The 144,179-nt window shown below is 45.2% G+C and overlaps 4 protein-coding genes and 1 non-coding gene across 21 annotated transcripts; 4 read left to right on the top strand and 1 right to left on the bottom strand.

The window, feature by feature from the left end:
* The first annotated feature begins 49,658 nt into the window (after positions 1-49,658).
* On the top strand, positions 49,659-59,199 carry LOC144942159 (ribosyldihydronicotinamide dehydrogenase [quinone]-like). Its single transcript, XM_078868918.1, has 6 exons — positions 49,659-49,802; positions 52,815-52,988; positions 54,703-54,833; positions 56,908-57,021; positions 57,245-57,346; positions 58,227-59,199. The coding sequence occupies exons 1-6, from the start codon at positions 49,796-49,798 to the stop codon at positions 58,536-58,538; spliced, it is 840 nt and encodes a 279-aa protein (XP_078725044.1). The 5' UTR covers positions 49,659-49,795; the 3' UTR covers positions 58,539-59,199.
* A 9,269-nt stretch (positions 59,200-68,468) lies between these two features.
* CNOT1 (CCR4-NOT transcription complex subunit 1) lies at positions 68,469-99,986 on the top strand. 14 transcript variants are annotated; one of them, XM_078868465.1, is made up of 48 exons: positions 68,469-68,850; positions 70,946-71,053; positions 71,182-71,280; positions 71,398-71,466; positions 71,572-71,626; positions 71,731-71,934; positions 72,485-72,653; positions 72,758-72,884; positions 72,973-73,083; positions 73,198-73,368; positions 73,473-73,600; positions 73,733-73,973; positions 74,084-74,203; positions 74,494-74,616; positions 75,011-75,162; positions 75,360-75,510; positions 75,866-76,067; positions 76,544-76,672; positions 77,403-77,527; positions 78,016-78,302; positions 78,486-78,564; positions 79,119-79,346; positions 79,681-79,821; positions 80,087-80,266; positions 80,459-80,575; positions 80,675-80,785; positions 81,070-81,147; positions 81,286-81,472; positions 81,651-81,775; positions 82,177-82,473; positions 82,957-83,100; positions 83,221-83,325; positions 83,485-83,604; positions 83,830-84,021; positions 84,185-84,327; positions 84,495-84,603; positions 85,119-85,288; positions 91,629-91,860; positions 92,826-93,074; positions 93,462-93,625; positions 94,023-94,140; positions 94,415-94,516; positions 95,142-95,315; positions 95,637-95,786; positions 95,943-96,123; positions 96,416-96,548; positions 96,674-96,808; positions 98,809-99,986. In XM_078868465.1, the coding sequence occupies exons 1-48, from the start codon at positions 68,749-68,751 to the stop codon at positions 98,885-98,887; spliced, it is 7,116 nt and encodes a 2,371-aa protein (XP_078724591.1). In that variant the 5' UTR covers positions 68,469-68,748; the 3' UTR covers positions 98,888-99,986. The 14 variants fall into 14 exon arrangements, with proteins under 14 accessions (XP_078724591.1, XP_078724589.1, XP_078724586.1 ...); XM_078868463.1 differs by having other exon boundaries at positions 82,177-82,497; XM_078868460.1 differs by having other exon boundaries at positions 82,177-82,497; positions 94,412-94,516.
* Positions 74,270-74,405, top strand: LOC144942223 (small nucleolar RNA SNORA76). The gene has a single exon (XR_013639340.1). It is a non-coding gene; the product is annotated as a small nucleolar RNA SNORA76 (small nucleolar RNA).
* Positions 99,987-105,973: 5,987 nt separating the features above from the next.
* On the top strand, positions 105,974-122,663 carry ZFAT (zinc finger and AT-hook domain containing). 4 transcript variants are annotated; one of them, XM_078868438.1, is made up of 19 exons: positions 105,974-106,153; positions 108,516-108,683; positions 108,882-109,238; positions 109,392-109,559; positions 110,180-110,318; positions 110,877-111,018; positions 111,454-111,605; positions 112,168-112,449; positions 113,090-113,682; positions 114,049-114,284; positions 115,858-115,945; positions 116,508-116,657; positions 117,210-117,383; positions 117,758-117,846; positions 118,011-118,149; positions 118,591-118,712; positions 119,124-119,241; positions 121,253-121,353; positions 121,764-122,663. In XM_078868438.1, the coding sequence occupies exons 1-19, from the start codon at positions 106,144-106,146 to the stop codon at positions 122,097-122,099; spliced, it is 3,564 nt and encodes a 1,187-aa protein (XP_078724564.1). In that variant the 5' UTR covers positions 105,974-106,143; the 3' UTR covers positions 122,100-122,663. The 4 variants fall into 4 exon arrangements, with proteins under 4 accessions (XP_078724564.1, XP_078724566.1, XP_078724563.1 ...); XM_078868440.1 differs by having other exon boundaries at positions 109,374-109,559; positions 121,803-122,663; XM_078868437.1 differs by having other exon boundaries at positions 109,374-109,559.
* SETD6 (SET domain containing 6, protein lysine methyltransferase) lies at positions 122,652-129,521 on the bottom strand. The gene is made up of 9 exons (XM_078868450.1): positions 129,396-129,521; positions 128,297-128,413; positions 126,747-126,891; positions 125,935-126,076; positions 125,235-125,429; positions 124,784-124,907; positions 124,394-124,574; positions 123,721-123,860; positions 122,652-123,465 (listed from the first exon to the last, which is right to left on the bottom strand). Exons 1-9 carry the CDS (start codon positions 129,423-129,425, stop codon positions 123,139-123,141), a joined length of 1,401 nt encoding a protein of 466 aa, XP_078724576.1. The 5' UTR covers positions 129,426-129,521; the 3' UTR covers positions 122,652-123,138.
* Positions 129,522-144,179: the final 14,658 nt, after the last annotated feature.

The following is a 144,179-nucleotide window of genomic DNA, read 5'->3' as shown; positions in this document are numbered from 1 at the left end:
AAATAAGGTCAACAAACATACATACGTACACACATTATGGACATCATATCAAATGTCCAGAAAAGGTGGGCTTGGATAGGACACATCGGCAAAAGGGATGAAGGCCACACGGATGAGACGAGCGATGGGATGGTGGTAACGCGTCTGAGAAATAACCATCACCACGGAGATGAGGCCACAAGATTCGCTCACACGCAGGAACGAGATGACTTAATCGCAAGACCGTGAGGAACCATTCATCCAGCAGTGGGTAGATCATAGCTGATGGTGGCAATTATGCCATGCAGCACTGTATTTACATACACCCACACATATCACACGCACCACACATACAGAGGACAATGGTGTGCCCAATTCGCACAAGGCATACCCGGGCACCAAATACACAAACGCACAAACTTGTTCACGCTTAAGATTTCGCACGAACACGCAACTTCTAGCATAAAGCATAATTCACGCACAGACGCACAACGAATATTTGCGCGCATTCTTAAGCCTCGCACGCACACGCGCGTGTGTGCGTGTGTGTGTGCGTGTGTGCGTGTGCGCGTGTGTGTGTGTGGGTGTGTGCGTGTGTGTGTGTATGTGTGTGTGCATGTTCGTGTGTGCGTGCGTGTGTGTGTGTGGGTGTGTGCGTGTGTGCGTGTATGTGTGTGTGCATGTTCGTGTGTGCGTGCGTGTGTGTGTGTGCGTGTGTGTGTACGTAGTGCAACGGTTAGGGCGCTGCGCTACGAACCCGGCAATTCCCGCTCACAAACAACACCGGTGACGATTATCTGAACTGGTCCTGGGCCTCCCCTAGGTTTACTCAGCCTCAAATGAGTACCTGGTGCAGTGTGTAAACATCGCCACTGGGGAGACAAAGGCGACCAGGCGTGGTGTAAGCCACCCACCCCCCTCGTGTTCCCTGCCGGCAATCATAGGCGCGACTGGCTAACCGCACTTGCCCCAACAGTCTGCTGAGGCTACACGGGGGGCCTTTGTCTTTGGTGCGTGCGTGCACCTACTCCCACGGCGACGCGCGGCATACCTGGCGCTCGCGTGCTGCGCGGGGGAGGCGGCGGGCGAGCTACCCCCGCTCGCACAAGCTGCCCCCGCTCGCACAAGCGCGCACTTTGTCCGTGACTTTCTGTCGTCGCTGGGAAGACGTTCGCGGAAGGGGTGGAGGGAGGTGAAGAACCACACAAAAAAATGTCAGTTAAAAAAAAATACCGAATAACCTGGTCCACCGCATTCCTCCTCGAATCGCACGAGCGGCGCGGTGTTGGCGGCCCAGCGGGACAAGACCGCAGTCTTGGAATTGTGCAGAATGTACCCCCCCGAGTTGAAACCGCGTTATGACGAACAGCTTTCACTCACTTCGCGCTGCGCGCACAAGGGGCACTGAAAAAAGGCACGTGGGGGCTTTGTTACGAAATTAATAAAAACAAATATATACCGATATATATGCCTCCACCACCAAAAGTCTCGGCTGCTGATTTAACCGGACAGGAAATGAACGAAGTGGCAGCGCGAGGTGCAATTCCTGCGCTGGGTTTTCTTCCCGACGTCCGACGAGTGTCCCCGACGCGCTGGGGGAACATTCCAGGGGGTAAGACTCCTGGAAGCTCCCGAAGAAGCTCCCAGAAATGGTTGCAGCAGAACCTGGAGATCCGAGTTCGATTCCTAGCTTGGGTTAACATCAATAAGCTCCTTAAAATCCACCTCCCAGAATGAGAAGCGGAACGTCGGACATCGCGCCAAACATCACGTGGCGCGGCATGAAATCGCATCGGAGAGGAAGGTGGGAATTGTTGCATTGAGCATTTTACTCGGGCAAAGGATCGTCGTGCAGAATGCTCCGGCTGTGCAGGTTCATCCAGATGTCTTGTTACCCCCAATTAATTGACCCCTACCATTTTTTCCTTCGCATATTCACTTGTGTTTTTAATCACTATTAATAAGAACAATATTAGATTTTAGATCATTAAATGGGGGGGGGGGGTGGGGGGTCACAAGACATATCGACTACCCTGTACAACCCTTCTGCTCTGCTCCGTCTTGTTGTGAGTATTTCTAAGAGGTGACCAAGAGACCAAATGGACACGTCCAAGAACAAAGTGGACACGATTTTAAAGGCAATGCATGCTCGTGGACTGCAGTGGACTGCAGTGCCCCGCCAGATGGTTGCGTGGCATGTCGCTACTCGACGATCAGGCATCAGAATTCACATGACATTACTCGGGGACTTCAAGTGCCAGCGCTGAAGATGACTTTGTAGATTGTTTTGGCATGTTGCTGTGGACTTCAAAAGTTAAGTGAAAAGCCACCCCTGTTACTGTGCTCGTTTGACAGCTCCATTACAATATTTTCTTCACAACCCAAGTCGACTAAGTTTCGTGTACAGCGTGGGACCCCCCCCCCCACCAAGCGTTTGACTTTACCCATCACACTCGAGTGGAAACCCAGTAAGTTGTATCTTAACACGTGGCTCAGACACTGAAATTTCACCCAAAGGCCACAGCCGCGTCTTTAGTTGGGCAGACCTTGAGGCAGCGCAGCGCCGCACACTCACGCCGAAGGTTCAAGCCGACACATAGTTCGTGTTCTCATTGTTCTCATCACGCTCGGTTGAAGAGCGAGTCAGTGCTGTAGGGACGACGACAACAACAATGCCACAACTGATCACAATGTGCGTCAAAAATGGTTTGTAAACTGAGATCGTTAAACAAGCACAAATATGTTTTAATCGGTTAAACTCTGCAGTGAGGCCTCGAGTTGAGAGAAGGCGAACTGACTTACAGCAGAGTTCGTGGTTATGTCAGAGGCATTATTTACCATCGTAGTCATTTTACAAATGAGAACTTGCTATCATCTTGCACGTAGGGGCCGCACGCATATTGAGAGAGACGAATGTTGTCTCGTAGGCGGTATATTTACTGCTAATGTACAGCCACTGATGTACAACCTTTGAGACACTAAGTTCTATTTGTAGATCATCTACAAAAGAAACATCTTATTAAAAACATTCTTGTCCCCAGGGTGTGCAGACATTTCCGCCATCACTCAACATGCTCCGCGTCGATTTAATAATTAATTTGTCCTAACCGAGAGGCGCTGTTAAAGTTCAGCCAGGCCTCGCGACCATCACACAACTACAAATGTCAGCAGCAGTGGTGTTTTTGATCCTCTGCTCAAAATTGCGGCAGGGGTTGAGAGGCCTTTTCCAAAGCCCCCCCCCCCGCCCCAAAATACCCCCCATAGACAATCAAAGCCATCTCTAATCTTTGTTGCACTTGAATTCCACGAAGAGCCCCTCTTGAAAAATATGCACCTGTTTGAAATTATCTCTGGAACAAGACATTTTTTTTTTTCCGAAGGGGTGTGTTTGTTGCTTGGAATGCTCTCACCCACCTCCTCCATAACCACCACCGCCACCATCACATCCCCAATCCTCCACCTGCTCCACTGCCTTCATTCCACTCCGCTAAAAAAATTTTAACAGCCTGAAAAACTCGCCTTATAACACTTTATTCAAACTCCAGCTCAATCAATTCACCAGCTCATACCCCCCCCCACTCGCCGCCCTTTGTGTACATTGTAGATTTTTAAAAATCACATTCGTCAATAAGACTGCCGAAAAGGGGAAAGTAGATAACAGGTGATGAGTTGGACAATGGCCCCAATGGCCCTCCTTCACAGCGCGTGACGTCATCTCTCAAGCCAGCGGTGTGGTCGGCACGAGCCCCGTGCGGGACATTTAAATGGTAAGCCCCCCCCCCCACCTGTCCGATTTCCTCCCTGGTTGGAGGCCGAGAGCAATTTGATTATAACCCAAAGCCGGAACACGGATTTTGCTCCATCAACATCGCAGGCTGCCTTCAATGCAGGAGCCGCTTGACTGATCAAAGTGGCTGAACGTCACCGCGAGGTCGGAGGGGAGTGTACCCCCTGTATCCACTCCCTCTGCAACGAATCTGCTTTCGTTTCAGCTGGGCAAGAACGCACGCTGGCACACACATCGCCATTGTTTGTGATGACCAACAATGGCGATGCGTTTCTGGGTTGCGACACCCGCATCGCCGCACAAAGGACGACAGAGCTTGGGGACGGGAACAGACAACTGCAAGGGAGAGGACATTCACGAGCAAAAAGGTGCGGCGAGACTTCAAAGTCTCGCCGCGCACAGAGACATGGCCGACACAGGTGCTCAAGATGCCCGTGGCAGGTGCGACGGATAAACGGCAGGCAACTGCGCTGGTACAGCCGTGCTGGTACAACCGTGCTGGTACAACCGCGCTAGTACACCCGTGCTGGTACAACCGCGCTGGTACAACCGCGCTGGTACAGCCAGGCTAGTACAGCCGTGCTGGTACACAGGACCATGCTCCTTTCAGTTTTCTTTATGCAAAAACCCCGACCCCAAATGCGCGCCTGGGCAGCGGTAGACGCACGCGCCGATGTCGTCACGCGGTTGATATCCTCGAAACTGCCGGGAAAACACACATGGGGGAATGTGCATTTACAGAACAAACCGGAATGAGTGGACGAATGAATGAACAAATGAATGACACGCAATCTCTACCACGAAGCTTGTACAAGGGGGGATTTTATAGTGACAGCCATTGAAGATAAAATGTCCTGGAGTGGCACGCGAACTATTCAAGCGCTGACGTCATAACGGGGAAAAGCGAGGGAGGGGGTGCAATGGTGCTGGGATTGCATTGCCGATGTAAAGTCAAAGCACATCGAATTTAAAGTTTCTGTCCTGCATTGTATTTCTCGCACCACTGCTGGTGGAAGGCCCTCCACGACTTGACGAAGCTCCAAGAGTGTATTTGGGCCTTTTCTTCAATGCAGGCCCGAAGCCTTTGATAAAAACACATTTATAATTTACAACCCCTTCTTCAACCCACTGCTGGATGGAGGCCTCCCCTCGGCTTGTCAGTCACGGCAAGATCTTTGACCGGAACCGGTTTAGATATGTATGGATGTAGAACTTCTTTCGCACCGTGCGTAAACAATCGTGCAAATCGGAGGTGCAGGGGAAGGACAACAAACTAAACACACAAGAAGAAGTTCTAAAGAAGTGAGTTTTCAATCGAGATGTTTAAAAGTGCATAGATCCAGTGGCTTCCTAATATCGGAAGGAAGAGCATTCCAGACGGCCGCATAAGCGCATCTGAAAGCGCGCGATGCACCACGGACGTTGGCCGTTGCTGGGCATTGAGTCCGGTCACTATGCTATCCAAAGCGCCACTGCTCCACCTCTATATATGTATATTAACATGTTTATTAACATGTTTATTAACATGTTTATTAACATACAATAAACTTATTAACATACAATAAACTTAACATATTACGAGATTCCCTGGCCACAGGCCTTTCTAGATAATGGTTTTCAGACCACAGGCTGCTCTTAACATCGTGACAAATCCCAGCCATAATAGACGTCACTGTCACTCAATGCACGTGTTAGTTTGACTTTTTGAAAACACCACAGTGGTACTGCTAAACAGAATCAGTTTACCTATAAACACAAAATATGTGTTGCCCATGAGCCACGTTGTTTATAGAGGGGCAGTTGTGGAGGTACCAGTCTGGAATGTCCTGTTCAGTATTGTCAATCATACGTAGTTTATTGTGAAAATTTGTTTATAAAACAGGTTTCGTAGTGATAATGGATTTTATTTGTCTTCCAGACTGGCATTTGAGGCTTTTAAAGCTCTTTCACATTTACATGAACCTTACACATTTACATGAAGCGGTGTGCGTGACTGCCTCAGTGAATCTCCCAAGTTAAACATTGGTGAATGAATCGCCTCTTTGTTCCTCCATGCCTCTCTTAAGGGACACTTCTCTTGATGGGTTTTACTGACTCCACAATATTTTTCCCTCCAGGCAGCACAGGGACAAGAGCTTCAGTTTGGATAATAATAACATAATCTCGATCTTCATTTTCGGTTGTCCCTGTTGTGATGCCGTGGTGCACGTCTCACTGCTCTGTACAGTCTCGTCATGCAGCTGCATTTAGACGCTCTGTGAATCAACACCTGTACTGTAAATCTTACTGCTAATGGAGGCTATCAGAGCACAACAAGACGCTGCTGAGATTTGAACAACTTGGGGGCTCGCCTGACGAGCACGTTTTTATAACACTTCAGCACAAACGAGGAGCACGAAAAGAATGTCACGGTGGCTCGGAGATGTTAACTACCTCCCCTGGTATACAGGACGTCGTCGGTTCGATCCCGACCCTGACGCCTGCTGTATATTTGGAGTTTGTGTGTCTCTCTCTCTCATCATCATCACGGTGGCTCGGAGATGTTAACTACCTCCCCTGGTATACAGGACGTCGTCGGTTCGATCCCGACCCTGACGCCTGCTGTATATTTGGAGTTTGTGTGTCTCTCTCTCTCATCATCATCACGGTGGCTCGGAGATGTTAACTACCTCCCCTGGTATACAGGACGTCGTCGGTTCGATCCCGACCCTGACACCTGCTGTATATTTGGAGTTTGTGTGTCTTAGAGTATTCGGCTGCTCTACATTTCCACGCAATAAGCCACTTCGTTGAACTTTCATTTGTAGCCAGGTCGCTTCTGAAAACAAGCTAAAAACTGGACCTTACCTGGTAAAATAAAATTAAAAGTGTATAGAATTACACAAGAGAGCTATCTAAAAACAGCGGATGAAGCTCGGTCAGCGCCCTCCCGCTCGGGTCAGTTGAAGCAAGAGCGGTGGTTTATTGATCGTCTAGAGACGCCAGGTTCGAAGACTGACCGCACAGTGCATAAGCACAATGTTCAGAGGCCTTTGCTATCCATCGATCCCGCTTGGGTGAATTGATCACGAACAAGGAAGCCAGACTGCCGCATTGGTGGCTGTGCGCTGCGCACCGCCTTGTCATTTCGCAGGTGGCCTTGTTGCGTAAATCTAAATTCGAAGTTTAAAGGGGGACATTTAATCGTCATTGTTGTTTCTGCGTGAGTGAATATTTCAAATCGGGCATAAATAGAACACCTCCATCTCAAGCGGTGGTTCTGGGTCAGTCCAGGTGAGTGTGGGTTCAAACTTCCCGCTGCCTCAGGCATACAGCGCCAGTGACATCAATTATTCTGAAGATGGAGGAGCAGCCCTGCAGCTGCTTACTCCCTCTGTAGGAGAGCCCGACTCTTCCACACTTGGCAGACGTCTCTGAGGAGGTGGAAGTACCCACACTTTAACCCACCACACTCAACCTGCTGCTCAATCAGCTGTGATGTGCCTGTTTAGACTGCAGGGTGAATAGTTGCCTAGCAGGGCGAGCAAGGGGCTAGTCGTGGTGCTGGGGGTTTAAGAGACTTGCACCGTTGTTTTAACTGCCGCGCCAGGAGATCGAATCGAACCGGCGACGTCTGGATTTCAAGTCCACAGTGTAAACCGCTACACCATGGGCAGCATCCCATCGTCAATTACTTTTTACAGAAACGTGTGACTTTACATTCACGTATTTTCCGATTCTCGGAATGGCTTGTTTATGGGAAACAGACGCCTGTTTTTGCCCGTCTTTGGCCCCATTCTGCAATGAGAGAAAGCATGAATCATTACTTAAACAAATGCCCTTTTGTGTGCAGAGGTTTCGGCCAATATCATTATTTAATTTCGGAGCGAATAATTCGAAACCACTTAAGTGTACATATTGTGCTCTGTTTGCGGTAATTGAGTAGCACGCATATAGGGTTCCTCGCCTAAAGAGAAATCCGAATGGGTTAGACTAAAACGACTCCGTCTTCTTGGGTTTGCACACACACACTCGCTCGGGTCGCGTGTCATAGGGCCCGGGGAGCTCCGGGGCATTACTGCAGGCCACAGGGATATCTGACCGCGTGTACACTGTCAATAATAATAAAATTAGTTAATTTAATTAAAGTGCCCGTTGTCGCTGTGCAAATAGAGCAACGCTCTTATCGATATTTCACACGCCGCCTTTAAAAAATAATTGCAAAAACGACAGCGCGACGCATTTCCCAGGCTATGCAGTTTTTTCGTTGAATAAAAACTAAAAGGTAATGATTTAATGCCACACGAGAAATCAATGCTTTGCAGCATGTGACATATGTGCATGTGCGTAGAACTTCTTTCGCATCGTACGTAGCCAACCTTGCTAATCTGAGGTGCGAATGCATACGTTATAAGCAAGGTCTTTTTTGAAGTGGCTTGGTCACTCGGGCACCTGACGCGTGAACAAGAGCGCTGGGCTGACGGTGGCGAGTATCACAGTATACGGACGCCAAAGCATCAACGTATGTTTTCATCGATCTCTTCTCTGGTTTGTATCATCATCATTATCACCGTGACGCTTGTTCAACCATCGAAGCCTCACTCAGTCTCGTGTCTCTTTTCCAGGTGGGTCCTGCCAAGTGCCACAGTCAGGGGGGGGGGCGCTGGTTGCCAATGTACAATCTAAATTGAGTCATTTGCGAGGTAATATTTCTAATTTGGACCATGACGCTGGCACACAATGGCCTACTCATTGCGAATGTCGTCATGGGATATTTAGCGTCCACTGCGAATTAGACGGCGCGCACTTTTAGGTTTAATATGCACTGCAGTAATGACTGGGGAGGACCACTGGATTAGAACCGTGACCCTCTGCAACAAGCGGCTGGGCCGCGTCACCACGCGTCCAGACACCTCCCCATGCTTCGAGCAGGATCTCTCAAGTGCAGTAGCTTTTAATGTGTCAGCTCATCACTCATGGACAATCACTACTTGTGTAGAACAATTAAAACATTTTGATTATTCAGTCAATTTGACCCTTTCCATCTAAATCGAGTGACATGCAATGATTACAATTTGATTGAGATAACGGTCGAAGTACTTCTGTGACATTCTGTCACACGTGGTTGTCCACTGTTAACTACAATAATTCCATCGCAAACGTAATCATGAACACGATAGCAATACATGCAATTAAACACTGATAACCCCCCCCCTCCCCGAAATAACAGCAGCAAAAAACGCCGCCGCGAAAACTTGAATGCATGGTCTCCATCTTCCTATCTCCCTCTCACTCCGATTACGCGCGCGTGCATCCGTCGCGTGAACGTGAACGCGTGGAGTCATCGTCGCCGTCGACCGGGATTGCGTCTCGGAGTTGCGCCACGCGACACGCGCACATCTGCTGCTCAATCAAGGGCGCCAATGGAGCGCGCTGACTGCCCTTTCCTCGTCGTAGTTTTATTCTTGTTTCATTTTCTACCCACGTGACTTTACCGAAAGAACCAAAGAGTATGGATTCCTGCAGTCACGAAAGCTTCAAATCAAGATTGAGTTTTACATCGTTACGCGCGGCGATGTCTCTCGAACGAAAGAGACCGGCGCGCCAAGGAGTGAGCGCGGGCGTGCAGTCATCATCGGCGGGGACAGGCAGCGGTACAACGCACGGTGACAGCCCTTGCATTGTTGCCCGTCGAGATAATCCCCGCACGTCAGAGGGCGAGCGCTCACAATGCGTCCCGTCACCCCACGCGCATCCGCACGGAGCACGCGAGCCGCAGGCACGCGCACTCGCACGCGAGCTCCACACCTCCGCGACACGACGGCGTGGACGCTGCCGCCCCCCCCCCAGCCCCCCACGCCGGGCCCGCGAGGAGTCGGCTCTGCAGGCGTGCTCGCGCCGTTCGTCAATCGAAATCGACTGTCGTGCTGCCAAGGCTGTAGAGGCAAATTGGGCGCATGTTGGAGGGGGCCGGATAACCCCACCTGTTCAAGAGGATGTAAGAATTGGCCGAGGGGGACTCAGATACAACTCCAAGCGGGCTTCGGTCTTGTGAGCTGGATGTTGCAGTCACTGTAGGATGAGTGGGCAAAATCTATAATTGGAAAAAATAAACTCCCCAAAACTGCCTAAATTAGTTGGTTCAATTGAATTGTAACCCCAAATTGTGGCAATTCGTCAAATCTGTGAGGATGCGAATACGTACTTGGCTCATTCCCCTCTGCTGACCCCATCATATGGAACTCCCCTACGTCAGCCATGAGTGCTGTCAACCCCCTGCCACTGTTGAAGAGCAGGGTCAGGACCTTCCGTTTCCTTGGCCTATCACGGACTGACTCTATAAAATAACCATGTCCACTTTTTGTACAGTGCCTTGAGACGCTATATATCAATACATGTTGTTGTGTAAGATTGTAAGAAACATATGTACGAGTATGCAGTATATAATGTTTAATTAGTGGTGTCCATTGCACTGCACGACAATACCACCAAGGCAAGGTCTATTTTTGGCCATGGACAATGATATCTGGGCAGGTCATTCTCTCCTGAAATGAATACATCGTGTGGTGGGTCAGATCAGCAGCAGTCAAGTCTGGTTCTGGTTCCACTATCAACTCTGTGTCACCATCGACATTTAAAGAATCAGACACTTAGAAGTCAGTTAAATGCCACAGTTGAATTTGTGTGTTTCATAGCACTTGTATTATTGTCACTAACTTGTGCAGCAGATGTATTATACAATAACAACAAGCAAGAGAAAGAGTGAATGAGCCACTCACCTCGGTCAGAAATCAAACTACTGCGTTATGAACACAGCGACCCGAGTTCGATTCGCAGCCACGGCTACCATCAAGGGGGCGAGTGACACCGGATCGGATTTTATCGCTGCCGCCTGTCTCACCAACCCGCACCAGCCAGCATGGTGCAGAATTATCAAGCAACCATCACAACCGACACGGCATACATTTAGAATCAGAATATGTATTTATGCTGGAGAAATCCGATGAGCTATAAAGATATTTATTCACAGATGTCCATAGGGAAGGCTTTATCCACCATTAGATTTACAGAGGCTGTAAATAAATACTCACATAATCCATGTAATAGAAATAATTATGTTGTATATACATTCATAATACGGTACGAGGCAGTGGGAATATGGGGTGAAGGGGTGGCTGATCGGTAACATGCTTCAGCGAAGAGACACAGAGCGCCCCGATGTTTAAACAAAACTTGCTTCAGCATTGCGTTATCTCGAGCGCTGATAAAAGGTCATACATGGTGCATTGGTTTTTCAGGAATCAAAAACAGAGGCCAATGTTTACCATTAACCCAACAGAGAGATATAAGACCAACTTATTGGCAAGATAGCTCTTTCATTATGTAACTGATAAATATAAATAAAATGTTCCAACTTTGCAAACAAGCATTCCGGTGGTACCCATTATTTTTGCAATTATCTTATTGACAATTTTTTCTTACGAGAATAAATGTCAGCCACTCCCACAACACTGCAGATTTGAATTGCAGTGGTTTCCTTCAGCATCTCAGAAAATCCGTCCCACTGCATTTTTGTTGTTTGTTGCAATTTCGCAACGAAAACATAATTCCAACATCTGCGATGCGCATCTCCTCTTGACAACCACATTTTGACTTTTAAGCCAAACGGTTGCAGACAGCGCCCGTCGTCGAACGCCAATGCCGTCACCGCCAGGATTTACCTCGGAGCAATTAAGCCGGGTGGCTGTTTTGTCGAAGGCGTCATAGTCGAGAGAAAAAGTATTCAAAACAAAGGATACGAAGTTTATCATCCACATCTGCTGGCACCGCTTCGTTTGGGATGTGAAGGGGGGCGATGTTTTTCGAATGCGCTTGGACAATGCCTTTTTTTCCGCCTTCCCGCAAATCTTTGGCGAGCGCGTGGCTGGAATTGGTGGAACGTGGAAAGTGCAGGAAACAATGAGTCCATCCGGGCTTACCGCAGCCGGACAAACACGCCAGCAATCCACAAACACGCGCGAGGTGTGCGTTTCAGGATGCCTGTGCGACATGGGTGGCTCCCGTAGAGAGAGGGGGGCGGGGGGACGAGGGAGGGGGGGCACGTGCGTGCAGCCCCCCCCCCCCACCGGCCCCTCCAAACGTCCACACAATGCCCACGCCAGGCTTGCTGCGGCTCACGCTCCACTGCGTGTCGGTTCCTTTGTTTTGGGGTCTTGGTATTTCGCTCCTTCTTTCTTCTTGAATTTTGGCCCATTTTTTTCCGCGACAAATCTGCTCATTCTTGTACGTTTGCTGAACTTCTTTCGCACCGTACGTAGTCAACCTTGCTCATTGGAGGACACCAAACTAAAGACAAAAAGCAGTTCGAAAGAAATGAGTGTGTCAATCTAGACGATGATGATTTTAAAGTGCACAGCTCCAGCGGCTTCCTAATATCGGAAAGAAGAGCGTTCCAGACGGGGGCAGAAGCGCATCTGAAAGCGCCACGCGATGCGGTGACCGCCTTTGTTCGATGGCCAGCCAAAAGCCGCTGCTGCGAGGATGACCGAAGTTCGCGTGATGATGGTTTGTGCTCCTTGACGAGATGAGCGGGCGCAGGAGGTCGACTTGCCTTCTCGCGGTTGCTCGATTTTTATGAGAAATGCAAATACTACAGTAAGACAGGCTTGCTTCGGCACGAAAGCCGCAGATCTCAAGTATGCATTGCCTTGCACGGGGCTGACATTTAAAGAGAGATAAAGCAAAATGCTTACAAGTGCACGCCTAAAAGTCACGTCTCTTAACTCGTCGCGACAACGCGATAACAATTTTTTGCCCTTCCATACCCACGCAAAGAGGCAGAGTTGTGGTCATGCTTGGCTGCATCGCAATAGGCGCTCGCTTAAAGAAAGAGGTGCAGTGGCATTTCAAACCTGAAAAAGCCCATGGGATTTGATTTCTGTGCAATGTGCGTCTCGTTAATGGGCTGTATGCAGAGAGGAGGCCGTGTATGCAAAGGTTTAAAACATGTCACTGTAAAACACCCGCAAGCAATTCAATTGACATACACAGTAGAAGATGCTGCCACAGTGGAGGGCATGATCACCACACAGGACTGACAAGTCTGGGGCCACGCTGCTTCGGTTTGATCTCCCGGCACGGCAGGTGAAACGATGGCGCAAGTTTCTTAAATGTCCTCACCTCTGTCCACCAAGCTTAATAAATGGGTGCGTCGCAGTTCGTCGATCAGAAGGCCACGTGTGGTGGGGTGAAGTGTGGGTATTCCTACCTCTTCCAGAACATCTGGCCAGCGTGCAAGAGAGAGCTCCCTCGAGTGGAGACCCATCTACCAGCAGGAGCACGAGCAACAAATTGCAGGGCTGTACCTTTGCAAGCTACTATTCATGATATGGACGATCACAATGGAACTTCGCACAGAAGCAAAGAAATAATTGGAGGTCACTGCAACGCGATTCGATTGTGCAAAGCAACACTCTGCTGGCAATGTGCGTCAGAGTCGTAGTTAAATGCTGCTGCTGTTTAACCACTGCACTTCTACGACATGGGCCAATGGCCATCATTATCATCCCCTTGCATAGCAAAGCGCTGTTTCGCCACCGCGTCAAACAAGTTCATGAATTTGATTTTCTAGCGGCGAAACTCGGAAGTGGCTACCAACCAATGAACCGAATCCACGATCGGTCGTCCGCAGTAGTCCTGCAAAGTGTCTCGGCAATGCAACTTGGCATGTGAGTGAGTTATAAAACGGTGAACAAATAAATAAAGTGACTGCAGTGCACGGCTTGAGTCGTGAAAGAGAAGGTAGTTGATCACCGTTGATGTATCCACGTTGACGCAGCTGTGCCACAACACGCACACGACTTTACGGATCTCGAATCATGTCCTGACGTTGCACAATTATTATAATTTACCGCATCACGACGATGGTGACGATTCTGATGAATATCTTGATGATGAAATGGAAAATTCAAAACTTTCTTACGTGCACAAAAATTACAAAGCTATCCCTTGGCACACCACGCGTCTGTGGTCAGAATTACTGCAATAACATAAAACAATTTGAAAATAACTTTGAGCCCTTTGTAAGTTCACAGCTACATGAAGGCATCCCCACACTTGTCAGTCATGGGGCTGTTTGACCATACTTCACCACGCTAGTCAGTCATGGGGCTGTTTGACCATACTTCACCATGCTAGTCAGTGCTAATTGATGAAGGGGCCTCTTTGGCACCTGTTTGTATGTCACTCGCCACTGACGTTTAAGCCGTGGCCGTGAATCCAACCCAGCTTCGCCGGTGTTCGGAGCGCAGTGCGCCAACCACTCATTTGCACCAACAAGGCTCCACCCCTCCTCGGTCATATCAGAACAGAACAAAAGCGTTTACTTGTTCAAACCCAAACAGACAACTGGGCAACATCACAAACACTGGGACACTAAAAGGCAAGGCAAACAGGAAGGGCTGAGTGGCCATCCGTCACTGCGCGCAGGATTGGCAGCCACCGTCCTGACAGATGACAAGCAGCAGATCCTGCTCAAACACATCCCACGACTCTGGGCAAACAGCCGAGCCACATCCCCCCACCACCACCCCATGGGGCCCCCGTGCTCAGCTCGAGCCTCGAACGCGAATCAATTATCTCGGGCGAGAGGTGAACTCGCGTCGGAGAGAAGTCCGCCTCCGACTTCACGATGTCGTCTCGTGTGCCATGATGATTGCACCATGGATATACTACCGTTTGTGCGTGTGTCCGCGTGTGTTGATGTGAAGACTCACGATTAAGGCTTTCCAGGATAACGATGTATTGTACTTTATGCGTAAGTTTTCACGACCTATGATTAATAATTGGTTTCTTTGGGGTTCGGTCGTCGTTTAGGTATAACGTCAATTATTGTTTTACGATAGCACAGAGCAAACAGAGTAAAGCCGTCACCTGGGCAAATATAGAAGTTGATTTGGTTTGTACACCGACGCGATATAACCCAAAACAAGCTCATTATGAATGTGTGTACAGTATCACACGCATGTGTGTAGCGCTGCGCTACGACCCCGGCGACCCGAGTTTGAGTCCCGCTCACGGCCAACGCCGGCGACGATTCAGCATCAAATGAGTACAGTTCCTGGTGCTTAGCGTCAACATCGCTACTCGGGAGACAAAGGCGGCCGGGCGTGGTGTTGGCCATCCACTCCCTCATGAAGGCCGGCACAGCACACCGGTGCTCGCTAACAGCACTTGCCCCAACAGTCTGTGAAGGCTATACGGGGGTTCTTTGTCTCTCAAAGCATTATGATCAAATCACCCGATGCACCCGATCTTGGCAGATGTTGGAAGCTGAGCAGGACCCAGCCTGGATAGCGCTCTCGTCAGTCACACGGTGCGTAGAGGCTGTACAGGTGAAGTAGGGGCCACGTTCTCAACAGAGGGCAGCGCAGCAAACATCAATTGTCATACTCTACTATGCTGCGGCTTCTATGCCCCCCTCCCCCTCGGCATGGACCAGCATGGTGAAGTCAGCTAAAATAAGCAGTTGGACAAAAGGGCTGGGTTATGCACACAATGTGAAGTCATCTGCGAAAAGAACGTGCCGTGTCTTTTTACATATATACACAGTGCATACTTGAAGGAGTGGGTGTCGACTGGAATGGCTAATTGTTGAAAGCCACATCCAAGCGGATTCATAGCGTCCAGTGCACATACTGATCAGTTTGTAACACACGGTCATGTTCATGGACAGCCATAGCTCAGTCCACTGCTGGTTGAGGAAGCCCCCTCACACGATACGGGTCATTGGGGTTATTAGACCTTGTTAGACTACACTGGTCAGTGCGGGTTGGTGAAGGTGGGAAGTATAGACGTACAGTACAACAATGAAGTTTCCTGCACTGCCCTCTGTTGCCCACCACGAAGCCCAGCAGCGGCAGCAGCCTGTAGCAACGTCATCCATGGTGGGCAATAGTCCAGGTGCAAACCTGCTGAGCTTGCAAACATGCAAAAACACAATGCACACCGAGGCATCGGGCAATTTTTTTCAATCAACTTCCTTGGATATTCTTGCACTCTCCTGGATTATACAATTCATACTGGCTGGACCATCATGTGTTTCAAAACTCTGTCTGCCATATACGTCGGCGATCCTTCCTTCCATTCAGCTCTGTCCATGATATTTACTCAAGAACTTTGAACGAGATGCTCCTCCCATTTGCATCAAACTGTTAAAATTGCGTTTGTAACTTACTTTGCTGTCTTCCCCAGCTTCTTGTGGTACCTATAATTTTCCCAGTCAAAATATCATTGCATTCAGTTTATTTATCTCATTATGTGTCAAAGAAATATAACGTTCCTTTATTCTAATTATTCCTGTACATTTTATTTTTGTCCCTGCTACATTTATGTTCCTGATTTTGTCTGACCATGATATTCTTAACTCCCTTAAATAAAAAAACAAGAGTTTTGTGACTTGTAGTTTGCTTTGCAGAGTCTGTCATTTTCCAGCTTTCCAAAATTTCATCAAAATAACAACACCATTTGTTCACTACACCCCAGCAGTGCCAACACACTGGGTGTACACTGATAAGTGAACACACATCGCTGAATGAAACGCACACGCACACTCGAGATTAACTTGAACAAATAACTCAGTAAGAGCAAGGGACATTGATAACCTTCGCAGTTTATGACTGCAATTGTAAACTACACTTGCTGCTAATAAATGTGATTAGAGGAGCTCATGTAACATAGAGACAGGATTATACCGCGTTTCGTGTACCCTGTTATAAACACATTGAGTTATAAACACATTGAGTTATAAACACCGCCATTAGACCGCCCTTGCGGGGTTTTCTTTTTTTGCCAATTATACAACAGAAGTTCCCACCCAATGTTTTTATGTCATTTTACCAAATTACATCCCAACTGCACTCTGTGCCAAACTCGCAACGCCAGGAGAAACCACAGCAACGCGTTGGAAATCTCTTCACTTGGGGGTAGAGATCATATACAATGTACCGCGTGAGAGAAACCTCTATTTCAAATTATTAAAGTTGGAATTTGGCCAAATTAATTGAAAATCTAATTTACTGTGTATGTGCAGTCATTGGTAACGGGCTGAGATAATCAACTCGCTACTTGAGAACCCGATATTACCAAAGACAGCTGCCCTGAGGTTAATGAGTCTTCACATAACTCACTCCCTCTTCGTCCTGATTTAAGCATAAACGACTTATTGGTTGAAATCTATTCTGACACTCGAACAAAAATGCATCTAATTGCTACAATTATTTTTTATGCATGTACGTTGCAAGTAATTGGTTCATGTGAACTCTGCAGCCACTCTATGGCCTACATTCCATGGAGTACAATTGACAAAGAATCGATTCTCAATTAATTGAATTCAAAGGGTGGAAGTCATTACACGCTTGGTCCTAATGCTGGATAATACACACTCGAAGCATCATGTTTTACTAATCTGTCGCTTAAATAAGTGTTTAATGAGGGTACATCCTTTAACCTTAATTCTGTACTATCGACTACATTTCAGCCCGAGTCTCCTCTCGAGTCGCCATCCTTACTCAATGTCTAATTAAAAACACTCCTGCAGTTACTGCCGCATAACTGAATATGAAAATCTGCAACAGACCCATCTATGACTGCGACCCTTGAACTGGCCGTCAATAAAGGAAGTCCAAGCTTCCGTCGCGTGCTCCCGCTGCCGTTCTCGACAGCCGCCCCCTCGCCCCCATTGTCCCCTCGCCCCCATTGCCCCCTCACCCCCATTGCCCCCTCGCCCCCATTGTCCCCCCGGCTCGGCCCTGGCCGGGCCAATCCCCTGGTCCGAGCGAGTGGCCAGCGGATGAAGGGTCACGCCGCAATGGTGCAACACAAAGCCACGGTGGAAGCATCTTGTAGCCGCTCTGTAATTCTCTTATCTTGCACGTCCTCCCCGATAATGTGCTCCATTCGGTGCTGCTCCTCCCCAAACAAACACTGCCTCTCGTCACTTAGAGCACGCACGCGCGCACACACACGGACACAGACACCGCCCTGTAACGCACGGGGGCTTTGGAGTAAGGTGCGTCAGGCAGGGAGGTAGGAGAGCCAAAGGAGGAGGGATGTCTGAGCCAAGGGGTCACCAAAGGTGGCGGGCAGATCGTGAGGTCATCGGCTAAGAAAACAGTCGTCAAGGGGGAGGGGGGAACTGGCAAAAAGAAACAAACGCGAAGCAAAGACTTAAGGACGGATGTTCTTCATGAATGCACAGGAGGATAACACGACAAGGGGGTGGTTACATTTGTTGTCATCGTATTCCAAAAAGTTGAAAGTACGTTGTTTTTGTATGGATACTGCGCGGTGTTTGTTTACCATCTTGCATACACACGCGTGGTGCGGTAAAAGTGTGCCTTGTGAATGATACAACAAATAAATTGGAGTGTAAAAAGTTGTAGCAACAAAACTTGGACAGCTGTTCACCTTTACGTAGAGTGATTTGCAATTCAAATGTAAGCCCCCATACATTGCCTGTCCATGCCAAATGCCACTAATATATCGGCTCTTAAAAATAACATTGCCGTGTCATCGGCGGGCATTCGAGCTCCTAATGTGGAACAATTCATTGTATTTGCCGGTAGTGAGCTCTAACAAAAACTAATTTCCTTCATTATGTTTTTTCCTCGAGTAAATCATCGCGCGTGCTCGACGAATGCACTTGGTGGTCACGTGCGGCGAGTGTGGAGGCCCCGGGCCGAATGCAAGATGCCACTCCTCCTCCACCTGTCGCTTTTATGAGGTTTATTCAACCAGGAGGGGCCTTGCGTGTCTGCGCCATGTTTGGAGAGATTTGTAAACATTGCTGTGGCTTGAGTGAGAAAGAAACATGTGTGCTGAATCATGCTGTGCAATTCTACCTAAAATAGCAGTGAGTGGGAGGGGGAGGTGAGGATGGGGTGAGCGATAAGGCACCGTGACCTTATTTGCTCTGAAGATGGCTGGCGTGTGAGCCCAGCATGCTTTTCAATGTAACCTTTTGAGGCACGTTCTGACGTCACAAGGGTTTAAAGAAGACTCGCAAAGATGTATTTACGTAACGCCCTAAACCCGATGTATAAAGGACGGCAAATACGGAAAAAAAGTTGTCAGACTCGTGTCTTTTCGACTGCTCCCGTCCACATTTTTTGAAATGACGTCGTGTTTGGTTTGAATGCTATGTATGCGGCTCTCCCTTATCCTACGCTTACGTAAAAAGCACAGCAACAAAAAGCTTCGGTATGCTATTTAAACTTCACGCCCAAACCTCTGCACAGCACGCAGAGTCGTAAAAATAATGAGCTATGCGCAGAGGCAGTGTCGAGCATTATTTGCACATTGTGAGCAATCCATTGACCACACATTGAAAGGCGGTCGGGTGAGCATCACTCAACCCGACACAAGTCAGCTACAAAAGTGAAGACCTGCATTACTGACAACACTTAATCATCATCCATTGCCTCTGGATGGCGATGATGACATGGACTAGGGCATCACAGTGTCTTGTTGGGTCGCGACTGTTGGACCATTAAGAGGCTGTTTAAAGTTTAGTGCCGTAGGACGCTTTGTCAAGTACCACCAATGGCAAAGTGACACGTGACCCTATTCGGGTGTCAACGGCGTGTTTATGCGGGTTCCCCTCGCTTTATGCGGGCTCGGGTTTGTGTGATTTCTATCCAAAACTAGTGCGGTTTCATTTTTGCACCCTCTTTTTTGGAACGCATCTTCTGCATAAAGCGAGGGAAACCTGTAATATTACTTTTAAAATATAAATACAGTATTAGTTTATTCAGTATTATATATTTTTTATTCTTCTTTCTGGTCATCAGAAAATGTTTATGCGCTTAATTACCCACCCTATGTCTCCGACCTCTGTATTTAGGGCCATTGCCCGAAACGACTCCTATTCTAAATGTGTATTTTACGCCCACAGTGTTCTTGCCACGTGTGTAGATGTTAGTGTCGTTAATTGTGCTTTGTGCACCGCTGACAATGCAGCAGCAGCAGCAAAATCGCCGAACCCTGTGACAGGAGATCAAAGCGTGCCACAGAACCGGCCCCAGTGCGTTGTCACCGTGCGCTGGGCAACATGCCAAATGTGTATTCATCTGCAGTTCCACAAATTCCATTCGGTTATTCTTATCGGTACTTTCTATCAAGCCAGCAAGCCGTGTGTGCTCCCAATCAGCTCGGACAATCGAGCATCGCTATATCGGGGCGTCGTGTTGCGTGCGGGTGCTTGTCGCCGTACGGGCAAGTAACCTCCTTTGCACGTCGACGTTTTCACGCGACGCCTTTCGTCGCACGCAGGGCCAGCAGATGCATCTTGACCAAAGGTAAGCCAACCAGAAATAAAGAAAGAAAACTGCCGTCTTAGTGGACAAGCAGTTTACAGACACAGGGCAGGGATGTTGACGCAACACCTATAATAAGCTGCCGGCAATGCGCTCGCAAATCTCAACAGCAGGGAATCGTGAAGTCTGTCGCAAGGTTGCCTGCTGTTCCTCATGTTCAAAGCCAGCAACAGAGGGACTTAGCCGCACCGATTGGTGTGGCCTAACTTGATACATGAGTTCTGATAAGAGTAGCACTATGGAGTACTCGGGTAATCGTTTAAGTTATCCCGACGATGTGAAATACCATCTCAAACCTTTGGACTTTTAATGATAATAACAACAGAGACTTGTAGCAGTAATGCATTCATACAGTTTTCCATTTGTAATGCGTCGTGTATGGAACACAGCAAATAAAACAGAACGAGGGCAAATAGCCAGACGTAGGGGGTGAAGGCATCTTTAGAGAGGTGGGTTTCCAAGACAGATTTAAACAACTCTCGTGACTGATTGCCTGATCACCAAAGGCAAAGCGTCACATCGTCCGAGAGCTGCGCTGGCAGAAGCCCGCTCACCCCAGGACCAGAGCCTCGACCTCCAAGTCCTCAAAGAAGAATCACCTCCTTGGAGAATATAAATGGAATCATTTCGTGCAAATGTTGTGGGGCTAACCCATGACGGTCTTTGCAGGTCAGCGGAAGGATCTTATAGTCTACTGAAGACTTGACAGGTAACCAGTGCGGAGACGAGAAAACAGATGTGTACTGCCATGACATTTACGCATGTGCTAAGGGAAAGGCTCAGTGAGCCAAGGAATTGTTTTCGCGAGGGTCCTGCCTTGGTGAATGGCCAATGTCATTTGAAGGAGTGTTTTGTGCGTGGGAGGAAACCCATATTTTGAGGAAGTAGCATTGAATGCTCTGCACAGGTGCAGGTTCAAGAATACATTTCTCTACTGCCGCCTCAAGGGCCATACCGATGGGATCATTAACCTATTTTCTTTTGTACTCCCATCTGCTAGCTACGCCACAGCCCTATAGGTTTTGGGATTTACACCACTCGATGTGTGCCCCATACTGGACCTTGGCCTTCGTAGCCCAGGATTATCGGCGTGCGCCATTACACCCACTCACAATGCAGTGCTGACGATGTCGATACCATTTTGGTAAAAAAGTGACAACTTTATCTCAGACCATTGGTTACTTTGACGTTATTATTATTATGCTGTGTTGCATCATTTTAGGGCCTAACTACTGTAATAACAGATTAACAAAACAATGTAGCATTGCTCAACTTATGGCTGCAGAAGTTAGAAAAAAATCTTTGCACAGCGTATATGAATAGAGGAACTCCGATCCGTACACACAATTTAAAGGCGTGCATCGCCAGACTTAAAAAGAATTTTAATCGATGAATGAACTGTTATATCCTATTAAAGTACATAATATAACTACATATCAATCCATTTGCAGAAAACACATTCAAATGCCACTGCAAATATCTGTCGCAAAAGAGAGTTTACCTCTCGTTCTCTCCCCACTGTAACTGGATCCCAGTACTTGCTCTGTGCAACGTCGGAGTTGGATGGATTGTTGCATGCATGGAACCACGAGGAGATGGCGACAGCTTGGAGAGGGCCCTTCATCCAGCAGTGGATTGATTTTTGGCCAACAATACTGACGATTAAAAGAAGAGACATCAGGCCAGACCGGTGGTCTGGAACAGTCTACCAACACGTTATACATAATGTGCACACACACGCGGAGATAATTACCGTCTTCTCCAGCTCAGTGTTACTCAAACTTGTTTGGCCCGCGGATCACCCAGCCCCCCGCCACCCCTGGTGACAAAACGCAACTCACCTCTCCAAATGCCACTCATACAACATGATTCATATTACCGGAAGATAAAAGGGCTATACGGGTTTTTTTTTGGGGGGGGGGCATTTAGATGTTAGGGTTAGGGCACTTTAATCAGGGTAATTACCTAACTTGATTTTTTTAATTAAATATCATGAGTAAAATATCAATGAATGTCCATAACAAAAGGTATACACATTGTTATTGTTTCCAGATCAAGCTGCGTTTGCATCACAGCCCACGGACGACCAGGAAGAGCATGGTGGGCCACGCTCTGAGATCCACCGCTCTCGCTTGTGCGTCACGCGTCTCCCCCCTCCCTTTCTTTTAAAGCAGAAGTCGGGGGGGGGAGAGCGTCTTATGATCAAGTACGTTGAGTGTATGACCAGACCGGTGGTCTGGAACAGTCCGCCAACTTAAGTCCGACCAGCCGTCACAATCGATGCTTTTAGAACCGGACTAAAATCATTTATGTTCTCTTCTGTTCTCGTTGAATTTTCTCAGTGCCATCCGTGCTTCAGTCTCAGTTTTTGTTTTAATATGGGGCGCTACAAATCTTTGATTGACCGATCAATAACTCCGACACCGGGACCCAGGCTTGGAGGGTGCGGCGTCTCCACTTTGTGGGGCTCAGTACATCAACAGCGTCGCTGGATCCCTGCCTGCGTCACACAGCTGCTGTACAGAAACAGAGGCAGCGAACCGTGGCAGTGTTTCTGTTTTTGCATCACGGGACAATGTAATAGTGCGCGACATGTTTTGGGGTTATTATTCTCTTTTGTTAAACAGAGAGACATACAACACTATTGTCCAGCACTTAATCTGCACCTGCAATGATTGTGGCATAAACGCAGCTCCGGCGCACTATTGTGATGTTGTCCTTTTAGAAGCGGCTTTTGTCATCGATATTGTTTCTTTTTCTGGCTTTTACACGGGCGGCTTTTGGACGCGCCTATGAGAGTAGAGTTTTTTCTTGGTTATTAAAATCAAAAGGTCCCCTCTCTTGAATAGATTTATTTTGTACTTGCTCACCGCCAACACACAAGTCGGTGGCCTTTACTGAACGAAAACACCATTTCTTGAAATGCGCAATTCAACTATAACACGAAGACTCACATTGCATACAATTCAGTGGCGGCGAAAGTTTATCAACATGTGCTTTCGTGTGGATACTCAAACCTCTTCGAAGACGTCTGGCCAGCATAGAAGAGGGTTTACTCCCGGGCGCCACGGTGGCGAGGTGTCAACTACCTTACCTGGTATACAGGATATACCGTGGGTTCGATCCTGACCCTGACGCCTGCATATTTGGAGTTTGCATGTTCTACCCATGGTCGCGTGGATGTTTCTCCAGGTCCTCCAGTTTTCCCCTCCCCATTTAGAAACGACACGCGTTTAGATGATTTGGCTGTTATACATTTCCACGTGACAAGCCACTTCGTTGATTTATCATTTGTGGCCAGGTCGCTTCTGAAAAAAGAGCGAAATATCTCAGTCGGTCTTCCCTGGTCAAATAAAAAGTAGTTTAATCGTATACTTAGTTTCGTTTCAAGGGGCTCTTTCGTGCTCCCTCTAGTGGAGGCCCTTCCAACAGCAGTGGAGTGACCATGGTTGTACTTTCAAGGCTGCGTCTATAGCTCACTAGATAAAGGTCTACAAACAATCAACTTTACCAAGTGGAAACATCAATAAAAGTAAGGCATTTTGGCTACATCCACTTTGGCAATTCAGTCATAATTCCAGACTTCCTTGATTTATTTTGGAACGTAATTGCTGAATATTCAACAGAGCGTGTTATTTCAAAATCAAAGTTTGAGCTATATTTTTCAATGAATAAAATAACATATTTACCCTGACATGTTCGTGGTTTTAAAATATATATTATAATTGTATCAAGTCATGCATGCTAATAATGGTTCGCGTTAAGCAAGGCATGAATATTGACACGCGTGAAATTAGATTTTACGGATTCTACAGAGAGCCATATCCAGTGGGTTCCAGAATGCAGGAGGTCAATTGTCTAACGTGGATTTTCTGTGAATGTCATCGTTTTTTCTCTCGACAAATGCACGTGTAACATTTCATTCCTGGAAATGACTCAAGTTAAATCCACAAGAGTCTCAAACAAATTCACATGTGGGGGTGATTATTATTTTTGTTCTACTAGCCTCTAATTTTTTTATGGTAATAGCAACTTCCTTTTTTATGAGCCAATGAACTTAATTATTGCTATGCCTGGGAAAATATCAAGCACATCTGTCTATCCAAGGACACTTTTCATGCTTTCATTAAACAACTACATCACCCCTATGCACTCATTTTCGGATGGGGGCCACTTTTGCCAATAAGACATAATCAGTGCCAGAGCCGCCACACATGTGAAACCATTGTTGTGTCTGACAGCGTGAGGGGCTGTTGTCACGTGTTGTTGTGTATTGTCAGGGGCCGCACGTCAGGGGCCGCACTAAAGGCCACCAGGGGCCGCCAGTGAAGGCCACTGGGCCAAGGAGTGCGACTGCAGCTACAAGCACCAGACCATGGGCCGTGTAACTCTGCACTGCCCCACATATACATGTGAAGGCGGTGGGTGGGTGTATCTGCAATACAAACTCCGACAAAGCAACTGAATTGTTCAATCACCAACAACTGAACCTCCCACAAGTCGTTCTTCAATGGCCACACAAAATCAAAATCATCATTATTATGAGAATGTCACAAAACCTACTGTAGCGCTCACCAACATCATTTTACAGTTTAACAAGTCGGCTTTCGCGACCAATATCATCCATAACACCTGTACTATGCATAATTTTCCAGATGAGTACAATCTTTGGGTGATGTAATAATTTAAAAATGCATCATTTTGAAAAAAACTTGACTTTATGTTTGTGGACAAGCACAATCCGTGCACGTGTTAGAATGCATGCACACAAGTGTCAGCACGCATGCCTAGCGCGTGCATCTGTTTTGCATGTGCGTGTTCCAGGATGGATCGTCAGTGTGGTAGTTAGCATACTGTACTACATACCTAGCTCCAACAGTTCGATTCCCGGCCATGGCTAACATCAGCTGCGATTGTTTGACCTGTTCCTGTACTCAGCCTTAATTTCGTTGCCTGGTGCAGTCCCAATCTCAGCACTGGGGAGACAAAGACAGCTGGGTAGTTGTTGGCGGCACCCTGAGGTCCACAATAACAACACTTACCCCAACAGTCTATTGCAAGTCTACAGAGGGGTTCTTTGTCTTTGTTCCTGCATGTACATTTGCATACATTATATATATAAAAATGCCCTAACAAAATTTAATATTGCTTAAGAATCACTTAATGGGAGCTGATTCACCAGCTTGTTATTTGCCTGATAAAAGCCAATGTTTCAACGCCTGATTTCAGCCACACGCCTCCATGCTGACCCCGAGGTGAGATCACACCACAACACCCACTTCAGGACGATGAGGCGTGGCGGGGACAAACGCTAATTGGGCTGTCAGCACGCAAACAGAGGCACCACGAGCGATGGCCGGGTTACTTCCTCCATCCGACATGTGTCGGACAAAGCCCATCTATCAGCTGGCACACCTTTCGGAGCGGTGCAATGAATCCTCGGCAAAAGTGCGACTCACCGCGACATCGGCGGCGATAGGGAGATGCCACGTCAAATTCGCTCCCTCTCGACCCCCTCCATCTCCAACCTCCCCCTCCCCCCGTCCATTGCAGGTGTTGGGGCCATGATGGGGCATATTCCTGTCTTGGGCCCTGGCACAATCATTCACCTGTAGTGCCTCATATCTGGCACGGTGCCATCTCCTCTCGTGACGAACAGCAGTGGGGGGGGGGGCTGTCGAGCGGTCTAATGGATGCGCTTTGGGCTTGGGGGCACAGCGGGGAGCGTCGTTGGGCACGAGGCCGCCGCCGCGAGTGCCATAGAAGCACTCGGGCAACACAACTTCGTTAAGGACCCTCCACTGAAGCGTTTTCGAACGTGACATTCACAGAGCTCCCCCGTGTCCCGCAGGACGTGCCCCGGGTGCACGGTGAGACGGGTCGCGTAGCGCGGCCGTGCCATCGAGTCGACTCCGGTCAACCTCGCAGCAGCTGCTTTGAGCTGGCCAGCGAACGAAGACGGTCACTGCATCGCGCGCTTTTCAGATGCGCTTCTGCGGCCGTCTGGAATGCTCTTCCTTTCGATATTAGCAAGAACACTGGAAATATGCACTTTTATATCTCGATTGAAAACTTATTTCTGCTTTTTCTGTTTAGTTTGTTGTCCTTCCCCCACACCTCCAATTAGCACAGTTGGCTACGCACGATGAAAAAGAAGTTCAATATACATACACACATACACACACATACATACACACATATACACACATACACACATACACACATACACACATACATACACACATATACATACACACATACATAGTTCTCCGGCGCAACTTCGGGTTGCACCACGTGTCCAACATTTCGCTCCATGTACCAAACCGAATTGAGTTCCCAGCATGTGCGGCAAAACCATTGAACATTGCGCCAAACAACACGGGGTGCGACACTAAAACGCATCAGGGACAGGTATGGGTCGCATCACATTGGCAATTCATCTCTTGCGGCAGAATGTGCGGTGTGCTCGAGTGGAATAACAAGATTAGATGTTTCACCTTTGTCTCGCTGCTACGTGGATGCCGAGAAATTATACGCTTTTTGAACCACAATGTTATTCTATTGGAAACAAATATATCTATTTTTATCAAAACCATCCAACAGAACCAGCCTCTTCGCTGTTATATCAAAAGCTTGCAATGTGAATTGTGCTTTTATTTCACTGTCACAATGTGGAGTGCCCTCGATGAAGACATTCCCTTGTTTTGTGCCATCGTTTGTGCATGCGATTTATAAAACATATATATGATACTTTTCACTTGCAACACGCACAGTTTTCGAGAACAATTCTGAGGGCACGAGGAACCAAATAGAAGCAAGGAAAGCAGCCATGCTGCCTGCGACCCAGCGCCAAATTGCCCCAAAGCTCTGGAGTCCGTTACCTATGAAGACGGTATCGTGACGAGTGTTTAGATGTGGGAGGAAACCGGAGCTCCCGAGTAAAACCCATGCGTGCGGGGAAGAAGCACCATCCCATTTAGACGTAACAGGTGGTGTCCACATCTGCTGTTCTCTATTCTCCTGGCGAACCAGGGTATGACTCCTCCTCGACAACCACGGGAAGGGAGTTTTACAACATTCGTGCAGTGATCCACCAACCCCCGGTGCCTCCACAGCGCAGGATTACAAGCCATGTGCAGTAGAGTCACCACCGCACACGTCAATGAAAATGTAATTATACACATTATACACATTCTGCTCCTTGATGAATGAATGACCTCAATGCCCCCTCACCACCCGCCCAGGATAAAAACGTGCCTCCTACGATCCAAACCTCTTGGTCATCTACTTCTACATAATAATGAGCGGATAATCTATAATCGCTACTTCGTTATTGTTGGCACGCCATATCCACTTCCCTTTGTTTTGTTCTCAACCCCATTCTCACAAGATTACAAGGAAACAGTGGGGGGTACAATAATGTGGGGATTATAATGGATACGCATACCACCTTGTACTCTAGTGGTAGTGCCTTATACACAGTTCATCCCCACTCCAAGATAGCCTATCAGAATTCCTAAAAAGATCAGTTTCATCCATCTTTACGTTTTTTGGCAGAGAAAGCTTGTCAGGGACTCTCTGAAACAATCACCGACCCAATGTAACATAAACACCGAGACAGATTCGAGCGGAGATCCGCTATTCACGCGGGAGCCACACGCTGTGAACATTGGCGTGTTGCTGTGGCTGTGGGAGAAGACGAAGGCATGGAAAGCTGCATCTCAACCGCCAGCTGCAGCTGGTTTGGGCTGCACATGCTCGGCGTGCGGCCGAGCCTGCGCTGCACGTAGCATCTACCGCTCACACCAAAGATCCCCCGTGTAGCCTTCGCTGACAGTTGGGGCATGTGCTGTTAGCGAGCACCGATGAAGGCCGGCACGGCACGCGAGGGGGTGGGTGGCCAGCACCAAGCCCGGCTCTCTTTGGCTCCCGAGTGGCGATGTTTATACATTGCACTGGGTACTCATTTGAGGTTGAGTCGACCTAGGGGAGGCCCATAACCGGTTCAGATAATCGTCATTGGTTTTGGCCGTGAGCGGGAATCGAACTCGCGTGAGAATAGTCCACATCTATCCTCGAGTTCGGATTTCCAAAGCTCCCCGTTGAGAGGAGGCCCTTCTTCCAGCAGTGGCCACGAGCGAGACATTGCAGAGCTGTGCCTTCACCTGACTTGTATCGCCTGAATGTTCCTCCTACTTCAGGGCACTTGTCGACTCAACGACAGCCAAGACTCTTGTGTATGGTCTTTTTTCTCCAGAGATCTCTTTTTTACCACTCCGCAGTGCTTAAAAGTATTTGCGCATTACTGCTCCACATTTCTGGAATCCCCTTGCCGCTCATCTACAGCTTGGCTCCCTCCCTTCACTCCCCCTCTTCATTTCCCTCTGAAACTAAAACTCAGAGCATAGTTGCACCTGTACCTAACTGTTTTTTGGCGCCTCTTGCACTCATATTAAATTTGCACTGCTTTTGTATTCGTGTGCATTTTGTTAACGACTGTCCAATACCTTGTTTGTTAGTTGTGCAACATTCCTAAAGGACCCTGCACTCGCTCTCTCGTGCACCACGGATCTCCCGGTTAAATTAGCCGGGCAAATGGTTAAATGGAATAATCCGTATAACAAATAAAATCAACTTAAAAGGAGATTTCAATTAAATGCAAACAGTTTAGAAACAAACAAAAGACACTTTTCATCAAATAATTTGGCCAATTTGGGACATCAGCCGCGATTACCATTCTATGCCCCTCAAGGAATTATGAATCCCGATCAATTTACCTGGTCGTCTATTAACAGATTGTTCTGGCTGGCATCTCTGGAACACTTGAGCTATAGCAGGTTGAATAAATACAAATATACGATTGGCATCAAATATTGTCCCCATTTTCATCAACTCACCCCCTCAGCTTAACCCCAATATGAATAGGGACGCACCATGTCACGGGGTTGACCATCAATGACAACCAAAATAGCCCCAACCACCATCACCACCACCACACCCGCTCGAGTCACAACCCCAAGACAGCCGCACGCCACATCGACATCAAAGACCGGACTTCCCAGCTGGCTTACCTCGCTGTATGAACAGTGGTTGTTTTAAAAGTTCTTGTTACAAACAAATAAATATATAATGGCAAATAATTTTACAATACATTGTTTAAGACTCTGACGAAACATTACCCTGATCTTTATCACACACAGAGCATGGTAACAACAACTAATTCAATCTACTGTACAAGCAAGCAAGCAGCTGCTATTTTTCAAACACGCAAACATCATCAAATTCACAATCTACCCTATCTGCAAACGTAATCTGCGAATAAACATTTGGCTTCATTGTGCCAAAACGGGGATAAACCTTCCCCCATTGTGTCTCCGCTGATGCACTGCATCGGTAATGCTCGTTGCCCATCCTCGGTGTTTGAAGTTCCAAGCGATGAATGTGACGGTGCTTTGAGAGCGAAGGCGCCATGCCTCCCATTCGTGATCCCAGAACAAATGCAGTCGAAGATGAGAGAGAGGGAGACGCACAAGATGGGAGAGAGAGATGCAAGATGAGAGAAAGGCACACACAAGATGAGAAAGAGACACAAGAACCCCCCCCCCCTTCCACCACCGACAACAACCTGTCAAATTATTGTTTTTATTTTACCAGGTACGGCCCCACTGAACTATATAGCTATTTTCCAGAAGAGACTTGGCCATAAATGATAGCCCAATTAATTGGCTTACCATGTGGAAATGTATAACAGCCAAATACTGTAAAGGTGTGATGTTGCGTCTAAATGTGGAGGGAAAAACCGGAGGACCCGGAGAAAAATCCACACGATCACGGGGAGAACATGCAAACTCCAAATATACAGGCGTCAGGGTCGGGATCTAACCCACAACCTCCTGTGTACTAGACGAGGTAGTTAACATCTCTCACCTTGCTACGCCCCTAGCCGCCTTGCCCATCTTGCTTTTGGCAAACAGGAACAATCCTGGCACGCATGGCTTGCCAGTGACAGCTATTTACACAAACGGCTATCACGGGGCCCTATTCAGCTGCAGCCATTCAGGCCATAATGCATAGCACATAGCTTACATAGCAAATGGAGACAGGGACACACACGAAGGGGGCTGCATGTATTGATGGGGGCTCGGGACAATGCGATATGAATAGACTCGGCCAGGTCAAACATGCCAAGACCTCTTTTGGAAATACAACCCACAGAACAAACAGTTTTGTAATTATTTCACCCATTGTGAAACTTGCGGCAAGGGGGAGGGATTTGTTATTTTTTGACACTTTATTTTTTTCCAAAGCCCCCCTGCATTGTCGCGTGTATTTGCCTTGGTAAATCAACAATTGGGGCATTATCAACATTTCACCTGCACAAAGAATACGCGCTTGATCTCCGTCGTCGTCATCAACCTGCCTAATACGTGTGTATATAAATGTCACGGACACAACTGTATATCATCACCACCATCATCATAATCACCCGTGATCTATCCATTGCTGAATGAAGACCTCCCCGAGCTGCCGGCATGGCTCATGATTTCGCAATGCAACAACCTACCTCTAGCGACTGCAAACCGAGATCCTATCGCTCCACCCCCTCCATGTTGTAGGGGACAGTTTCTACATTGGTTGCCACTTCCTTCGATAGACCCGTCCCGCTCATTCCAATTAGATAACCAGTTAATTAAGTCTTTAAGTTAATAGTTTATCCAGTCATGCTCCTCCTCCTGCCTCTCAGTGCAATTCTTGTTTTTGCACCTTCACATTTTGTTCCATGTTTACCATCAGTGTCCACAGGGAATCCGTGCATTGTGGCTGGAAACTCGCTAAGCGCGTAACGTGGCAGTATTCGACGTGTAAAATGTGACCGCATCTCAAGACACTGCACATAAACGGGGTGCATATTAATTTTAGACAGAGACAGTCCATCACAGGCAAAGGGAACAAAGGAAGGTCGTGAACTTGGGCTTGAACAAGGACAGGGAGATCACAGCACGGATAGCTGGGGGGGACGTTCCAGACCTTAGGGGCAGGGGAGAATAAATTCCCTTCTGCTGAGCGAAGGTTAACTCGTGGCATAATAGGTTAATGATATACAAGGCAGCCCAAAAGTCAGGACACATGGTTATTATATTTGTTTAAACAAATCACAAAGGGTTATTTCCTTTATTTTGACAAATGTTCAAAATGACTGACATTTACATTCATGCATGCATGAATTAATTGTCTTCTGAAAGAAAATGTAGGACTTTTTCAAGATCGCAGGGGTAATCTTTGAACATTCATCACTGATGTTTCGTCTCAATTCAGTACATTTTCTTTCCAATTTCAAATGTCATCTGAAAGGAAGAAATAAAACAGATATTAATGACAATATATACAATATTAACTTAAAGAATAACCAATTACAATGTTTTAATGCCAGCGTTAAATAAATGCAGCAATCACCGTATGTGTCCTGAATTTCGGGCTACCCTGTACAATGGTAATATATTCATCGGGTCAAATTACGTTTGTATTGTCTATAGGGTACCTTGAAAGCATAGATTGAGGTTTAACATTTTCCCATAAGAACAAATTAACCTTATGGCGGCACCCCGGGGTCCCGAATAAACGGAAGTGAAACTCGTAAATAATAAATGTATTGTTGGCGACTCCGTCCCAGCGCGCACACAAACGCCGCGACCCGCCTGGCGCCGATCGTTCTCTTGTCGTGTCGTCCAAGCGCAGCAGCGAGGACGAATGCACAGAAGAAACAAAACTTTGAAACTGCAATCAGCGCATCGTGCAGAGCTCGTCGAGAGGAACAGATCGCCGTAGCGTTCGCCTTCAACAGACATAAAATGGCGTCGCAACGCAGTTTATGCGAAAGCCGGGGGCTTATGGGACCCCGGGGTCCCGCCATAAGGTGCATTAATAATCCCTTCTTCGACCTTTCCCGCCATCTATTATTGTGTACAGCATCTTCAGATAAGGACACATTTACCCATGCTTTATAAATTGAAATGGTACCATTGTATTGAGACGGTAATAACAATGGTCGTATCAAGTATGACCACGACTGGGAAGCTGCTGCCAGCGAGCCTCACGCCAAGAGGCATCAAGTTGCATCACGTGAACCACGTGATAAAGTTATATTTCGGTCAGTCTGCCAAACTTGACTCGCAAATTATTATTGGCAGACAAATAATTACCCATGTTACGTCATTTTATATGATTAATTGTATATATTTAACATTTTAAATGGACAGTTAGGCGTGGTCACATTCCGGGCTTGTCAAACAAATTGAAGGGCTTATTTAAGCGGGCACCTTTTTCAAAGTTGCAATGATGCTCAAACTCGGGTCAATCCCACGGAGTACTTTTGCAATAAAAATCGATGACATTGATGGTGCAGTGGTGAATGCACAGTCGTGTGAGGAACACGGCGAAACGAGTCAGATTCCCAGCGACGGCTAAAATCGGTGGCAAGTGAAATATCCCGATCAGACCTCAACCACCCCCCGTCACCAAGTGTGGGTTGGTAAAGTAAAGTATCGTCAAAGAAGCCCCCCCCCCCTCTCTTGACAAGGCATGGGAAGGTATCCAAATAACTGTTTTTTACCAGGCAAGGCCCACTGAGCTATGTGGCTGTTTTTCAGAAGCGACCTGGCAACAAGTGGTAATAGCTCAACAAAGCGCCTTATCATCACGTGGACATTTATAACAGCAAATTCTCTAAACGCGTGTTTTTACATGTGGGGGGGGAGACCGGAGGATCCGGAAAAAATTCCACGCGACCACGGATAGAGCACGCAAACTCCAAATATACAGCAGCAGGTGTCAGGGTCGGGCTGGAACCCACGACCTCCTGTACACCAGGCGAGATAGTTAACATCTCATCAGGATCAGGATGGAACCCACGACCTCCTGTACACCAGGCGAGGTAGTTAACATCAGGTTGACACAGGACTGTGATTCATTTATTTGTATTTAATTTCACCAACACTGCCATACAATGGGTCTCACGTTTGGCAAATCACCAGACCTAGTCACGTGTGGTACTGCGAGCCAAGCCAAATGAGCCGTCAGTTACGGTAATAACTCCGATCGCGCAATTGGATCCAACTGCCTGGCGCTTGCCAAGCAGTTGGAAACAAACACCAGCCCTGTCTTTTGGGAACGTTGAACATGCAATTAAATTGATCACATAATAACTCGACGGAGGCCCATAAGTTAAACTTGCAAAGGGAACAGCCCTTTCAGAGGAGATAAGTGCTCTTCTTCTCGCGATGACGATGTTTGTCACAAAAGAAACGTCCGTGTGAAAAGTACATTCGTTGTACCCTCTTGCTCGGAAGAAGCGAAGATGGTTTGTAAAACGGCAACATAAACATCCTCCGTAGAGTTTTGGAAACGGACTTCACTTGCAGGCCGTGTGGGTTTTAGCAAGTGCTCGCCTCAACAAACAGACAACGTTAAACACGCGGTTGCCATAGAGTAAGGCGTAAACAGCACGAGCGGCCTTGGAGAGCACTCTACCCCATCGCGGGGCAATGCTGATCACAGACGGACAACGTCGGACTTGTGCTGCAAAGAAAGCTTTGTCGCGGAGGGCCGGTGGCATGTGTGTGATGACAGGCTAGGAAGCTTCGGATTCATTGCCTTCCCCCTTGCGTAAATGTCTTCTCCGACTTGGGGTTTCCCCGCAGCTACCGGTGTTTAGAGTTACTGTTACAATCTTCCTCGCAACAAAGGAAACCTCGCACGTCACTGCACAAGCATTTCTGTTTATTACAGGGGTGGCCGAATTACGGCTCACGGTGCAGCTCAAGTTAGAGACGTAACTCGCAACTTCATTTGACATCAGCAGCAATCCGCGACGCGACCCACGACACTCGCTCCTGGCAGCGGAGCCAGACCCGAGTACGTCTGATGTGCTCCCAAAGATTTCAAGTTATTTTTTGACTCCATAAACCAACCGGGAGAAGAAGAAGAAGACACGCCGCATGCCCACCGTGCGTCTCATGGCCACAAGACTCGTGGTGGCTCACTGGGTCAGCAAGTTTGGGAAGCCCAGTCATATTGTATACACGCCATAGGGGGTCAGTGGCACAGTGGCTATCCATGGCTGACATCGGTGGAGTTTGATAGGAGTCCACCCCCTTTCTCCAACACAAATTGGCCACCGTGATGGAGTATGGACAAAGACTCCCCATGACTGATAGCATAGGGAGTGGCTTGACAAAGGGTTGTACGTTCACATTCTTCTTGCATGTACATTATGACTAGGCATGTCAACCACTGCTTGATCACAGTTGATGTTTATGCACACGATACATGAAGTTACGGGTGCTGTACGGAACAATAATTTATGGAGGTGGACAAGTTGCTCAGAGGTCATACGTAACTGCAGCGAAGTCATCGCTGAGATCCTGGTTCTATATCCAGGCAGTTGCCCTTGATTAAACCAATTCTTTAGCGATACTGCACAACCACAAGCAACAAAAAAACCTCTCACATTCGTCCAAAACACTGCCTGAAAAATAAAAGATATAATGGGCAACGTTTTGGGCAAAAACACTTCATAATACAAATAATGACCATTATGTTTTACTTTATTTTTTGGCAGTGTTATTGTTGAATGTGTGGGGTTTGTGATTAATCTGTGTTCTCAAGCACAGCGATAGCATCAAGCCGGTTTGAATGTAGAATGTGAGCTCGACTCGGGCAGCCCCGCCGCGTGGCAGAGTGGGTGGGGGGGAAGTGCTGCCCCTTACGGGCTCTCGAGAGGTAGCTCTGTGAGATCCACTTCCATGGGCTGTTCTCGAACACGAAGGGTTGCAACTGCTGTGCAAGAGATCTGACATCGATAGCATAATCTGGAGAGACACAAACTGTGAAATCAGAAAGATTCAACAATGATGATGTGTGCAATGTATATACAAACTACTAAGCAGCAACCTTTGAGAAAGAATTAGAACAAACTAAACAGACGATACCAACAAGACGGTATTGACACGAGACGAAATAATATATTCTTCAATAGCACGTGGACCCCGGATTGTTTACAAGGCGTCAAATCATGTAAGTAAGGAGCAAACTTAATACTGGTAGGAACCTCCTGGTTACACCAGCCCACAGGGGATTATTGTGTCCGTCCGTCGTGCATCCAAAAATGGGAGGGGTGGGGCTGGGTGGAGAGGGGAGGGTGGGGAGGGGCTGAGTGGGGAGGGTGAGGAGGGGCTGGGTGGGGAGGGGATGGTGAGGAGGGGCTGGGTGGGGAGGGTGGGGCTGGGTGGGGGGTGGGAGGGGTGTAGCTGGGTGGGGAGGGGCTGGTATCCCCGTGGTGCCCTTATAAAACTCAACGTTTAACCTACTCACGCCGGCTTGTGCCCGCCCTCACAGTCGGCCATATTTGCGGAATACACCACGCCGCCGTTGACCCTGGCCATTGATCGAGCAACCCAACGTTCCTACCAGCTCCCTCCGCAGGGATGTGTTAATGTGAAACTCCACAGCATTGGTTGGATCCAATCTGCACGATACATACCTTCCTTACTCAAATGCCCAACGATTTGTATGCTCTCAAAACTCATCAGCTCAGTGCCCATATCACCGCAGGATTCACCCAGAAAAAAATCAGCATGCAAAAATATGAATCAGCGATGCACCTTCAGGTGCAAGAAATTCGATCACTGCTGTTTCATGTGAGTATTGCCCATAGCCCCCATGCAAAACTATAACAATAGCCTGCTGTCCCAAGTTATCAAAATAGAGACATGACAGATGGAATATTTATTGCTCCCGCGGGCCACTTCATATTGAATTTACCAAACAATGAAAAAAAGAGACAAATACATAATGTTTGGGGTACTGACGTTTTTAAACCCGTAGTGTTTACAAATGTCGTCAAAACGTTGACAATTCCATGCTACAATACACCATGTCTTTATGGCCTTTCGCTCTGCCTTTATGATTTTAAGCGTTAGTCGATGGAAGTGTTCAAGAACATTTGCGCAATTAATTTACGTCAACACAATAATTAGCAAGCCCAACAACAAGGTGACTGACGGCACAACCATGAAGATGGATGTCACAAAACATCTACACCTGTAACCTCGCCCTCGTGGCTACAAAATGAGAAAACAACCAGGGCAAATACAGATGCTGCACAATTAAACATCTTGATTTAATCTATCACAGGGCTCGTTATGCATTCGGCAAATACGTGTGCATGCACAGGGGGTGAGCAATTGGACATCTGATCTACTCCCCAACTCTGCACAAACATGTGGGTCGAACGTGGTAGGGCTGCAGGCATTTGACAAAGCAACGAGTGGATCACCTCCAATAGCTTCTAGCTTGATAAACCACGCATACAATATGCAGGATGCACAGAGAGGTGACACACTAGCATAATTCATAACAAAGGTTTTTTGGGTTAGATCGCGTAAATACAGATGAGTCGTTAACCCACCACCACCCGACACAGCCAATTAGTAAGGTTTGTCATGTAAACAAAACGTGTAAATTAATTACGGCTTCAGCACACCGATGTGTTGGAGAGTAAACTCACAACATTTACAATTGGAGTATGGGTTTACTCTCCAACACAGAAACTGTGTATACATATAGTCCATGTGCCCAGACCAGAGATACTTTATGTCGGTACGACCTGGGTGGCATAAATGTAGTGGCCCCAATGGCTGGATATGACCAACAACATTGATAATAATTTCAAATTAGTGGATTACCAAATAATGTTGTCTTAGCCATGTAAATAAATCGGTACGACTAAATTTTATACAAATTAAAATGGTACCAACATCTGCTCTGGATATATCACCCTATGCAATATATATATGAACCCCAACGCTCAAACGTTCATCTTGGAGCCCCTGGAAGCACTGCTCAAATAGCAACATGCAAATCGTCATTGCTGTGCGTGGTCTCGGTTCGAGGCATTAAAACCTGGCAGTTGTCGTCCCTCGGCGCAGGATCTCCGCCACAACTCGCCGCAACACCGGTGCAGCCCTCGCATTGGCTGCCTCATGTCTCCGGGGAAAGGGCCTCCAACAGAGGGCACTGTGGAAATCCTCTTCAGAGGATCTTTGGCCTACTCTTCCACGCGAGCCAGAAGTCTTGGGAGAAATTACATCACCCACACTTTATCCCACGACACAATCTGCCGATCGACTTAGTGGAGTACCCAATTTGCACAGCTGGGTGGACAGAGGTGGGAGGGGGGGTCCAGGGACCCGCCAAATGTTGCAACTCTGCCATTCCGCGAGATGGAAGCGAACGGGCGGCTTCTCAGAGGCACTGCGGCAGCCGTGACGCGGATCAAGTTGACTTTAGAGTAACACTGTTGCCTCGTCTGACATGTACATGATGTTAACTTTTTATGGATTCTCAGTTCGGTTTTTTTCAGGCTTGCAGAAATATAGGGGTTGTCTGCAGATGCATTCAGGATTTTATAATAATTAAATAAGTGTGCAAATATATATATATATAATTAACATTTGCACATGTATCACATGTCCTACAAATTGCTTACCTGGAGCAAATCCTGTGGGATGTTCTTTCTTATTGCCATAATACACCTCGTGAACTGGACCGAGTCTCTTAATTACAAATTGACAAAAGCATACATCAGTTTAGAGTCATCACGTGTCAAGTCTTGAATGGAACTGTAACCACATAAAACCCGAAATCTATGTTCTCAGATCAGCTGCACAGCCTGCATCCAAACAAATGAAGGCAAAAACTTCTAATGTTTAAAAAAGCAATGTGCACATGAGCCAAGCAATTGGTCGTTGAACAAATGGCGAGACATCGCGCAACGATACACCAAAACATAAAACCTCTTACATTTCAAATGATGTGAAAACACATTCATGCACTTCGCCTAATGCACGTACACAATTACACAACCGAAGTATGGTCATGTGTAATATAATTGACTTATAAGTGGTGGTGAGGCAGTGGCGCAGCAGTTGACGTGCTGCCCTACAGACTCTGGGCGACTCCTATTCGACCCCCCCCCCCGCCTTGGCTCTAACAATGGCAAGCGATACCGCAGCGGTCCAGCTCCCTTCAGACATCCCCCCCCCCCCCCCCATAGCAGATATGGCACGGGGGCATCCAGCAGTGGATTGACTCAAGGGTTTGTAAATGATCTTAATGATAATTTTAAAATATATATCCACTCTTCAATTTGATTCGTCGAGAGCATCACACGTTCTTGCAATGATGTGTTTTATTAATGAACACTGTCTCAAGACGGAAATGTTTTAAAATGGGGTCTAGAGGTACTTTTACCAAATGTCACATTAAAATGGTCTGCTAATCCTGAGCCTACAAATCCTTACAAGTTCATGGGAATCATTTACATTTTGAAAATACCCCATTGTATTTAATATGGGTCATTAGGCACTTGAACTAAAGTCCCATTAACCGTCTGTTGATGCTGAATTTCAAATCCATGCAAGTTTTTGTTTTGATTTCCATTTTGGAAAGACTATCCTGTTAATTTCTAATGTTTAATTACCGATGTTGTGACATTACATGGAAGCTCAACTTTTCTTTAAAAGAGAGCTATCTATATTTTCTATAAAAACAACAGCACAGTACTGAACACATAGGTTCTCACATCCAGTACATGTTACATTTGTAAAAGCACCCATCCCAAAACCTATTCCATAGTCTTCTATTTGAACGTGGTTCAGTTGCATACTCGCCAATTTAAGCAGCAGGCTGCCAACTTGTTACATCATTTTAGCACTTTCGCTTTTCAAAGCAAAACTTTGATACTTTTTTCGAAAAGTGTATAAAGCGGCGTGATCATCTTTCAGAAATAAATGCCGTGTGATTAAAATATTATTTTATTGCAGCCTACTTCTTAAATACAATCGTAGGTTTGGAAAAGCAAATACCAACATCTATACCAATACCCGCCGTTTGCTACTAAGTGACGGTGACGTCCCAACGGCGCCTGTGCCAGGCCAGGTGCACATCTATATACACAGCCACAGATACACATCACGGGGGTATACACCCATAATGTAGCAGCTATTGTATGCGTAGACAACAGAAACAAGCGATATTTTTATTAAATGGAGCACTTGCTCGGATCACTCACTCAGCAACATGGACCCTTGTGTGCACAAAAGGAACAGCTCTCCGCTATCCCAAAACAGGTGAAATGTCCTAGCCCCCGGTACAATGAACAGGTGAGATGCACTTGCTTTACTGACAGAAAACAAATTAAACCAGACCCTGCCACAGCAAACAGTTTAAAGTGCCTCGCACAACAGGAAACAAAATACTGTGACAGGCCACTCGTAATAATAAAAAAGTGCTAAATTATTGTGTTTGCAGCGATACCAGATAGGCGGTGTAATTGCACGTTTTCTAAATTATTTATCTTTCAAAAATCCGTGCCATAAATAATATAAATATTGTTTAAGCTATTCCGCTTCGTGTTCCGCACCATTCTCGTTAACGTCAATATGGAGGCCATACACGGCCGAGAAAGGACACGAATCCCTTTGGTTTGGCGGAAGTTTTCTGTAACGTGAAATGTCGCCACCCACTATCTGGTGTATTGATGCTCTGCATATGCTAAGCATGTACTACTTAATCTGCATTCTACAGCAATTTAATCGATGACATCAGCTGTGATCTAATGAATCATGACAATTTTGGCTGGCAATTCAATATTAATCTGGTTTATTGAATCTCGTTTGTATCGTACATCGTTTTTGTCTCGTTTCTACAATTTTGGTCACAGCAAATGTAACGTGAGCACATAATTTGCGTAAAATGCAAACACTTACCCACACCTACCGATACATATGCATCTTGCATGTAAGAATACATTTATATTAGACAAATTGATGCACCATTCTACAGAATATGCCCCCAACAGTACATATAAACATTGACCATTTCATGGGGGGGGGGGTATTTGCCATGTCAATTCATGTTAAACTTCCACAAGTATTAACAAAAAAACATTTGGAACCAAAAGGTGCACACCATCCAAAACAACTGACTCTTTTAAGTCGTTTTCCTCGGACCACCTAGCAGACAGTTTGAGTAAATGTGGGTGTTGACCCGAGTCACCTGACTGACCCTTAAGCCCAGGAGCCAGGCATTTGTCAAAGCTGTGAGTGCAAGTCCACGTGCATTGAATTCAACCCACAGGAGGCATCTTTCGCATGAAGATTTAAACTAAGAAACTATACCACCAACTGGATGAGCTGCACGAGGACAGAACAAATCATTATAATCATTTGCGAGAATTTACACGACTGATTCATAATTGTGGTTAATGTTAACCGATCACGGGCATGGGCAGACTCGACGAAATGCTGTTTTTGTATAAACAATCTAAGAGCTGTTAATCCCAAGGGTAGGAACCCTTGCTGAATGACCTGGCTTAGTGATGGCCACGGCGTCGCGTCTCGCACGCCATAAACACTCTTCCAGGTGATGACCGCCTGCCTTTCAAACTGTTCACATTGCAGGACTCCAGGAGGTCGTGTTTGTTTGTTCACACGCACGCTAAATTGTAATGTATTGGCAGCAATAGTCTTTAAATAATCCACTTTTTCACATTCACCAGGAAACATATATCTGTTTCCCCTTAAAGAAAGCCATTCCTATACGTTTTGTCCAATCTAACAAAATTGATTTCAAAAGTTTTTGACAGAACACTCAGATTTCTTAGTAAACAAAACGCGCTGGTTTCCATGCCACATGCCACAACTTAAATACACTTCAGCCAAACAGAGACAAAAAGGAAATCTTGTTGTGGCTGCGATTTATACATTGAGCCATTGCCCGCGACGCGCTCGGTTGCCTCGCGTGTAGACAAGATATTCTGGTTGGTCGCGTCCCGTCTGTGTGGCCTCTCAAGCACGACGCGGGTGGTCTCTCCCGTTCCCGTCGCGAGGACTTGTTGATTAATGCGAACAGCGGGGCTCGAGAGGAATACCCACAATGAGCACCAGATGTTCGAATATCGATACAGCAAATTGTGTGGGCTTTATATCCGTGTCGGGCTATTGTCATGCCCAAAAGGCCCGGTTTTGTAAATGCAAACCGTTTTATTTATCCACTGCTAAATGAAAGCCTCCCCTTCTGCTTTAGACACTGCTCAAGCCTTTGCAGTTGCCGCCAAACACGCAACCCACCTGTGCTCTAATCCACACCGCTCCATCTCCGCCTTGGTCGCAAGTTGACATAACGTGCGATTGTTTTGCTGGTTGCCAATGTCCTAGCTTATAGCATCAAGTTTGACATTGTTCACAGTACCATGTCCTGCTCGGGTCTTTCAGTATTTGTTTATCCAAAGAGTTATGATATCTCATTCTTGTTGGTTCTCTAATACATTTTATCCTCTTCTTGTCTTTTCATGTCAGGCAAGCTCGAATTGCCATTGAGAGCACGAGTGGAAATATAACAAGCAGAAAAGGTGTTTTCTTCAAATGTACGCACTCAAGCTTCAAGTCTCAATCTGGTTGTTTTCATTCTAAGCTAAAACTACATCATTGTTATTTCACCAGGGAAGGTCCACTGAGCTATGTAGCTCTTTTTCATAAGGGGCCTGGCCACAAATAATAGCTAGTTGAACAAAATGGCTTATCACGTGGAAATTTATCGCAGCAAAATACTCTAAATGCATATTTCTAAAATGTGAAGGGAAACCCGGAGGACCCGGATTAAAATCCACGCAAACGGGATTGAATCCACGACCTCCTGTATACCTCGTGAGGTAGTTAACATCTCGCCACCGTGGATCCCGTTTTCAGGCGGATGCTGGACTGAAATGTTTGGTAAATGTCTTCTGCAAGGAGATATTTTTCACGTCGGGAAGGAGACAGAGTATCTGGTAGAACCGAGGCATACAAAGCGATAACCAGAAGGTCCACACAGATGGGTTCACAAACCCACGTGCTGTAATGCCACAACCCAGCAGAGTAGAGGTGGTTGGGTAATTTCAGAAATCCAAGTTATACACGAAACTTTATTTACATAGTTTTGGATTCACAGATGTGCACTACCATGCTGGCATGGTACTTTCAATCGCACTGTCAATCCACTGCTGGATGACGGCCTCCCCATGCCAGGTTGGTCATAAGGTTGTTTGGCCGTACTTCACCATGCTAGTCAGTCAACAAGGTTGAAAGGTGAAGGGCCCAGAACCAGTTCGGATATCACTGGTAATCCGTGAAAAAGAGCGTCATAGCTAATCGGATTCCTCCATTCTAATTATTCTGATTCGGATTCACTCGCTAGCAATGCTTAGCCATGGCCGGGAATTGAACGCATGTTTCCACAGTGGTTCAACTGTTACGCCACGCCATATCCAAGAGATTTGTGTTCACACATTTGCTGACCAAGTACCTCTGTGCGTACGTATGTGTAAGTCAGTATTGTACTGCATGTCTGCACGTCTTCAAGAACCTTTCAATGATCAGCCACAGACAGGAATGATTTCAGTGGTGCAGGGCAGCCCTCTTGTGATCATTCATGGGAAGTTATTCATTCCCGTCATTGCGGATCAAAGCAGATAACAGGACCATTTCAAACAAGGATACAGCCATATAAGTGGGTCTATTTTCGTGTAATTCTTACAACGTATAATTAAGTATTCACTGTGTCGGTAATGTGTAAAAACTGGAGGCAAGATACACCCCAACTTGATATACATGGCCGTGTACAGTATATCTCTAGAACTCCCTCTAGTGGAGGTCCATCCGCAAGCTGCGGTGGCAGGAAATAATTACCGTACAGGGCTGCCCTGCCCCCTGAGGTGTTATAGCCACACAGTATCAAGAATCAAAGCTTGCTCAATTGGAGATTGAATGGAGACATATTTGGCCTCTGGGACGTGTTAAGGAAAGGTCGAATGCCATGCATTTTTACAAGTAGCACCCTTTTCTATTGCAGCAGGAGAGTCAATGATATTTATGGGGTGAAATTCGAAAGTGTTTCGGGATCAGAGTTTTGAGACTCCAGGCAACATCGTATAGAATTGCTCAAATAAAATCATGGCCTTTGAACGACTACAAGTTACTGATAATTCTCTGTAGTATATGCTCCAACAAAAGGCAATGAAGATGGAGAACAAGAACACACCACACTACTGTAATGACTTTTATGCGAGCACCATAAACAGGAGGTTAAGACATTCGTAAGTAAACCGAAGCAAAGGAGATGGAGAAAATGGAGAAATTTATTTTAAATGGGAATCGATTCTCATGAGTCCAGATTCATCAGAGATGTCTGTCCTCAATTCAAAGGAAGTAATCACAGGCTGGTGAGATGCATGTTATATTTCAAAATTGCCAAACATAGGATCAGACAAATTAGGATAATTAACATCGATCGCTCTATATCTGGAGGAAACCAATTTTAACCAATCAGATTCATATAACGATGTTGAACTGGCAAACCAATACAATCAGTTATTGCTTGATAAAAATTGTGAGGTTTTCAATATTGTTACAAATCGTTGTAATATTTCTTAAGTTATAAGAGTTCCAGTCTTGTATTGAATACTTAAATGTTATTACTTTCCTAAATCCCAAATGGATTCCAACCCAGCTAGCATACTTGATGCAGCTTTCGGCCCTTTCGTTAAAACCCTGCACCACATGTTTACGAACAAAGATTTACGTCCTGTAAGTGGATCAGACTCTTAAGACGTGTAGACACGCAGTGATTTATCTTCAAAACTAATAATAAACAAACACAACTGAAGTATTGTATCCACACTCGTAAGCCATAAACCATGAGCTTTTCCACACGGGTTTAAAGCCTTGTTAAATACGTCAATATTACCCATGTAATTATAGCACTTGTAATGTTACTCCCATACGTTGCATGGATGTTAATGCAAACATATTTTATTTGGGTGCCGTAACAATACTTTGGTAGTCTAATTGAAAAAGCTTATAATACAATGGACAGCCCACGCTACAGAAAATATAAATATCTATGAAGCCAATTATTAGGTTGAGTCAAAATTTAAAAAAACAACAGAGTAGTTTAGGGACTACATAAAAATATATTTATAGATGCAGACCAGTTCTTTGGGATCTGGGTGGGAGAGGTTACAGAGGGAGATTTGAGGAGCATCAACATCACCATTGCTCGAGTCCACGCTTGGTGGCCCTCAGGCCGAGTCAACGCGTCACGGTGTCCACTTGGTCAGCCAGGTCCCTATCGCCTACTCAAAACATCTGGCTTCAGGGGCTTTTGTAGACCCCAACGAAATAAGTCATCCACTTGAAATCCAACCACGTTGCCAGCCACCGTTCAAATCATGAATTTGCTTTCGTGAATTCTGAGATGGAGCAAAAATAAGTACAAAAATTTCACAATTTGAAAAGCTTTGCACGGTTAAAATCATTTGCAGATCTTACAGTGATCAGGCATTGGATGAAATTGCAAATGTTTTCTCTACAAATTAACAACGATGCAGTTTGCAAATTGCCAAAAGACATTACCAAAGTAATGTTTTGGCAAATCAGCTGAAACACCTTCAACGTACCTCTGTGGTTGTTCATCGGCAAGTTTATCCACAAATAATTGCTAAAGTACAGCACATGTTGCTTAAAAAGCCATTGTGACCAGGCTTCGTCTGTTGAGGAGTGTATGATGAGCGGTAGTGTCACGGTTAGTGCGTTGCACTACGAACCCGCTGACATGAGTTCGATTCCTTTCACTGCCAACACCAGTTACGATTATTTGAACCAGTCCTGAGCATCCCCTAGATCGACTCAGCCTCAAATGGCTACCTGATGCAGTGTGTAAACATCGCCACTGGGGAGACAAAGGCGTCCGTGTGCTGGCCACCCACCGCCATGTGTACCGTTATGTGTTATGGCCTTCATAGGTGCTTGCTATCAGCACTTGCCTTATTTAGTTCTCCAAAGTGCAACTTGTCACAAGCAGGGATGCCCACAGCCCACCCTTTAGCTTGCACAGGCCGTGAGGCATGTTTTGCTTGCGAGCACCTATTGGTCAACCCAATACACAAACACGTCGCCATTTGCTGCCACCAGGTGACCGACTTCACCACGGCACCTGTGCCAGGCTAGATACCCCTAATACGCACAAACGCCACGTTATCAGACGTGAACCAATGCCCTCGAATCAAGTGTACAATGGTCGCAAACGGTGGGGGTCGGTACAATTAGTACCATTTTCTAAGAACCACATGGCTTTTCTGCTGGACAAACTTGGCTCCTCTCTGCAGACTCAAGTCCCACCCAACGGATATGAGCAACAACCAATGCTCAAACTACACACACACAATTTTAATTGGATTTGTTGCACCATACCAATACTCAAGAGCTAAACTACAAGGTCACATCCAATTCCACTTTTGCCAAGTGCATTCTAGAAAATTTAGCCTGGCGGTGGTGGCGCACGTCTGTAATCCAACACTGGAGGATGAGAGGGTTGGTGGATCACACAAATGCTGTGAAACCCCTTTCCGTGGGTGTCCAGGAGATGTCATACCCTGGCTTACCAGGAGAAGGCCGTACAGCAAAATGTCGACTCCACTTGTCCCGTTTCCGCCCCTCACCGTGGGTTGTCTCGAGGTGCTCCGGTTTCCACTCAAACGTAAACACTCATTCATGGGCGGTAACACCTTCATATAGAGGACCGCAGAGCGTGGGCAATTATTGGCGCCGGCTCATCCCATGGCTGCTGCCTCTCCGCGTGTCTGTGGTCCCGTGTCGTCCTCGCTCTTTGAGAGGCGAAGTAAACCCCACGCGCGTTACAAGTCGACGTCGATGACCTCGCACCAGACGGTGTGCGTGTGAATGCAGCAAAGGCACACAGGGAGTCAAACTCCGGCTGTGTTAAAGTCTCAAATCACGAGCAAGATGGAAATATACTAAGCGTTCCGGGGCATTGCTCGTGACGATTCGGTATGAACCCGGAAAACTGAGCTCGACTCCCGGCCACGGCTAACATCAGTGGCGAGTGATATCGGAAGCAATGATGTGCCCCTCGTCCGCTCATCCACACTCACCAGCGTGGTGAAGTATGGTCAACCACACTCACCAGCGTGGTGAAGTATGGTCAACCACACTCACCAGCGTGGTGAAGTATGGTCAACCACACTCACCAGCGTGGTGAAGTATGGTCAACCACACTCACCAGCGTGATGAAGTATGGTCAACCACACTCACCAGCGTGGTGAAGTATGGTCAACCACACTCACCAGCGTGGTGAAGTATGGTCAACCAACGCCCATGACCGACAAGGCGTTGGGGAGGCCTTCGTCCAGCCGTGGATTGAAAAACAAAAGTTATAATTAATTCTACTTGGCAATTTGTACATCTAAACCAAGTATTTCCTTGCATGTATTGCAACGCTTAATGTAATATTTTATTTTATAGGATTGGTAATTAGAAAATGAAGTGACATCTTGTTTTTGAGGTATATAATACAAACTTGTCTACAAATGCGCAATTCGCCTAACCCGTCCGGAGTCAAAATACTGACAAAGACCACGAGAGGGCGACAAGACATCGCCACACGCTCTCCGTCCAGGTGGCCTGTAGGGTGTCACAGCGCACTCGTGTCACGTCATGTGTCTCTAGTGACTCTAGTCCCTAACTTCGTGCATAGCGCACTGCGATCCCTGGATGAATTTCGCCGTATAAATGTAAACTATTATAAATTAGTTCACACCGTAATAGAAATCCATGTCCCCCTTTGAAAAATATACTCAATTGGGTTCTTACTAAATACCTGGGCGGTGGTGAACACCTCTAAGCCAGCAGCGAGGCTTTGGTGGACCAGCACACAATTGTTGTCCAACTCCCTTCCCATGGACGTCGAGGAGGTGCCAATAACCCTGGCTCGCTAGAAGACCTATTTCGTCTGTATGGGATAGGGTGTTTCACCCTCGCATGCGTGCGGATTCTCCGGGTCCTCCGGTTTCCACTCTCGTGTAAACACTAATTGATTGGCCGATACTAGATTTGAAGTTTTCGTGACTGCAAGGATCCATACTCTTTGGTTCTTTCGGTAAAGTCACGTAGGTGAAAATAAAAATCATAAAAATAATTTTTTTTAAAGGAAGCAACACAAGCCTCCGTCATCAGGTAGGACAGCCACAGCAAGAACATATTTAAACTATTATAAAAAATATATATATATTGCTGTGGCTCTCCTACCTGATGACGGAGGCTTGTGTTGCTTCCGAAACGTCGTGATTCAATTTAGTTATTTTCATTTTTTCACCTACGTGACTTTACCGAAAGAACCAACGAGTATGATTGGCCGATATATAGAGGACCGCAGAGCGCTGTGGGAATTTCGCGCCTGCTCACCGCCTGGATGCTGCTGCCTTTCCTGCTCATCTCCTCACAACATTCTATACGAGAGTGAGCAAATACTTTGCGCATAATGAGTTGTAATTATATAATTATAGAATATTACATACACGTACAGAATTTGTAAGAAAATATTCATTACTGGTGTTTCATAGTTACATGCTGGAGTCAAATTATATAAACAGAAATATTAAACCCACCATTCTAACTTACCTTCGATTAGCACGGTTGGCTACGTACAGTGCGAAAGTCAACATTCGAACATAACGTGATGGGTGGTGGGTTTGTGCAACTTGAATCCCACTGACAACGCAGACAATTTCACGTAAACTTATAAACAGTAACAGTTGTAAATTAATATCACGACCTGGAACATATTACGTGAGAACTTAAGCCCTGATTAACTTAGGTTGCAAAAAAAAGAGATGTTTCACAATTATTGGACTGTCAGATTTGTTATGGATCTTTGTTTTCATGGTCGATGCGAGAGGCACGTGGTTTGTGGGTGACGATGGTGGCCAGATAACGAGCTGTTTGAATCTCATACTTTTGCTCTTCGCACGCAAACAGTGGAATGCATGACTCGTATATGTTCTACATATCAGGATTTCACTGACATCGCCTTGTTTGTTAGAACAAAACATGATTTCGCCGTGACTGTGTCCCTCGTTGCTCCCTCCAGCCAGCCATCCGGCAACACTTTTGTCGAATATCGTCCGATATGATAACATACCCCGCACGTTTGCCGATCTCTGAAGTCCATCGACAAAGCAGCATCTTGTCTTATCTAGATTTCAAGGCGCTTTACAGCACTTATACAATTGCACATACGATGAGCTTGGCTTATTGAAAGTGGTGGTGTAGTTTTAGTGACACAGCAGGGAGCGTTGAGGAGGGGTTGGGATAGGCCTCGTCGTAGCTGGGGGAGGCGACGGAAAGCTGAGGGAGGGCGGAAAAGTGACGAGGCATTGCATTGAAGAACGCTGTTCTTGTTGTTGAAGAACAGCCCGTGGGCCACTGCCTTTAGTGCGGCCCCTGACGATACACAAATGTGAAAACACCCCATCATGCTGTCAATCCCGACGATTTTAAATTTGTGGCGGCCCTCACACTGATGATGTGCCCCCCCACTTCTGAACGCGAGTGAAGAACACTGAGCACGAGTGAAGAACACTGAACACGAGTGAAGAACACCGAACACGAGTGAAGAACACTGCTTTGGGAGGACAGAGGGTCGGCCAGGGGTAGGAGCCAGGCGGGGAAGGATGCCACTGCGATCTAAACTAAACAAAAATATATTTTAATTTTACCGGGAAAGGCCCACTGAGCTATATCGCTCTTTTTCAGAACCGACCTGGCCATAAATGATAGCCCAATGAAATTGCTTATCACGTGGAAATGTATCACAGCCAAATACTCTGAAAGCGTGTTTCTAAATGTGGAGATAAAATTCCACGTGACCACGGGAAGACAGAGAGACCGCAAACTCCAAATATACAGCAGCAGCAGGCGTCAGGGTCTGGATCGAACCCACGACCCCTGTACACCTGGCGAGGTAGTCAACATCTCCTGGCCACCGCGGTGCTGCGTGCAGCGCAGCAGAGTCCCGACTCGAAGCTTCCCTCCGACTGGAGTCATCATCTTCCTCTTCGCCACCACCACCAACATTATTTTACGTGTTGTAGAATGCTGTTTGGTGATAGTTATTTTATGGCTGTGTTGCACAAACACAGATAACACAAACTAAACGCATTTTTTAAAAGCACTTTCAGGTATTAAAATGAGAAACCAAATATAACAGGCGACGTTTCGGGCAACGGCCCTTCATAGCACATACAACAATAATCAACATCATCTGGAGAATTGGCCACGCTTTGAGAGCAGGGCGAGTGTGAAGTGGGGATGGGAGGGAAAGAATTCGTGGGCACGACAACACTATCTGAACCGGCCCTGGGCATCCCCCTCGGTCGACTCAGCCTCAAACGAGTACCGAGTGCGACGTGTAAACAAAAACCCCCCACTCGGGAAACAAACACCGGCCGGGCGTGGTGCTGGCCACCAACCCAACTCGTTTGCCGTGTCGGCCTTCGTCGCAGGTGCCACCCAAGGTGCTCGCTAACAGCACTCGCCCCTGAGGTCAGCCGAGGTCACGCGGGGGATGTTCGCCCCGCCCCCAGGCAGGGCGGCGCCTCCTGCCGCCAAGCGCGCACTGCACTTAAGTCGCCGCCCGAGACGCGTTGTGCAGCCCCCTGCCCTGCCTGCCTGCCCTGCCTGCCCTGCCTGTTCGTGTCACCTCTGTGGAAGGAGCCAGCAACAAGATGAGCGGTGAGTGCGCGCTGTGCGTGCTGCACTGCTGATGCGTACACGCCACAGCAGTCGGTACAGTCGTAGTCTGTAAGTTGTATGGTCACTGTCTTTGTTTGCCCTCGTTTACAAGTTGGGAGGCCCGTGCTCATTTTTAAAAATAGGCATGTTCAGCAGCTACGCGTGTGTGTGTACAGTGCGGAGTGGCTCTGCGGCATGTAGGCAGCAGCAGCGAGAGAGAGAGGGCCGTGTACGAATGAACGCCGTCGTGTGGCAGCGAAACGTGGAGTGAACGCGGCCCCCGCCTTCACCAAACCCTCATTGCGCCCTGAGCTGCTCTCTCTTCTTCTCCGCTCGCCACCAAAGTCGAATGCCTCCCAGTGAGCGAGCGCATCGTCGGCGGCGCTCGGCTGCTCCAAGACTTTGCGCGCAGTGCGGAGGCTTTCCTCGAGCCGTGTGGGCGAAGCGGGAGGAGGGAGGGATGGGTGGAGGTGTTGCGTCGTCTGCCTCTCGCTCCCACCTCAACGTCGTCCGCCCCGCCGCGATTGCTCCTGGACAGAGTTGTTCACTCGCCTCGACGCACATGCTCATCTCGGCACCATCGTGATCAAAGTCGCCACATCTCCCAACAAAAACTCTCATTCGTCAATAGGTGACGTTTCGAGCAATGGCCCTTCATAGCACATGAAGTGCCATTGCCCAATACACCTATTGTTTATATTTTATTCCTGTTTTTGCAGCTGACGAATTTTGTTGTGCTTTGATTTGTGCTCTGCAGCCAACGCAGTTTCACGATGAAGTATTTTTTAAAAAAACCTCAGGGCTGCATGACCGGTAGCAGACCTTGAGCATACAAGGAAGGAGAGTAACACGCGAACTCTTGCTCACATTCCTCAATTGTTTTCATTCTTGCGTGCAATTATACAATACCAGGGGCGGTTTCTTCATTAGGGCGATTGGGCGACGCACCACCAATGTCATTCAACCACAGAGTCACGCTAGCCGTCACTGTGCCTCTGGATATAGTCCAATCAGCGTCATGTCACGTTCTGTGGAGTACCGCCTCTTTTTGGGCGATTTCACTCCGGCTGAGAATCGCCCCGAGTGGCCCCATAGACTTACATTCAAAGATGTTTTTTTTCGAACGGGGGCGCTGCAATGCATTCTCTATGGCTTCCGGGAGGGCTCGCCCTAACGTGCTTACGTCATCATACGTGCTAACGTCATCATACGTAAGCACGTTTCATCCAACAATATAATTTATCGCCACCTAGTGGAATCTTTAATAAATAAACATTAATATTAAAGAAGTGAAGTTGCCTTTACATGCTTCAGCTGTTAATTTATTCATTGCATGGGTGGACCTTATCAATCATCCAGACATTTGCCCCCCCTGAGAGATTTTGCAGGAGCCGCCACTGTACAATACTGTATGCAATGGATAAATGTACGCGTCTTTAGAACGGCCAACAAACTTGGGAACGTTTCGCGTGAAGGATTTTTCATTCTCTTCATCCTTATCATCACAACCATTACAGTCGGAGTCATACCAATCCCTCTTCAGGTGCGAAGGGGTTATGGTCCAATCTGAAAGGGGTTGGTATGATACAATATTTACTTTTGACACCCCAGTTGCGAAGTGCAATCTCAATGTATTGAACCAGTTAACTGATAACTGCATCTTTATAGGAGAAGTTTTCACTGCAGAGCAACAAATACTTTAATTGGGAAAATATGAGTTAAAACCGGTTTTTTGTTCGGTTTGGCTGACTACAGCGTTGATTTAATGAAAGTTTTTGTCCATCGTTCTACTTACAATTAAAACATCAATATGCAAGAAGCTAAAAATCATGCGCGAAATCCCATTTTATTTTGCATCGCCAGTTTGTTTTGAGAGGTCGTGACCTAACCTGGGGAGTTGGCAATAGACTTTCTATTAAGAATTAACATTTTTCCAACGATTGCCACACTTGAACACGTAGGCTTTCGCGATCAATATCCATAAGAGGTTTTTTTGGATTGCCACACTTTCGTCTGCATATCGCCAAACAATGGATATTGAACAAATGCCGGAGTGTGTGCAATAGAGCATAATTGGACAAGGCCGTTGTTAGAATGATGCAATTCCCATGCAACATCCAACCATTGCAATGATGGAGAGTCAACCAACTTTGGACATCGCCCACAGCTGTGCAATTGCACTGAAGGTGTGATCAACACTACACACAATCTCCCGCCCTTGGCAAAGAAATTCGGTGTTGCTGTTAGCTCAGTCCGCAGGCCAATCTTACCTGGAGACCCAGTGATTTTTTTATCTTTTCAGCGTTTCCTTAATTTATATAGCTTGCGGTATTAACAATCTTAAACTTTTGAAGACATCACTTTTTTTCAGTTGACAAAAAAATATTATTTCTACATGTTGCGTTTTAAAGGGGCTTGAGAGGACATGTAAAATAAGATATACTGTATAGCTTTTAATCACAACGATACAAGTGTGTAAACACGAGATGTATATGGTCACCGTTTCTTTGTGGTGTCGAGGTGTATGCAAGGGTTCATTGATTCTTTCTACACCAATTCATAATTTAGAATGAATGAGTCCAATTAACGTTTCTCACCAAATTCCACAGCCATACACTTGAGCAAACCTTCCTGAATCTACATCAGAACATTTTTAAAACAATGTGGAAGCTTCCCGAATCCCCCACCTCTCACCAACCAGCAGTATAAATCGGCACGCCGCAGTTCGTTGATTAGCAGGTCGCGTGTGGTGGGGTAAAGTATGGGTGGTGCCTACTCCCACCTCTTCTAAGACGTCTGGCCAGTATGGGAATGAGCAAAAATACCCCCTGGCGAAACTCGAGTTCCCACTACTGGAGGCCCTTTCACCATCAGTGGTGTGAGTGAGAATATTTTAGGGCTAGACTTTCATCTGTGAAGGTAAAGTTACATCTAAACATAACCTTTTTTACCTGCTGTTCATGTCAATTGATGAAATGCATGCCATACGTGCGTGCTCTCCTTGGTGCCCAGGTGCCGGAAAACGTGTGCTGATCGTGTTCGCTCACCAGGAGCCCCTGCGCTCCTTCAACGGGGCCCTCAAGGAGGCTGCCGTGCAGGCCTTGAGCAAGCAGGGTTGCCAGGTGGAGGTGTCCGACCTGTACGCTTCGACCTTCAACCCGGTGGCAACACGGGCCGACATCCTAGGTGCGTGTGACCCTTGCCACTTTTGAGGTTTGCTGACTCGCGGTCCCGAACAGAACAGCGGTGTAGCATGCACACCCATCATGTCTCGTGCAACTGGTGTGAGAGGGGCTTCATTTCTCACCGATTGTTTCCCAGGTCGTTGAGTAGCCTGGAGACTAGGCACCTGACTAGTATCCACAGCCATAACTAGTAGTATACTGGATGTGGTGTGCTGGTGGCGAGAATATTTGCTGGGTCACCAACACAGACGTAACCCGGCTGAGGTTATGCCCTGCGTATAAGATTCGCGCACATTCCAAATGTATCTCACACATTCCGCAGACTCCCCCTAATTAGCATAAGAATTGAACGTAGACTCAACTTGGCAACTCATTCTACACACCAGGGGTTCCGTGCCGCCACAACCTCACATCACACCAATTTCACCCTAATCTCCCAACTTGAGTGATCCACGGACATGTGGCCAGTGCAGCATAAAACATGGTTGTAAATGTGGTCTGTTCTTCATAGAACACATTTAATTGAAATTAAACTCGCTTAGATTACGGAATTCTAAAGTTGTTTTTACTTCTTGAAACGCTCTCCTATACAAGTGCGAACAAGTGTGGGTGTTGCCATTGTATGGGCTGATTTTTTATTCTACAAAGCATTTGCCGATGCAAACTTATGCATTCGGGTGTGATCAGGTTTTTTCTTATCAGCCCGAATGTTTTTAGTTTCCTCTTATGGGCATCTACGTTGTCCACGGGTTGCAAAATACTGTACTGATGCCAAGGGAATGAGTAGTATCGGCTAATTGGAAACTCGTGACGGGATTACACAGTCTCATGAGTGGTTACAGTCCCATGAGTGGCGTGAGTACGCATGCCAAGTTTCCAAATCACCTGGCAGCAACAGGTGCTGTTAAACTTGGCAGCAAAAGTGCTGTCTCATGCTACGGAGATGCCCTCTGTGAATTGTGGAGTTGTCATTTCACTGAGGATTAGGGTTACTTGGGTGTATAATGGTTTTACTGATGCATTCTTTGAACGTAAATAAACCCTTTGGATATCAATTATTCATTCATTTCGACTCTTTTTCCATACCATGCGACAGTTGGATAATAAGACAAGCTTGCTGCATTGACAGATTGCCCTGCGTCTTTACGCATGAATCCCCACGTAGGATGCAGGCAGATGGTAGAGTTACCGCCAGTACGGCTTTTTCCCCAGTCTGACCTCTTCTACTCAGATTGCTGTCCTGTGGAATCTGTAAGCCTCTCCTGGGAAATTAAAAGTTACTCAAGTCCCTCTTTTACATGCCTTTCTCCCCTCTTCTGGTATTGTGATGATATTATTATGCTCATGATATATCCTAGGTTTTTTGTACCTCCCGAGGTGGCAGCCTTAGCAGGGGGGGATGCGTCCTGAGCAAAATTTAATATTTCACTTAAAGTTTGATGGACCGCTGCTAGGCTGGCTTTGAGTAGGGATCATCAGCGCAAGGCAATACCACTCAAGTACTAGATACACCTTTGCATGTTAATTGTATATTATGAGCACTATTCAAAACACTTTTTTTCACATCACCGCACACACGCTGTAGTGTCGCGAGGAAAAAACAAGACGATGGATGTGGCATGCCAAAATAATTCTCGGAACAGCATTTCCAGGCCTGTTACTGGCTGAAATGAAGCACGGATTCTGAGTGGTTGCTGTCTCCATGAATGCGGCAGGGGATCTGAAGAGCACCGAGAGTTTTCGATACGGAGAAGAGACTGCAGCAGCCTGGGAGAAGGGAAAACTCAGCCAAGACATCGTGAACGAGCAGAAGAAGGTGCAGGATGCGGACCTCGTCATTTTCCAGGTGCTTGCTCATATTGGTGGTGCCCAGGGCACGCATGGAAGTTGGTGTTCTCCGATCATCTTCGTCCTAAACTGGCCAATCGCGCTTGACGCAAAACAAAACCTTCCTCTCCTGCCACTGCTATTCTGTATCTGAGCACCGCTTGAGGTTACACAAATGCTACCTAAATCCGTGTTGAAATCACCATAATGATTGTGGCATGCTCGGCGCACTTTGAAAGTCTCTAAATTACAGACAATTTAACTTGTTCAGTTTGTGAGCAACTATTGAGGTCCAATTTCCAATACAGATGCATAGAAGCCCATATACACCGACTTGCATTGACACTCAACACTCCGACTAGCACGGTTGGCTACATACGGTGCAAAAGAGGTTCAACATGCATACATGAACACTTATATGCACATCATAAGCTGCTCGCATTATGCATTTTGACACAGCCCCCTGCAGGATGTTGATCTTTCACCGCATCTCCTCTTATTATTGGCAGTTCCTATTGTTCCAAATCTTTGTCTACCGTCTTTTCCCATCTTGTCTTGGGTCTTCCTATTTTGCATCTTCAGTGTGTCAGTTTTGTTGCATAAGTTTCATGCTAACCTCCTCTGTGGTGTCCACACTTAGTCGATGTCCAAGCCTTGTAGTCTCTTATTGATAATAAGCCTGCCTCTTGTCCTGATATCCACACAGATGCACCTATACACACATGAACACCCATATCCAGTACGCAACAAAACAAATTTACCCATGCAACCTACATAGACTTTTAGGGCGAGTGCTGTTCGCAAGCACCTATTAAGGCAGGCACGGCACACGAGGGAGTGGTGTGGTTCAGATATTCGTCATTGGTGTTGGCCATGAGCTGGAATCGAACTCGGGTCACTGGGTTCGTATCGCCAGCACACCAACCGCTACATTACCATTTCCCACAGATATATACAAGCATTCACAGACACATTGACTCCCATATACACAAATGCATGGAAACACATGGTGCTATGCAGAAATGTACTGCCTCATATTCATGATAATTAGTGGCATTTTGCCTGCGCACACATTTTATTCAATCTGTGTGGTATTTAAAATGCAGTAAATACTCCAATGGAATAGAACAAAAGAAGATGACAGAGCACACCCATGCAGTCGTTTACTTTCCTGTGTGTGTACGTGTTCATCACATCAGTAATTAGCCTATGAAATAATTAACAAATTCACTTGTTCCAAGTGGCTTCAAGAATGAGTTTTATCTCGTGCCAAATTATTGCGAAATGTCCCATTTCCAGGGATAAGAGTATTTCTGAGTTTCTGATGTGTGTATAATTAAGGATGCAACAGAGTAACTCCTTCACAATTTGCCACAAGTTTGTTAACTCTACGGTGTAAGTACAATCTACAGACATAGGAATCTATAGTGGCATCAAAAATAATTAAGTGCACGAGCAAGTCGTAAACGAGTCTTAGACACACAATTCCATATGTGTGCAGTGGCATAGCGCTGGCTGTTGGCGGAAAAGGGTAACTGCGCTGGAAGGGAGTACCCATGTCAGCAGGCCACGATAGACACGAGAGGGGGGATATCGAGGGGGGAAAGGTCACAGAGGGTGCCCATCGGGAAGCCTCAGGAGCCCGCTAGTAGGTTCTAGAGAGAAGGGGGCGTGTCCTGGGCGGAGCGAGGCCACGCTGACAGTACAAGAGGGACCCCTCTGAGGGACCTCGTGGCTGTTGCTGGAAGTGGGATCCCCGTCGTGCTGTTCAAGATCGTCGTCGTTACCATCTCGTCGTCGCTGCCGTCTTCACTCGACATTGCGCTGATAGTTGTTGGCAGTCTCCGTTCAGCGCCGTTAGTGTTAGTCGATTAGTGTTGTGTATAGGCTAGCAACGGTAATAGTGTGTACCCACGTAGGGTGTGTATTATCCCGATGGTGTTCGTTCAATAAAATAAGCGCCTCCAAGTCTTACTGTCTCCGATTTAGTCGCTACATGTGCATCATGGGCATAAGAAACAAAGATGAATTGCGAATAGTTTAACCCAGTATTGTATTGAGACCTGCGTGTGTGTCTACCCTGTGGTGTGCAGTTTCCCTTGTACTGGTTCAGCATGCCTGCCATCATGAAGGGCTGGATGGATCGGGTCCTCACCCGCGGCTTCGCTTATGGGTTCCCACAGTTTTATGAGAGCGGCCCTTTCACCGTACGTGTGCACACATTGTTCTTATTATCTTGATTGATGATCTAGATCAGTGGTTCTTAACTTTACTGCAGCCTGCACCCATTTGGTTCTCAGAAAGGGCATCTCACACCCCCAGGGAGTGCATGCACCCCAGGTTAAGAACCACTGATCTTGATGATATTAGCGTGCGTGATGGGATCTTCTTTCCATGTCTCTCTTGTGTTGGCTTTTTTCGACGTTGCAGAAAAAGAAGGCTCTGATCTCCATCACCACGGGCGGGATGGAGTCAATGTATGGACCTACAGGTGTCAACGGTGACATCAATGTCATCCTGTGGCCCATGCAAGTAAGATAAATACCTGCAAATGTGACAATTGTAAATGGAATGAATGGTTGATTGTGATTGTTTGCTAGAGATACACATATGGATGGCTGACAATTAAAATATGAAACAATATGTTATGATCAATTAATTCAAATCATTGGTTTCATCAGCATGATACTATCAATAGATGTATTGAAAGACGTTTGTAATGACACTTTAAATTATGAGAACGAGACGTAGCACAAGGGCATGCATAGCCACTGTAGACATTAGGTTTGGTGGGGACCCAGGGCCATTATTATTTTGAGGAGGCCCCTTTTCATATTCCGTTAATTCCCTTTACCGTTTCACCATCATCCACACCTGATACCAAATACTCCAATCTTATTTATCTTTGTTTGAATTGTTTTTTCAATTATATGTGCATTATGAAATTGAATAAAATATTAAAATCTGGGTAATATGGCTTTAATGACCAAATTACTTACCAGATGTATCAAATATTTACATTATTGTGTTTCATCGGTTATAGAACAGTAAATCTTGACTTAAAGCTTTCGTGACTACAGAAATTAATATTCTTGGGTCTTTCGGTAAAGTCACGTAGATAGGTTCAAAGAAAATTAAAATAACAGAAAACTACGACGTTTCGATTGCTTGCCTTGCGATCGAAACGTCGTAGTTTTCTGTTATTTTTGATAATTTTCTTTGAACCTATCTACGTGACTTTGCCGAAAGACCCAAGAATATAAAACGGTAGTTAATGTTGGGTGGGGGAGCTTTTAAGCCCCTGCGTTAATCTAGCCATGGCACCTCTGAGTCTAGTCTAAGACGGACACTCGGATATGAGACAGGTCTGTACGATCCCTAATATATTCTTCTGTACCGCTTTGTTTTGCAGCAAGGGATGCTGCACTTCTGTGGCTTCCAAGTGCTGGCCCCACAGATCTCGTGGAGCCCTTCGTTCATGCCAGAGGAGGGTCGCAAGGGCCTGGTCGCCATGTGGGAGCAGCGACTGGCATCCGTGTGGCAGGAGAAGACGCTTAAATTTGCACCTCTTGAGCTTTTTGACCCCAAAAAAGGTTTCGTGCTCAATGATGACACCGTGAAGAATCTCTCCACCAAACCCCAGGGTCTCACCGTGGGCCAACATGCCGGCAAGCCTCTGCCCCCCAACAACCAGACCAAGGCCAACGATGCCTCTGCTGAATAAGCAACCGCTGCTTGAAATGAGCAATCTGGTTGCTGGCATTTCACATGCACAACATGTTCATTTTTTACAATTGATTTATTGAAAGATGTTTAACATTTTGAATATAACTTGAGAATCTGGCCAGTTTTTACATAAAACATAAACTCGATCTTAAAGGTATCAATTTGTGTGATCTGTTATCCTTTAAAAGGTGTGTTCTTTAAAATTACATGTTCCAATGACAAGGCCTAATTGATTACATAGGACCTTCCACCACCAAATTATTCAGAGGTGGAAATCGTTTTACTGACTATGCAGAGGTGATCAGGCAGTGGGACGTCGATGAAGATGTCATGTTTGCGCTCGCACAATTAGTTAATGTTTCTGTCTTTAACCCAGAATGGCCATTATCACAGTATATTCAGCATGTAAGACATTGGAAATGTATTCTGTGCATATTTAATAGATGTTGATTGATCATACTAAAACCTCATGTTGAAATGACACATTAATATCGTGCATATGGGTATTTATAGAATAAAAACTGGCTAAAATAGTTTATATGTATCCGATTATAAAATTGTGACTGATATATGAAAGGGTTTGTGAACTGGATGTGTTCACTAGTCTTAACTACATCCGTGCTCATTCGAAATAAATCTTGCAACATGAATACCTGAAACATGTGACCAGAGTCTTCACAATTTTAACTATAAGATGCTCAAAATAATTCATTAACCAACACAATTGAGAGCAACAGAATCCACTGCACCAGTTGGTACTAAGGGAAGCGGTGCAAGAGCTGAAGTGATGGCGAGGCGAAGTCAAAGTATTTGGAGGCCACCGATGGACGAGAACGAGGTAGAGCAAGAAAATGGCGGAAGGCCTTTGGCGAATTTTTGGGACGTTAGGAGCCGACAACACAGATGTCAGTTTTAACCTTCATGGTTTTAATTTACGGTGAGTTACTGTGCTGTATATTCACTTTCAAGATGTTTACTTCCGTATTGCGTTTAGCTTGATTTAAGTTGGGGTTGTTTGTTCCAAAATATTTAAAGTATCACTTAAAGTTGCAGTTAGAAATTGGCCATTAAAACGCAATTATCACGCTATGGTAATTGCCATTACCGTGCCATGGTACACGTGTTTGATTATGTGACAGACTCGGGTAGTCTGTGTACTGTCTTTCTTTTAAACTCGACACACGGGTGGGGAACATTTCTTTCCGATGTTTGCATGGAACAAATACCTTTCGCAGTCTCGCATTAACGTGCACACCGCGGGTCCCTCGTGTCCCTGCAAGATGCCCTTGCAGTTACAGAAGTATGAATGAAAGCGTGTACCAAATCAGAATCGGAATATTTGTACTGGAGGAATCCTATGAGCTATAAAGCTCTTTTTCAGATGTCCAGTAGGGGTGGGTCAGAATGTTACACCAACGAACAATACAAAAACACGAGTACAAAGTACAAGAAAAGTAATCGAATCAATAAACACATTCCTGCGGAGGGAGCTGGTAGGAACGTTGGGTTGCTCGGTCAATGGCCAGGGTCAACGGCGGCGTGGTGTATTCCGCAAATATGCCCGACTTGAGGGCGGGCACAAGCTGGCGTGAGTAGGTTAAACGTTGAGTTTTATAAGGGCACCACGGGGAGACCAGCCCCTCACCACCCAGCCCCACCCCTACAAAAAACATAACTCTGATAATGTATGCATTGTCCTTGAAATTGATTGGTCCACACCCGAGACAGCTTTCCTTAGAGCCTAGTCTCATTCCGACTGCAGGTATTGTGGTCAATGCAAACATGACTCCTTGTAAAAAAAAAGTGTCAGTTTTGTTGCCAGATAAAAGGGTAAAAAAACAATAATCGGATTATTTCATACACAAGTAAACAGAGGTGTGGACTCGAGTCATGTGACTTGGACTCGAGTCAGACTCGAGTCATGAATTTGATGACTTGCGACTCGACTTGGACTTGCATAACAATGACTTTGTCCCACCTATGAGATGTGGACTCGAGTCATGTGACTTGGACTCGAGTCAGACTCGAGTCATGAATTTGATGACTTGCGACTCGACTTGGACTTGCATAACAATGACTTTGTCCCACCTCTGCAAGTAAATCGTTATATCGTGGTAAGTTTAACTTATGGCAGTCCTTCCCAAACTATTTCGGCCCGCGGCTCATTCAGCTGATGCAAACATTCCTGTGGACCACCCAGCCCCGCAGCCCTGGCGACAAAACGTGTTCCCTTCTCTCTAAATGCCACTCGCACGAAATGATTTGTATTACCAGAACATAACACGTATTTTTATTCCGAAGCGATGAGGGGTTTTAGAGGGGGGAGGCATTTAGATCTAATGGTACTTTAATCAGGGTAGTTTCACGAACTTAATTTATCAATTAATTATGAGTAAAATGTTAATGTCCGAAACAAAAGGTATAAACATTGTCATTATTTCCGGGTCAACCTGCGTTTGAAGAAACCCGCGGACCACCTGGAGGACCGTGGCACCTTGCTGGTGGTCCGGGTGCCACACTTTAAGAGCAGCTGGTTTGTGCGTCCATATCGTGCCACAGAGATGACAGAGACGAGCTTGGAGTTGTTTTACCACACGACACAAATAAAACCGTGCAAATGTAATGAAAGCAAGACGCGCCAGAAAAAGTTAGGTACAGGTTTATATGTTGAACTTCTTTTGCACCGTACGTAGTCAACCGTGATAATCGGATGTGAGGGTGAAGGACAACAATCTAAACACAATAAGCAGGTACATGTGCAAATAACTGCTAAGTTAGGTACAGGTGTAAGTACAGTTTTGACATTTCCACAGAAATGCGTATCCATACCCAAACTTCCTATGAGCACGGTTCGTTAGGGACGCGCCGTAAGAAGTTCAACACACACCTATTCTCCTCCATACGTGCCATTTCAAGTTGCGAAATCTCGCGTGCGAGTGAGTGGCGCAACGAACTCCAAGCTTCCTCACCACGACCGCATTCTCACGCGATCCACGGACGCCCTGGCGTTACCGGGGTCAACGAAAGCCACATGTCGTGCAAACAAGTGGCGGTTCCAGATTTAGCAGGCGACAAAGTCCGCCTCTGGGTGGTGTCCAGTCTCAGGTGAATATTGCATTGTGCTACGCCGTGGAATGCGCTGGTAGTGACTTCAACATTAATTTGATTTTATTACTTCATTCTCGTCTCCCAAGGAAAGCCTCGCTGAGCATCCTAATTCTTCTTCTTTAGGAAGGTCCTGCCAAGTTTTTGCAAGAGGTGATGCAATTGTGTATACTTCCAATTGAGTAATTTGGAGATAACGTTTTTTATCTAACATTTGGACCCTAACGTCAGCACACAATGGGCGATGTCTGTGTATCAAAGTGCCCCCGCATCTGCAATAGATTTGTGCTCTTACTCTTCGGTTTTTTAGATTTGTGCTTGAGACCGCAGGAGAAGGCGACGGCTTTGGGAGACCTTCACCCCCAGCTCGTGGGTGATGAGAACGACGATTGCGCTCTCCGTGGTGCTCATGTTGTTGGTTTTAAACCAGCGGTGCTAATTCCGCGTTTATGTGACGGGGGTCCAGACTTCTCAACAAATGCTGCTGCTCGCCGAGCGGTGTTATATTTAACGACAAAAGGGACGATCCCACCTGATGACGGAGACTTGTGTTGCCACCGAAACGTCGTGATTTATTATTTTATTTCTACTATATATTTTTATTTATTTATGTTTTACCTACGTGACTTTACCGAAAAAACCTAAGAGTATGAATCCTTGCAGTCACAAAAGCTTCAAATCTAGAAAGGGACGATGGTTGAAGAAATACCTTTGGTAGGTAATTAAAACTGGAAGGTAATTTGGTGATTAAAGCCATATAACCTCTGGTTATATGGTTTTCGTTTGTTGTCCTACCCCCGCACCTCTAATTAGCACTGTTGGTTACGTACGGTGCAAACGAAGTTCAATATGCATACAAACGTACAAACAAGATGATGTGGCTGAGTCGACACTGGGTAGGGTTATGAACTAGCATTCTCACGATTCGGAGTCTGATGGCAACATCCCATCAAATGATACAGTCTGCATGGCTCAAGTTACTCTCTGAAGAAGTTGACTCCACATCGCATCACCCCTCTGGGCACCCAAACAGCGAGCCTCTCGTACATTTGAGCCTGTGTGGACATTTGAGCCTCTTGTACATTTGAGCCTCTTGTACATTTGAGCCTCTTGTACATTTGAGCCTGCAGCGACACCACGTGGATGATTCATGCAGTGCGATTTGTTAATAAACAGGGCAGCAATACAGTATATCTATTTTTTGCTTACAACTTGGCAACAAACGCAATAACATGATTATATGGCGAAACAAAGTAGATTACAAAGTAACATTCGCGATCAATGTGAATATAACAAATTTCATGTGCAGTCCGACATGCTGGGTGGGTTTCGAGGGGAGGGTGGGGAGAGGCTGGGTGGGGGGTGGGAGGGGTGGGGCTGGGTGGTGAGGGGCTTGGTCACCCCGTGGTGCCCTTATAAAACTCAACGTTTAACCTACTCACGCCGGCTTGTGCCCGCCCTCACAGTCGGGCATATTTGCGGAATACACCACGCCGCCGTTGAGCCTGGCCATTGACCGAGCAACCCAACGTTCCTACCAGCTCCCTCCGCAGCAGGACAATGTGTTTTATTCCAGTCTGATTTGGAGTTCGCGGGTGGGCTCTGTGACATGAAACTGCACATCACCGCCGAAGGCAGCTGCGGTGATGCCGAAGCAGGATTTAAACTCTCACACTTCTGGCTGAAAGTCGCACTCTCCACTGCACTGGCCACCACCGTGCCACTGTTCCACATGCAATACCGCAATGCAATCCACGTTGAAAAGCAGAGCCATTGCATATACATGTACGCAAATTACTTGTACCATACTATTGTCTGTTTATTACATTTTATGGGTTTTTTTTGACATACAGTGGTAGCACACGTGGCTTGGGGCCTGCTGTGCAGAGTTCTGTTACCAGCCTTGGTGATCACCAGAACCGGTCCTGAGTTATTCCCTTAATCTGACGTAGCTTTATATTTGTAGTTAACCCACAACACATTGATCTCCTGCCAGCAATCATGAGACACTTCATGTGCCTTCAAAGTGCACCTAGCCTGGCACATGTGCTGTCATGTTCAGCCAGTTGCTAATGGCATTTGTTTTTTTTATGGTAGCGTTGTGGTGGATCATTTTGCATTAGACGTTTCGGGGCACGCTGTCGATGTATCCTGTCGTGGGGGTTACAGGACATCAATGGCCCATCAGTCGTTTCCATGACTGTCTTGTTTCAATTTACCCAGATTACCATTTTGTAGCATAAGGTCGCGGCCATCTTTGTAGGTGGTTGGGAATTCCGATATTGCGAGGACTGTTACAATACTATGCTGCAAAAACACAACTATTTCAGTATGTAACAAAACTGTTGTTTCTATACAGATGTGTACAATCACATCAAACAAGTTAAGTCGGCAACACAACTGTCGTGTAAACCAAAAGTCGTCTAAATATTAAAAGTGAATATTCAAGTGTTAACTTTTCAATACAGTACTCTTAATAAAACCTATATCAAACTTCATCCGTTCTCCCATTTCTTTCCGCATCATCTCGGCAGCCCCCTGCCCACGTCCCTGTGATTACTGTGAAGATCAACTCACTACATTCGCTGCGTTTTACAACACCACCAAGGGCGACAATTCTGCGGCTTCTATTTCTGCTGCTCGCCCATCATCCTCAGGGCCTCACCACCACAGCGGCGTTTGGCCATCGCCTCCAACCACGTGCCAACAACCAACGTCCGGCACAACTTACTAAAAGTCTCTCTCTCCCCACCTCCTCCTCCTCTGCCCGCTCAATCCTTCCCTGAATGTCCTTCTCCAGCTTCAATTAATCACGCTGGGTTTGCCCCCACTAATAAACTCGACATCGGCACGCGTCTCTCTCATCTCTGCACACGTTGTTTCCCATTCACACTCAAACTTGTTCCACCTAAACAGCACCACCACCACCATCATCACCATCCACTCATCGCCTCGGCTCTCATTCACAACCAACAACACAGACACCTCTGAAGGTCGGCACTGGCGCACGAGGGGGTGAGTGGCCAAGCTCCACGCCCGGCCGTATTTGTCTCCCCAGCGGCGATGTTTACACCACACCGCACCGGGTTCTCATTTGAGGCTGAGTCGACCTAGGGGAGACCCGGGACCGGTTCAGATAATTAATCGTCACTGATGGAATCGAATTCGGGTCGCCAGGTTCGTAAACGAACACACTGACAACACAAACATGAATTACTTCACTATAAATGACACTGATATACATTCATTTTCACCAATCCCATTAACATCGTCAGTCACAATCCATCGTCCCCACACCGCGACGCATCTTCTTGACGGACTCGACATTCACTTTCAATTACCGCGTGGCCACGTTCCGCAATCTCGCCACCTGCCGCTCATCTCTCCGTGGTGGGGGGATTCACAACACAATCGTCACAAACACCACCTCGTTAAAGTATTAATTTGTGTTAACGAGATCACAAGGAATGCCCCAGCTTACCCTCAACAGGTGTTGTATAAATCTTGATTTAAAGCTTTCGTGACTGCAGATGTTCATATTCTTGGTTCTTTCGGTAAAGTCACGTAGAAGGGAAATAATAAACATTTTAAATAATAAAAATATTAATCAATAACATAATACAAATATAAAATAATAAAAATATAAAACAATAACATAATACAAATAAACAATAAACATTCTCACGACGTTTCGACTGCAACACAAGCAATCTTGCTGTGGATTCCACACCTGATGATGATGATTGCTTGTGTTGCAGTCGATACGTCGTGAGAATTTTTATTGTTTTATATTAATATTATTTTATTATTTCCCTTCTACGTGACTTTACCGAAAGAACCAAGAACAGGTAATTGTATAGCCAAGAAAACATTGTGAGGCGCCTTTAATAGATGTGTGTGTGCGGGTGAGACTGAATTGGAGTATAACTATTGATACAAGTTGGGGTTATTTTGATATTAGTATAACTATTGACACAAGTTGGGGTTATTTTGATATTAGTGTATAACTATTGATACAAGTTGGGGTTATTTTGATATTAGTATAACTATTGATACAAGTTGTGGTTATTTTAGTATAACTATTGATACAAGTTGGGGTTATTTTGATATTAGTATAACTATTGATACAAGTTGGGGTTATTTTGATATTAGTATAACTATTGATACAAGTTGGGGTTATTTTGATATTAGTATAACTATTGACACAAGTTGGGGTTATTTTGATATTAGTATAACTATTGATACAAGTTGGGGTTATTTTGATATTAGTATAACTATTGATACAAGTTGTGGTTATTTTAGTATAACTATTGATACAAGTTGGGGTTATTTTGATATTAGTATAACTATTGATACAAGTTGGGGTTATTTTGATATTAGTATAACTATTGATACAAGTTGGGGTTATTTTGATATTAGTATAACTATTGATACAAGTTGTGGTTATTTTAGTATAACTATTGATACAAGTTGGGGTTATTTTGATATTAGTATAACTATTGATACAAGTTGGGGTTATTTTGATATTAGTATAACTATTGATACAAGTTGGGGTTATTTTGATATTAGTGTATAACTATTGATACAAGTTGGGGTTATTTTGATATTAGTATAACTATTGATACAAGTTGTGGTTATTTTAGTATAACTATTGATACAAGTTGGGGTTATTTTGATATTAGTATAACTATTGATACAAGTTGGGGTTATTTTGATATTAGTATAACTATTGATACAAGTTGGGGTTATTTTGATATTAGTATAACTATTGACACAAGTTGGGGGTATTTTGATATTAGTATAACTATTGATACAAGTTGTGGTTATGTTGATATTAGTATAACTATTGACACAAGTTGGGATATTTTTATATTAGTATAACTATTGATACAAGTTGGGGTTATTTTGATATTAGTATAACTATTGATACAAGTTGGGGTTATTTTGATATTAGTATAACTATTGATACAAGTTGGGGTTATTTTAGTATAACTATTGATACAAGTTGGGGTTATTTTGATATTAGTATAACTATTGATACATACAAGTTGGGGTTATTTTAGTATAACTATTGATACAAGTTGGGGTTATTTTAGTATAACTATTGATACAAGTTGGGGTTATTTGATATTAGTATAACTATTGATACAAGTTGGGGTTATTCTCCGGTATTTCGGTGGCTAGATGTTAACGACCTCGCCTCTGTGTACAGGAGAGGGTCGTGGGTTTGTGTGTTCTCCACGTGGTTGCGTGGATTTTTCTCTGGGTCCTCGGGGTTTTGACCTCCACATTAGAAACATATCTTGAGAGGATTTGACTGCGATACATTTCCACATGAGAAGCCACTTTTTTAGTTATAAGCTGTGGCCAGGTCGCTCTGAAAGAGCTGTACAGCTCAGTGGGCCTTTCCTGCTCAATATATTATATTAACCACTGTGTTGTACAGTATTGTATTAACCACTGTATCGTATTGTATTAACCACTGTATCGTATTGTATTAACCACTGTATTGTATTAACCACTATTATATTGTATTAACCACTATTATATTGTATTAACCACTGTATTATATTGTATAACTGTATTGTATTAACCACTGTATTATATTGTATTAACCACTATTATATTGTATCTTAAACAACTATGTTGTATTAACCACTGTGTTGTATTATATTATCCACTGTTGTATTAACCACTAATGTATATTAACCACTGTATTGTATTAACCACTGCATTGTATTAACCACTGTATTGTATTAATCACTATTGTATTTTATTAACCACTGTATTATATTAACCACTGTATTGTATTAACCACTGTATTGTATTATATTAACCACTGTATTGTATTTTATTAACCACTGTATTATATTAACCACTGTATTGTATTAACCACTGTATTGTATTTTATTAACCACTCTAATGTATATTAACCACTGTATTGTAATAACCACTGTATTGTATATTAACCATTGTATTGTATTAACCACTGTATTGTATTATATTAGCCACTGTATTGTATATTAACCACTGTATTGTATTAACCACTGTATTGTATTAACCACTGCATTGTATTAACCACTATTGTATTTTATTAACCACTGTAATGTATTATATTAACCATTGTATTGTATATTAACCACTGTATTGTATATTAACCACTGTATTGTATATTAAGCACTGTATTGTATTAACCACTGTATTATATTGTATTAACCACTGTATTGTATTTTATTAACCACTATATTCAATTCTATTAACCACTGTATTATATTGTATTAACCACTGTGTTGTATTATATTAACCACTGTGTATTGTATTCGCATACAAACTCGTCTTTTTGGGGAGGAAAATAAAATATCAAAATCTAGACCAAAACCATTCCCTCATGTACGATTTGAACTTAGATTGCACTGTAAAACAGGTTTGTAGAAGTAAATGAACCCCCGTTATATTTAACCTGTCTGTACTGTACGTTGTTTAACGTCAACCACGCTTGTGTGACCACGTGTGACTTTTGCTCTATATTTTAACTGGAATTAATAGCATAACCCCCTTGTGTGTACAAACGTACTTCTAAAATGGGCGAATTAAAACTGCTACGTGTACACAACTAAATAAAACATACATCTGCGGTGTTTATTTACCACAATTTGCCACAAAGGCAAAAAGAAAACTCTAGATTGAGAGGTAATGCCCCCTCTGGTCTGGCACCGCGACTGAGTCGTGGACGAGACCAACTCCCGTGTTGCCGGGGGGGAGGTCGGCGAAACCATCGCGTGGAGCCCCCCCCCCCTCGCATGCTCACAGACGTGGAACATTCCACTATCATTCAAATCAACTTCGTCGTCGTGTTTTACCGTCGTATCGAAGCCGAATAACGGACAATCTGTAACAAATTAGCAATAACTGAGAGACGTGTGTGATCGATCCGTGTTATTGGTATCGCTATTTAAAGGGGGCGGCTCCGAGGCGCCGCGTCCTCCCCCCTCCTCCTCCCCAAGATGGCGGTGTAACGCGGCCATGTTCCACGGCGGGGAGACTGAGACAAGGGGGAATAATGAAAATTTCCCGCGTTTCTCTTCCGACCGTTCCAAACAGCAATGAATCTTGACTCGCTCTCATTGGCCCTATCGCAGATCGGCTACCTGGTGGACAATTTGACCAAGAAGAATTACAAGACGAGCCAACAGGAGATCTCTCACGTAAGTGCCTGGTGTGGGCCCTTCATGGCCTCCTCCCCTCCTTTGTCTACTGGTGCATCTTTTCTTGACGTTTCCCCTCTAATTCGACCCCCGTGTTCTCGTGTCTCGAGCTATATCGGGTGGCTGTGTTGTGTTCGACGGGGTGAGGCCGAGATTAACATTAAAGCGACGCGAAGCGACAAAGTCTTGGAAGCCTTCGCCTGGGTGGCGCCTGCGTGGTTTCCTGAATTGCGTGGTGTTTTCCGTGGGCTTTATATGCTACACAAATGCACTATTTAATCATGCACTAATGTAATAATGTATAAATAATGTCCCTTTATTTATATAGGAACGTTTTGTTGAGTTTGAAGACCTTTTTTTAGGAGAGGCCTACAATGGGATGTTTTGTCCCATTTAGGCCAAACTCCTTAGTATAGTCTAATCCTTAGTATAATTAGATGTGGTAGGTAACCGTAGAGCCAGGTGAATCCCACCACATACGATACGACACTAAGACACGCATTGGTCCGCACAGATCGATTCCATAATACATTTGCTACTGCCATGCCCTGACCACTACGCAGCCCAAGCCAACGGCACATTTGGGAATAAAAGTGGTGTTCGTAAAACGTCTCAATTCTCCCGGAGACTTGGGATGTGGTAAATGTGATCAGATATAGTAGTTACATTTATATCTTGTGGGAAATTTAATAGTCTCGTGTTTGGCTTTGGAAGTCCCAGATGCCAAGGGGCACAAATGGCCGCCTGTCCTGAGTCATGAACACAAAGTGGGCAGTGCTGACGGATACGAGTTGCGGTGTTCACTTTTATTTGCAGTGGCAGTAAAATCATTGCTGTGTCTTTCAAGGTTCACAATTATACGTTCGCCTTATTCTGCCACTTTTTTTTTCGTCCTATTTAAAAAAATAAGGCAGTTTGGCAATCCTTATTACTTTGCTGATTGACTGCCTTCTCAAAGAAATGAACGCGGCTGACCACGATGAATGTGAACGCAGCGAATCACGTGAACACAACACTCAGCCGAGCGGTGGTGGCGCAAGTCTAATCCAGTGCTCGAGGCGAGGGTGATCTATCACACACGTAGGCCTTAAAGTGTCATACCCCTGGCTTGCCAGAAGAATGCGATACAGTAACAATGTGGACACGACCTGTTCCATCTGGTATGGGATAGGGTTGCCCCCCTCGCGCGCTTGGGTAATTCGTTTATTAATACTCATTCTAGATTTGATGACGGACGCTTGTGTTGCGCCCGAAACGTCGTGATTTAATTTATTTTATACCTACGTGACTTTACCGAAAGAACCAAAGAGTATTAGTCCTCGATTAACTCAACCTCTTAATACATCTAGTACTAGATGGTTGGCGCTGGCTCACTGCCTGTCTGTCTTCCAGCGTGCTTGTGGTTGCTCGAAGTGTGCAATTTGCATAAACGATACGATATAAAATGTAACTAGACCGGCAACGGTATTGTTTTGTTAATGAGGCATATGTCCATATTGCTAGGTATATCCGCAATCGCCAAATGGTGTATTTCCTTCATACCATCCGTTAAAATATAGTCTGTCTCGCACGGCCCTTTGGCTATAATTTGTTTCGGCTTATTTGTATGGCTGAAAAAGGCGTAGATCAACTATTATAATGTTACAGTCAGATGGTTATGCCAGGTAATTGCGTCACGAGTAGAATAGTTTTGCTGTGATGCCTCTTTCGTATTTATGAATCGGGTATGGGGGTCGTACGTTCCATGATTACTCAGTTGCACACTGAAGCATTTGTGCTTCAAGTTTTCGCACTGCTATATATTGTGTCGATGTGGGTTATGGTTGCCCATATGCTGCATGGAAAATCAAAGATCTGTAGGATCTTGCACGTGATGTCTGTAATGTGTGGTCTCCAAGTATCAGGTTTGAAATTGCATTGTCGAAGGGGGTTTTTCAATTGTCTCTTCACATGAAAATATCTGGATTATACCAGGAACTTGGATTCTTTTAGAACATACGCTGTTAATGAGTTATGAAACTGATAACGGGCAGACCTGCAGAATCTCCCTTTGTGGGCCTGGTTTTAAACTGCCTTGTTTGTCTTGTGTGCCCAGCTTGTGAGCAACCACGGCCCCGAGGCAGACAGACATCTGCTTCGTTGCCTCTTCTCTCATGTGGATTTCAGCGGCGATGGTAAAAGTAGCGGCAAAGATTTCCATCAGGTACAAACGTTCTCTGGTTGTAATCGTTTGTTTTCTATACATGTTCATTGTCACTGAAATGTTGTGTTTGTGGCATAGTATCTTTTATTACCTTGATGGCAATCTTTGACATTTTGTTGACTTCTCAGACCCAGTTTCTGATCCAAGAGTGCATTGCGTTGATAACCAAGCCAAACTTTGTATCAACGCTTTGCTACGCCATCGACAATCCCTTGCACTATCAGAAGGTATGATATTTGTTTCTTCAAATATAATCCCATAATTTTTTAAAGGTCGTGGTAAATGAACAATATTGCTATCAGTACTTAAACATAACACTTGTTTTTGCTCCCATTTTATTTTAGAGCCTCCGACCATCCCCTCATTTGCTTACTCAGCTCAGCAAAGTGTTGAAGTTGAGCAAAGTTCAAGAGGTATGGAATTATTTTGAGTTTCTTTTAATCACATACACGTTTTAAGATGTTCTTACAATGGTGCTTTCTTTGTAAATTCACTCTTAACCTTTGTCAAATTTCTAGGTGGTGGTTGGTCTTGCACTGCTAAACTCTTCGAATCAAGACCTCCAGGGATTTGGTAAGTGTTTGAAAGTAATTGTTTACATTTGTGAAAAAAATACTTAATTACATTTTTTCACGTAGAGTTTCATAATGTAACTTGAGTGGTCTTGTTTGTCTCAGCGGGGCAGTTTGTGAAACAGAAGCTGCCGGATTTGCTGCGATCGTACGTTGATAGCGAGGTTGGTGGGCAGCAGGAGGGTGGCTTCCAGGACATTGCCATCGAGTTGCTGCATCTGCTACTTTCTCTGCTGCTCTACGGGCCGCGGGGAACTTTTTGCGTTGCCCAAGAGCAGCTGCAGGCTTTCCTGCAGACATTACGCAAAGGTATGTTTGTGGCTGTGGTTTTGCATTAAAATATAAAAAAACAGTTACAAACGGTGTTCTTTAAGAGGCAATAAACCTAGACGTTGAGATCAAAAGAACAAAAGGTGACATTTGTGACCATAGGATCAGTCTTCCCATTACGCCTTTATGTTCCACTTGACACCACCATACTGCTTGTAAAATATGCACGTTGTTTTAGACCACCTCAAATGTGTCAATGGTGGTAACATCTTGGTTGCGAATCATTGCCCAATGCTATATACCGATGAATACAGTATAGCCCTCATACTGCTGTCTTGCGTTTCCTGGGTTTTGTAGACAAGCCCTCCCCTGTTCACTTGAGGAAAGTGGTACTGCCAAAGGCCATCCAATCATATCGTCTCAAGCATACCTTTGTCGAGAAGGCATCTTTGTGTGTAACTCTGTTTCCATTGTGGATGTACGCCTCTGCAGAAATGGTTATAATTAGTTAAATGTTTTTTTACAGCAAGTTAATTGCTTGTTTGTGGAGTTCTGGTTTTTCATGAGGCTTGTTTACCTTCTTGGACAGATTTCCCGAGGGAACGTTGCCCGGTGGTGCTATCACCGCTGCTATATCTTGACAAGGCAGACCTGCTGATGGACCGCCTCCTGCCTGATACATCCGGCATGGCCAAAACCTCAATGGAAGGCTCCTTGGCAGACCTCATGCAGGAGGTTGGATACAGCTGCTGTTCCAGGTTCGCATGAGTTTATTTTCTAATTAAAAAGTCTGGATGGTGTTTTGGCTTTACGTGCAAGGATATGTAATTTCTAACATCGTTGTAATTCTTTTTTTTTGCAGCATTGATGAATGCCGTACCCTCATCGTGCAGTTTGGCGTGAGGGATGTACAGGCATTGCAGGTGGCTCGGGTGTTGGGGATGATGGCAAGATCTCATTCCAGCTTGACAGATGGGATGCCATTGCAGGTAACTGTCATATTGGCTGGTATGCAGCATCTCTTTTTAAGCACGTCTTAAACGTCTTGACACCTTTTAAACGTCCCTCTCTTTGCAGTCTATATGTGGTCCTGGAGGAAGCATCTGGAGTGATGGGAAGGATAAGAGTGAATCGACTCAGACTCATACTTGGAATGTGGAAATTTTCATTGATGTTGTCAAAGACCCTGTAAGTATTTTAAGCTCACCATCTTGGACTGCTCTGTATACACTGGAGTTGTAATTTCTGGCATGTTTATTATAGTTTCAACTATTGCCTTAAAGATGGTGTTGTTTTTTCCAGAACCTGCACATTAATTTCAAGGAAGTGGCTTATGAGTTGGATCACCCTGGCTTTCAAATCAAGGATGGAAAGGGACTACAGATCGTTGTGTATGGCATACAAAAGGGATTGGGCATGGATGTCTTTCCGGTGGAACTTGTTTATCGTCCCTGGAAAAACACCGACGGGCAGGTATATTTGCCATTGATTTGTGTTTTTCGAAATTGTCTTCTGCTCGTGATTTATTTTAGTTTTTCACGATTTATGTATCATTCATGAATGTTTTTGTTTTCCAGATGTCTTTCATTCAGCACTCGTTGCTCAACCCAGATGTGTTTTGCTTTGCCGATTATGTCTGTCATACTGTGGTCACTGACATCCTCAAAGCCCCTCCAGAGGATGACAACAGAGAGATTGCTACCTGGTAATTATTACACGTTCTCACTGCACTATACTTTAGGTTACAGAAATCAATTCTGAAAATTATTCTAAAACTAAACATTTTAATGCTCAAATTATTTTGTGCAAAACCAATACCCTTGTGTGCCTTTCGTAGGAAATCACTGGATCTAATGGAAACATTACTGAGACTGGCAGAATCTGGGCACTATGAGCAGGTGAAGCAGCTGTTCAGCTTCCCACTCAAGCACTGCCCAGACCTGCTGGTGTTGGCGCTGCTACAAATCAACTGCACCTGGAACACACTGCGCCATGATCTCATCTCCTTGCTGATGCCCATCTTCTTGGGAAACCACCCCAACTCTGCCATCATCCTACACTACGCCTGGCACGGGCAGGTTCGTAGTGCTCACACCGGGATTGCAAGATTATCGCAGTCATGTTTTTGCTCTTCCGTCTGGCTTCAGATGTGAATTGTGACCAAATATGATGGACATTATTTCGACAGGGGCAGTCTCCTACCATCCGACAGCTCATCATGCACGCCATGGCCGAGTGGTACATGAGAGGAGAGCAGTACGATCAGACGCGCCTCTCCCGCATACTCGATGTGGCCCAAGACCTAAAAGTACGCACACTTTTCCGTAGTTTCATGATCGTGGGGGGGAAATGCTATGTAACTTATCTTTCCAGTGCACTACCTTTGAACTTGCTCTACCATGCTGTGGTAGTGCAAGCCAAGCAGTGGTGCTACATAAAATATCTTGCTATAACTGGGGTTTTTCATTTTCTCCAAGATTGAAAAACTCTTTTAAAAGTAAGACACAAACGATCTTTATATTTTTGTTCATATTGTTTAGATTAAACAAATGAATGGATTGTGTTGTAGTGTCAAAGGTTTAAATCCCTGTTTTACAGGCCCTCTCGATGCTGCTAAATGCCACGCCATTTGCCTTCGTCATTGATTTGGCTGTGCTGGCATCTCGTCGTGAATACCTAAAGCTTGACAAATGGCTCACAGACAAGATCCGTGAGCATGGGGTAGGTTCAAATACTTTTTTTGTAAAATGTAAGTGTTTGAAACAACAATAACGTGTTCTATTTTGCATTCCTAAATGAGATGCATCCCCGATTTAAATCTTTATATATAAATACCCAAGCTTTATTCTGAGCTATCCAAAATTTAAATCTTTGACCTGTTTAAGAGGAGTACGTGTATCTCGGCATTATGTGACGCCACAGTTCATCATTCTATTAAAATGGATTCGACTTGAGTGAAGTCACGAGGGTACTGAGGGTGACATGCATTCCTTTAACTTTAAAGTCTATTGAAGCTTCAAACTTACCCAGAAAAATAGTTTTGTGTAGAAATATTTTTGTGCATTGCATTCAACTATTAAAAATAAACATTTACCTGTTTGTGGTTGTGCTTCAGGAGCCATTCATACAAGCTTGTGTAAGCTTCCTGAAGCGGCGCTGCCCTTCAATCATGGGTGGTCTGCCCCCTGAAAAAGACCAACCGAAGAGTGCCCAACTTCCACCTGAAACCTTGGCTGCTATGTTGGCCTGCTTGCAGGCCTGTGCAGGGTATGTTTATAGTGGCAGAACATGTTTTCGCATGGTTTTCTAGACAACTCGGTAGTCTGTAATTGTATTATCTTTTTGTGTAAGATGGACTAAAAAGGTATGTGAATTAATAACCTTTCTTCCAACTTACTACTAAAGTATATGCTCCAAGTTTATTTTTTTTGTTCACTCTGGTTATATTTTCTCTTTGCCTGCAGCAATGTATCGCAAGAGCTTTCGGAGACTATACTGACCATGGTAGCAAACTGCAGTAACGTGATGAATAAGGCTCGGCAGCCTCCACCGGGCGTAATGCCCAAAGGCCGTGTTTCGAGCACGAGCACACTGGACTCCATCTCGCCTGTGCAGGTCAGGACACCTGAGAGGGTAATTACTGTTTTTTGTTCTACACCTAATTCTCACCTGCGTGAAATAAGCTTTTTTTTCATTGAAGATAAAAGTGCACCGCAACAAAATATATGCTGTATTTTAATGACTCATCATTAGTGCTACATAGCAGCAGTAAAATTTCACTTCGAAAATGTACAGGCTTTGCATTAAAGTGCAGCAACATTAAGTTTAACGTTTTTGTTCACTCTAATTATAGTTGGTCCATTTGTTTTTAAAATGCCGTAAATAGCTGCGTGCTGTATAACATCCTATATTATTGGCCGTAATGAAACACAATTCTAAACATTGTCACAATGCTGGTCTGTTCCTTCAGCTGGATGCACTATCCAGTATTGCCTCTCTCAACATCAGTGGAGCAGCACCTGCCCACGCCGGTGGTATGCAGGCCTTTCCACCCAACCTTGGACAAACCTTCAATGCACCTCCGTCACCAGCCAAGGCCTTTCCTCCGCTCTCGGCACCTAGCCAATCTCCATTCTCCAGCCTTGGGCTTACCTCCCAGCTGCCCGTGCCAGGTTAGGTCTTTTCTCGAATGAATGTATATTATTTTAATAGTGTACAATTTAATGAGCGCTTCTAATCCTTTGATCTACAATTTTTACAGTATTGTGCACCTACTTTGAACCTGTGCATGGCTCTATCAGTAGTGGTACAGGCCAAGCATAGGTGCTATAAAAAGTCTTGCTATAACTGGGGTTTTCTTGCAATATCTTCAACTTGAAAACTCTTTTAAAAGTAAGAAACAAATTATCAGTCATCTATATCGGAAACATTTTTAGATGGCTTGTATAAATATACTTATTCACACTGACTTGCCAATACAAGTTTATTTCGGGATAACACTAGCTAATGAGGCATTCTGTGGGCAACACCATTTTAAAGGGGTTATGTTAATCGACTCTGAAAAAGAGCTTAATAGCTCATCGGATTCCTCTATTCTAAATACAGATTCTGATTGACTGCACATTTACATTGTTAACTATAATTGAAGGTCTTGGAAGTGGAGGCCTGAGTGGGATGAGCAGCTCGAACCTGGGACTGCAAGGCGTTGGCACAAGCGATCCATTCAGCCAGCGCAAGCTCAACCTCCCGGGGATAAACCCCCCAGCCTTCCAGCAGAGTAAGCTGAAGCCGTGTAAGTGGGTGGTGTGTTTGGTCCATCCCAAGCTGCTGCATGCTTAATAATCCATGCTTTGTAATCTCCTAACCTCTGGTTTTACAGTATCTTACCAATGTGTATTATTGTTAATACATTGCTAAATTGGTGTGATACTTCATAATCACGTTTGTCTTTTGTGCTTTGTTTAGATTAACTTAAGTCCTTGTAATTGTCAGCATGCACTTGCTCCATCTCACTTTGCTGCTCCATGTAAATGTCCTAGTAGCTATTACATTTTTGCTTTTCATCAAATAAAGAGAAAAGTGCTTATCAGTTTTACATGCATTGTATCGTTTCTGGACATTGTTCAGAGGTCCTTTTTTTGCTTGGAACACAAGCCATTGGCGTCCTCCCTTGTGGAATCACAGTTTTCATGGCTTTTAACAATTCCTTTTGATCACTGCATTTTAGCTCTTTGACGTGGCTGTTTTGCTTGGCATTGCTCCTCCATGCTTTCCACTAAGCCATCCTGAGTGAATGAGTTGAGTGATTTGAAATTGTCATTTGTTCTTTGTGCATTCATGTTGCTTTTGGAAATCATTCTGGTGCATGATAATATCCTTAATTGATGCGATAACATACCTTCATATGTATCGTTCCTGTAACTTGTAAATATTTTTGGTAGTTTAGTTCGTAATATGCATGAATGTGCTGTTCTGGTTCTGAGGTACTAAGTAGTGTTTTTCCCCAGCTGACCTATCACAGGTTTCTCCAGAGATGAGTCAGCAGTTCAGTAAGGAGATTGATGACGAGGCAAACAGCTACTTCCAACGCATCTACAACCAACCCCCCCACCCCACCATGTCTGTGGATGAGGCACGTACTTGCTTAAACCCCACTTTTAAAAAAGCTGTAATCCAAAATATAAATAGCTCCTTGTAAATATATACCAAGGCTGTGTCCCAGAAGGTCTGGAAATGTAATTCTTCGTTAGTAAGAAACTACATAATTTTTGCTCCTTCCAAGGGACATTAAAAGTTCTAACTTAGACTGCACAAATGTCATTGTCATACTGAAGGTAAACCTTTTTAAGTGTCAAATTTTTTTCAGACTTGACGGCTTATATTCAAGTACAAAATGATCTGTTGGTATTACATCTTAATATTTGTCTTTTGTCAACGCGAAACTTTTTTACTGATTGGCCGTGTCGGGTGGTGGAGGGTTTGCGACACATTCATAAAGAACGCGATCTAACCCAAAAACCTTTATTATGAATTAATATTTCTTGTTGGATTTTAGGTTTTTGCCATTTGCTTTGGTTTTATTTTTTAACGAAGGGTTGTACGTGCTGCTTGTCTGTTCAGGTGCTGGAAATGTTGCAGAGTTTCAAGGACTCGAACAACAAACGAGAGCGAGAAGTGTTCAACTGCATGCTGCGCAATCTGTTTGAAGAGTACCGCTTCTTCCCACAATACCCGGACAAAGAGCTGCACATCACAGCCTGCCTGTTTGGGGGCATTATTGAGAAGGGGCTCGTGACATACATGGCCCTGGGCCTTGCCCTACGCTATGTGCTGGAGGCCCTGCGCAAGGCCTTTGGCTCCAAGATGTACTATTTTGGCATTGCCGCTCTGGACCGTTTCAAAAACAGGTGCAGTACCTTTCTAATTATTTTCTTGGGCAATAAAGCCTGCTGCTTATTGCTGTGTGACCAAATTATGTTGTTTTATATGCTTCCTTTTAAAGCATAATGGAGACAATAGCCAAATGTTTACTTTTTAATGTTGATTGAAAAATTGAGATTTATCGTTTACAACATTGTATTTTTTTTTAGATTGAAAGATTATCCCCAATACTGTCAGCACCTTGCATCGATTGCACACTTCAGCCAGTTCCCACATCACTTGATAGAGGTAAGCAGATGATTTTCCTGGAGTTGAAACAATGCTAGTATGTAAACTATCACTACACTTCTGTATATTGCTTACTGTCGTATTATAAGCATTGGCAGGGCTGCTGAGGCGAGATTTTGAGCTAAATGTTATCTATTTATAAAGGCTAATCGCTGTAGATATAACAATTACCATGTTTTTATATGGACAATGCAAGAAACATGGCTACTTGGTTTGATTAATCCCCCTTTTAAAATGGTGGAAATTATCTTATTTTCCTTAAACCTATTAAAATCATCACATTTACAGAATGTAGGTACCTAGTGATACCTATGCAAATGATCTCGCCCAATCGTCAGTATTGCCACTACTTTCATACTTTTTTATAACACAGAATAGTATCATTGACCTCGTGATTATTTCTGAAAATGCGCACGCACTGAATAAAACCGTTTGTGCATATTTTAAAAAATACAAGTAAATTTACTATGACTGCATTAATGAATAATTTGAGCACTTGTTTTGTCGGAGCGGAGGTGACTGGAGCCGCCATCGATTCTGCTTCCCCCACACAGTACATCGAGTACGGACAACAGTCTCGAGACCCTCCTGTGAAGATGCAGGGCTCCATCACCACACCCGGCAGCATCGCACTGGCCAGTAGTCTGAGCCACACCAAGCCCAGCTTGCCCAGCCCTGCCATCACCACTATGGCGCCACCCTCTGCCCTTGCCAACACACTCGTCCCCAAGGCAACAACTGGAACCAAAACGACACCCACCAACTTTAAGAAAGATGCCCCGGTGTGTTTTCAATCTTACACACACAAATTATTGCACTTGTGTTTAACTGTAAAATGCGTGTGCCGTCTACTTACGAATAAACATTTGATTCCTTGCTATCATTCACTAGAGTAGACCATTGTGCTTGCGTCGTGGTTGAAATTTATTCACTTTGCAATTTCCATGCGTTTGCTCAATTGAGATTGCACATCGTTACACCACCTAAGAATGATGTGAATACCAAATGTAAATTATGCAATTCTCTTGTCCTAAATAAGTGTAAATAGATGTACAATGTAAAAATGCAGTTGTCTTGCTTTTGCTTATCTGTTATGTACTTTGTTTATTTTCACAGCCTTCCATTAACACGACAAACATTGACACTTTGCTGGTGGCAACAGACATCTCGGATCGCATCATTGAACCCCAAGAGAGCGTTCAAGACAAAATATTTTTCATTTTCAACAACCTCTCGCAGTCCAACATGGCACAGAAGGTTTGTTTTTGTTTAGACATTTAATGCATACAAATGTAAGCAGTTAAATTACTTGTCACAATTTGGTTTTAACTATTTTTGGATAATGGCCTGTCCCACGCAAGTCATTGCATTTATCATGAGTGTTGTGTCAATATGAATCAATGCATTATCTACTTTTGTAGCATACTTGCATAACATTTATATTTTGTGGCCGTATTTATAGCTAAAACCACAATGCAGCACAAACCCTTGTGTCATCTAACTGGTCCATCTCTTATCGCAGACTGAGGAACTAAAGGACAGTGTAAAAGACGAGTCCATGCCTTGGATAGCGCAATACCTGGTGATGAAGAGAGTGAGCATTGAGCCAAATTTTCATGGGCTCTACTCAAACTTCCTCGACACCCTGAAAAATCCGGACTTCACTAAAATAGTGCTCAATGAAACGTACAGGAACATCAAGGTATGTTTGTGATGTGATTTTATAATGTGTGCTAGAATTGTAATTCCACTGCATCGGGAAGACTTAACATTTAAATGAAAATATTGTGCTGTTTGGATAGTTTTGCCGTGGGTAAATGTATATAAAAATAATTAATTTTACCCATTTATTAAAGATTGGTCCTAATTTCTGTCTGATGTTTTTGTTTTTTAGGTGCTGCTAACATCTGACAAGCAGGCTGCAAATTTTTCAGACCGTTCCCTTCTAAAGAATCTGGGTCACTGGTTGGGAATGGTGACCCTGGCTAAGAATAGGCCTATTCTGCAGATAGTAAGTTTAACCACAATTTCAATTCATTACCAATATGGATTACCTGGTGAAGTTTTGTCCTACTATTGAATGTTAACACTACGACTCGGTTTGTTTCAGGACATAGATGTCAAGTCTCTGCTCCTTGAGGCATACATGAAAGGACAGCAAGAGCTACTCTATGTTGTTCCATTTGTAGCCAAAGTGCTGGAGTCCTGCTCTAAGAGTCTGGTGAGAAACTTAGTTTTATGCTCTAGCGATGGTCAAATTCATATTGATTTGTACACCTTGCTAAGTGTTTCTGAAAATGTTTCCATTTTTATGCACGTTGTAATTAACACGAGTGCTGTTGTTGACATGATTAATTCGTTAGGATATTTTTGTGCAAACCGCAGAGCACCCGTGAAAAGTGTACCGCATGTGTTTACCGATGTAATGCGAGTGCTGGCTGAAGCTGTGTAATTCCAGCCTTGTGTACTCGATCTCGTGCGAATGACATCCTGTTGTGGGGGCAGGTGTTTCGTCCTCCAAACCCCTGGACCATGGCAATCATGAACGTGCTTGCCGAATTGCATCAGGAACCAGACCTAAAGGTGTGCAGAGGGTTACATACCTTTATTTTATTTCATATATATCAAAATACAACGGGTGCATTTTTTTGTTTGCTTTAGCAGCTTTATGTATGTTCCTGTGGGTGACTGCAACCATCTCCTGTCTTCCTTGGGCCACAGCTGAACTTGAAATTTGAGATAGAAGTTCTCTGCAAGACTCTGGCGCTTGACATCAATGAGCTGAAGCCTGGCAACTACCTCAAGGACAAAGATCGCATGAAGAGTGTGGAGGAACAGCTTTCTGCACCCAAAAAGGAGGTGAAGCCAGTTGATGAAGTATTGGTTCAACCACCTCCTGTCACCACTGGTAAGCCAAATTCTGGCCACTGGGTCAATATTTTGATGTCTGCATCAAAATATTTGTATTTGCTAGTTATTGTTTCAAATTGTTCTTTCAGTTTTTCGTGTTATACATTTTTGACATTTCATCTGTTGCTGAGTGTGGAATAACTCTCGCCACTGAAATCCTTACTACCTCTTTATAGTGATAACAAGTGGAACGACCACAACTACCACAGCAGCTGGACCTCCGCAACCCCAGTTCAATTTCTATGATATCAACGTGTACTCGCTCACCGGTCTGGCTCCGCATGTCAGCATTGCTCCCAGCGTGAGTACCAACCTTGACATTGACCACTCAACCATCCAACATTAGTACAAGCCTTTTAATTGTATTTTTGTTGAAGTGTGTTTATTACACAATGAATCGTCACAAATATGTTCTTGCACTACAATGAACGTGCATTGAATCGCGAGTTTTAATTGGTTATGAAAATTGTATTCTTACAAAATACAGCCTATTGAAGCAAATCAATCTTTGACACTGACTAATGAGACTAAACCTGCCAATAAAGAATATCTTGAGTTGAAATCCAACTCATCTACACTCTATTGAAGGGTTGTGGTGGGGGGAGAGTGGTAATCATTGTCCCCTACTCGTTATAAAACCTGAGGTTACTTTTTTGATCTTTGTAAAAATGCGTTGTTTGGTACGTGTGATTTTTGGAGCAGATCGGGCTGTTTCAGACACATCCACATCTGAAACAGTGCGTGCGGCCGTCGCTGGAGCGCGCCGTGCAGGAGCTGGTACACCCAGTCGTCGAGCGATCCATCAAGATCGCCATGACCACGTGCGAGCAGATTGTTCGTAAGGATTTTGCGCTGGACCCAGAGGAAAGCCGCATGCGCGCAGCGGCGCAGCACATGATGCGCAACCTGACAGCCGGCATGGCAATGATCACGTGCCGAGAGCCCCTGATGGTCAGCATTGCTAATAACCTGAAGAACAACTTCCTGGCGACCCTACGGGTGAGCCTTGACGAGCACATCATTGTAAGTTATTTCGGATGTGTGAGGTTTTTTATATCTCAACACTTAATGCTGTTCATATTTCTAACTCCACATTTTGTATTGGTGTTTTTGGTGATTTGCTTTTATAAGGGAGCCGAGCAACTGCTTGTTGCCATATCTGCAAAATGTGTTCCTCCTGAGCATATTTACTTGTTTTTACATAATCCATGAAGCCCCTAAACCAATTGTTACAATAGATAAAGCTGTGTCCCCAATACATGGAATTTGAGCAAGGTTATAAATGAAATATACAAGCAAATGTTTATATTAAAAATAATTGTACTCTGCACAAGTGTTTTGGCACCGTTGCGTTGGAGCCTATGGGGTGTAAGCTTGTCTGAATTGCGTGTTTCCATGACTACAGTTGTGTAATCTCCTAAAAACGTGTGGCCACCTCATTGGTACTGGCTTGCTAAGTTAATATTTGTATGTTCTGCACAGGGACCAGCTACATTCCCACAGAAGGATATTATTGACCAGGCAGCAAACCAGCTTGCTCAGGACAACTGTGAGCTGGCATGCTGCTTCATCCAGAAGATGGCTGTTGAGAAAGCTGGCCCTGAAATGGACAAAAGACTTGCTACCGTAAATGTGTTTTTTTTACTGCCATTAGCACCGACGTATATTTGTGTTTTACAGCTATGCCTGCAAATAACCAAATCTGTTATGCCTCCATTTATTCACTTGTATTGTGCGTGTTTGCAGGAATTTGAGTTGAGAAAGCATGCACGTCAGGAGGGACGGAGATATTGTGACCCTGTGGTGCTCACTTACCAGGCTGAACGCATGCCCGAGCAGATCCGACTGAGAGTGAGCAAAGCTGATGTGCCATTTAATATCACCCATCCTCTGCATTGATGCGTTTTTAAAACCATAGTCGGTCATTGAGTTTGTGGAATGGTTTCATACGAATTGTCTTTGAGTAGCTATTCTCAGAGCCTCGCTTTTATATGGGTTCTTGTATTGCAGGTGGGTGGTGTAGACCCCAAACAGCTGGCTGTATATGAAGAGTTTGCTCGCTGCATCCCAGGATTTCTGCCCAACAATGACATCACACAGCCTACTGGATTCCTCACGAAGCCCATGCAGGTATTTATGGCCAGATTGAGAATTAAAAAATCCCTGATGAATTGTTTAAAAAATCCCTAACAGTGTGGGAAGCCTTAAGCCAACTTTAGATTGACTTGAGGGCCCTACATAATAGATTTTCATGAAATTAAGCGGTGTTCTTTTCCTTAGTATTTTTGTATTTGTGCATTCCTTTTGGATTTGATTGTGTATTATCTTTCTGTGTGGCACACCCCCACCTGGTAGCAGCAATGGGGGACAGACGACATCACGGCTGTGTACGACAAGTGCATTGCGGAGCTGGAGCACTGCCTGCACACGCTCCCTGGCACTGTCGCCATGAACCCGCATGTTGCTGCCATGCAATCCCTGCTCGAGGCCGTCCTGCTGGCCAGGAACTCTCGCGAAATCGTGACAGCCGTCGCCCTGCTGCAGAAGGTATTGCTGCTGTGCGCACTTTGGCATGGAGTTTTGTGTAGAGGCTTGCATTGCTACCATCAAAGGCTGCACACTAACACGTCAAGACGACACTGTCTTTTGTGCCATAGAAACGACTCTACAGAGCCTCTTTAAGCACTTCCATGTGTCCTTTTTCTTGCAGGCGGTGGAAGGACTTCTGGATGCCACGGTGGGTGGTGATCATGAGATCATCGTGCGTTACAGGGATTGCCACCTGCTGGTGCTGAAAGCTGTTCAAGATCCCCGAGCCTATGGCCCTATGTGGACCAGCAAGCAGGTCACAAGGTATAATTGGTGCCATATACATTCGCCCATGATAATAAACTTGAATGACCCACCCCTCCTGGACATCTATGAAAAGAGATTCATAGCTCATAGGATTCCTCCATTTTTTTTAATCTGAATACGTTGAGGTTTCTGTACGTCCATTGTAACACTATCTTTGGTTGCAGGTGCTTGATGGAGTGTCGCGATGAATACCGCTACAATGTAGAGGCTGTGGAACTGCTCATTTGCCACCACCTGGTCAACATGCAGCAGTACGACATCCACCTTGCGCAGGTGAACTTAGTCTTTTAAGCATCTTTTTTATTCTTAACTGCCAACCTTTTTTGCATGTGCCAAAAAATAATCTAATGATTCGTTGCGCATGTCCACATTTTGCAGATTAATACCATGTCGGCATTGACCTGGCACTGCTCAGAATTTGTTTTAATATAAAAAGTCACTCGTGATTGGTATTCGGTTTACAGATGATGGCGGAAAATAAGTATTAACTTAGTACACTTAATTCACTATCAGCTCCAAGGACTAAATATTTTAGTTCAGTACAGAGAACGTAAAAGGCCTTAACTACACAGTGAGTACTATTAAATGGGTATCAAATGGTTTGGTAATGTAATTTTCTTTTAACCAAAGTTGTATGCTATTGATGCATTCCTGAAAGAGTTAAACATCTTAATTTCTTTGTCTCATGACGTTGCACTTGTATAACTAAAACTACACTAATTTGAGGAATACGTGCATAGCATTTTGTGAGCAAAGTGAATTGGATGGCATTTTTCTGTTTGACACAGTCGATGGAGAATGGGCTGAACTACATGGCGGTGGCGTTCGCTATGCAGCTGGTGCGTATCCACCTTGTGGAGGAACGGGGCACCCCGCAGATTACAGAGGCTGACCTCTTCAACACCATTGAGACACTGATGAGAATCAACGCCCACTCTCGCGTCAACGCTCCTGAAGGGTACGTTTTAGGCTCAACCACTAACTGTTAAGTGAAAAACCTTCAGGCTCAATTGAAAAAGCAGAGCTGTAATATAGCTTGGGTATTATCTCGGCTTTTTTTTCTGGGTTGACTGCCATCACTTTGAAACTTCGTGAATGAGAATTATTTAAACCTGTCGGCAAGAGTATTGCTATCACAGTTGTAGCATTTTAAAAAATGCAGGAGTAAACCGGCAGTTAAATCACTCCTCTACTTCTGGTTGTATTTCAATATCTCATAAAAATTGCTTCAAATGTTTTCCTACAGCCTGGGACATGGTTATTGCTATTCATATAGCTCCGATGTAGTACACGTGTGTAATGTTGTTACATACCCTCCCCATATACTATAGCTGAGTCGTATACAGTGCATAGTGTGCTGTGTAGTGTGTGTAATTGGGATCGGACGTTGTAGGATGAACGTTGAGATGTATAAGAGCACAGGGTGACCATTAAGATCTTCATTGGTGTATAATAAGGTAGGCACTGATAAGAGGTTGACAGGTATGCATCCTCTCACCATGTGCTATATCTGAGCTGTTTCCAGTAAATGGCGAGGGTGTTTAGAAAATAAGTGTCAAATAAAAGTGACATCGGTGATAAATCATACATAGTGAAATAAGACTAATGAGGTGTCGTCCATTAATATTGTGCAACAATACATACAGATATAGTAGAAAAAAATGGAGGCACTTTCTGGCAATCCCCGAATTTACAAACGCACGCACAAAAATACTAACTTTTTAAAAATACTATTCTTTGGTTATTTTGGTGAAGTCCGTAGATAGAAAAATAATAAAATGATTTTTTAAATAAATTTAAATAAAACCCTAATGTCGACTGTAGCCTGGTTCTTAATTTGAGTGAGGTACTGGCAGTCTATAATGTAGACTTATTCTTGGTTCTTTAAGTAATACAAAAAATAGCCAGTATGCTTGCAGAGTTCTATCGTCTTGGAGAAATCATTTTCGTGTGAGCCAGCCGCATTAAAATAATGATCAGCCACGGCAGAAGTATTGGCCCTACCATGTTTCAAATCTGCCTTATGCTCCCGAACGCGGTCCGAGACATGTCGTTTAGTTTCCCCAATATAACTGCTGCCGTAGATACAGCTTAGTTTGTAGATGCCGGGATATTGCATGTCAGGATTCTTGTCCTTCACAGATGGGATCAGATCATGAATTGTATGTAGTGTTTAAATCGGACCTGGATCTTGTGTTTTGTTCAGGGTTTTGGAAATCTTTTTGGTTACCCCTGCTATGTATGACAAGGTGATTTGCAACACGGTATGACCAGTACTTCTGCCGTGGCTGGTAATTATTTTAATGTGGCTGGCTCACGAAAATTGTCTCCAAGACGATGGTACTTTGCAAGCCTACTGGATATCAAAGATTCGTTCATGAAGTCATCCATTTATACAGACACAATTTCAACCGAGAGGATGGTTATAAACTCGGCAATCATTGGAAAGATGTCCTCAACCACTTTGGGTCATGATTTGATTTGTGTTTTGTCGTCAACCTCCACCGTCAGCTGTGTGCGTCTGTGGAGCGAGGTGCAGTGATTGGCTGGCGGCCCTTTGATTTGTGTAGATCCGCTGCGTTGGCGTTTTCTCCCACATTTAAATTAGCTGCCCCGCCCATGCTGCTGACACACTTGGGCTAGGCCCATCTCTAAACCTTTATAAACGGTTCGCCTTTAGAGGCTAATCCCCCTTTTCCTGATGACGACCGCTTGTGTTGCGATGGAAACGTCGTGTTTTTTTTTGTATTACTGAAAGAACCAATAATAAGTCTACAACATAGACTGCCAAATACGCTTACCAGCTTAAAAACCAGGCTACAGTCTACATTAGTGTTTTTTTTGTGTTTTTATTTTTATTCACTTATTATGTTTCTATCTACGTGACTTTACCAAAAGAAACAAAGAATATGAATTCCTGCAGTCACGAAAGTTTTAAGTCGTAATTTGAAAAATACTGTAGATGTGTTTGGGTGATTTGTTTACCTTCCTTGTACTTGCACTACTGTCATGTTTTTGTACTGTTATAACGATCTTACTCCGTGCCCCTACTGGACATGTTAAGAGCTTTACAGCAGTGTAAATATTCTGATGTGCATCAGTCCAATGATACCAAAATTAACATTGTAATAATAAATCATGTTACCAGAATCTGCTTTGAGCCACATTACTTCCCGTAGCTTTAGCGCTGTTAGGAATGTACCACTCACTCGGCATGAGGACCATACCAACATTTTCGCATGGACTTATACTTTAAAACATACAAAAACCAGAACATGGAATTATAACATCACTGCAACTGTTATTGTACAAGGATTAACAAATTCCAAATTCAATCAACGGAATAGGGTTAAGTTTTTTTATTTGTGAAATGGGATATACTCACCCCCTGTGGTTGATTATGGTTTCTCTGTGGATTATAGCATAGAAATTATTTCATTAAATTGTAATTGAACTTTAAAAATGTTTTAAATATAATAACCCTTATTATATATTGGTGTTACCATCCCCTTTTAGTAAATTTTGTTTTGGCCAATTAACAGGTTGGAAAGAAAGAGCATTTCCATGACACATCCGCACACGCTCCAAAACGACTAATTATTTGTATATCTTCTTGGTTCTTTCGGTAAAGTCACGTAGAAGGGAAGTAATAAAATAATAAAAATAAAACATAATAAAACAATTCTCACGACGTTTCGGCCACAACGCAAGCAGCCGTCCTCAGGCGAAGAATGAGACATTATCAAGCTAGGAGCTTATATAGGTGTAGCGAGGAGGAGCGCCTTAACAAAAGAATGTGCATATGAAGAGGAATTTAGCATACCAATGGGCAATGCGTAGGAGGTGGGCGGAGGGGTTTCAAAGTCCCATTATGCCCATGCATTATGCAGGATCCACAGCACCACGGGGGGGCGCAAGGAACAGCGTTAATAAAGGAAAGGAATGTTAATGATATGTAGCTGCATTTACCAAACAACCATGTAGAAAACCAAAGTAAAAAACTACGTAAAAACTAAAATATAAACTGATACTTACTATACTCTACAATAAGCTGAGTTACTAACAACAAATAATAAATTACAATTCTACGTCGTAAGAAGTATATAATATACTTCCATCTAAACTTTATTCTCTTAGCATATACAGTACTATATACTGCCATAGATAAACCCAACATTAAATTATATACTGTATTGCTGTAAACCACCATATACTTTATACATTTTAATATAACACTATGTATTATTCAACTCACCCTAATGTGTATCGAAATGGTTTATTACGTCCTTCCAATGATTGCTAAGCCTGAATCCATCTTCTCGGTTAAAATTGTCTCTGTGTTTGTATATGTGGATCGCCTCATGAACGAATCTCTCATGATAGCCAGATGGCTTGCAGAGAACCTCCGTCTTGGAGAAGTCAATGTCATGTGAGCCCACTGAGTTGTAACAGTGGTCTGCCACGGCTGAGGAGTTTGTCCTACCGTGTTTTAGATCAGCTTTATGTTCACGAATGCGGTCAGCCGTGGCAGACCACTGTTACAACTCAGTGGGCTCACATAACATTGACTTCTCCAAGACGGAGGTTCTCTGCAAGCCATCTGGCTATCATGAGAGATTCGTTCATGAGGCGATCCACATATACAAACACAGAGACAATTTTAACCGAGAAGATGGATTCAGGCTTAGCAATCATTGGAAGGACGTAATAAACCATTTCGATACACATTAGGGTGAGTTGAATAATACATAGTGTTATATTAAAATGTATAAAGTATATATGGTGGTTTACAGCAATACAGTATATAATTTAATGTTGGGTTTATCTATGGCAGTATATAGTACTGTATATGCTAAGAGAATAAAGTTTAGATGGAAGTATATTATATACTTCTTACGACGTAGAATTGTAATTTATTATTTGTTGTTAGTAACTCTTATTGTAGAGTATAGTAAGTATCAGTTTATATTTTAGTTTTTTACGTAGTTTTTTACTTTGGTTTTCTACATGGTTGTTTGGTAAATGCAGCTACATATCATTAACATTCCTTTCCTTTATTAACGCTGTTCCTTGCGCCCCCCCGTGGTGCTGTGGATCCTGCATAATGCATGGGCATAATGGGACTTTGAAACCCCTCCGCCCACCTCCTACGCATTGCCCATTGGTATGCTAAATTCCTCTTCATATGCACATTCTTTTGTTAAGGCGCTCCTCCTCGCTACACCTATATAAGCTCCTAGCTTGATAATGTCTCATTCTTCTTCTGAGGACGGCTGCTTGCGTTGTGGCCGAAACGTCGTGAGAATTGTTTTATTATGTTTTATTTTTATTATTTTATTACTTCCCTTCTACGTGACTTTACCGAAAGAACCAAGAAGATGAATCCCTGCAGTCACGAAAGCTTTAAATCGAAATATTTGTATATCGTTGTATATAGATGATCATGACTGCTATACATTTTGGTCTGTAAGGGCAGGGGAACAAATTTGTCTGGCATCTATTTGATTCTATGCTTTGAACAAGATAAAACACAACTAATTGAATTTGGATCTGTAAAAAGTGGTCATGAGATGTTAATTTGTAAAGATGGCCAGCCCGACTATCTTGGAGCACGACAGAATGTGGTGTTCGCTGTCCGACAGATTCAAGAACAGTGTTGAGCTGCATGAACTGTTCTTGGCATTCTGTAACCTAACCCAGGCTCACTCTCTGCGGGACCTCCAAATGACTCTAAATGTCTTCAACTGTGCATATAAGAGACTTGGCTTAACCTTGACGGTCCTCCACCAACTGCCATCCAAACAGCCAAACCAACACCTGACTATTGGTGGCAAGCCACTTAAATATGTGGAGTATTTCCCCTCCCCTTGGTAGTCATCTGTCCCAAACGGCCACTGGCGACAAGAAGAGTCCAGTGCGCCAGCGCCGCCTTCTACAGACTGCGACAGCGCGTCTTCAATAACCAAAGATTGCCGCAGGACAAAGCTAGTTTACTGGGCCATTGTCAACCCAACGCTCCTACTGCAGCAAAAAATGGACAACCTACCAGTGCCATGTCACTGCACCTTGAGCGCTACCTCCGCCAAATCCAGGGGATCAAGTGGGAAGATCACTGCACCAATGCGAGTGTTCTTCAAGCTGACACTCGCCAACATTGACGTGATAGTTTAACACGTAGGCTTTCGCGTCCAATATTCATAATCAACGTTTTTGGGTTTAGATCGCGTTATTTATAAATGTGTCGTAACCCTCCACCCGACACGGCCAATCGGTAAAAAAGTGTCGCATTGACAAAAGACAAATAGTTCACTGCTTTAGCCCACCGGTGTGTTGAAGCGTGAAACCACAACATTTACAAGTGATACTTCTAAAAAGAAACTCCCGATGGACCAGCCACTGCATCCTCATGTCTGAACTGCCTTCCCTGCCAGATCCTTTTCTCCAAGCTTTCCAATGGTCAGCGGACGAGGGGAGAACAAAGGAAGTGGTTCAGGATTCATACTCTAAGATTTTTCAGTAAAGTCACGTAGGTAAAATAATAATAAAATAATAATACATGAAAATAACTATTAAATCACGACATTTCGGAGGCAACACAAGTCTCCGTCTTCAGGTGGGACCGTCACAGCCAAATTTACTGTATCAAGTGAAGGGAAATCCAGGAGACAAGATCTTAAATACTGGTTAAGGGGAGGGGGGGGAGGAGCTTATCTAAATGTGGCAGTCAGGGACTGGGAGGGTGGTACAAGTGATGAACCTCCACAGGCGTTACGGCCGATGTTGGCTGCCAAAACCAAAATTGCAGCACTTAAATTATGTCAGCACCTCGGTAAAATAGACTAGTGGTTCAAGGATACCCTCAAGTTCTCCCTGAAGCGTGCAAAAATCAGCCTTTAAGACTCGGAGGAGCAGAGGCTGCCTACCGCCTAGAGTGGCGCCGCTGCATCCACTAGGCCATGGCCCATTTCGAGATCCAACGTCTCGATGCCAAAGCAGATCGATGCCAGAAAAGAAAGGGGAACCAACCCGGCACTGCGGATTCCACTAACGTCTCTGACTGCGTGCCCTCAATGCCCAACATCTGCGGATCCAGAATTGTACTCGGGTGGTCTACATCAGTGTCAAATAATTTGCCTTGTGCAGTGCAATTTTTATAATGCGATCCCTAGAAAGCTGGTACAATATTGGCGCTAGTACAAATACCTCTTGTTGTTTTAATGCTTATCTTTGTCATGTTGGTGAAATTGTTTTGAGCCAAAATGTTTATTAATCCATCGTCATGTGTGCACGCGTAACAGGCTGCCGCAGTTGATGGAGGTGATTCGAACCAACCATGAGCCAATGATGGACCGCACACACGCTGGTCCCACATCCATGATGCACTCTGGCATCTCTCAGGCGCGCGAGTACGACGACCCGCCTGGCCTCCACGAGAAGGCCGAGTATCTGCTGCGCGAGTGGGTCAACATGTACCACTCGCCCGCCGCCGGCCGCGACAGCACAAAGGCTTTCTCTGCCTTTGTCGGACAGGTGATTTGCCGTAGTGGGAAAGGGCCAAAACATCATGGGACATCACTAGGGTGTAGGTTTTTAGCGGTTGTGTTGTTTTTAGGTTGTGGCATGTGTTCAACACTGTCTGACGGATTCATTCGTGGAAGCTAGAAGCTGCTTCAGGAACTGAAACCTCCAGCACATGGAACGAAATGTCGGACCTCGTGTGAAGTAGTGATATGTATCATGGAACCTTAATACTTCAAATGTAAATTAGTAACACATTGGCATATGGGCATTCCTCGCTATATTTGGGTTGTGTTCTTGATACTCTTTAGGGTTTTTTCTCGCGACTTTACCGAAAAAACCAAAGAGTATGAATCCTTGCAGTCACGAAAGCTTCAAATCTGTGTTCTTGATAACCTGAACGTAAAGTGTAAAATTGTACTGTATATAAAAATGTATTTTCCCATAAGGCCCCATTCTGTAACTTCAGATTTTCTGTTGCAAAACCTCTAATTAAAATGTCACTTTTCAACACAACTAAGATATTCATGTGTAAATATGGATAATAAGAACTAGACGGGTAATTAAAAAGTGTACACAGAGTTCCTAACGGGAAACTTGTGCACGTCAACGTGGTGAGGGTGATCCGAGTGGTAGGGGATGGAGGGTTTGCAGGGAGAGGGAGGGCGAGGGTCGAGGCGTCTGACCCCCCCCCCCCCCCCCCCCTATAGTAGTTGGCACTATGCGGCTTGGCTTGTAAACAAGTGGTGACGCTACAAAACGTAGCAGCCAGGAACAGTATAAAATGCATGTACAGACAAACAACAGTGCTTTTGCTCTTTTTTTCCCACCAAGAATAATTTAAACAACGAAACAAACTAGACAAACCAAAGAAAAGTGTAATTTATGACTAACTTAAGAAATTATCGTAAATCTAACGTATCAGGGTACACCTATATTTGAATACATTAACATGATGTGTTTTGTTTTAATTGTAGATGCACCAGCACGGCATCCTGAAGACTGATGATTTGATAACACGCTTCTTCCGACTGTGCACGGAGATGTGCGTGGACCTGTGCTACCGTGCACTGAACGAGCAGCACCTTAACCCAGCCGCAAACCCCACCCTGACACGCGCCAAATGCTTCCACACGCTGGATGCCTTTGTGAGACTCATCGCCCTACTTGTGAAGCACTCTGGCGATGCATCCAACACCGTCACGAAGATCAACCTCCTGAATAAGGTGGTGCACGTGACACGGAATACCACCAGTAACAGCCTAAATTGGTTGCTCAATTGTAAACTGGGAGCTTGTCTGTCGGGGCTCTGCTGAGGAAATATTGTGCATTGGGTGTGCTTCTAATTTAAGATTTTCTGCAGTGTATATGATCTCGTGCATAAGAAGTGGGCTTGGAATTAAATTGCAAAGAGCCTGCCAGCTGGACTCTTCACATCTTGACATTTTACTTAATTGATGCAAAGTGGAATTTGGCTGTGTTTTTGCTATTGTATGAAATGTATACCATATTTCTTCAATTTCCAAAAAGGTTTTGGAACTGCATTATTAGATATGTAGGGGGTCATTGCCTCTAAATTCTAAGTTCTCTCTGCGGGGGTACTGGTTGTGCAGGTGCTGGGAATCGTGGTTGGCGTTCTCCTACAAGACCATGAGATACGTCGGACAGATTTTCAGCAGCTGCCATATCACCGAATATTCATCATGCTGCTGCTGGAGCTGAACGCACCTGAACATGTGCTCGAGTCCATCAATTTCCAAACCCTGACTGCCTTCTGGTGAGGCATTGTGCACTTTTGGCAACCCCGCCTATTGTCAATCCACAGTGGGATGAGGGCCTCCCAACCCCACCGGGCAGGTTATTGTCATGCTGCTTCGTGTGGGTTAGCAAAGGCAGAGATGATAGATATTCAAATAGAGTACAATACAAGGATGGACTTTGTTGGAATATCTAAATCTAATTGCATACAGTTTGGTATTTATCTAAACTATTGGGGCTCTATTTAGAGGCTGTTACTGATCTGACATTGGATTCATGATAAGTGGACCAGTTATTCGTCCTTCAATCACCTTTTTTTAAATTGACCAATGAGTTAGACCAATTTTTTTGTTTGAATAGGTGGGATTTTGTTATGTCTGACCATAACCAAATGTTGATTGTGTGTTCTCCTTTAGCAATACGTTCCACATCCTGCGTCCATCCAAGGCTCCAGGTTTCACGTTTGCGTGGCTGGAGTTGATCTCTCACCGCATCTTTATTGCACGAATGCTGGCCCATACTCCACAACAGAAGGTATTGCCTGGATAATGTTGTCGGTCGGCAAAAAAAACCTCTTTTAATTCTGAAGGCCAACAAACTGCTGTTTTTTTGGTATAATTTAAATGAAGAAAAATACCAAAAACTGTCTTCATCTGTTAATCCTGTGTCCCAAGATGTTTTGCAAATCCTTTGCTGGACATTATTTTCTGATGCTAAAAGCCTGAAGTGTGGAGGAGAGAACTCCTTTACACGAAGCATGTGTCATAGAATTTTTAATTTGACACTCCTTGTTCATGTGTTTAAGCAGGGCTGGCCGATGTACGCACAACTGCTCATCGACCTGTTCAAGTACCTAAGTCCTTTTCTGCGCAATGTGGAGCTGACAAAACCCATGCAGGTGCTTTACAAGGTAAGGCCTTTGGCATGTGTCTGGCCAGGTATAGGAATCTCCCTTCCCATGCAGTGTCTGTTTACTACCCCCTTGCTAAAACAAAACTCCCTGATCGCTGATCACTCACTAGAACATCACTAATAGAAATACAACTAGTTTCTATTGTATATTTGACCTACATGAATCGCTGCATATGTTAAATTTAAAATGACAATCTGCATATTAGGAATACAAATGGCGTTGCGTAACATATATTCAACTTGTTTTTGCACCGTACATAGCCAACCGTGCTAATCAGAGGTGCGGGGGAAGGACAACAAATTGAACACAAAGCAGTTCTGAAGAATGAGTTTTCAATCCTAGATTTCATGTACGAGCCTCTTGCCAATCTGTTGCTGGATGAAGGCCTACACGATTGGACTGTTTGACCATTACTAACCAGACTGGTCAGTCCAGTTTAGTCAAAGGGGGCCCATGACCTTGTTCGCCTATAACTCGCCAGTTGTGTCGCTATGGCTGGGAATTTAACTCTGGTTGTGTGATTCATGAGAGCTCTGCACTGCCACTGAGCCACCACCCCACAATGTCGTTACATTTGTTTTAGTTGTGTATAGTTAACGTGTTTTGTTGGCTGCCCCTGCAGGGAACATTGCGAGTGCTGCTTGTACTCCTGCACGACTTCCCCGAGTTCCTCTGTGACTACCACTATGGGTTCTGCGATGTCATTCCACCAAACTGCATCCAGCTGAGGAACTTGATCCTCAGTGCCTTCCCACGCAACATGCGTCTCCCTGACCCCTTCACTCCCAATCTGAAGGTAACGTGTTTGCAGAAATTCTGCCGCTGTATAATCATTGTCACTTAAATAATATTTAATTGTGTGATATCTAACTTGTGAATAAAGTTGGTTAGTTTAAGATGTAAACCGTTATTCTTGGGTCTTTCTGTAAAGTCGCGTAGATAGGTTCAAAGAAAAAAATAATAACAAAAACTACAACCGCTTGTGTTAAAAAATGCTATTTGAACCTACGTGACTTTACCGAAAGACCCAGGAATATGAATTCCTTCAGTCACGAAAGCTTTAAGTCAAGATGTAAACCGTTTTCTCACTTGTGATGACATTTACAACTATCTGCAGGTGGATATGCTGAGCGAGATCAATATACCGCCACGCATCCTTACAAATTTCACGGCTGTGATGCCGTCACAATTCAAGAAAGATCTTGACCCTTATTTGAAGACTCGCTCACCGGTCACGTTCCTCTCAGAGCTACGGGGCAACTTGCAGGTCCGGTTCCAACCACACCTCATTGTTCTTTGCCATGTGTACATTTTTGAGATCACATCTACAGCAGTGATCCAAGCTCCATATGGACATGGTCACGTAGTTTACTTGCTGTGTGGTTTTTACAAATTGTGGTTGTCCTTTTGGCGTGTGAAACAGGTTTCTAATGAGCCAGGCATGCGGTACAACATACCGCTCATCAACGCATTGGTGCTCTACGTTGGCACTCAGGCCATTGCGCACATCAACAGCAAAGGCAGCTCGCCGTCCATGGGCACGATCACCCACTCTGCCCACATGGACATCTTCCAGAACTTGGCTGTGGACCTTGACACCGAAGGTGAATGCCCGAGCCACTGATGGGCTTTATTTAAATGATTTCCGTTAGCTTTGGCGAAAGCAAAAGGGTTTTATGCAGCTATATATAAAATATAAGGCAAAAGTTCCAAAACCTTTTAAAACTTAATAGAAATGTTTGGATTTCCAGTGATTTGCAATGCAGCATGGCATTTGGTGTGTGCTGCATATCATCCATTGTAAGTTTGTGCACATGACATGTTATAATTTGCGATTATATAAGCATGCAAAGGTTATTTAAATATTGTATTCATGACAACTTTCTTTGTGTGCAGGTCGGTACCTGTTCCTGAATGCCATAGCCAACCAGCTACGCTATCCCAACAGCCATACGCACTATTTCAGCTGCACCATGCTCTACTTGTTTGCCGAAGCCAACACTGAAGCAATTCAGGAGCAAATTACTCGGTGAGAAATCTCCAACAAACTCGGATACTGCTGTCATTAAGCCACGACATTAAATCGGTATACATTTCTGTTGCTTGATGTTCTTATAATCCCCATTTTTAATTGTGACTGATTTAATGCTGTAGGGTACTGCTGGAGCGACTGATTGTGAATCGTCCGCATCCATGGGGCCTGCTCATCACCTTCATCGAGCTCATCAAGAATCCCTCCTTCAAATTTTGGGACCACGAATTTGTGCACTGTGCCCCAGAAATCCAAAAGTGAGTAGTGGTGGTTTACTACATGATTCCCCTGCTATGAATTGCTACATTATGTATTGTTTTCCATATACTTTGCCGATTTTAATTGGACAATCTTTCCAAAATAAGTGCAATGTTTCGAATATGCGTTATTTAAAAAAATTGCTAAATCTTGTGCAATTTGCCAAGTTAAAAAGTTACTCTTGTTTTTGAAGACCAATAAAATTATTGTGAGTTGAGAAATGAAGACTTGGTTTACACGTTGAGCTGGAGTGGTCTGCATAATATGCAGTGTCAGGCGAAGATGCAACTGCTGACAGTGTAGCGGAAAGAAATTATCCTGATATTTTGACAAGATATTCAAAAGGTTTGTACACACCCAAGAAAGTGTTCTGTGTGGATGAGACAGGGCTATACTGGAAGTGATTGCCAGCAAACATGTTAATTTTTACAAAAGAGAAGGCTCCTCCAGGTTTCAAAGCAAGCCCAAGATCGCATCACTACTGCTCGGTGGGAACGCTTCGGAGATTTTAAAGCTCAACTCGTGCTCATTTACCACCAAAACACAAAGAGCTAACAGGGATATGGCGATTGAAATAAAATAAAACGCCTCAAGTCACAATGGCGGCAGTTCAAGAATTGTTTAATTTGCACTTCTGCTCGGCTGTGAAGGAATCTTGTTACGAAACAATCTAGCACATAAGGCATTGCTTCTAACTAATGTCCCAGGTAATCCAGTCAACCTTGACTTAACCAGTGGCGACGTTAACTAACTTGCCTGGTTATGAGGTTGTAGGTTCAATCCCGACCCTGGCGCCTGTATATTTGGAGTTTCCGTTTTCTCCCCGTGGTTGTATGGATATTCTCCGGGTCCCCCGATTTTTGCCTTTTTTTACATTTCAGAAACATGCATTTACAATAATTGGCTTTTATACATTTCTACATAAGCCACTTCGTTGAGCTATCATTTGTGGTCAGGCCTCTTATGAAAAAGCACTTTTTAGCTGAGTGGGCCTTACTACTTGCTGCAGACTGGATCAGAGTTATAGTCATGTTTAAGGCTTACCTATGCTGCACCTCCCAGCTCATCAGGGACAACTGACTGCTGGTAAAGAATTAAGCACTTTGCTGTTGACAACATTTGAAGAGTCGTGTTGGAAAAATATGAATCGTGTAGTGAAAAAATCTGGCCCTAATGTGTCACCATCTCCAAGGCATTTGTGAAGTAAGAAATTCAACGATCTTGTGGAACTGGTCAAAGAAGCTGGGCTCTGCAATGTGGAATAATTGGATGTGGTTATGTTGCTTGAGTCGTGGTGAGGACCTGTTAAATGAGGATCTGATACAGCAGGAACAACGACCTGAGGAAGAGATGGATTTAAATGATACAACTACCGCAAATATCAACAAAAAATAATGTCAAAGGCTTTTATTTGTTTGGAAGTGGCAATGGACATTTTCAGAGGTTCCAACTTGACAATGCAGCTCTCGAGGTAACGGCACATTAACCAGGTGGCATTCACTGCTACAAGGAGCTGTACCAGAAGATGAAGAATGCTATCCAGCTGTCTTTGGGCGTTTTGCAATAAAGCCAAAAAGTCGAGGCAGCACAGAAGAGCCAGCTTCCTTTTCAACATTCCAGTTTTAGTGTCGGATGAGAGTTCATCCTGGCCCCTTTGTTTGCCTAACCCTCTCACTGTTTACCCCTAGATGCCTCAATTGGCAAGCTCTTGCATCATCTCTGGAAAGTTTTATCTAATTGAATTATTAAAATGCATGTCGTATGCATTTTTACACTTCATGACGTTTCGTCGCTTTCCAGAAATGCCAGCTATGAATGCAACCCCTGATTTTTGCATTGCCTTTGGGATTTTCGAGTTTGCTTGAAGTAATTTCAAGTTGTGGCGTTTTTCAGAAACGTTGATCCCTTATGTATAGCTCAGGATTCGTGTAATTGTGTATTTTGGTTAAGCCGTTTATGCTTTGTGTAAGTTTTACATTTTAAGATGACTTTGTTGCAGGCTTTTTCAATCGGTGGCGCAGTGCTGCATGGGTCAGAAGCAGACACAGCAGGTGATGGAGGGGACAGCGACAAGCTAACCATCCTTGCTGCAGATTGTCACGCCCAAGGGGATAACAGGCCGGCCTTGTGTTTAGCCCCTAGCCTTTCAGACTGGTTTGTACTACTCTATAACAAGCTTGCACATCACTTGCATAGTAATATGTGAACCGTTGTGGTTATGACAGATAAAACAGTAGTGCCATTTTATATTTTTCTTCAAAGGCCCATTTTGTGTATTGCCTCTAGACATCATTGGGGGGTGGGTAAGGCCAAACTTTGTAGCCTGTTGTATAAAATGTTTTTTCGTTTTAAACCACAGCTGTTAATGTTGTTGCTGTGTGATGAAGATGGTGGCATAATTATGAGATGGTTAAGATTTCCAGTCCGGTGTGATGGACACCTGAAGCTCAGTCTTGAAAGTATTAAGGTTACAGCCTTGCCCACATCAGTAATGTCGCTGGTGATGTGCTGATGTAAAAATAAACTTTTAAAGGTTGGAACACACCAGCACCATGTAAAAAAAAATACAAAATTTAAACCCATCCATAAGCAACAGATTACTATGCGTTGATTTTGTATTTTGTTTCTTTAATGCTTAAAAGCAATGCACATGGCAATATGGCGAAATGCCCATATCTGCCAATTTGTGTAAATATGCCATTCTTTCCCTTTGAAATTTCCCTCTAACATTGACAAGTTGGTTAAGGGCTGATAGAAACGCAAGGTTTGTATGAATTACGAATGTAAATGGCCACAAGTGGACATGTGAAGCGTTGAGATATAGTGTATAGTTAATGCATGCTTTGGTTGAAAAGTGCTTGTTTGGTACATGTGCTGTAAAGAAAAAAAAAAGCTCTAAGAGTGACTCTCGAAGATGTCTTCACAAGATTGGCCTGTACATTAAACGATCCTGTGGTCTAACAAAGGATTGTGGCAACAGAAATTGCCTTTAGTGTTTGTAAAAAAAAATAAAGTTTCCGGACCAATGCAGTTTGTAATTTTTGAAAGGGCCGTTTTGTAAATGTATTGGTCCGCATCTAAAAATATTTTGTAGTCTTTGTAGTTTTGCCTTACAGATTTCTGCTTCACTTGTAAGTATTTGCTTCCTTGTAGTTGTGCATTAAACCACTCATTGCATCAACGTCTGTTTGGTATTCATTGTACACTGATCGTATTTGTGTTTGTACAGGTGCGATGTTTTCTTATTAACGACTGTAAATGGTTTACTTGGATCTATCAAGCTTAAGTATTCAGCAATGCATAAATAATACTGGAGGCCATTGCAACCCCTTTAAGACCATTGAAAGTACGTGCATGATTTGAAGTCCATTCCAATGACAATTCGTGTGGAAAAGTAATGCTCCTTAGACTTAATCGCTCAATCCCAAATGAAAGGCCTTCCTGAAACAATATTGAGCGACGGCGCCTGCAATTCTAGGCAAAATATACCTTTTTAATGCATAATAAAATCGAACCATGTACTCGTATCAACAAACGATGGATGACGGAACACTTGTCAGTCTGAATCCCAGCACGCCGTGGGGGTTTAATCATTCTAAACCACGCTGATCAGTGCCGGTGCATGCAATGCAACGCCTTCCAATATTACCGCACTGCCCTCTTGCTACTTTCCATAGAGCATCTCTAGATAATGGTGTATTCCAACTTGGCGTGGATGGTGACCCATCCGCATTTATCAAAGCACAACCAAGGCTTAATCTGTTGCATGATGGTCATTTGGTTCTGAAACTTGTGTCGCCACTATAACCAATTTTGCAATGAGTGCGATGAGTATAATGAGAAGTAAAAAAGATTTCACCACCAGTATGTGCAAAGATAGATGAACCTACCAAACGATAGAAAACACAACTAAACATACTAGGAAAAGTAGAATGAAGACCGAAAGGGGAAGTGAAAATGGATAAATCGGAGAACCTTGTGGAACTTGCATCCCAATACAGTATTGGACTTGTAGATCGGTAATATATGCAGACAGAAAAAAATCTGTCATTATTGACACCGAGATGCCGCCATTGAACACCGACAACCGTCTGAAACCATGGGAATGCATGCACTGCATAGAATCTGTAAAGCTTCCCAACATTACATCTCTGGGTGCAGTATTTTTTTTACTTTAAGTAGAGCATAGGGCAGGCTAATTTCATAGGAAGCTTTTCACGACCGTTTGTACATTCTCAAAACAAGACTATCCTATTTCCTCCAATTTTAATATTTTTACTTTGCTAAATTATTTAACCCTTTACATTATAGCCAAGCAATCTGCGATCAATTACAGGATGTAATACAATTTTTGTTCCTGGGTAGTAAATGTTATTTCGTAATTGCTTATGCCAAAAAAGTATAGAAAATGGCTATTGTTCCCCACAGACCAGGACAGTGATATTTTGAAATTTACCTATTTTCAATGCGAAAACGGGCGAAGTTGTCTTTTTGTTCACAAAGTCAGAAAAAACATGAATCAAAATTAACATGTATTTATACTAAAGTAATACCAAAATTGTCACACATCTTCATACGTGGAGAATGGAAAGAGACCAAACGCAGTTGTGCGGTTGTGGGCATGCAACCAAAACTACGAACCATATCGTGCACCACTATCTGCGCTTCTGTAACGGAGGAATGACAACTACACAAACTCTCCCGAAGCGTTCCTTGTGACTAGCAGACCTCAACGTTAAACGGCTATCTCCTACACATTGCCATGCTCAATAATATAATGGTGGCCGATGCTCAAGAACAGTAACGGAGTTGTCGCTAAGATCTGGAATGCGTTCAGGATTGCGCTATGATATTGGTTCGTGTGCCATGAGCTAGTTTGACATCGCAGGGCAGCATGGGATGGGTTTGGGATGGACCTGCATCCAGCAGCGGATAGATCATGGCTGATAACAATCATCGTCGTTGTGGGGAATGTGGTAGAATAAAAGCGAACAGCAGCGACTTTGTCACAAACCTGTCAACTGCACATAAAACAAGTTCTACACATCTCACCGGCCACACGGGCCGTCTGCAGAACCATGCGTGGATACTAAGCGAACTACCAGAATACAACCTAGCGGTTTCCACGGAGGCACACTTGAACTTGGAGGCAACACGTTTATTACTACACCCCAAAGCACAACGATATTGGTGGCAACTACCACGGTTAACTCGGACCCCAACGGGATAACTCCTCATCCGAGTCGGGTCGGTAACGTACTGCCTGACTCACGATGCCAAATGTGATGACCGAAGAGCGAGGAGACGGAGCACCGCGGGTTGATCTCTGAAGACAGCCCGGATCGACTCTCGGGACCTCCCTTATATTCCCCGGAGCGTGGCCTGGCTCCGCCCCCGGCCATGCCCCCTTCTGGATCCTTCTAGAAGGTTCTGGGCCACATGTCACATGTCCCTCTCGCCACCCTTGGCCCCCCTCGCTACCCTTACCTGGTCACGTGCCCTCTCTGGTTCACCCAGACTGTCACGTCCTCACTTGCCCACTCTCTGACCGTCACCAGAGAGACTCAACGCACAGCTCCACAACCATTAACGTCCACTGCGGGCAATATAAGTAACGTAATTAACACGAATAAAATAAATCGAAGTGCTGATTTAATGTTAAATGCAATGGTTTAAGAGGCGAAACCATCGCGATTGCTTTTAGTACAAATTTCCTTATTTCGAGCTCTTTTACTCATCTTTCTAATATGTAGCAATTCACGTGCCAATTTAGCACGGTTGGCTCCATACGATGCGAAAAAGTTCTACACACTGAACAAACATTTAAAAATAATTATTCTTATCGGTGGTCTCCAACTCTTATCCGCTCTTTCTCTCCCCGATCTCGCGATGTGCTATAAAGAAGGGATATTCTCCGTAACGTCGCCTCTTATTTATTTTACGTTTAAAGCCACAGCGTTATTAGGCCGTGTTATATTTTTTAGATTACTTTTCTGCTATATATTTCCACATGATAAGCCACTTCGTTGAGCTATCATTTGTGATAGACAGGTTTTTTTCTGAAAAGGAAGCAAAAAGCTCTGTGGGCTTTACCTGGTAAAATAAAAAAAAATAGTTGAGTTTTATTTGTATATATTTTAAAATGAAATGTTTACTTTTCCTATATTGTGCTCTCCTATCGTTTTGTTTGTATTGTTTGTTGTAACATTTTGACCCCGTGCCCCTACTGGACATCAATGAAAAGGAGCTTTATAGCTCATCAGATTTGCTTTTTGCAGTGTAAATCAATTTAACACGTAGGCTTTCGCGACCAATATCCATAAGAGTTTTTTTAGGTTAGATCGCCTAAATATATAAATTTGGTTAAACCCGTGACCACCCAACACAGCCAATGTGTAAGGTTTGTCACGTTAACAGAACATGCCAATTCGTTACTCGTACAGCAACACCGGTGTGTTGGAGAGTCAAGCCACAACATTTACAATCTGAGTATGACTGTTTTGTTGATGTTTTGCTGCCCTGCCTCATCTTGATAATAATTTATATTTCATGACTTAAATTTGTATCTAATATGTACTCCTATCGTTGTGTATCCTTTGTCGTTGTAACTTGCCGACTCGCACATATTGGACATCCGTGGAAAAAGAGCTTCATAACTCATCGGATTCCTCGACTCTGATATAACCCCTAGGCATGATGGACGCCTGACGACGCGCTACCCCGCAGTAAGATGGCCGCCTGACGACGCGCTACCCCGCAGCAAAATGGCCGCATGACGACGGGATACCCCGCAGTAAGATGGCCGCCTGACGACGCGCTACCCAGCAGTAAGATGGCCGACTGACGACGCGCTACCCGCAGTAAGATGGCCGCCGGACGACGCGCTACCCGCAGTAAGATGGCCGCCTGACGACGCGCTACCCGCAGTAAGATGGCCGCCTGACGACGCGCTACCCAGCAGTAAGATGGCCGCCTGACGACGCGCTACCTCGCAGTAAGATGGCCGCCTGACGACGCGCTACCCCGCAGTAAGATGGCCGCCTGACGACGCGCTACCTCGCAGTAAGATGGCCGCCTGACGACGCGCTACCTCGCAGTAAGATGGCCGCCTGACGACGCGCTACCCCGCAGTAAGATGGCCGCCTGACGACGCGCTACCCCGCAGTAAGATGGCCGCCTGACGACGCGCTACCCCGCAGTAAGATGGCCGCCTGATGACGCGCTACCCCGCAGTAAGATGGCCGCCTGACGACGCGCTACCCGCAGTAAGATGGCCGCCTGACGACGCGCTACTCCGCAGTAAGATGGCCGCCTGACGACGCGCTACTCCGCAGTAAGATGGCCGCCTGACGACGCGCTACCCGCAGTAAGATGGCCGCCTGACGACGCGCTACCCCGCAGTAAGATGGCCGCCTGACGACGCGCTACCCCGCAGTAAGATGGCCGCCTGACGACGCGCTACCCCGCAGTAAGATGGCCGCCTGATGACGCGCTACCCCGCAGTAAGATGGCCGCCTGATGACGCGCTACCCCGCAGTAAGATAGCCGCCTGACGACGCGCTACCCGCAGTAAGATGGCCGCCTGACGACGCGCTACCCGCAGTAAGATGGCCGCCTGACGACGCGCTACCCGCAGTAAGATGGCCGCCTGACGACGCGCTACCCGCAGTAAGATGGCCGCCTGACGACGCGCTACCCGCAGTAAGATGGCCGCCTGACGACGCGTTACCCCGCAGTAAGATGGCCGCCTGACGACGCGCAACCTCGCAGTAAGATGGCCGCCTGACGACGCGCTACCCCGCAGTAAGATGGCCGCCTGACCACACGCTACCCGCAGTAAGATGGCCGCCTGACGATGCGCAACCTCGCAGTAAGATGGCCGCCTGACGACGCGCAACCTCGCAGTAAGATGGCCGCCTGACGACGCGCTACCCCGCAGCAAAATGGCCGCATGACGACGGGATACCCCGCAGTAAGATGGCCTCCTGACGACGCGCAACCTCGCAGTAAGATGGCCGCCTGACGACGCGTTACCCCGCAGTAAGATGGCCGCCTGACGACACGCTACCCGCAGTAAGATGGCCGCCCGACGACGCGCAACCTCGCAGTAAGATGGCCGCCTGACGACGTGCAACCTCGCAGTAAGATGGCCGCCTGACGACGCGCTACCCCGCAGTAAGATGGCCGCCTGACGACGCGCTACCCCGCAGTAAGATGGCCACCTGACGACGCGCTACCCCTAGGCATGATGGCCGCCTGACGACGCGCTACCTGCAGTAAGATGGCCGCCTGACGACGCGCTACCCCGCAGTAAGATGGCCGCCTGACGACGCGCTACCTCGCAGTAAGATGGCCGCCTGACGACGCGCTACCCCGCAGTAAGATGGCCGCCTGACGACGCGCTACCCCGCAGTAAGATGGCCGCCTGACGACGCGCTACTCCGCAGTAAGATGGCCGCCTGACGACGCGCTACCCGCAGTAAGATGGCCGCCTGACGACGCGCTACCTCGCAGTAAGATGGCCGCCTGACGACGCGCTATCCCGCAGTAAGATGGCCGCCTGACGACGCGCTACCCCGCAGTAAGATGGCCGCCTGACGACGCGCTACCCCGCAGTAAGATGGCCGCCTGACGACGCGCTACCCCGCAGTAAGATGACCGCCTGACGACGCGCTACCCCGCAGTAAGATGGCCGCCTGACGACGCTCCACCCCGCAGTAAGATGGCCGCCTGATGACGCGATACCCTGCAGTAAGATGGCCGCCTGACGACGCGCTACCCCGCAGTAAGATGGCCGCCTGACGACGGGCTACCCCTAGGCATGATGGCCGCCTGACGACGCGCTACCCGCAGTAAGATGGCCCCCTGACGACGCGCTACCCCGCAGTAAGATGGCCGCCCGACGACGGAATACCACGCAGTAAGATGGCCGCCTGACGACGAGCTACCCCTAGGCATGATGGCCGCCTGACGACGCGCTACCCGCAGTAAGATGGCCGCCTGACGACGCGCTACCCCGCAGTAAGATGGCCGCCTGACGACGCGTTACCCCGCAGTAAGATGGCCGCCTGACGACGCGCTACCCCGCAGTAAGATGGCCGCCGGTGTTTGTCGTCTTCGCCCCGCCCACTCTTCGGTTGCGTTCCCCCCACCCCCTCCGCGCGTCCATCGGCCATGTCTAACCTCCTCTCGTTTGAAGCGAGCAGATTCGTCGAGATGAGCCCAAAAAACGAGCGCGAAATATCCGCGTAAAAGGGAAAGTAGTTGGGGGGAAAATTATTCTCGAAACTCATTTTGAAATAGAATCGTCGCCGTGCTTGGGGGATATCTCGCGATGGCCTCAGGTGAGTGGAGAAGGCGGCGGCGGCGGCAGGAACTGGTGGCCGCGCAAATGGGCGACTGGGTCGGCTACTGGGCCACTCACTGGGAGCAGCAGAAGCAGCAGCAGCAGACGAGAGAAGCTGCAGAAGCCCTTTCCTCGCTCCGGATGAGCTCGCAGTTTGCGAAACGTTGCGCAGCTTGGCGACTCGGGGCGCGCTTCTGGCCACTGCGCCCACGTTATAATGTCGCTAGAATTGCCCCGCGTGTGTCTCCGAGCGTTGTGTTGGGGCAGGCGGGAGGGCACGGCCACAGTGCACGGCTACACGTGGACTGTTTGTTCGTGTTGTGTTTCATTGGGGGATTCTTTTTTAAAGTCTGGCCGTGAATATTACCATTTTAATTCTGGAGTGGGTTTATACAAAATTATTACAACACTCAGTGTGCGCTGAATGTAAACTAAAGTGCTGCGGTGTTCATAATTGAGATTTGTATTTATCAGTGCCACCACTGGGTTATAACCCAGTTTGGTGAATTTTCTTAAATGGGATATTTTAAATCTACCAAGGAAACAACTGGCAAAAACAACCTCAGCAATTTAATTTCCTCCCAATCTCGGAGTCTGAAGTCCTGTCCTTGTTTCTCCACGCACTCGCAGGTTGGCGACTTACGGTGCGACATACAGCACACGTACATACAGCAACCATACATACAGCAAACATACATACAGCAAACATACATACAGCAAACATACAAACAGCAAACATACATACAGCAAACATACATACAGCAAACATACATACAGCAAACATACATACAGCAAACATACATACAGCAAACATACATACAGCAAACATACATACAGCAAACATACATACAGCAAACATACATACAGCAAACATACAAACAGCAAACATACACACAGCAAACATACACACAGCAAACATACACACAGCAAACATACACACAGCAAACATACACACAGCAAACATACATACAGCAAACATACATACAGCAAACATACAAACAGCAAACATACACACAGCAAACATACACACAGCAAACATACACACAGCAAACATACACACAGCAAACATACACACAGCAAACATACATACAGCAAACATACAAACAGCAAACATACACACAGCAAACATACACACAGCAAACATACACACAGCAAACATACACACAGCAAACATACATACAGCAAACATACATACAGCAAACATACATACAGCAAACATACAAACAGCAAACATACAAACAGCAAACATACATACAGCAAACATACAAACAGCAAACATACATACAGCAAACATACATACAGCAAACATACAAACAGCAAACATACACACAGCAAACATACACACAGCAAACATACACACAGCAAACATACATACAGCAAACATACACACAACAAACATACATACAGCAAACATACATACAGCAAACATACAAACAGCAAACATACACACAGCAAACATACACACAGCAAACATACACACAGCAAACATACATACAGCAAACATACAAACAGCAAACATACATACAGCAAACATACATACAGCAAACATACATACAGCAAACATACATACAGCAAACATACACACAGCAAACAGCACACGTACACACAGCAACCATACATACAGCAAACATACAAACAGCAAAAAAATACTTCCCTTGGTAATGGTGACAGTGGCTTCCTGCCCGCCTTTGCCCTCCACATTTTGGGTAACGTCACTGAAAAACCTGTAGCCCATCATATATTTAGCATTTCCATTCCAGAGGCATCCACCCTCCTGAATGGAAACTGCTCATGCGCCCTCGTCATAAATGTGGCGCTCCAAACGACCCAAACAATTACCGCCCTATCTCAATCTGCCCCCCCCCAACCCTCCCAATCAAATGTTGTTCGTGTATCGAAGTGTGCTGTTTAGTTTTTGAGAACACATTGGGATGCGGAGCGGTGGTGGCGCGCACACGTGTCAATGTGTTATCCAGCAGTTTGTGCTGTGAAACTCCCAGTGGGCGTCCAGACGCCACACTCTGGCTCGCCAGGAGCAGGAAGTCCAGCAGGTGAAATCGTCGCTCTCAGTTTCCATCTGTATGTGGACAGTGTTGCCCCCTCGCATGCGGCGGTTTGCTCTGGCTGCTCCACTTTCCTCCCACTTGTCTAAAAACGCGTTCATCGGCTGAAAATGCCTTGAAACAAGGATTCAATGCAGGACCCTCCTTAAAAAGTGTCCGACTACTCGGTGTGGCGTTCCTGGATAAATGAGTACATTTAGAGAACGTGTAGGCACATGTATTTCATTGTGAGGCACGATGGACATTACAGCATTGTCGGCGTGCCGAATCCTAAAGCTTGAGGGACTTTCGTTGCAGATGGAGCCCTGTACATGTGCCGGTTGTGTAACCAGTTCTCACCCAACAAGACCCGACTCCTGTCACACGTGACCGAGTGCCACCCAGGAGAAGATGAGCCTCCTGGCACCATCGTCATTCTTCTCCAGCCTCTGTCCGAAGCCGGAGTTGCGAATTCTGGGCAGCTGGGTAGGCTTAAGCATTATTGCAATCGATACAATAAGCAGCATCGTATTAATGCTTAAAATTTAAATTTCAGTGAATATATCGTACAATAACAGCTCTTTAGAGTGTAAAAGTGGTTGCAATTTTCTTTTAACTAATCAGATAAGTCAAAAGTTACTCTGCAGTAATTGGGAGTGGTGTGGCTTGTCTCTGGATTTACAGAGGTGAAGAAAAAGAGGGGACGGCCTAAAGGGTCACGCAAGAAGTCCAGCGTTGATGCTTCAGATGCCTCCGAGGTTGATGACAATACGAAGGCTAAGACCCACTCTGAAAAGAGTAATCCTGCAAGCACTGTAGGAACAGAAGAGCTCCAGGTTTACATTGACTGTGGTGGTGAAGGGGGCCCAGTAAACAACAACCCAGACGGAGAGCCCGAGCCTGAAGAGCAAGTGGCTCACGACCAAATGAATTGTGGGAAATGCCGGCGCAGATTCTCCAATCAACGTCAGCTGAGAAAGCATCGCTGCATGCCACTTGCGGGCGAGGACAGAGATGATGTAGAGGAGAGGAGGGAGAAAGGTAAAGGCTGCTCTCTACTATAACGTGTTTGTGTTTTATTATAATAGGGTGTTATTCCACTTTTAACATACTTGTTACTTGATCGAGTATAGTACTCTGCTAAGAAGCAGCATGGTTCTTCTTGTTATGATGCAGGTGCCTCTATGCCTGCAGACGTGGCAGACTCTGGAGAACGAAATGAGCAACATAACATCAAAGGAGACACGGAACAAGCAGAGCCAGCGAACATTCAGAATGTAGTGCACGAAGACTCGACTGCACTTACCGAGGAGAGCAATGCGCCTGCTGGCTTGCTGCTGATGCCCCAGGAGGCCGTATCAGGTGCGACTCGGACTTGTATCTTGTGCCCTTTTACAGACGGAATGGTCATTTTTTTTAATGTTGTAATTTGACAAGAGGATAAACTGCTGGATTTATTGGGTTTACTTGACTCATATTAGTTTCTTTACTTTTTAGTACTACCGAAATTAGACAACCATTTTATTATACTGTGTTCTATTATATTAAGAAACTGCATTGGCAGTGGTGCACAAGCACAATAAATAAACAAATCCACTTTCACCACTCGAGCTACCTTGCAACAGAAACTCTTATTCATCCATGAACAACACTTTGTATTATAGTTTCAAAACATCTGGGAGCTATGGTGAACATGTTGATCATCTATTGAGGCCTCAACAGCTCATACCCACTGCCCCCTGATGTACTTGCAGGGCAGTGCAAAAGGGGAGACGTAAAGGGGGATAGTACTACATATAAAAGCAATGTCGATGAAGAACATGAGTATAATTATGTTGGGCACAAAAACCACGTTATGCTCACCGCATCACTGTCATTGCAGAGGAGCAAGCTTATTTTTGGAGATGGAAAAAGCAATAGTCTGCATTGTAGTGAAGTAACCGTGTTGTTGAAATGCCATTATTGCCAAAAAATGGATGCAGCAAGGACCGTGCCAGCACCTGGCCCAGAGGAGTCAGCTGACATGGTGATGCAGCCTGCCGCCATGGAAGCTGCCAAGGAACGAGGCTTCCAGGAGTACTCCATCTCACAGCTCTGCACCGGACAAAACAACATCACGAGGCAAGTGCCTCGCAGCACAATGAACACGTTTTGGTCCATATGCTTATACTGCCTATACAGGAATCCCACGCTATACATAAGGGATGTGTTCCTGGGAAATGCTGCTTCACTCGAAATTACTTGAAGTAAACTCTAATATCCCACAGATGTTGTTAAAATCAGGGGTTGCGTATCGAGTCAACATTTCTAGAATACAATGTGTGACTAAATGTCATGAAGTGTACAAAAAAGCACATTATAAGTTAACATACATTATATCTCATCATGAATAATAAGATAAAATGTACCGGAGATAGTTGAAGAGCTTGCTGGCCGGGCCCTCTTGGGGTGAGCAGTGGTGGAGTTCTGCAGACAAAGGGGCAGGATGTGTGTGTAGCCAGTAGAGGTGTTAATACCTCGAGTTATACTCAGTGTGAGGAAGAACACGTGTTGGCCTGTGTTGTGCCCAGTGTGAGTAATAAAGAAGAAGTACCCTCTACACGACGTGTCGTGGAAGTCGCTCATTACACGGTTAAAACATACGCGCTATCCCCAATCTGCTCCACACTTCCGCTGCAGGGCAAACAGTCTGAAGATCTTCTCGTGCGAGTACTGTGGAAAGGTCTTCAAGTTTAAGTATTCGCTGCAGGTCCATCTGCGTGTCCACACCCAGGAGAAGCCGTATAAGTGCCCTGACTGTGACTATGCCAGTGCCATCAAGGTAACTGAAGTTTACCACCAAATCATTCAAAATCCAGTTCATTAATGAAGCCTCCATTTTGTTGGAGAATTTTACTTTACAAGAAAAATCTTCGCACAGAAAGCTCACAAACACACGCACTGTGACATATGCAAGTTAAAACAGAGGCAAGTGCGTGAACATACACCCACAGACATGCGTTTTATAGCATGTGTAGAAATGCTACATATTGTAAATACAAATGTTTATTTGTTAATCTTGGCCAAAACAACTAAACAAATCAGCTATAGCAGTAAGCTGTGTTTGCGGTATTTGAATTTTCTACGTGTGAAGTGACCTCTGCCAGACAGACTGGAGGTATGTTATAATTCCTGAGCATAACGATAAGTAGACTTTTAGAGTTCTCTTAAAAACCTACGATGAGTGACATTGATCGTTTGCCGATGGCGTGCGCAGGCCAACTTGGTGGTGCACATTCGCAAGCACACGGGCGAAGCCTTCAGCTGTGAGAAGTGTCCCTTTACCTGCCGCAACCGAGGACACCTGCGCGTGCACATGGAGCGCGTGCACCAGCGGGTGAAGCACGCCTGCTCCTTCTGCAGGATGCGGTATGTGGATGTAAACTAAAAACAAACTTTTATTTGACCAGGTGAGGCCCACTGAGCTCTATAGCTCTTTTTCAGAAGCAACTTGGCCACAAATGATAGCCAAAGGAAGTGGCTTATCGTGTTAAAGTTTATAGCAGCCAAATACTCTTAATGCGTGTTTATAAATGTGGAGGGAAAAACCGGAGGACCCGGAGAAAAATTCACACGACCACAGGGAGAACATGCAAACTCCAAATGTACAGGCATTAGGGTCGGGTTCGATCCCACGACCTTTTGTATACCAGGCAAGGTAGCTAACATCTCCTAGCCACTGATATTTTAGAACAATGTAGATGTAACACGCTGTGTGACATGAATACACTCTTTTTATGCATGTCAGCTTTTAGAAGTGTTTTTCGTTTAACGTTTGAGTGGCCCACGACCATATATCCGCGAGCTGCATGAAATCATTCTGCTTGCGAGCCATAGCTTCCCCATCCCTGAATTCTGCGCTTCGAATGTGAAGGATAACATTCAGGTTAGTGATGACAGTAGTGATGACAACAATTGTTGTGCACGGCAGCTACACCGAAGTGAAGAACTTGCTGAAGCACCTGGAGCAGACCCACGACCAGCAGGATGAAAAGGTGCGCGTGGCTTATGCCGAGCTGAGGTTGCGCACGCGCGAGGGCCGGCGCCAGCTGCTCTACACGTGCCCCGTGTGCGGCCACGCCTTCAAGACGCAGTACGCCCGCGACCAGCACCGGCTCACCCACGCCGAGCCCGGCGTGCACCACACGCTCTCGTGCCACCTCTGCAGCTACGCGGCATCCCGCCTGTCGGTGCTCAAGGCCCACGTGCACAGGCAAGTGGCCGTCCCTCTCCTTTAAGCCACGTTGTTGCCGTCTGCGATCAAAGAGGCAAAGTGCAGCCCTGCAATAACCTGCTTTCTCCCACTGCTGGCGGAAGGGTTGCCATTGGAAGGAATTTTTGGGTCACTCTTCTACACTGGGCAAGATTCTTGAAAGAGATGGGAATGCCCCCATTTTACCCGACCACACGCGACCTGCTGATAGACAAATTGGTGTGCCCATTTATACTGCTGGGTGGGCAGAGATGGGAGGATTTAGGAAACTTGGACATTGTTACAACTGCCATGCCAGCAGACTGAATCGAACCAGCAACTACTGGATTACAAGTCCTCTTTACATAATCATTACTTCACAAAGCACCTCCATGAGACATAGGAAACATGAATAAGATGCTGTAACATATATCTTTCCGAGTTCTGCTTTATGTGTTGATGTTAACTGTTTTCTAACAAAAGGATATTAAGCAGCATTTAGATACTACGGCTTATTTTACATACTTTAATGTAGTTTTTGCGTTGGCCATTTTGCGATATCCTTGTGCACAGCATAAATATCGATGTTATCGTATCAATTGTGTCGATTTAACTTTGGACACCCGTGACATTCATCAATAATTTTCTCTGAACGTGGCAGGCACCGCATGGTGTACACGTGCGCGGTTTGCACCTGTAAGTTTGTGAGCGCGGCCTGGCTCCAATCGCACCTGGCCAAGCAGCATGCCGATGATCCACGCTTCGCGTCCGACGCCCTCTTCGACGAATCCCTCGGTCGGAGCTTCTACCTCGTGGAGCCTGGCATCGGTGAGGATTCGGCCGATGCCGAGCAGCCTGACACCAGGGATCAAAAGGACGACCAGACGCTAATTCAGGACCCTCGAACGTCGCTCTACAATGCAGCGGACGGCGAAAAGCTCGGCCAGGATGGCGACGGGGCATTGCTGTTGAACGTTGGCTTACAGACGAGCGGGGAGAACGATCACCTGCAGAGCAAAGCAGACCTGGAGTGCTGCGAGGCTGCAGCGACGAGCAGCAGTGACCTGGAGCCAGGTTCATCCGTTGTGGGACCTGAGTCTGAATGTTTGAGCATGGCCAAGGACATTGATGGCGCACAAGAGGGGTTGTCCGCTTTTGATTTGATCTTCAGTGAGCTGCCGAAGAGGTCCCTCAGCCGCGCTGTGTACGAGAAGCTGAGACGAGAGTTCGGAGACCTGGAATGTGAACATTGTGGTATGCTCACCGGTCATAACATCTTGTCACTTCATAGCCTCACCATACTCATTTTATGCGGAATTATGGTTGTGTGTGATTTAGCATTTTCTGTACTTAAAAGTGTGTACATTTGCATCAAACATTCAAAAAAACTGGAACTAGAGAAAAAAATGCGTCCTGTTAACATAAGGCATCGATCGTTTATTTACATTAATTACAAAATCCTTTGTGCTAATGTTTTATTACTCGAATTTTATCCCGATTCTTGCTATATATCGTGACATTTTATATGAATAAACACCGTGTGAATAGGACTTGAACAAGTAATTATTTTTATAATTCGAAATGTATTTGTTATGTTTTCTGTACCGCCCACCTATGCAGGGAAGCTCTTCTGGTACCAGGGCATGTTGGACATGCACATGCGGACACACACGCGCGAGCACCCCTACGTTTGCACGCAGTGCGACTACTCATCCGCCACCAAGAACGGGCTCAAGCGGCACGAGACGCTCAAGCACGGCCAGCAGCAAATGAGCTGCAGTGAGCCTGGCTGCACCTTCGCCACAGCCGACAAGTACAAGCTGCAGGGACACGTACAGAGACGGCACTCCGCGAATGTGAGTCGCCTCACCTTCTTGCCCCTGGATCCACGCGAATGTCGTGGTGCTTGTTGTCATCGGCGCTTTCGCGCTCTGCCTACAGCATTGTATTGCATGTGCATGGCCAGCCAAGTGCAGGCTGGTCTGCAAAGGCATTAGAAGTTGTTGGCAGGGAATGTGCAAACATAACCCCCACCCCCACTGCAGTGTTGATAAAGACGTTTATTTTTTTTAGAAATGATCTCGGATATAGTTTCTGTTTATTCCACATATCGTTCATGGGTACATTTTTGTGATCTGAGCTCACAGATTGCACCACAATTAAAATAAGCATGGAGTTTAAGCTACACAACGGACACCAGATGGTTGTGAAAGCAGAGTTGATAGATAAACATTTCCACATTTTTCCCGTGACACATTTAAAAGCTTCACATTAGGTTTTAAGCACTCATAGTAGTTACACCAAGCAGTGAATCTTGATATTACTTATGCTGCATCACATTGGCTGCAGGGCTTTGCACAGTGGCTGTGAAGTACGTGACGTCAGGATGAACGGCTCGTGGCCTCTCCCCACGAGCCGACCCCCCCGTGTCACAAGATTGAGGTTAGGTGGGGTCTGCCGACAGGGCAGCTGAGGTGTGCTGCTTCTGTGCAAAGACTCCACACAATGCAATACAACCCCTATTCTCTATACATGTGCTGCCTTGCAGTGTTACCATAACAATCCATGCACCATGTATTACATTTGTACACGTGTACAACCCTATTGTCAATCCACTGCTGAAGGAGGACCTCTACGCGGCTGTGCAGGTCATGGGGGCCGTTTGGAGTTACTTCGTGCAGAGATTAAACAACTCGCGTGCTCCTCATTAATTCTCTATTCGTGCCCCATAGACCCGGAATCCCATTGCTTCAACAATGTCCTTGGTGTCCCATCTAAATCACAACTTGATGCTGAGCTGTCGATTATTTAGAACTTCACTTGTAATTGCATTGGACTGGTATATTCTTGTTTATTTACCAAAAAGTACAATAATCACCCTATATATGTTTCACTAACTTAATTATAATTTTACTATGATCATACTAAAAATAATCTGCTGGAGCGGACTTAAGCGACAGGAAATGCATTAATGAACATTGATTCATGTTGTAGAATATTTTACATTTTTCATGTAACTATTGTCTTTCATTTCCGTTTGTTTCATTACTGTACTTCATTTTTAATATTTTGCTTTGCCATTTTGGTGACCCAGGTCACTCTTGCAAATAAGACTTCTATCTTATGAGTTGTCACTGCCTGGATAAACAAACTTTAATTGACCATCCTCAGCCTTGCTGGTCCGTGCAGGTTGAAGGGGTGGGGAGCCTAGCAATAGAAGCCCACCACGGAACCCAGGAAATCCTAGGGACAACAACCTAATGTGTGCGTGGTGGTCGCACATCCAAACTCTGTCCAGGCTCAAAACATACTTAGCTTCTGCAATCTGATGAGACATGCACGCACCATTGACGATCTGATTCTTGGTAGTCAAAGGTTTTTGTTAAAGTCGCCACTGTTGTGTGTTACGATCTTGTGCCTGTGCTGCAGAAGGAGCATTTGTACCAGTGCCCGGCTTGTAACAAAACCCACACTGATGGGCGGGCATTCAAGAGCCACATATTTAGGCAGCACCCAGGTGAGTGTTATGTATGCATTCTACAGCAAAATCCTTTGCTGTGTACATGTGTGCAAACGTGTCGATAGGCCACGTAAACTACCAGTTCATTTTTTAAGTGTATCAGCCCTGGTTGAAAACAACTTTATCAGTTGGAAGCATACTACCATGAATGACCACACTATAAACATCTCCGCAGTGATTCTATGGATTGTCACGATTCAGGGTTAAGATTCAATTCATTAATCAATAATTGTGTTATTTTTAATGTTTTGTTTGTATGACATTTATAATTAGTTATTTCTTATTCTAGCTTGTTCCTTCCATTAGCCTAAAGGAGTGAGAATCAGAATCTTTATTTAGACTGGAGGAATCCGATGAACTATGAAGCTCTTTTTCACATGTTCAGTGAAATTTGGACATGTTTAATTTGCTAAATCTATGAATCAATTTATAGATGCATGATGTGATACTTGTACCGTGAGCATAAGGGACATTTATTGTGCCCAAGTAGTGACTGTGTGACTGTATTTTGTGTACGGCCATGAATGTACGCCACGTGCACACACACGGATACGCACAGAGGTGCCAGCAAGCAGCATCGCGAAGCTGCTTGGCAAGCCGGTGCAGATGAAGGGACTGATCGGAAAGCGCGCCATCAAATGCCCATACTGCGACAAGCACTTCCACAAAGCCAGCACTGACCTGCAGCGCCACATCTGGTCCCACGAAGGTACGTTGTTGTCCTTTGACCCAGGCATCTGAGCAAGTACCCTACAACTTATAGAGCTCTGTATTGTTTACTCACACTGCTGCTGGAACACGGGAACTCTGAAGGACCCCTCTATATGGAATTTGGCCTACTTTTCCTCGTTGGCGAGACTTATTAGAAGAGATGGGAGTAGCCACACTTTACCTTACCACACACAATCTGCCAATAGACTTTCGTGTGCCCATTCGTACTGCTTGGCGGACATGGGTGGGGAAGGGGTAGGGCGGCGGATTTAAAAAAGAAAACTCTCCTTTTTCAAACTGCCATGCCGGGAGATCAAATTGATCAAGCGATTTCTAGATTGCAAGTCCAGTGTGATCGCCATTATACCGCAGCAGCAACCCTTTTATATAGCTGCAGTCTTATAACCATGCAGGTTTCTACAGCATTGCAGGGACTTTGACGTATTAGTATAAACACCCAGAGTTGACAGAATGAGCCTTAGCCGTTATCTGCTCATTTTGAGCATTATTAAGTGGTCTGCTGCGTGATTTGTTCATTTGCACATCCCAGGCCTGAAGCCGTTCAAGTGCTCCAAATGTCCCTATGCCACTGGCAACAAGAGCAATCTGACGTCGCACATGAACACACACAGCATGGAGAAAACCCATCTGTGCGACATCTGCGGCAAGAAGTTCAAGACCAAGGGAAACCTGGCCAACCACAAACATCTGCACTCGCAGAAAGGTAGACACCGTCAGAATGTCTGGCTACAATTGCCAGTGCAACTCCCATCAGCTTTTGTAGTGTGACTATGTTAGTGGTGTCTACTGTGTAATTTTTATATGTAATGACCTCTCGGACTCTGTAGATTAATTAAGTACTATATCTCCATTGTTTGGGTCTGAAGGACCCTATAAGCAATATTGTATATATTCTCACAAATTAATTACTGATCCCTATATGTAATAAGTTATTGTATTTCAGAAGGTCATGCAAGAGCCTTTATCATGTGTACCAAAGACATCATGATGCAGGGTCTCCTGGATGCAGGGTTAACATTGGTTGTGCCTCTTGTGAATGAAGACCACTGTGTGTTGCCCATATTGTGTGTTGGTCAGACAAACAATTCAAGTGCCTGCTGTGCGACTTTTCGGCGTCGGTGAAGTCCAAGCTAACCCGACACATGGAACAGCATTCCAGCTCGAAGGTGACCACTCCCGCCATGAGCACGAGCACCCACAACAAATAACGTTCATGATCCGCACAATACAGATCACAGCTTGCGTCGGGTCACGACACAACAGCAATGTTTCTCTGGCTAAAGTGTTTGTGTCTGGTAGAACCACTCATTCCCTCTGCGTTGGTTTTCAGCCTTTCCGGTGCGAGCACTGCAGCTACTCGTGCAACCAGGTGAGCTCCCTCAAGAGACACCACCACAAAAAGCACCCAGACCTGGACTACACGAACCCTGCCAAGAGCAACCAGAGCCAGCACCAGCTGCTGAGTCCAGGTGAGAGATCAGCAGCAATTATTTTTTGACTCTGTATAATAGGCTTTTAAAACTATATTTTTCCCGGTGGGACGCGTAATAAAATGTCCGTGTGCAGTTGGGTCGCGTAACATCTTATGCCATGTGTACAGACGTTATAATGCCACGTGACATCATGACATCTGTACCTCTTGTCTCGTGCTCATCTAACCTGTATCTCGTGTCTATACCTCTTTCATCTCTCCCTTATGTATGTTGCTTTCATCTCGCTCATCTATATCAGCGGGACTTTCCCAAGTGCACGTGGCCCGCAGGGCGCCAGTTGAAGAACCCTGATTCATACAATTGTGTGAATCTGGTTCAATAATCATTTACATGTATTTGTAAGGCGCCTTCCACTGTCTCTTGGTTGTTGTAATCTTCACTTTAGCACAAGCATGTGTGGTGTTTTTGTTGTCACAGGTGGGGTGAAGTGCCCCATCTGCGACTATGTTTACCATACCAAATGGGAGCTGAACCGCCACTTTAAGACTCGCCACAACCTAAAGCTGCTCCAGACACCTGAGATGCGAGGTTTGGAGCAGGTAAGGCGTTTCAACAAAAATCTACCTCGCGGCCATCGTTACTGCTCAGTCTGAACTTGTATACGTGTCTGCGTAATATCCAAAAAGTCATACGTCCTTGAAGTCTTACAATGTTGAATTTAACATAGTTGTTCTTTCGTAAAGTGCTGGCGCATTGTTAACCTGCAATGATGCTCTTCACTAAAGGGCTCAATTTCTTCAGCTGTAGTCCTTGCAAGCGTTCACAAGACAGCTTTGCATGAATACCACCAGGTGCAGGAATCATCGCGAATTGAACTGAAAATTAACGGAGTAGATCGGGAAACACAACTGCGGGAGGTCGCTATCACTGGCGTTTAATAGCGCTGTGACGCTTGGGGTTTGTGACGCATCAGATGATGGTAAAATGGCCTTCTGCTCTGGTGCTCGCAGGAGCATGCCCTGGTGCTGTCAGTGGACACCGCCAGCCACATGGAGGAGTTGGAGGAAGCACGCAGCACGGAGACCGCGGTGGCCGCCTTGCAGGACCTTCGCTACACGATAGAGAGCGGTGGGTGGTAACACCAGTCCATGCTTACTTACCATCTCTTAGGCTAGAGCAGTAGCTTGCCGTAGTATATCACAATTCGAATCAATTAAATCTGCCATTACCCGTTAAGATGTTGACATGAAAAAAACATGGTCAAGCTTACTCTAACGTCACTGCCCAGATTACACTGCTTTCCATGGAGCAGCGGTGTGTTGAGCAACTCCTGCATTGTCTTCAATATTGCTCAATCCAGATAAATATCCCAATTTACCAGTGGAGGCATCGTATCGTTACAACCCATACCACACTGCCGAAACTCATCCAAACCTACGCAATCTCACACTTTCACTCGCACCACTTGGTGTGTTCATCCTTCACGTCAGAGCTCTTACGACTAAAGTGCTCGCTGATGCTCATTCTCATTCACAACACAAGATACTTAACACGGCACACGCATGACCGCAAACAAGATTCTCATCATGATTCCTCCCACCAGAAATCTGTGTAGCTGGGAATGCCAAGGCAGGTCCTCCGAAGTCTCTCACCTCACCTGTGCCCCACATTGATCTCTGCTCAACAGGCCCCCACACCAAAACCCTGTAAAAAAACCTGTAAACACCATGAGGATCTCCCCAGCCATAAGTTCAAACTTCCTATAGTCGTTGCATCTCCTAGCTGCCTTTGTCCTCCTGGAAAGCTGCCGGTCGGCTGTGCTGTCAAGCTCCAGATGCTGCCACTCTTTCTCAACTGAGCTTAGTTGACCTTTTATACTTTCCAGGCAGTGAGACTACCACCCCATTGGCTCATTACCCCCATCTGTTTTGCTAGGATTGACTCCTTTTGCATGGGTTATCAGACCCAATTGGTACTTCAGCACTTAAGAGGCCAATAATTATATCAATAACTCACATCAGAACTGATCCTTCAACCTATCTGAATGCAAGCTAATCTATTCCTGACTCAGTGCCTATGTCTGATAATCAGCAACAAATGAGATGCCACATTTCCAATACTGCTGCTACAATTGTCAGGTGTGGATAGTTTATAGATCTGTGGGACAGTCATCATTAACTTCGTGACACTGAATTACTGAACTGTGGTGCAACTACTTATACTCCTGGGATTTGAGGAATCTGCTTCACCAGATCAAATCATAACAATGAGTTTCTTCAAACTAGGACCCATATCTAACAGTCTAAGCATGGCATCTCTGTGGAGCCATGATCAACAGCTACATTGGCATTCTGGGGGTAGTGCACCGCTACCCCTGATTAGATCAAGAAATTGGCCGCGGCAAAGCACTGCAGTGGGGTGGGTGCCCCGCACCAGAGGATGGCTGCTGCGCCCTTGGCCGGGAGCTGATAATTACCGGTGACTTAAACTGGAACAATCCCCACAACTGAAGCCTTCGCGCTGATACATTCAATCTTTCCAAACTCATCTGCTCACCAAGGCGGCTTAACTTGAACAATCAATATGGTTCAATGCTCCTGAAAAGTTTGTGAAAGTGGGTATCCGGGGAAGCCACCTTAGCGATTCAATCATATTTGGTATCACTCAGCTACCAACACTCGGACATAAAATACTATTTCTTGAATTATTTTGATCATCAGGTCTTTGCCCATGATATCGGCAATTCCGATGTATCCATTGGCTACGAGATCATCTCTACTCTGCATACAGCATGGTCTTTCTTTAGAAGGGCATTTCTCTTCATCGTTGATAAACATGCTCCATTGGAAACGTCAGGGAAACACCAGGCTCTGTGGTTTATCGCCCAACCCCCCATACGCAAAACCTGCAAGGGTTTACTGTATGTCTGTTTTATTAATATTAATTTGTGTAAGCACTTATTTCCTGCACCTCTGTATTCTGGTCCTCTGCACTGCCTGATCCTCTGTACCATCACTTTTATGCTCTTGTTCTCTGCTGCTACAGATCTCACTTGCAAACTAGCTGGGTACCTGGCTAAATGGTGCTTTCCGTGTAACAAATAAAACATTGGTTTTGTTTGTATGGAAAATGTCTGCAGTAGAGCAAGTGGGCGGGTCGGCTGTCAACCTCCTGCATCAGATCATCGAGTTGGGGTCGGACGTGACGCCTGGAACGGTGATGGTGGAGGAGGCATGTACGGTCAGTACTTGCGCAACATTTCACACGTTGTTTTTTGCAATAACTCTTCAATTCGAGAACACTTTTCGCACAACGCGCCCGCTTTAACGTGGTTTCTGTGTGGCCGACGACAAACTATTTTCCTGAGCGGCACGGCTGAGCAGTGGGAATTCTGGGTATACAAAGGAATGATACAGTACGCAATGTGCGCTCATCCCAAATCTTTGTCCCACCATGGGATGACTGCAGATTGATTTTATAGTGCAACTGGAATTCAAATTTGCACTTTTTATCCCCATAATCTCTATACAGTAATTCCTTGCCTGATGTGTTTTTTCAATAAATGTAGCACTTTTCAGGAACTCATCTACTGCATAAAAAGAGGAATTGTCCTCCATCTGAAAATTGCCATTCCTCAAATATCACGGCAGATTCTTAACTCATGCCTGCCACATGTCTCATGGCGGCAGGGCTATGAAGTGCAGCACATGGTCATTTCATCGGCCGTCGAGGCCGCTGTGGAGGCGGTGACCATGTACAGCCAGGGTGAGCCATCGTCCGAGTTCATCGTCTACGTGCAGGAGGACGCCGCGCCCGGGCAGCCCGAGATGGTCAATACCGAGGAGACGGAAGTGGTGGAGACGGTGGAGATGGCAGAAACGTTGATGGAGACGTTGATGGAGACGGAAGAGACGACGGAAATGGAAGAGACGGTGGAGACGGTCGAAACAGAACTCGCAGGCGGGGAGACGGAGCAGCAGGGATAGCAGTTCCCTTGCCTGTGCCACTGGGTGGGCGACGACCTTCAGTGCTGGCATGAGGCTGGGTGAGCACCAACAATCTCCAGTAGTTAATTGAAAATTAAAAAAAAAACTATTTAAGCAGTTAACTCTGGCTCACCATCTTCAGCCGTGGTCAATCCACTTCTGGACAAATGCCTCAAAGTCGTCATCCCTCACGAGTACTGGTTAAATATCATGAAAAAGCAAAAGGTAGGACTGCTGGCATGAGACCAATGCAAACTCTAAGCCCAACCAACCCTGCAAATAAATGTGATGGAATGCCACACAACCGCTATTTTGTCATTCATTCTTACATAATACTTTGCATTTATAACATTTAATTTAATATATGCATTTGTTTTTATTTTAAAAAAATTTAGTTTGAATTGTGATCAGGTGTTAACTCTTTAACCTATGTGCCTGTATTTGTGCTGTCAAAATATGCAAAGCAATGTGATGGTGGAATTATATTTATGTTGAACATTATACATTTTGTACAAAATATACAATAACGTGAAAAACACAAGATAGCATTAAAATGAAGACAATTACATTGTGCTTTCTTTCCTTTTGGAATCTGCTCAAACGTACAGTATATTGGCCTTGTAACCTTCTCATTGCGACTGCTGTGCTATGACGCAGCTTTGCAACTGCTTGCTTATGCTATTGGAGGAAGAACCTCCACTGTAGAGCCCCACTGACAAATTTGGCCTATTCCACAAGAGTACCTACACTTTACCCCACCAGACGTGACCTGTAATTGACTTAACTGTGGTGCACCCATTTACATTGCTGGGTGGACAGGTGGGGCGGGAGGGGATTTACAAAACTTATCCCACCGTTTCAGCAGTCACGTCAAGAGATCTAACCATTGATTGGGCTTGCATATTCAGTTAGCTAACCATGACACCACGCAGCATCCCTCAGGCTCAGTCCCCATTCCTTTTTTTACGTGTACAAAAGAGGGGTGGGTGTGGGGGGAGATGTACAAATAATTTTCATCTCAAGCCTGCACATTCGGAATTTAGACTTGGGCCATCAACTGCCCCTCTGTGAGCCGCAGCAAGTTCTGCAAGATGCTCGTCTGTCCACAGCGCAAGTTCAGCGCGTATCGCTCGCGACGGCTCAGCTTGGCACCGAGCACGGGGTCTGCGAGCATGGCCGCATCTTCCTTTTGCACGGGGCCATATGCCGCCAGTGTGATGCGGATGCTTTCTGCCAACAGTGTCCGCCACATGGGGTGCAGCTCCACAATTGCCTCATTGGTCAGTGACTCGTCAGCTGCATCGTCCTCCTCCCACCCCTCGTTCTCCTGGTAGTCCTGCAACTCTTCCTCTGACATGCAGAGCACCTAGGTCACACACAGGCATACGGTCGCAGAAGTCCCATTATGTCCAGAGTATTTGTAGAATTAGGAAAGATGTGAGTGTCGAGCTGGTGTTTTAATTAGCAATTTACTGAAGCAAATGTGCTCTGCAAATTTGACGGATCTTGTAGCTACACGATTTGAGAGCAGTGGATGTGATTATTGAGGCACAGTATAGAAGCACATGTTTATAGACATTGTGGGCAGCCAATAAAATTGACATTTGGCTTAGAAAAGGACCTTGAGGGCTGCGTAGAGCTCTTCTTCGGTGAGGACTCCTTCGCGACCGATAACGAACGCTCCCTCCTCGCCCACCAGCAGCATGTCACACAGCACTTTCCATTTCTTCTCGACCAGCTGCTTCCTACTTTCTCCAAACACTGTTTGACCAGCACGTTTCACAATGGTGTTTAAATAACACAAGCGGATTACAAGAGCTACAGCAGTACACAATATGACGTGAAAAATATTTTATCTTGAAAGATTTTTGTAATGTGTTTATCGTCATCAAAACCATAAGAGCTTTGTAGCGTTACCAGTGATGTAAAACACTGGGCAGCACAGCTCGAAAATTAGCCGATGCCCATCAACATAGCTTCAGGTCTGTACGGGTATGATCTAAATCGTTCTTCCGAGCCAAAAGTTCAATTATTGCATGGTGTTGGTATGATCTAAATCGTCCTTCCGAGCCAAAAGTTCAATTATTGCATGGGGTTGGTATGATCTAAATCGTCCTTCCGAGCCAAAAGTCAATTATTGCATGGGGTTGTGGTATGATCTAAATCGTCCTTCCGAGCCAAAAGTTCAATTATTGCATGTGGTTGGTATGATCTAAATCGTCCTTCCGAGCCAAAAGTTCAATTATTGCATGGGGTTGGTATGATCTAAATCCGAACAATGAAATAGTCTGTACCCTGCAGTGCGGCCTTATATAGTGTCGTCATCTGGATTTCTGCCGCATCATTGTTGTTGGCAGGGTGAGGCTCCACGAATCCATACATGTGCAGCAGCTGCCAGTTAGCCAGGTCGCCGTATGTGTTATACACCTCTTCCCCCTTGGCTATAGGGCGTGTCGATATCATCTTCAGGCAGTCCTGCACACAAGACAAAACAAACAAGCGTAACTATTCAACACAATTCAATATTATTGTTTTATTTACGTGACTTGACCGAAAGACGCAAGAGTATTCAATACAAATTAGAAGATGGCGATAACATGTGTGAGCAAAGAAAATGTGTAAACGTCTTGATTGAATTCAATGCTTGAAAAATGTGAGGTGCAGGCTCCTGCTAGGTCACACACCTTGGTGAATTCCAGATTGGCGTTGTGGTTTGACACGTGGTTGAGGATATCTGCCATTGGAACCATAATGGGTGGATTTGGATCTTTTTCATCCTCATCTTCTTCCTCCAGAGGTTCCTGGAAACTGCATTATAAAGACTCCATGTTAAAAAGTGCAATACTGCTCTCAATCTCACACTCTGCAATGTTTATGCTCAGCATGTAACTATGCATCGATTTGTCAATCACAATAGTTTCCTATGCTCACAATACACGCAGAGAATCGTGTAGTTATGTTGTTATTGGTTCCTGTACACTCGGCAGCCACTGCTAATTATCTATGTATCGCAATAGGGGGGGAGGGAGTTGGGGAATAATCTTAAATCGAAGTGCAATTTGTTAAATCGCAAGGGAAGCACATTGTTAAATAGCTACTTTCTGCAATTAACACCATTCTGCAACTCTTCCACACCTGTAGGCCATGACAAAGGCGACCATGCGCTTGTAAAGGTTCAGTGTGTGTTGTTTGCTGTCGAAGAGCGTAGGGTGGGCGGCCAGGAAGGGCTGCACCACGGAGTTGAACTCAAGCTCGATGTTTTCCAGGTCCAAGTGCACAGCCTCAGGCACACCCGTCCCACGCAGCAAACGTTTTCTCTCCTCCTCCGGCCTAGCGATATGCAGTGTGGTGAATTTAGGAAACATGGAGATCTATTTTCGTGTTTTAACTGTACAAATTATTAAGAATGATTAAGACATTTTCATCTTCAAAAGTAAATGGGCTTGGACAGGACACCACCAGACAGAATGATGACCGATGGACAAGACAGAGTCGTAACCAAAGGATATAACATGACCAAGAGGATGACCACTACAGAGATGGAGCATTGAGAGCAGTTTATGTGCAGGAGATGGCTGGTAGCAGCAATGGACCATGAGGGATGACAAGAACACTGGCTGGTGAAATAATTAACCTTTTGGAAGATTAAAAAATTTATAGTTATGGCTTAATGTGCATCAATACTTTCAATGTAATTGTACAATGATAATGTGAATTGCAAATTTTAACCAATCATAAAAACCATATACTTATGGAAAGATATTTAAACAGCTTCAATGGGTGCCACATAGCCTTACGTGGCTTGGGGTCTCGCCAATCAGCTCTGCAAACTCACCAAAACATGGGCAGGTCAAGCTGATCAGGTTCAGGGCAGAGAGCGAGGTAGGGTTTCCATCGCGAGTTTGGACAGGTGAACTCGTACATTAGTGCCACAATCAGTGCCACCCAGCCAGACTGGCTCTTCAAAGAGGCAGCCTCTGCAGATGGAAAACACAAGCATCCATTTAATAACTATTTAATATGATCCCATTAAACGTCTCAAAGGGTGAGAGTGCTTGGAATAATGAATGGTTGTGAAATGCAGATCACAGTATTCATGGGCAGTTTTCATGAATCTCCAACAATGGCTTTTATTTGCCTAGTTGCTTGTACTGGGTTTTAAAAAAGTGCCAATGTTGTGCAAGTTGGTAATTTTGGGCCCTGCATGAAATGCGTTTTTATTATGAACTAGCTGTTTTGCCCGTCCAAGGATGGGTGTATATTGCAGTAAATCTGAAATATGCAATAGAAAAATAGTTCAGCTCATGATTATTGAGGGGGTGGGGTTGCCCATGTGGAGTGACGTCACCCGCTAATGATTATTGGGGAGGGGTGCGGCATGTGGAGTGACGTCACCCCCTCACGGTTGTGGAGGGGAGGGGTGCAGCATGTGGAGTGCACGACCTTGTGCGTTAGTGTAAATTTTGCAAAAATGCACCCACTCATGAATATTAATGAGGGGGTGGGGTGGGCCTCATGTGGAGTGACATCGCGGGGGGGTAGGCCTCGTGGAGTGACGTCACGTGCGGGCCACACACATTCTTGGCTTATTATAGTAGTAATTTGAAAGGCACAACAACAAAAAATCCCACTTAATAACTTACGCACCTTTTTCAAGGACCTGGCTGATGGAGGTAGTCATAGAGCTGAGCAACGCATCTCGGGGCACAGAAAACAGCACCTCTCCTTCAGAGATATTCTCCACTGCCTGCAGGCCATAGCGGTCCACCAAGCCATCCTCACTTAGAACCACCTGCAAAAAAGTATTCATCATGGCCTCCGTCAGCAACGTTATCACCATTGTAATGCAGAAGCATGATCGAGCACACTCGCTGAACTTACTGAAACATTTTGGCTGGGTTGGTAACATTCCTCCAACTCTCAAAACAGCATTCTTCTCTGGAAAATATATCTAACAGCAGTTCTCAAATTCCAGTTATAATAACGCTGCTGTTGTCCAACATTTGCTTGCTCACCAATAGTATCCTTTAAACTGCTATGGTGCAATGCTGATGGATGTTAAGACCAACTCCAGAAATGTGTGGAGTTGTGACAAGGAAACATTTTTGAGACAAACGTTCTCGTCAGCAACACCTCGATATCCTACTCACGAGGGGGAACCTGCTTAGCAGCACTGTTCCACTCTTCCCACATTAACCTTGGACGCCATGGTGGCGAGATGCTAACTACCTCGCCTGGTATACTGGAGGGCGTGGGGTCAATTCCGACCCAGACGTCTGTATAGGTAATCCTCAGTTTACGCGCTTTTGTGCTACGCCATTTTGGAATAACACGCGCTTTGTATTTAGACATTTTATTGACATGCGTGAGGTAATTTTCGGAATATCATCCGCAACGCGACATAGCCACCCAGGCCTGGCACCGTTGCCAACAGCCAGTGCGGTACAATAACTTGAGTGTACAATCTACAGCATCTCACGGCGTGTACACCAGCGCTCTTGCCTTTGTCTCCACAACGCAAATCAGGCGAAGTTACAAGTGTAGGGGACACCAAATGGAGAAGAAATGTTATGCAGCGCTACTAAAGATTTATGAAATAGAACACAGGTGCTGAGAGAAATTAGAAAGAGAACATGTTGTGAAGGGATCATTAAGAACACGGGTGGCCGGATGTCTAATATCCGGAGAGGAACAGGTGGTAAAGGGATAACTAATGAGAGGGCACTGAAGCAAGAGAACACAGAGAGGTTAAGAATGAAGGACCGAGAGAGATAAAAGGGGAGCGTCGCTGGAAATCGGCCTATTAATATGCAGGGATAATATAGGCGATTATGTCTGCGACTGAAACTCCCTCCTTTACCATTATTTCTTATGAGAAAATTGCTTTTGACATACACGATTTTGAGATGCGTGTGTTTTTCTAGGAACGCATCTATCACGTATGTCAAGGAGTGCCTGTATATTTCGAGTTTGCATGTTCTCCCCGTGGTTGTGTGGATTTTCTCCGGTTCCTCCGGCTTTTCCCTCCACATCTAGACACCTGCATTTAGAGTATTTGGCTACAATAAATGTCCACATGAGCTATCATTTGTGGTCAGGTCGCTTCTGAGAACGAGCTACATACCTTAGTGGGCCTTACCTGGTGAGAAATAAAATAGTTTAGTAACCCGATGCCTTCACAAGAACGGCGGACGCACCTTGGGGCTGAGCTCGAGGTTCACGCTGCTGCACCACGACTCGAATTCCTGCAAGATGTCATCCAGGCCGTGGCGACTCGCCTTCACAGTGCCCCCTGTTGCCACTTCATCGTCCACCTGGAAATGCAAATACTGTTAATCGATAACTGTTCTCAAGATTTCCTTTTAAACAAGGCAACAACACTTTGTCTAACGCAGTCTCCCAACTAGCAATCAATCAATTGCTCGTCTAAAAAAAGGGTCATTGCTCAAAACGTCGCCTGTTGTACGGTTCCTCTTTAGAGCAGAACTATTGACGAATGTGTCGAGATCAAATTGAAGGCAGAGCAGGGCGAGATGGGTCAGGGAAGAAAGAACAACACAGATTAGTGTGCAACACAAAACTCCACTGGCTGGGCTGCAAGGTGGCCAGGAGTACAGCAAAGCACTCAGTGTGTGTGGACCTTCTCTCTCTCTGTGTGTGTGTGGACCTTCTGAGCGTGGCTATCCGGTCTGCGTTATGAACCCGGTGAGCCGAATGCAACTCCCGGCCAGGGCGACCGCCAGCGGCGGCCTGACAGCGGCACCACTACCAGGGCCCTTCACCATCATCACCACCACCATCATCATCATCACCACCGCGTGGTCCACACACCACGGCCACTCGCGAAACGCGTGGGGGGAGGGTGCGGCCTCATCCAGCAGTGGACAGATCGAGGGCTGTGCACTAGGGTTGCACGACTGTCCCATGTTAAACTCTCAAAACATTGCAGCGCATACACCCAAAGCGGCCGTCACCATTACCAAAAACCATTCTCTATCCACTGTTATCCTACTGCCGCAGCTGAACCAAGTGCAAGCTGCGTGCAGACTCCATCCGCGATCAGCACGAGGCAAACGAGACGTCATGGCAACGCGCATTAATTACATGGCGCCACCAGCGTCGCAAATGAACGAGCGGTAGTTGTATGAACGCGCTCGCTGCTGCTGTGGTGCAACACGCGGGTGGCCGCCACCATCGACCACGTGCGGGGCGGGGGGGGCCCAGCAGCGACACCGTCGTGGACACCACCAGGACGGGCAATGGAGGCGCCTGGGGCCTCCTCCTCCTCCCACTCACCTTCACTCGCTTGCTGCGCGCGTGAGACATGGAGGCCGCGAGGTGAACTCGAGAGAGAGAAGATGGAGAAGAGAGAATCACGCCGTGGGCTGAGCGCTTCCAGCGGCTCGCGACCCTCAATGTGGCGGGGGGGGGGGCAAGGGGGAGGGTCACGTGGCGAGTGGGGGGGGTCACGTGGCCCGCGTCACGCACGCGAAGCGCGCTCGGCGATGCGGTGACCGCGAATTAAGCAAGTTGTGGTTTAGTTAAAGTTGTGATTTAGTTAAATTAATTTAATCTTTCGCGTTGCCGAGGCGCGCCGTGTTCACAGGAGAGCAACAGGTAGAAATTTCGGTCGGAACAAAAAAAATGAACGCAAGCGTGGAGGCCTGAGAAGGCAAAATGGAAGCCGAAGGATCGTGGTGGTTGAAGCCGAAGCAGCCCGAGGCCGATGGGGGCGACCACCCGACAAGGCGGGCCAAGTGCGTCTCCATCGCGTCCCACGTCTCGCCACAGTGGATTCTGACACCACGAGTGGATGATGATACCACAGTGGATGATGATACCACAGTGGATGATGATACCACGAGTGGATGATTGATGATACCACCGTGGATGATGATAGCACAGTGGATGATGATACCAAGTTCATGTATTAGGTATAGCCCTGTGAGCCATGCGGCTCTTGAATCGGGTGCAACCGCAACAAACAAAAACATGAACAAGAAAACATCTTAAAGTGACTATGTGACTAAGTGCAAACAGAAAATCCAAGAAAAGAGCAAAATATTGCAGAAAAAGCACCGTACACCAACACTGAAAAAATCCCAGTGGGATGCAAGCCAAACAACAACAACCACAAGACAACTTAGATTAAGGTCATCAGTCTTACTCCGTACTACAACAAACAAACATGGCCAAACCAAAAAACTTTTCGAAATCACCAAAATAAAGCATGAAACAGTGATCATAGGAACTGTGATGGAATTTTCACAATAAACGACATAAACATGAACCACCAAACTCTGCAGCCATAGCTGGCTGCATGAATCACTCCACAACAGCAGGAGCATCAGTCGGAGTATCATAATTTTTCAATGCACCACGGTGGATGATACCACGGTGAATGATGATACCATGAGTGTGTCTCACACGACTCGTCGGCCACACCACGGCCCTCCTGGGAGTGCATCAGTTCAGCGGCAATCATTCAAGACAAGCAAAAGTGTGCACCGGTTTCGAAATTGAGTGTCTCGTCAGCAGTCTGGCTTGGCTCGAATCAACGCTGTGGAAATGCCAGATGTTAAAGGCGATTTAGACTATCACGTAACTAAAATAATAATGAAAAGTCGTGGAATGTATCGATTAAATCATAAAACTTGCCGATGCTACCTTGGCAGTGGTTGATAAGCACGATGGAAGATACAAACCTCAACAATAATCAAGACAATGTATAAACCCAGTGATTGAAACTCAACAAGATACTCCTTGAAACAAGAATCCAAACACTATTTGGGTCTTTCGGTAAAGTCTCGTAGATAGGTTCAAAAAATAACAAATTAAACAAAAAAACGACGACGTTTCGATCTCAACACAAGCGACCGTCATCAGCAGGAAAGAGGGGAAAAGCCGCTAAAGGCGATAGGTTTTAAAGGTTTAAATTTGGCGTGGCCAGGCGTGGCCCCCTGGTGTCAGGACGCAGTGGGCGGGGCACAAGTGGCCTGGGACCCCCCAAGCCGAGATGGTTTTATGTTCATGTGAAATCGGCATTAGGAGAGGGAGCGCCGCATGAGACGTGGATAAAGTAACAACTTGTGGTGCGCCCAATGCAGCGGCGACACCGCAGGAACTGGAATTGCTTGTCCCATCTTTGGTAAAATAAAACTAACATCGGAGGGTGACAAGATGGAAACATCACAGCCAGTTATGACTTAAACTGGTCGATGACGTCCTTCCAATGATTGCTGAATTTGTACCCATCCTCTCGGTTGAAATTGTGTTTGTATATATGGATGGCTTCATGAACGAATCTTTATTGATAGCCAGTGGGCTTGTAAAGTACCTTTGTCTTAGACTAAGCTGTGTCTGCGGCAATAGTTACATTGGGGAAACTAAGCGACATGTCTCGGACCGTGTTTGTGAGCATGAGGCAGATTAGAAACACGGGAGGACCAACACCTCAGCCGTGGCTGACCATTGTTTTAATGCGGTTGGCTCACACGAAATGTATTTGTCTAAGACAAAGGTATGTGCTATGAAAAGGGGCCATTGCCTGAAACGTCGATTACGATATCGTTTTCATTTTAAGGCGGTGATTTATTTTTACATTAAAAAACCGCGCTTAACGCTGTTATGTTTCTGATTTGGAATTATTGTGGTATGACGCGGAGGTCTCCAGGTGAGGGCGCTGTTTTCAAAGTTTCTGTGCGGTGTTCAAAGACTGAATTTAATTATTAAATATGGGGAACGAAGGCATTTTTGCACGAATGCTTAGCTGGGTTTTATAAATTCATATTGACGTGGCCCAAATACTGGCAAAGACAGCTAAATAATGACTGGGACACGTGGTTTATCACAGTCAAACCAGCCCTTGTGTTCGCGGGCTAGTTTCCATTAACATGCATTCATCAATCCACTGTTCAATGAAGGCCTCCCTATGTTGTGGTCATTGAAGATGTTTGACCATACTACACCATGCTGGTCAGTGTGCGCCAGTGAAGTTGGGGGTGGGGGGAGGTAAGATATCACTCGTCACTCATGTTAACTGTGTCCAGCAATCAAACTAACGTTGCTGGGTTCAGCGCGGGGTGTGCTAACCACTACCCCACTACTCCACCTCCCAGGTGTCATTATCGTAACGTGTTTATCAATTTGCTTGACGATCGTCCCATTAGGGCTAACTGCGGTAGACGGCATACACAAACAAACTGGAAAGCCGGTCGGTCAATGAAATTTACATATTATTGTAAAGGATATATGATTGTACATAAAATCATATGAAACTATACCAATCGGAGCATTGGTTATGTTAATCTGTATGGTAAATTTTATAGTCATTGGTTTAGGAGTTTTTCAGTTGAATAAAAGTGAAGTGTTCTGGACAGACATAGCGATACAAAGCCTTATCAGTTCCGTTAGAAAGAAACAACACCATACCTGTTTAGCCACCTCTATCAATGTTCCAATCCTTTGTGGAGCCAAATCAGATTGCTAGCAATAAGAAAATAATGTCATGTTGAACAATTTGAATCACTTGTAAAGGATGACAGTTGTAGTAATATTTTTTTGAAATCTATTAATTAACTGTGATCATACTATATATGTATTTCCATTCCATAATACACTCTAAGAAGTATATTTTCAATACTTCACTGTGCCATAAGGGTTGTTTGACCATACTTCCTCATGATGGTCATTGTGCGGGTAGATGAAGCTGGGGTTGAAGAGGGACCACTTTGAGAGGTCCACGTGGTGCCACTGATGTTCGCTGTGGTCGGGAATCGAACTCAGGTGACCGGGTTCACAGTGCAATGCGTTATCCCTTGTGTCACTGCTCCAGCTGCACTGTGATTACAGTATATCTACACTACAGGATATAAAGTTAATGTACTGTGTATAGTGAGTGCTTTATTCACACACAAGATGATCGTCGTTAACAATGAATTTATGTTTTCTTGGTTGGTGGACATGTTTAATCACTTCACAACCACTGCAGAACACAACTCAACAATTAAAGTGCAACATTTGCAGCGAATGTAATTTATGGACTTTGTGGGTATCTTAGAGAAAGCTCCAATAAAAGTCGTTAATGTTTGACAGCAGAGGCAGCAATGTGATGAGTGATCAGCCCATCAGCATTAAAACGACTTTGCCATCTGTGGCGCAATGAGAAGATTCCATTCCTGGGAGGATTGCGGTGAGCTAACAGTCAACTAGGGATCATGGGATGCAAGGCAATGGGCAGCAATCTGCTAATCCACCACAATTCCATTGATAATGCCTGGGTTGTCCAGAGATTTCTTGCGAAAAAGTTGTATCGTGTTTGATTGTGTGTAATTAAGTTTGTACGTAGCCAACTGTGCTTATATTTGCGATTAATTTTGTTCAAATGTGTACATATCTACAATGAACAACACTAATTCAAAAGTAGTGAATGCAGTTGCAATTTGTACATAACATTTAGTTTGTTTAGAACAAAAACTAATTAGGCTTTCAATAGAATAGAATTATCACCATATGCAGTCAGCCATTGCTTTGAGAGTACTATTGTGTGATCATGATATAATGAGTAGGCTATGGTGGATTCCATATTAATGCTTGATTTCCCAATTTCTTGACATTGTATTTTCATACGTGATTATTTTTTTTGCTTGCGATGGTTCTGCTGTTTCTGTCCCATGTTTCGCCACACCAATGCTTCCCTGACTTCCATCTTGACCTCATTTCATGTGGCTGCGGACGAAGCATACCAAAGCTTGGGCGCCTGGTTCCCAGTCACGCTCGCTGCTTTGATACCATCAGCAGACCCGTGCACGTCGCAGTCACGTGACTGCCAGAGCTTGAATGCCCGTTGAAAAGTAAGAACAGCACCAAATGGCCGAGGAGACTATTGCCACTTCTCTAAGCCTGCGGGGGTTGGAGGGGAACAATTCAAACCCGCTGAGCTGCTTAAAGAGCCAGATCTGAGAGCTTAGTTTTGTTATAGTCGCTATCCTTGTGTGGCCCCGGATACGCATATTGCAAAATGAATCGCATTGAATAAGTCCCTGTGCACGGTACTTTTCAATGCTATGTTTATAATTTTATGAATGCTAATATGAAAATGTGTCGGCTGTGTAATGGCTTTCCAGCAAGCATTACGGGCTTACGGACTTGAGTTGCTAATGCGCCATGTCGTGACCCATCGTCGTCGGGTCTCATATTTGAGCCCCAGGGCCGACGGGCAAAAATGAATCCTGGCTGAGAACCCATTTTGGAAGCATTGTCAGGCGCAATAAAAACCATAATTGTTTCTGCTAAGTTGTTCGTGGCATTACAATTGTTTTCAATATTATTAATCATAACAATGTAAATGGAGTTTCATACTGTATTGAAACATGCTGACCCCTTTATGCCTTTATGGGCATCAACTTAGGAACGATGTTTTTTTCCAAGCCAGTAGATTTTGATTTACAAGCTGAGGGTTGATGTACTCCTATTAGTTAAGTTCGACCTGCCAGCGGACACAACACGTCCTTCCTCAGCATCTCTCAAGCAGCTTGCACAACAAATACCTCGCCATCACCACACTGCTACGCTTTTACAACACACAGCTCATGACCGAGCCCACCACCACCACCACACTGCCCGACTTCCGTCTTCCACGGAAACAACGGGCAGCACTGAACTGGATCTGCATAAAGCTCGGAAGATACGGAACCTTAATGCACAAGTGGAGAATCAAAAACTCTCTCTTTCTCTATGCTACAAACACCAAACCATGGACCATAAAACTTCACATTTCCCCAAATACAAATCCGAAGTTGGTGGGTGGATGTATCTATAATTCAGCACCACTCATACAGAGTGATTGAATGATTACATCACATTAAACTGGATATCTCTTCATTGGCCATGCAAACTAATCATAATCTCTCAGCATTCGGCAGAATTGCGTGTATTTGTTGATGCATATCCTGTGGCACCGGATAAGTGCAAATTATTATCATTGTCATAACCTTGATTTCACAAGTATGTAATGTCCAGCTCAGGCAACTTTCTGTCCAGAACATATTTCGTGCGCCCTGGATAGCCTGCAACGAGCGTGGCAGATGTAGAGCACTTGCGTGACTCGACTGCGTCCGTGCTGTGTGCGTAGAGTGCACCCTGCAGCTGACAGCTCAACGTAAACGGATGCAAGAAGTCACGATTCCCATTATTCCGTGCTCGTAGCACACTTGTAACGATGAAATAATTTAAACAAATATTTAAAAATACACAACTCAAATAAAAAATGCAAGTAAGATACCTCTGAACACATCGCAACGATACAGATTCCATACATCAATAATGCTTTGTGTACAGCTTTAGCATTTGACAGTGGACCTGTATTATGTTATCATGCAAGTATTTATTGTACGTGTTTTTTTTTCTGCCGACTATGCTGCCTGTGGGTTGAGTGTTGTCAAGTCTCAACATAGATCTCAACAGCTGACGTGTAAATGGGCCATATCGTTGAGTTAGTTGCACGCCCAAAAATGTCTCCGGCCGATTCCATAAGAACCAAGTATATACTTAGAACTTTGCACATGATAGCCAAGCAGATGGTGAGACAATATGCAAATTTATATCCAATTTTCTTTTTCTATCCACGTTAATTAAATTGCATCAGATTGAATAGTACCCAGTTATCCACAGCATCTGGTGAGTGCTGTTAGTGGGGTAGATGATAATAGACGCATGGAGCTGCATCAGATGAAATCCTCCCCTCTCAATTGAAAGCCGAGGGTATGAGATGAACTACCACATCGCACAATTGTTTGCGACCGCCTCTGCTCTTGGAGCCATATCACCACCCCTTGAAAGCAGTACGAGCAGTTCCCCCATTTATTAAATAGATCGTAGTACTCGGGGAGCAATTCACTTTATAAATTGCCCTCTTGCCTCCAGAACAACCACTTTCTGTCTCGCTTCATTGGATATAATGCTTTGGTCAGCCCTACCTAATATGGCACGGTCGTATCCTCTTGGGCCAACGATCGCAGGCGCGTGCGTGTGTGCGGTGCGTTTGTGCCTGTGTACCTAGAATGACAAATTAAATTATTATCTGTTTAGATTGTCAGCTTAGTGTGAGGTTAGGGGGGTTGGGTCATTATTTTTTTCTAACGAAGCCCTTGATCCCAAACAAAACGTGCGCACGTCAGCTGCAGTAACAATGTGCCCAGTCTTCTCCTTGCAAGGTGAACTTGACGAATGGCATATCAAGGTTGAAAGGACTTAGTGAAAACATACTCCAAGAAAACGTTGGTGGTGGCGTTCTTGAAAAAATATAAATGTTTAAATAGTCTTGTGTAGAATGCAGTGCGCAGCCTGCATAATGCAAATATAAAGTCTTTCATGCAAGGTGTAATTTGTTTTAGAAACTTGGGTGAATTTCACTTGTAGTTTATTTTGAAAGCAGTTAAACAGCCAGACTTCAGTCCCTTACCCACTGCAGCTGCTGACAGCCTTTACACACAGCGCTCTCTGATATTGCTCGCATAATCAAACTATTTGCAAAGTGAGCAGCGAGCAGACTGCGTGCCGTGGAATTTCCCAAATGTAGAGCAAATTAAGAGTGGATACTGGGTTTAAGAATTCTACGAAGCGTAAAAAATGTATGCGTGGCAGCGGCTGTATTTTTATGAGTGTACTTGGTTATTTTTGATCATATAAACAAGTGAGTGCATATAATAGTACAGTAGTAACGTTGTGGCTGCCAACGCAATGCACTTAACAGAAATGGGACTCCAAGCCGAGTAAGACCGATGCGTGATTTTGCAAATAATACATAAATGCTTGGCCTGAGGCAGCCCAAAGGCCATGTAATTATCAGCTGCGGCTGCCGACGGCGAAGGCTTCTTGTCAGTACCGTCAACTGCAAGTACAGTTCACATTCTGGGATTGTTTTTCATTCAATTACTTAATGCATTTCCAAGGTCACCTGCAGAGTTGAGATGATGCTCGGTGTGCTTGTGGCACAAGCACACGCCACAGCAGCCTCCACGTACCACATGCACTCAAGTTTATTGTTTTCTTAACTCTCAGCTACATCTTGTGAGTGCCACAATACGACGCTGTTCAAACCTTCCCAATGCCATGAAAGGTAATCCATTGAGGTCAGTAGAGAACACATGAACTGCTGGATGCAACGATTTATCCAGTACGTTTAATTGGTCAATATTGGTGCATGAGGTCGCGATACACGTATCGAATTGCCTCGGGAACATGCTTTTGTATATGTATATGTTGTTGTGGGTTCACGTCACCCAGAGCAACCCCGAATCACAACAAATCCTAGAATCGCAGCTTAGGTGGTGTTAATTGTTCTACCCCTCCTGGATTGCAAGCTGATGGACGTCATCCCAAGCAAAAAAGCAGCCAGAAGTTGACTGAAAACGGAGAGAGGAGGGGGAAGGGTGTAAGGACTTGCAGTCTCAGAAACTCTGTGCTGGAGTGTATGTTCTCAATCTAGTATCACTTTGGGAATAGTGACATAAAAAATAGTTTTCAAACACGAGTTGGTCTACGTTGCTTTTAGAGATATAAAAAAAATTTCACCGTACGAAACGGCCTCTTTCCAGAAAAAATCCCAACCAAAACTTTTCATTTAAAAGTCCGCAAAGGCAACTCCATCAATGTCAGCAACATTATTTCGTGTATTGAGACATTTAGAAGAAAAACATGGAAAATTAAAAACGAACAAAACCGCCAACTGTATCACGTGCTGATACCAAATCTCGTCAGCGACGATGTTGTGAAATGTATCCACGATGCACAGGATGCCAGGGGCATTTTGAGCCAAGGGCCACTGACAAAAATGCAATGGAATCCAGAGTCCGGCAGCAGTGGCAGTCGGAACAAAGCAATACAAGAACGCAAGGCGTGCGTGCGAGCATGCTCAGCCACGGCGATGAATAACCTTGCCCTGTCTGGGCACAGAGAGTCCCGTCTTTGTGGTTTATTTCACATGATCTGTGTAGGCTGACGTGTCCACTGACAGCTCACATGATGGAGGTCTACGCTGCAGATCCCAGTTACAGCCTTAGAACGCGAGCCCTGTGGGGACCGGGTGAAAGGAGGGTGCGCTGCCCAAAACGAGATGCCCGCCTCATGCTTGGGCAGTTATTTTGGGCCTGAAGATGAGATTTGGACAAGGAAATCGAAGTCGCCACATACACGGCTCAAGATGGGAGCTCTGATCGGTAAACAAAAAGGCCACAAGGTCAATGCGGACTCCAGAGCAGCGTATTTTTCCTCCCTCCTGTGGCACAGGAAGCAGGTTTATGTGAGGAGGTCGGATATTAAAACGGAGTGATGAATGCAGTTTTGAAGAAACGGTCAAAAAATATTCAAGGAGATGCGGCCGCGAGAAGCACGGAAGATTTATGTGGCTCACTCCTTGAGAGGTAAAGAGCGTTAAGCCGTTGAGAGATGTCCGTGTGTGGGCCATGAAAGGCCCCTCTCCAGGGTGTTGTGGAGACCCTGATGGGCCGTGCGCGCTAATGGCCTTGCTCTGCGCTCATTGTCTAGCAGCTGCCACGTGCATTCTTTCTCTTCGGGGCAGCAACAGATATGAACGTGCGACGAGCTCGTTATGCTCTCCGCTCGCATGACACCATAACCGACCATGGCTGGTTGCACTGTACAAGTTGTAACTCTCTTCATTATTAGAGAGTTGAGAAAATATAATTCAATGGAGCCAGCTGTTAAATCATGGCCAAGCCATTCTGGGTGTTTTTTTTTATATGACGTTAAACACAGGATAACTCCTCCATTGTTTATGGATAACAGGATCCACAATGTAGGTCGCCCACATCACCGTGGATACGAGTCAAAGGAATTATCCTGTAGAGTGTAAAACACACTTCAATGTTGTCAATGTGAAATTGTACATTTACATTTGAGCAAAGCGAAACATTAGAGACGTGGCCTCGGAGAAGTAGCGAAGCAAAATGTGAGAATGTCTGTTCTACTGAATAGGCATGTTGCTAAGTATACAGAGGGAAAGAATAAGGTAACGTTTCAGTCAACTGGCCACCTTCATGAAAATTGCGTTGACTGTATCGTACCTCTGTATATGCTGCATTTGTATCTTCCTTTAACACAGAATAAACACACGCTGCCATTAATGACTGTGCTGTAATGAGCTACATCCTCCAGTTGGCGACAAATCTATGAATGGAACAAACAAACATAAAAAAATTCCAAAGTGAAAATTACATTTATATGAGAAGTCAGGGTGGCATTAACTCTGTGGGTGGTAAATAATCACGACCAATTTGCTGTAATGACGCTTCAGAAGTTGGCGTCACTGGCTGGGACTCTGCCACGGGAGCTGCTTCACCATTGTCCACATTTACTCGGGCATTTGCGTCGACTTTGTACATTATATATATTGTATTCTTTGGAAATTCGTTATATTGTGAACACAAGGTTTGAGCGAACGATTATATTGTTAAAGCGCTTTAAAATGCATTAATGGACATGTCAATGCAGCCGTCTGATGCCACAAACAAATGGTGCGTAATGTCTTGTTCCCCAGCATCCTCTTCTGCATTTGGCTGCTTTCATTTCCCCCCGTCTCGGGTGCACAACGATTCTTGGTCTTTCGCTTCCGTGCAATGTGCTTGCATTCTAGCGTCAGGCCTCGAAGGACCACTGGCTTGCGTGAAGGAAGCAACGATAACCAAAATACAAAATAAAACATCTAATTCCCATAAACTGAGCCCTGTGAGTAGCGTATTGGCCTTGTGGCATCGTGACACTTGCTCACCCACACACAGAGCCCCCCCCCCACCGACACGTCGTCACAACGCTGCGCGTCGCATTGACACTGCAGCTCGCTCGGATCTGAACAAGATGTCAGATTCGTACCGACGATCATCTGGTAGGGTCAGCCCGGCAACAGTCCCCAGGTAGGAGCTGTTGCGATGGGTTTGCAGCGGCCTGGGCAGTGTTACCCATAATTGCTACAAGTCATATTGCTTTCTGCTACGGGTTACATTGTGCGATGAAAATGAGTTTAACAGTGAATCCGAACAGCTTTTAAATGTGTTGGAAGTCAAACCCATAAGGCTTCACGGTGTTTGGTTAATACATAAATGCACATGATGCAATAAAAACATACTTTCCTTTCGTGCTGGAAGCTGACAGTGATGCCAAGCTCTTGTGCAGGTTCTCCCTGGAGTGTAGCACTTGTAATAAACAGCCCCCTAATTTTAAAACGTTATATATGCATTAGCTTCCTAAACTGTAACACAGGGCCATTTAATCAGAGTCATGAATCAACCGTTGAAAAAAACTCTCCTCAAATCGAAATCGAAAATTCTGTCACGTGATATTCAGCCCTTTGTCAATCCACTGCTGGATGATGGCATCCTCCTGCTTTTGGTCCATGAGGGGTGTTTGTCCGTACTTCACTACGTTGGGCAGTGCAGGTCAGAGAAAAGTGGGCGCCCAGGACCGGTTCAGATGTCACCATTCTTGTTCATCATGGCCACGAATCGAACTGACGTCGCCAGGTTCATAGCACCGAGCACACAAACTATTGTGCCTCTGCTCCCACCCCTCGAACCCAAAAAGTATGCAGAATCCTTCCTGGAACTTGGGTTGCACTTTGGCTATGATAAAGCCCATTGCATAAATCTCACCCACGATGTATCAATATTTCATGTAGCAACGTTCCCACACGGTAGTTCAATGCCACGCTTGGCTGCATCGTACATAGCAAAGTTCGTGATGCCTTCTAACAAAGTGCATTGCTTCTGATATAACTCCTCTGCTGAGCTGATCTTTGCGAGCAATCCCTAAACAGGATTGAGGTAAACTACGTACGTTTTTGCAGTTACTCTCTGGGTTGGACCATACGCTGTCCAACATGATGTCTAATATTTCGCTGGGAACAATTCGCTACTTCCGATTAGCACGGTTGGCTACATACGGTGCGAAATAAGTGCAACATACATACACACACACGTATTAAGGGGCCGTCCATAAATGGCGTCACGCACACTAGGCGGGGGTCAGACATTTGCGACGATGTGTGACGAGGGGGGGTCAAAAATCGCGTGACGTCATTTATGGACGGCCCCTAAGTCGGAAGAAGAAGCTCCCAGAACATGGGGCGACAAGTGAGGCATGGTACCGAACAACATAGAGGGACAACCCAAAACACATCAAAGCTGTCGGGTCGTTCTTGCAGCTCGTCGTAACACGGCTCCCAGTTGGGAGTGAGGATCGCGAGTGAAGTCATGGCCCAAAAATACCCCCCCCCCTCTCTGCTGGCCTTTCTGCCGTGCAGCTGTGCAGCTGTGCAGCGCTCGCTTCAGAGGATGCAGAACGTCTCCTTCTCTGCACAGGAAGTCGGTCGGCTGCTGAGTCGACGTGAGCCACGTCCCTTGGGGGTGGGGGCCCCATCGCCCTCCCTGACCCCGGTGGGGCTGACCTCACTCACTCTCCCGTCGCTGGGGAGAGGGCACCACACTCTCCACACTCGCCGCCTACCCCCCCCCGCCCCGCGAGCATCTTAGTTCTATACAAACCCTCTGTGTTTGAAAAGTAAACATGGGTTTTCAGAACACTACATTGCCTTCCTGCCTATGTAAGTGCTCTGGGTTTTCAGCTTTTTTCGCGTCCAAATAACTTAATTGAAGATATTTATCAAATGTTGTGCTGTGTTGATTATATTATTATCATTGCTGTACTGAGAGTCGAAGATAATACATATTTATCCCCCCGCAAAATGTCCACTTGATGTCCACTTACTGCAGTCTCAAAATAATCTCGTAAAAGGTTTGTGGGTGGAAGTGTGCCATTAATGTGTGGGAAGATGCAGATATAGTCCCCGATATGTCAGTGCCAGTGAAGTTTGGCATCAGGAAGACGGACCGAAAATAAATTCCTGCAGAGGCAATTTTTGGGCCCCTCCAGTATTAACGTTATTAGCTTAACCTCCTGCTTAGGTCTGTAAAACTAAAATTATTGGAAAAATAAACAAATCTTTAACTGTCGTCTGCAAAACTGTCTATCGAGGAATTTGACCAAATGTGATTTCCGTCCATATGTTTCCTCGTGTGAAGTTTTTGTTACATTATCCAGCGTTCTGTGACGTACTCCTTTTCGACCCCTTTTCGAACCCGTAAAATATAAAAAAAACACAACGTGATATTTCCTGGACCATGGCCAGATTTCATATTAAAGTCAATAACAGAGATGAGATGAACCGAATGTTAAACAGTCCCACCGTGCTCCTGGGCTCGCTGAAAAGCTTTCCACCCTTTTGTTGTTTTGTTTTCCCTTTCGTATCCAACATACCCATCGCCAGCATTCTGTACAGCTTCATTGCTATTGTGTTGATGTGTATGGTCAATGTAAGACACGTTTTTAGCGGTATTAATTTATTTTCATAACTTTCATGAGAAGTATCAATGACGCATATACACGTGGAATCTCTCCGCTCGTCCATAATTACAGGCGGAAGGGCACTTGCGTCATTCGACACGTAAAACATAAATCCAATCCTCTCGATTTTTAAATATGCGTCACAGCGTGATGATGCAGGGAAACACTTGGCAATATGCCATTGAATTCCAAAGCTCGAATCTTGGTCGATGTTTCTTTCGGGTGAGATCTTGGCATGACCAAGTTCTGCCCTCGAATTTGTATTTTATTGCCAGCATCGATGCCCCATGGTTAAGAGTAACAGGAGGAGGTCTCGAGTGATGGTAACTGATTTGAAGCTTTCGTGACTGCAAGAATACATACTCTTTAGTTCTTTCGGTAAAGTCACAGTATTTCTACCTACATGACTTTACCGAAAGAAGCAAAGAGTATGTGATGGTGACTGTATCGTCAGTAATCAAGTCATGTGGACATGTACAGAAGTTGTCAATCCACTGCTGGATGAGGGCCTCTGCACGCCGCGCAGCATTACGGGGGTTAATTGACCATAGCTCACCGTGCTCGTCGCTGCCAGTCGGTGAAGGTGGAGAGCGAAGACGCGAGTGTGGACGAACACGGTACTGACCACCAACATGGCACAGTTACACTGCCGCCTGTGGTCATCCGGCTTGCACGGCGATCACTCACTCATACACTGTCCAGGCTCAAGCCTGCTTAAGCTTCCAAGATCTCACGAGATTGGGCGCGTTCCGTGTTATGTCGTCACGAGCCCATTGTCTTGTGAACATGAGCGGCATTGAGACGCGCCACCTGCACCGGAGCCAGGCAAGCAACGATTCGCTCCCCCCCCCCTCCCAAGTGATGTGATGAATTGTCACAATTAGACAAATGGTTTGGCTATGCTGCCTGTGCTATAAAGAATGGCGATTGACATGAGCATTGCCTATTTTTTATTTATATTATTTTGAAGACAGTATTTTTGACAAATGTGATGAATGTGTTGTCACAATTAGAATCATGCTTTCATTCAAGAATAAATTTGTGTTGCCTTGTTTACCCCCATCTCATTTACATTATTCGTATGTATTGGTTGTAATCTTTCATTCACTCCATGAGTCTAAATGTAAGCTTAGCATATGCTTAACATATCATTTACTTAAATTCTGTACAATTGATTCACATACCTGATTTGTTTTTTGTCAGCATAATCGATTTTAATTGATGAGTGAATACTTTGCTAACGCACCACTTTCCATCATTCACAGTTCTACAGATGTGGTTGACTTATCCATTCACTGGGTGGGGGGGTTACAATGTATGGGTCTCAGTCGCGATGGGGCAGGATACCGAGTCTGGTATAAAGCGTGTGCGTGTGTGCTGTGTCGTACGGAATTTAAGTAAACAAATCCGCCGAGATTTCCCTGAAGACGAGGCAACTATTTTTGCCCAACGGGATTATATGATGTATCGTGCATTTTTGTTTTTTTGCATGGGTCAACTAAATTTCAGAATTTTGGCTTTAGAGAGCACACACACGCACACACACGCACACACACGCACACGCGCGCACACACACACGCACACGCGCACACACACACATACTTGCGTGGCCTGTATATTAAACAGAGGCCCAGACATAATGTTCACATTGTTTGGAATCATCGT

The sequence above is a fragment of the Lampetra fluviatilis genome, chromosome 26, assembly GCF_964198595.1.
Source record: "Lampetra fluviatilis chromosome 26, kcLamFluv1.1, whole genome shotgun sequence".
Lineage (NCBI taxonomy): Eukaryota > Metazoa > Chordata > Hyperoartia > Petromyzontiformes > Petromyzontidae > Lampetra > Lampetra fluviatilis.
Note: the sequence above shows the minus strand (reverse complement) of the source record. Positions and strands in the feature narration are given on the sequence as shown.

What these genes read in the sequence shown, in the direction of transcription:
- SETD6 (XM_078868450.1), bottom strand. Translation starts at nt 129,425, where the DNA reads ATGTCTCACGCGCGCAGCAAGCGAGTGAAG. An exon ending in CGCGCAGCAAGCGAGTGAAG is followed by an intron (nt 128,414 to 129,395) that starts GTGAGTGGGAGG and finishes TTGCATTTCCAG; the next exon opens with GTGGACGATGAAGTGGCAAC. An exon ending in AGCTCTACGCAGCCCTCAAG is followed by an intron (nt 123,466 to 123,720) that starts GTCCTTTTCTAA and finishes TGTGTGACCTAG; the next exon opens with GTGCTCTGCATGTCAGAGGA.
- LOC144942159 (XM_078868918.1), top strand. An exon ending in AACACGGGCCGACATCCTAG is followed by an intron (nt 52,989 to 54,702) that starts GTGCGTGTGACC and finishes TGAATGCGGCAG; the next exon opens with GGGATCTGAAGAGCACCGAG. An exon ending in TCATCCTGTGGCCCATGCAA is followed by an intron (nt 57,347 to 58,226) that starts GTAAGATAAATA and finishes TTTGTTTTGCAG; the next exon opens with CAAGGGATGCTGCACTTCTG.
- CNOT1 (XM_078868451.1), top strand. Translation starts at nt 68,749, where the DNA reads ATGAATCTTGACTCGCTCTCATTGGCCCTATCGCAGATCGGCTACCTG. An exon ending in ACTACGCCTGGCACGGGCAG is followed by an intron (nt 73,974 to 74,083) that starts GTTCGTAGTGCT and finishes TTATTTCGACAG; the next exon opens with GGGCAGTCTCCTACCATCCG. An exon ending in CCCATACTCCACAACAGAAG is followed by an intron (nt 94,141 to 94,411) that starts GTATTGCCTGGA and finishes CATGTGTTTAAG; the next exon opens with CAGGGCTGGCCGATGTACGC.
- ZFAT (XM_078868437.1), top strand. An exon ending in ACTATGCCAGTGCCATCAAG is followed by an intron (nt 111,019 to 111,453) that starts GTAACTGAAGTT and finishes TGGCGTGCGCAG; the next exon opens with GCCAACTTGGTGGTGCACAT. An exon ending in CCTGGAATGTGAACATTGTG is followed by an intron (nt 113,683 to 114,048) that starts GTATGCTCACCG and finishes CCACCTATGCAG; the next exon opens with GGAAGCTCTTCTGGTACCAG.